Genomic DNA, 144,179 nt, shown 5'->3' with positions numbered 1-144,179 from the left:
CGAAGCCTCAGACATGCGTACTAGTGAGATGATGACGGGCAACTGAAGCCTCAGACATGCGTACAAATGAGATTGCGTCATGACAGGCTTTGAACGGGCACGAAGCCTCAGACATGCGTACTACTGAGATGATACGTGGCTACTGAAGCCTCAGACATGCGTACAAATGAGATTGCGTCATGAAGGGCTTTGAACGGGCACCGAAGCCTCAGACATGCGTACTACTGAGATGATGACGAGGCTGCTGAAGCCTCAGACATGCGTAGAATACGAGATTGGATCATGATAGGGCTTCGAGCAGACATGGTCACTGGTTACTGAATCTTTGTAAAGCCTCAGCACACTGAAAGGCATTGACCTCTTAATTTTGAGAGTCTATCTGACACTTAACTCTCTAGTTATATTTTGTAATTCGTATTGACATTACACATTTCAGTTGATATGGTTAAGCTACAATTCAGGTAGTTGCTGAGAATTAATTATTGTTCTTGTGGATTGCTGTGATTTCCTTTGTCTGATACATAGTGTCAAAGATATATTGTCATATATTAACTTTATATATATATGAAAAGATTAGGTAAATCGTTCAACCTTTTATGGAACACTTAATTTTGTTCAAAACCGTCACGTCATATAGTATACATCTATACATATAATTTTTTCGTCTTCATTAGGAGAATACAACAATGATACTCTCGTATCAATTAAACCATTTTAACGTGCATATGTCAAACAACATATTTCATCCGCCACAGTAAGAACAGTAGTAGTAGTTCAGTTGTGCAGAGCTCGTTAATTATCCGGATTAGGTGGCTCAGTGGTGTTGTCGCTCAGGTTCGCGTCGCTGATCCTCCTCTTGTGAAAGTTTTTTTTCTATTCCTCCATTTAACAAGCTTGGACGGATAGCGAGCGAATCGAGCTATCGAGGGAAGGTTGGGCCACCGTAGTCGGGCAGGTGGCACACGCCCTAATTATATTGTGTATGTAAAGAGTTTCACTGTAAAATGTAATAAGCTTCATATTTGTGTGTTTGGAGACCCAGGTGTCGTACTGAATTTGTATTGTAGAAAAATAAACTACTGTCCATTATGCCTAAATGTGTCTTTTCGTGTCTGATCGCTATATGGCACTTCCAACTTGGGACAATTCGCTATAAACAGTTTCAGCCAACCAGCGCCTTCTAAACATGCAGAACGACAGTGTGAACCTTATTATACGGCGCAGCATCTTCGTTTCAGTCAGTCATTGTCCTGTTAGACTATTTACTGTTAAGTGCTGCTTGAGCTACCGTTTATAGTACAACAGGTGGCCTACGTAGTTCTTAAATCGATATTGAAATGCACACACAAGTCTCCTAAATTATTTATTGAAATGCCTACATTTACAGTGTCCGTTTTAGGAAGTCGTAGTTTTTACTTGTTCCCGTTATTAGGAATTATAATTTCTCAGTGTCACATATTATTCGTTACTACTCGCGAGTCCCGTATCATTGAGATTCTGTTTTATATTCTGTATAAGGAAACTTTTTAAAAGTAGCGTTGATTAAACTGACTATAGCAGACTTGTCATCTTCTTAAAATGATTTTATCGATTTGATATTGACAATTAATCATTAGGTCAAACATCAAGGAGGATTTGAGTTAGCATGGACTGCGCTGTTTCTTTTTTTTCGTGACATCGCGTCAGTAGAGAGTGCGTCACGTTAACAATGCATTCTGTCCTAAGTGACAGCGCACACACTTTTTTATATTTCCTAAAGGCCAATGTGTCTCAATTTTCTCATTAATATATTTTGACAGTGTCTTTTAGTGAGAATGATTATAAACATATTACCTGTGTTCATTTCCCATGTAGATCTGTAACGTTTGGTGAGTATAAATAAAAGTAACAACACATATAATAGTTATGTTGCATTGTTTATGATTAACAAAATTCATCGTTTATCTGAAATGTTCTACGTATACAGTCGATTTATTCCACTTCTGAAGGTGTACATTGTCGGTATTACTTTATTACATGTTATTACTTTAACATGGCCTTTTTATAACTTCACTTTAACTTAATCCTGATACTCTGTATGTTCAATTCTTCATAATAACTATTCACAGTGGCTCCAAAATCCATACTGACCCCTACTCTCTTCTGTTTCTTTTCCGGGTGGCCTGCGCCACCACCACCTACTCAAAGCATCATGATGCACCAACATTGATGGACTGAAAGCCAGAAGTCTACGTGACCATCATCATCAGGTCCTTCCATGAAAACCCTAAATACAAAGAGGACTGTTTGACTTATGTTAGGTAGATTGCCCAGAGGGACTGGACGGTCTCTGGTCTGGAACCCCTACAGATTTTATTTTTTTCTCCAGCCTTTGGAGTTTTTTTTTTTGTCCACCTGGCCATCGGACCTTACTTATTCTATGTTAATTAATGTTGACTTATGTTTATTTTTATTGTGTCTTCTATTTTTCTATTCATTTTGTAAAGCACTTTGAGCTACATTTTTGTATGAATATGTGCTATATAAATAAATGTTGATTGATTGATTGATATTCTCCATTGCATTTGCTCCAGAGTGTAACGTGTGCCAGTGTAACCGAGGGATGGCAGACGAGCTCACGTAATGGGTGACAAGGCACTGATGTCCAGGCTCTTGTCATAAATATTCCCATCTTGTGCTTTTCTCGTTCCTGCAAGTTTACTATTATTATTGGACATGTAGAGGAAATGTGTTTTATTTTATGTCTATGAAAGGAAGGACGGTAAAGCCTTGAATGAAACTGAGTGTTGATGCTTTGGGTAACAAGACAGGTTAAGGAGCAGAGAACATTGAATGTGACATTGACTGCGGGGGATTGTGTAACTGGAAGATGGTTTAAGAATACAGAAACGGCAAAAACTTAGTCTTTCAGTAATTCTATTTACATCAATTATTTACTCTGTTGTGCTGCACTTCGGAAGATTACTTATTTACCCCCCCAGCGCAGCCTTTGATAAGATGAATTCACAACTAAAGGAATGTTCATGACAAAGTCAGGTGCTTTTTTGAAAGTTTGGCTCCAGATGTGCTTATCCAGCTGCTCCTTCTTCTCAGTACTTGAGTGATCTTTACGTTCACCTTTGGATGAATTTGCAAAGTTTCTTTACAACTTTTTTGTCTCATTAACGCAGAAATCCCGAGGCTTTCCTAAAATTGCAGAAGACACTGTTGATGGCGCTGATTCTGTTTTAAAGACAGTTGTGATTAGTTATGCAGAACACGCTTTTACTCACATTGCTTTTGGAAATCAATAATACAAATCAGCAACAGATCTGGGAATCACTGAATAGTAAAACGTTTAATGAGGAATGTCTTGCGCATATACTGGTGTAATGACCACGTCGGCTTTAGTGAAGCATTTCTTAGCCTCTGTGATATGATCGACATGGGGTAGAATAGATTCTGGATTGTTACAATACGTGCTACCTTACGCAAAATATGCTCATCGATTTGTTACAGATTCTTGGTGGACACAATTCCACACCGAGGAAAAAGGTGCCCCATGTAAATCGTTCATAATGTCTCCAAAATATATTTGTTAACTTTTACTACTTAACTGTTTTATACAATATCCTTATTTCAACATATGCGAGCCCCAACTAGGATTTGAACTCGGTTAGCGTATTTTATCAATATAGCACAGACAACCGCTTTTACGCTTTGAGCCAAAGCACTTCAGCAGACTAGTTACTGACCAAATCGACTGCTGACTGCGCGGATATCAATGACGTCATTACGCTAGCGTGCTCAAAATCACGTGACGGGCGCATTTGAAGCAAGCCTCGAAGCGGTGCTTCGATCTCCAGTGCTTCGATAGCTCGACACAGTGTCGAAACCTGAGTATCGAGCGGCCCATCACTAGCATTATATAATTGAGAAGGCAGCGAAACAATAAGAAGCGGCGCGAGTGACATATACAACCATATTCATGAGTTCTGCTACTGAAACAAACACGATGTAAACCTACACTTTAAATTAAGTTCATAGACAGGCTGCCGCTGGCGTTTGTAATTTAGTGCCTGCCCATATAAGGCCGTCCGTCAGCGGCAATCCAATAGCAAACTGCCACGGGTAAATATTCACGGGTGAAGGACTGTGCTTATGGAGAGGAAGATGAGATGGTCAGGGTGGTGTTTGACACAAACTCAGCGAAACTGCGAGAGAAAGTTTTAAGTGCCAGGACTAAGGTAACATTAAATACAGCCATGGACATAGCACAGATGGCACCAGCACAGCTGGGAACCTTCGATGCATGTACACCGAGTGGCTCCGTGAACTGACGCAGTGCACAGATAAAAGGCAACAGTTCCAAAGAGCGCTGAACAAAAACCGAATTACACAATTGAAAAGGCAGCAAAAAATATGAAGCGTCTCATACATACAAGCATATTCATAAATCCAACTACTGCGGAAACAAAGCACACGTTGGAAAAAGTCAATGTCCCGCTAAAGGAAGACAGTGTAAAAAACCCGTGCATGCAGTGTGTCAGGTCTCAGATAAAGAAGAAGACGAGCTGTTTATTGATGCAGTAAGAAACGAATCGATGAATGAAACCTGTCATCTTTACAACGATTGACAAACACGGAATGTAACTTGAACACAACACATCCTACAAATACGAACCTGATTGAAAGAAATAATGATAATCAAATCCTTGATGACAGCAACACTCAGTAACACTCACAAAACAAATACTGTATATTGACAGTCATGTTACGTTATTTTAAAATGTTCCCTTTTCTTTTCTAGCTTTTTTAACACACTACTTCTCCGCTGCGATACGCGGGTATATATATATGTATATATATATACCCGATCTACATACTCGAATAATGGATACTTTATTCGCCATCAGTGATTGTTTTGGTAAAGCCATACTCAGTGTATTCATTAGATGAACGGTAAAAAGTAAGGGCAAGGGAGGATGACTTATTGAGGCATGCAGGCTGTAGTGCGTCAACTCTATCTGAATTGCGCGATCACATTTGAAAAAATATATCTTTTCAAGTTCTATTTAGTCCATATGTGTCAAACTCAAGGGCCGAGGGCCACATCCGGCCCGGCGTGTAATTATATCCGGCCCGAGATCATTTTATATACTGTATTATTGTTATTAAAGCCCGGGTATATGAAGCGCTGGTAACACAATAAACTACAGATCCCATAATGCAGCGCTTCAGCTGCCTTGCCGAACACTTACCGCGTTAATCAAGTCTACCTTAAGATGCTGCAAGTTATTGCGAAGCTAGCTCACACGATGCTGAAGAGAAAAGTTGATTCTGAAAATAGAGCCTTTAAAAACCGATGGGAGGCTGAGTATATGTTTACTGAACCCGTGTGTCTCATTTGTGGAGCTAATGTGGCTGTAATTACAGAATTTAATCTAAGACGGCACTATAAAACAAAACATCAGGGTAACCTGAAAGACCTGAATGCAATGCAGAAGATACAGAAAGCAGAAGAATTAAATAAGAATCTGACACTTCAGCGGACGTTTAACCGTGCACAATCACAAAGTGATTTCAATTGAGGCTGCTTTTATGGGAGACACAACCACTTGCCCCACTTTCCCTATTACCAAGTAATGTTAAACCAAGTCGTCACTACGGTGTTCCCAAATACGCACTTTGCTGATAAACTGAGCGCACTGAGTTTGCACGGCGCTTTGGTGACTTTGAAGAACAAAAAAAGTCCGTCTACATGCGGCTCGAACCTTGTGCATGTTTGGCACATATCTGTGTGAGAAGCTCTTCTCAGTGATAAAGACTAACAAAACAGCACACAGGAGTCGCCTCACTGATGAGCACCTGCAATCCATCCTGAGAATCTCCACAACACAGAACCTCACACCAAACAGAAACGAACCTGTTGCCAAAAAAAGATGCCAGGCGTCCAGCTCTAAAATGACATATGAGCAAAGACAACTGAATGATTTGATTTGTTATTGCTGAAAGGAACACATTTTATTTATATTTCCAGGTTTTGTTATGCAGCATGTTCATATTTGAATTTGTATAATTTTGACAGGATATATTTTTATGGAGAGCAAAATCTTTTGGGATATTTAAAATCTAAGTTTATTTTTTATAAAATATAAAATTACATAAGAGTAAAGAAATTTGAATGTTTGTTCTTTTAATGTTTACTTTATTTCTAACTTGTATAATTTAGACAGGATATATTTTTATGGAGAGCAAAATATTATAAGTTGTTTAAGGTTTGAGTTGATTTATTCAGGAATAATATTCCTGTCTGTTTTTACCATTCCTACCAAAGATATTTCTGTCGACTAAATAAAAATTCCTTCTATTTAAAATTTAAATAGAACTTGAACAAATACGATAGTTCATAATATCCACGCAGACTTGCACGTAAGAGCGGGTGTCATCCGTTTTAACAAACAGCGTATTGCACTGATACGAAATAGCTGTGTGTGTATATATGTAGATATGTATGTATATGTATATATATGTTTATATATGTGTGTGTATGTATATATATATGTATTTGTGTGTATATATGTGTGTGTATGTATATGTATGTGTATATGTATAGATATGTATATATATATATGTTTGTGTGTGTGTAAATATATATATATAATATATGACAGCAACACTCATCACTCACAACAGTGACAAAACAATAACATTGATAATCATGTTACGTTATTTTCAAAATGTTTCCTTTTCTTTTTCATTGCTTCTTTAACACACTACTTCTCCGCTGCGAAGCGCGGGTATTTTGCTATCTATATATATAATTCACTAAGGCAAGACAATCATGGAAAGCACGCCGGAAGGGGCGTGGATTCACTAAGCCGCTGACAAGTGAGACACCTATGGCGCACGCAGGAAGGAGCCACGGCCACCAACTCCAAGACCATTGGATACGATGACAACTCACAGAGCCACGCCCACCAACTCGGACGCTACAACACAGAAAAACCGCCGTCATTTATATTCGTCTGTCGTAGAGGTCACATGCAGCTCCGACCCACGTTGACTGTTAATAGAGTCATGTTTCTCGCGGAGGTGAATCGCCATATGCGGCGTGTAAAACTGTTTGCGAGGGGTATCCCATGGGATCCTTAAAACGTTCCTTTACAACTGAGGTTAAAACACAATGAAGTGAGCAGTCTTTAAAAAACGAGTTTTCGGTTACGACGCACGACCACATGCACTATAGCAAACTGTTTTACACGCTACATACGGCAATTCGCATCCGCGACAAACATGCATCTTCTTAGATACTCCTGCACTTTGTACAACCCCTCCCACCGTGGTCGGGTGTCTTGGTGGATTATATATAGAAAGGCAGCCAAAACCGCACAGAGCAATGAAAAGTCTACGTGAGTCACAGGTGCATCTGGACTGTACAAAGACGACACATGAGCAGGCAGTGTATACTGAACGAGAAATCAGCAGACTAGCATGACGGAGGGAGCGGAGGTCCTTCTCCTCCCGTTCCACCCTGACCGCCGCACGGACGATTGTGTGTTGGTTCGTTCCGTGCATTGGTTAAAACCCAATGAAGGAAGCAGTCTTTAAAAACCAATAAGCCCTGTGCCTCTGTTTCATTACCGTCTCACCTGCTTCACCAATGCAGGCCCCGCAACAGGCGATCAGGCGGCGTCATTCCCATGACCCACCGGGCAACCAACCGGGTAACCAAAGTCTTTGGGTTCAGGGGGGAGTATGGTTACAAAACTGAAACTTAAAGGAATTGACGGAAGGGCACCACCAGGTGTGGAGCTTTTCGCTTCATTTGACTGAACACAGGAAACCTCACCCGGCACGGACACGGACAGGATTGACAGATTGATAGCTCTTTCTCGATTCTGTGGGTGGTGGTGCATGGCAGTTCTTAGTGGGTGGAGCGATTTGGCTGGTTATTTCCGAAAATGAATGAGACTCCCGCCTGCTAAATAGTTACACGACCCAACAGCGGTCGGCGTCCAAATTCAGCCACGTGAGATTGAGCATTAACAGGTCTGTGATGCACTTGTATGTCCGGTACTGCACGCGCGCACTACACTGAATGGATCAATGTGTGTCTACCCGGCTGTTGAACCCCATTTGTGATGGAGACCATGGCTTCCAATTGTTCCCCACGAACGAGGAATTCCCAGTACGTGTGGGTCATACGCTCGCACTGATTACGTCCCTGCCCTTTGTAAAGCCCCCCATGGTCGGGTGACCTGGTGGATTATAAACTGCTCAAAAAAATTAAAGGAACACTTTGAAAACACATCAGATCTCAATGGGAAAAAAAAATCCTCCTGGATATCTATACTGATATAGACTGGGTAATGTGTTAGGAACAAAAGGATGCCACATTGTTTGATGGAAATGAAAATGATCAACCTACAGAGCCCTGAATTCAAAGACGCCCCAAAAATCAGAGTGAAAAAATTATGTGGCAGGCTAGTCCATTTTGCCAAAATTTAATTGCAGCAACTCAAAATTGTACGCAGCACTTTGTATGGCCCCTGTGTTCTTGTATACATGCCTGACAACATCGGTGCATGCTTCTAATGAGATGACAGATGGTGTTGTGGGGATCTCCTCCCAGATCTGGGCCAGGGCATCACTGAGCTCCTGGACAGTCTGAGGTGCAACCTGGTGGCATTGGATGGACCAAAACATAATGTCCCAGAGGTGTTCTATTGGATTTAGGTCAGAAAAGTGTGGTGGCCAGTCAATGGTATCAATTCCTTCATCCTCCAGGAACTGCCTGCATACTCTCACCATACGAGGCCAGGAATTGTCGTGCACCAGGAGCCACCGTACCAGCATAGGGTCTGACAATGGGTCCAAGGATTTCATCCTGATACCTAATGGCAGCCAAGGTGCCTTTGTCAAGCCTGTAGCGGTCTGTGTGACCCTCCATGGATATGCCTCCCCAGACAATCATTAACCCACCACCAAACTGCTCATGCTGAATGATGTTACAGGCAGCATAATGTTCTCCATGGCTTCTCCAGACCCTTTCACTTCTGTCACGTGCTCAGAGTGAACCTGCTCTCATCTGTAAAAAGCACAGGGCACCAGTGGTGCATCTGCCAATTCTGGTATTCTATGGCGAATGCCAATCGAGCTGCATGCTGCTGGGAAGTGAGCTCAGGGCCCATTAGAGGACATGGGGCCCTTGGGTCACCCTCATGAAGTCTTTCTGGTTGTTTGGTCAGAGACATTCACACCAGTGGCCTGCTGGAGGTCATTTTTTAGGGCTCTGGCAGTGCTCATCCTGTTCCTCCTTGCCCAAAGGAGCAGATACTGGTCCTGCTGATGGGTTATGGACCTTCTATGGCCGTCTCCAGCTCTCCTAGAGTAACTGCTTGTCTCCTAGAATCTCCTCCATGCCCTTGAGACTGTGCAGGGAGACACAGCAAACCTTCTGGCAATGACACGTATTGATGTGCCATCCTGGAGAAGTTGGACTACCTGTGCAACCTCTGTAGGGTCCAGGTATCGCCTCATGCTACCAGTAGTGACACTGACTGTAGCCAAATGCAAAACTAGTGAAGAAACAGTCAGAAAAGATGAGGAGGGAAAAATGTCAGTGGCCTCCACTTGTTAAACCATTCCTGTTTTGGGGGTCATCTCATTGTTGCCCCTCTAGTGCATCTGATGTTAATTTCATTAACTCCACAGCAGCTGAAACTGATTAACAACCCCCTCTGCTACTTAACTGACCAGATTAATATCCCATTAGTTTCATTGACTTTATGCTATACTCTGATTAAAAAGTGTTCCTTTAAATCTTTTGAGCAGTATATAAAAAAAAGCAGCCGGAACCGCAAACTTTTACTTATCTTGGTTACTTTTCTTGGTGGTTTATTAAATTACGGATTTTTCAAATGTTTTTTTTTTCCTCTGTGCTTAAAAATCATTTAAAAAGCGGCCTGATTATGCGGCGTATGCTTTGCCGCGGGTTGGCTAGTTCCAAAAATTAAGTAAAACCAATCTGGACATACCTAAATGAGATACCGACAAATAACAGAGATACCCATAACAATAATAGAATAAAACAGATTAGTCCTTTCCTGAAAGCAGGAACTTGAAATCATTTCTTTTTATTTTGCTCTACAATCCAACAGTAAGTAAAACTGAGCAGCACTGTTTCCTCATGTTGTTTTAATTAAATGCTTCTGAAAGATGAACCTCACTTTAAGTATATTGGTTATACTGAGTTTGATCTGTTTACTTTGTGGGTAAACAAGAAATAGAAAGGTTGGTCTCAGATTATCAAAATTGGATTATGTAGGTTCAGAGAATAGGTAGGTGTTGATCTTGGCCTCCTCTGAAACCTTGGTGAATTTTAACATTTTGTTTGTGTTCGAAGCCTTAATTTAGTCTCCTCATGCCTGTCTTGCTGATCTCCTCTGTCCCTTATCACCTGGAGCCTCATGTATAACGCCGTGCATAGAACTCGTACTATAACATGGCGTAAGCACAAAAGCAGAAATGTTCGTACGCACAGAAAAATCCAGATGCATAAATCTGTGTGAACGCCAACTTCCACGTTCTTCTGCTACATAAATCCCGGTCAGAGTGAAAAGTAACGCACGTGTACGTGCCTGCTGTCTAGTCCCAACTTCTCCCAGAATTACGCCTCTTTGAATATGCAAATCAATATAAATAGCCCTTAAACTCAGCCTTCTGTGAAAAGACAATGGCAAAAGAACGAGGGAAAATAGCAGAATTTCAGCGAATACCAAGTGGAGGCAAAGAAAAACTTACTATTTGTTGGATTAAACAGTGGTATAAACAACAAAAGGAAGCTGATCGAGTGACATAGCGTGTTGGAGAAACTGGAAAGCTCAAGTTCACAAAGTCGCACAGTGCCCGAAATAATAAAGTTGTCACATATCAAAGTTGACATGAAAAGGTGAGTTGTAGCCCACCGTCTGAGTGTCATATGAAAGCTTATTTGGGCACACAGTGGGAAAAAAGCACGAAATGTCAACTTTAATCTCGAAATTTCCACTTTAATTAGTTTATTTTGACATTAAAGTAGAATATCATAAACTTCATCTTAAAATCGTTTAATTTACTAGTTTCTCAAATCCCATCATAACGAAAGTATCATGGTAAATGCTTTGTTTTGTATTTGATCTTCTATGTGCTCTATGTGTGTGAATCACTACGTGCTTCCGGGCTTTCTCTTCCTCTGACAGGACACAGAATCCATTACATTCATGATATTACAGCTCTCTGAATAATTAAAATACTGAGATGTATATGTGATATCATTTTCATGATGATAGGAGTTAAAGAATGTTATTAAACATGGGAACACGGTGGCACAGTGATTGTTCATGTCTCACGCAAGATGCTTGCTGCGCCATGTGCGACCTTCGATTAAATACTTTATTGTAGCAGTACTGTCTCTTTCAAACGTACCAACCCCCAATTCCTGTCCTTACTTTTTTTTCTCCAAATACCCAATTGCCACACAATCAGCTCTGTAATAGACGTTAAGCAATCTGTAAGCTTAGAATGCCGATTCTTCAAAAGTTTTAAGGAACATTGAATATCTTCGTAGTACATGTTTAATCATTCAATCCATCTATCCTTCCAGTGTCACACCAGCACCAGCAAGAATACAGCGCTAGGCAGGAACAATCCATGAACAGAGCGTCCTCACGTTTAACTATTAACAATATAGATTATATAAACAAAGTTAAAGTTTTATCTGTATAATATAATAAACATATTTTGCTGCATTTCATCTTAAAAATGATATGGTCATCATATGTAAATATGTGCTTTATAAAGTGGCTCAGGTTGTGCAATATTATAACTGTATCGCAAGTTTACAGTGAGGTAATTGTACTTATACTGTAAGTACAAACAGTTCTACAAGGAGCACTTGATGGACTGATTGAGTGCGCTTATAGTTCTTGGGATGAAACTGTTTCTGAACCACAAGGTCCGTACAGGAAAGGCTTTGATGCGTTTGCCATGTGAGAGCAGTTCAAATAGACAGCATGTGCTTGATGCTGTATACCAATAATTCTCTTTCCGATCAGCTGCTGTAGATCTGTGATTCCCCAGTCAGATATAGTGATATAAATACTCTAAGTGGAGCAGTGAGAGTAATATGGAAAAAGATGGTCCGCTGTGGCAACCCCTACCGGGAGCAGCTGAAAGACGAAGAAGAAGCGCTAAAGCAGCTATGGTATTTGGAATACTTTGTCTATTCTCTGGACTATTATATTGTTACAGGTTAATTACAATCAGATGCCTTAAACTAATAAACAATATGCAGTTAGTTTCAGTGTATATAATAAAGCCGCGTCAGGGATGTGGATCTAAAAAAGAAAGGGTAACCACACAGGAACAGTAGCACTGCTTTGACGCTGGGTGCCACCAGCGTGCAAAACTGAGCGGAGAACTTGTGTACACCAGGGTTGGAGCTACCGTGAAAATGTGTGTGGCTTTACGCCAAGTTTAGGTTTATAACATCGCGATTTGAGTGTGGAAACATTAGTACGCAACATTTTTGTGTGTATGCACCGTTTATACTTGAGGCCCCTGGAGCTGCACAAAAAGGTAGAGCATACGAACGATGTTACTCTCACTGCACCTTCTTCTTCTTCTTTCAGAAGCTCCAATTAGGGGTTGCCACAACGGATCATCTTTTTCCATATTACTCTCACTGCACCACTTAGAATATTTATATCTCTGTATCCGAGTGTGGAATCACAGCTGTACAGCAGCTGTTCGGAAAGAAAATTATCGGTATACATACAGCACACATGCCTCAGCCATGCTGTCTATTGAACTGCTCTCATATGGCAAACGCTTCAGAGCCTTTCCTCGTGGTTCAGAAACAGTTTTATCCCAAGAACTATAAACACACTCAATCAGTACATCAAGTGCTCCTTGTAGAACTGTTTGTACTTATAAGTACAATTACCTCACTGTAAACTTGTGATAGTTATAATATTGGACAACCTGCGCCACTTTATAAAGCGCGTATTTACATATGATGACAATATCATTAAGATGAAAAATATGTTTATTATATTATACAGATAAAACTTTGACTTCATTTTAATAATCTATATTGCGTGGCGGGCAGCCAGGTCCCATGCCCGGCAGGGACGCCCCTGCTGCTTGTTCTGGGGGAGCAGCCATGGACAGCTCAGTACCTCCCCCGGGTCGCTTGGTGGCAGCCTCCCTGGCCAATGGTGATTCCCCAAACTACCGCAGGGCTCCTTGGGAGATGGAGTCCTCCACAGCCTGGTTGGGGCCCGTGGTGGCCGCTAGGGGGGGCTGTCTGGTTTCAACAGCCTGGCTGGAGGAATCTTCGGCCCCATCCGGAAGTGCAATTAGGACCAGGTGGTCAACCACCTGGAACGCTTCCGGGTGGGCTATAAAAAGGGTCAGCCACCACCACTCGAAGAGCCAGGGGCGGGAAAGTTGTTGCTGTGTTGGACTTGTGTTTTGTGGGACTGTGTATTCCCTGTGGGTCACGGGGAAGACGCGAGCGCCCACGGGTGAAGAAAATAAAAAGTCTTTTTATTTTTATATGTGCCTCCGTGTCTGTCTGTGTCGGGTCAGGGGCCTATATAGCGCATTTGTTACAATTGTTAATAAATAAACATGTGAGGTCACGATGTTGCAGCACTAGAAAGGAGCTGGGGCTACAACTCACCTTTTCACAGCGACTTTGATACGTGACAACATTATTATTTTGGGCACTGTGCGACTTTGTGAACTTGAGCTTTCCAGTTTCTCCGACACTCTATGTCACTCGATCAACTTCCTTTGTTGTTTATACCACTGTTTAAACCAACAAATAGTATGTTTTTCCTTGCCTTCACTTGGTATTCACTGAAATTCTTCTATTTTCCCTCGTGCTTTTGCCATTGTCTTTTCACAGAAGGGTGATCTTAAGGGCTCTTTATATTGATTTAGATATTCAAAGAGGTGTAATTCTGGGAGGAGTTGGGGCAGGACAGCAGACGCGTGCATGTGCGTTACTTTTCACGCTGACCGGGATTTATGTAGTGGAAGAACGTGGAAGTTGGTGTTCACACAGATTTATGCATCTGGACTTTTTTGTGCGTAAGCACATTTCAGCTTTGTCCGTATGCCATGTTATAGTGTGAATTCTTCGCACAGCGTTATGCATGAGGCCCCTGGTTTCTCAGTTCCTCTAGTGCAGGGGTGGGTAGTGTCAGTCCTGGAGAGTTGTAGTGGCTGCAGGTTTTTGTTCCAACCCAGTTTCTTAATGAGAAAACAATTATTGCTGATGAAACACTTATTGCTTAAGTGACATTTTGATGCTTCATTTTAGTGGTCTCTCTTGTTAAGGTTCCCCACCCTCAGTTGCTTATTTCAGAATTAAACAGCTGCATTCATTGTTTTAATGTCTCCTTATTAGCAATAAAATGTAAATGACAAATCAGCCAGCAGTTCTCCATCCAGTTTGTTTTCATCTACATCTGTGTGTGTTTATCATGCACTGTTTGATTTAATAAAACATATACTAGAAAATGTGACTGACTGAAAATGATCTGTTTCTGGCTTCAAATCATGTGGATGATATCCTTGGAGAGTAAAAAATTTATGATATAAGAACCTTACATTGCAGACTAATAATCCATAAAATTAAATAAGTTGCGAGACTGGAAAGAGATTGATTCATAATTAAGCAGTTGGGTTGAAATGAAAACCTGTAGCCACTGCGGCTCTCCAGGACCGACATTGTCCACCCCTGCTCTAGTGAATTGTTACTGTGTTCCATGAGCATACTTGATGCTGTGGGGTGATCGTGCCTTTGCTGCAGTTGGTCCTTAGCTATGGAACAGCCTACACCTCTCAATAAGATCAGCTCCTCACAACTGATTATTTTAAATCAGAGTTAAAAACATACTTTTATTCACTTGCTTTTAGGCCACACTGACAGTCCAGTTTAACTTTGTAGTTTTAACTTTTCTGTTAAAAAAAAAAAAAGTGAAGGCACTTTGAAAACAACGTGGTAGCCACAACTGATAGATGCTGATACATAACAACACATTCAAATGAACATGGAGATGTGCAACATTGTTGAACAATGTGGTGCAGTGAAATTTCTTTGGGCAGAGAGAGTGAAATCTGTTGAAATTCACAGAAATATGTTAGCTCAGTGCACAAGTGAAAACAGCACAATTCCATGAAATGTTTAAGAATAGGCAGAAAGATTTAAAATGGGAAGAACAAGTGTAACCAATGAATCTTGATCCGATTGATTGATTGATTGATGTGATTGTGCACACAAACCACATAGACATGGCAAATGCCTTCATCGGAGAAGAATGACAGATTACTGTATGTTGTCCACTGTTGCTGTATATTTGGATATCAGCTATGGATCTGCATATCCCATTGTGCATGATGACTTTGGGTACTGTAAAGTTTGCACTAGATGGATACCCAACAACAACAGCATTTATTTATATAGCACATTTTCATATAAATAATGTAGCTCAAAGCACTTTACATGATGAAGAAAAGAGAAATAAAAGACAAAGTAAGAATTAAAATAAGACATCACTAATTAACATAGTAATAGTAATTAACATAATAGTAAGGTCTGATGGCCAGGGAGGACAAAAAAAAAACTCCAGACGGCTGGAGAGAAAAAAATAAAATCTGCAGGGGTTCCAGACCATGAGACCGCCCAGCCCCCTCTGGGCATTCTACCTAACATAAATGAAACAGTTCTCATTGTATTTAGGGTTCTCATGGAAGGACTTGATGATGATGGTCATGTAGACTTCTGGCTTTTACTCCATCAATGTAGGAACATCATGGTGCTTTGATTAGGTGGTGGTGGCGCAGGTCACCACCACAGAAAACCGGGAAAAGAAACAGAAGAGAGAGTAGGGGTTAGTATGGATTTTAGAGCCGCCATGAATAATTATGATAATAAATTGAATATACAGAGTTTCTCTTTATTTAGCTTGAGAAAATTACTATTCATCCAATTAGAAACACAAGTAAGACATTCTGTTAGTGAAACAACAGCGTCAGGGTCATCAGGTGCTATTGATAAATACAGCTGTGTGTCATCAGCATAGCTATGGTAACTCACGTTGTGCCCCGAGATAATCGGACCTAAAGGAAGCATGTAAATTGAGAAGAGCAGCAGACCCAGGATAGAGCCTTGTGGAACACCCAAGCAGCTTACTGATCACACAAACCTTTGGTGAATTTCAGAAGGCTTCACTACCCCAGCTCAGACAAATCTCACTATGGCATGTTGTTCAACACTGGTGCAATCCCGCAGCAGAGCGTCCATGTTGGTTTGGCTTTGCTTCAGCTAGATTAATGAATCACTACTGCGCTGTCCATGTTCGAACTACCTGTAAGCCATTACAAATGTGTTGCATTGGATCAACTTCTATCCATTGCAGTCACCGCATAATTTTGAAATTGGCTTTACGTTTTGATTTACCCCCGTATTTTAATGAGTGTTAACTGTCAGGCAGTTAACTCTGAGCTGTGTGTTGCTTTGCCTTTGATTTGTATCCTTTTATTGCAATTTGTCTTTTTTTACCTCTTTTTCTTATCTGTTGTTTATTTTATTTTATTGTTGTACAGCAACAATAACAGCACAACGGACGCTCGTCGGATGTGGCAGGGTATTCAGCCGATCACAGACTACAAACCCTGAATACACGCAGCCACAGCTACCACTGCTTCACTCCCGGATGAGTTGAACGTGTTTTTCGCTTGCTTCGAGCTTGCTAACATGGACAGGCCCGTGCGACCCCCGCAGTGCCATAAGACTCCAGCCTGAGCCTCCCTGAGGATGATGTGAGGAAAACTTTTTCCTGACTCGGCATCCACAAAGCACCTGGCCCAGACGGATTCTCAGGTCGTGTTTTAAAAACATGTTGCGACCAGCTAGCTGCTGTCTTTATGGAATTTTTAACACATCTCTGAGAGTTTCATCTGTCCCCACCTGTTTCAAGCACATAGCCATCATCCCTGTCCCAAAGAAAAATAGACTGCCCTAATGATTACCGCCCAGTAGCACTTACTCCCATAGCCATGAAGTGTTTGATAGGCTGGTGCTAGAACACATCAAGGACATCAAACTTGACAGTCTGGACCCCCTCCAGTTTGCCTACTGTTGCAACAGGTCCACTGAGGATACCATCTCCATAACACTTCACACCACCCTGTCTCATCTGGAGAAGAAGAACTATTATGCCAGGCTGCTGTTTGTGGACTACAGCTCTGCATTTAACGCCGTCATTCCATCCCAGCTCATCGCTAAACTCCTGGATCTGGGGCTTAGCTCTTCACTGTGCAACTGGGTATTGCACTTCCTCACCGGCAGACCTCAACAAGTGCGTATTAGTGGAAAAACCTCCTCCATCAACACCATCAACATTGGCACCCTGCAGGGCAGCGTGCTAAGCCCTCTGCTTTACTCTCTCTACACCCATGACTGCGTAGCTAAGTACAGCTCTAACACCATCCTCAAGTTTGCTGACGATACCACTGTAATAAGTCTGATCAGCAAGGATGATGAGACGGCCTACAGGAAGGAGGTCAGACTCCTGTCAGAATGGTGTCAGGACAACAAACTCACCCTCAGCGTTAGCAAAACTAAGGAGATGATTGTGGATTTCTGCAAACAGGCAACAGAGCACAGCCCCATCTACATTGGAGGTGAGGCTGTGGAGCAGGTCAGCAGCTTTAGGTTCCTCGGAGTCACCCTCACTGATGGCCTTAAATGGTCAAGTCACACTGCGGCAGTAGTTAAGAAAGCCCAAAATTGCCTCTACTTCCTCAGGAGACTGAGTAAAGCCTGGATGTCCCCCACAACCCTGTACTGATTCTATAGGTGTACTGTGGAATCCATCCTAACAGGATGCATCACATCTTGGTACAGCAACTGCTCAGTTCAGGACTGCAGAGCTCGGCAACATGTGGTGAACACAGCACAGCAGATCATGGGCACACAGCTCCCTGTGATCCATGACATTCACACTACACGCTGTCTCAGGAAAGTGGACCGTATCAGGCAACACCCCAGCCGCCCTGCGCTGTCACTTTCACCCCCCTCCCATCTGGGAAGCGACTAAAGTCCAATCGGATGCGCACCTCCAAGTTCAGGAACAGTTTCTACCCAACTGCAATCAGACTCATGAACAATCAATAACCTTGTGTCACCTCCACTGCTACCTGCACATATACTTCTGCCACTGTTTCTATTTATTCCTAGAATTCTGGTTTTATTTATGTACTTATTTATATTCATTTATTTATTGTGTGTGTGTTTTTTTTTTTTGTCTATGTTCATTCTCTGCAGGGGCACATGCAAGCAAGCATTTCATTGTACATGGTACTTGTACACAAGACAACAAAGAATTGAAATTAAAATAAAGTACTTTGGTCAACTGCTAGTGTATTTAAACCTGCTATATAAATAAATTTGACTTGACCCAACTAATCCATAACTGACATTCCGTCCCACCATTCATTCATTATTAAACATGTTTAATCCAGGTTAGGATCATGTGAGTCACAGTCTGTCCTGGCAGCCTTTGTTAGTAGGAAGTAATCAATCCTTTGCAATAGATTGTCAAACTTCTTACTTAATTTCTAGATGTGGATTACCTTCACTACAAAACTTTTCATATGATGCATTTAAACAGAAAAATTAGGCTTTTTTTCTGAACTGAATAAGTGCAAGTGAGGCAAGGTGTTGCTTGGGGGTGAAAGCTGGATTAATAATAATAGATGATAAAGCAACAACATCAAGCAATGAAGGGCTACAAAACCTAATGAAAAAATTAGATTACACATGTAAGAAGGAATGAAGATCATATTAAGAAAACATAAGTGATTCACAGTACATAACAAATGAAAGAACAATGAAACTGGTAATCATAAAAACTGAAGTCTTAGGTAGGCTTTATTAACCCTGAGGAAAATGCATCTGCAGCAGGACTGTACAAAACATAAGGCATTATTACACATATACAAGAAAAGAAGCAAAGACACAACAACTGACAACCAGTGTTATCATAGGTACACATACTTAAGATTAGTACAAAGAATAATTATGTAAATAGTACACAATATAATAATTTAGCAGCATCCCTACAAGCAACCAAATTCAAAATGCTTACACCTCTAGAGATAAGAGAGTTCTTAAATTTATAATACATATTATTTATACAAGGCGCCTTTCAGAGAACTCAAGGACACCGAACAAACGATAAATAAATAAATTAATTAAAAAGTCACAATAATAAACAACTTAAAACATCAGAAAATCTAAAAATTAAAACCAAACAAAACCACTATAATCAGGAGGAAGAAGAAAAAGCCATTTTAAACAAATGTGTTTTAAGTTTACATTTGAAGGATGAATATGATTTGATATTTCGGAGATCTGCAGGTAAGGAGTTCCAGTGCTTGGGAGCAGAACGGCTGAAAGCTCTGCTCCCCATGGTGGTTAGACGGGCGGGAGGAACGGTCAGATGGGTGGAGGAAGAGGATCCAAGGTTACGGGATGGAATGGCAACATGTAGAAGGTCAGACAGATATGGAGGTGCAAGGTTATGGATGGCCTTAAATGTTAGTAGCAGAATCTTAAAATCAATACGAAACTTGATCGGGAGCCAATGAAGCTGCTGCAAGACCGGAGTAATATGGTGAAAAGATGGGATTCCAGTGATGATACGTGCTGCAGAATTCTGGACTAACTGAAGCTTATGAAGAGATTTATTAGGGAGACCAAAGAGGAGTGAATTGCAGTAATCCAGCCGAGAAGTGACAAGACTATGAACAAGAATGGCAGTGGTATGAGGAGTGAGGGAGGGGCGAATGCGATTAATATTACGTAAGTGGAAGTAAGCAAACCGGGTGATGTTATTAATGTGGCATTGGAAAGACAGAGTACTGTCGAGGATGACACCCAGACTCTTGACCTGAGATGATGGGGAAACAACAGAGTTATCAATAATAAAAGAAAGATTATTGGTTTTGGATAATGATGATTTTGAACCAATGAGGAGAACCTCAGTTTTGTCACTGTTTAATTTAAGAAAATTTGAAGAGAACCAGAATTTAATTTCAGAAATGCAGTCAATAAGCAAGGGTGGTGGAAAAGAGGAGGTGGGTTTACCAGCAAGGTAGAGCTGGGTGTCATCAACATAACAGTGAAAATTAATGTTATATTTGCGAAAAATATTGCCAAGGGGAAGAAGGTAAATAATAAAAAGAAGAGGCTCCAGGACAGAGCCTTGGGGCACACCAGAAGTAACAGCGGTGGGTTGGGATGTAAAGGTTTTAAGCTGTATGAACTGAGTGCGGCCCGAGAGGTAAGATCTAAACCAATCAAGTGGAGTGTGAGTAATGCCAATCAAAGATAATCTATTAAGGAGAGTGGTACGACAAATAGTATCGAAGGCCGCAATCAGATCAAGAAGGATGAGAATAGTGATTAGACCAGAATCAGCAGCCATAAGGAGGTCATTGGTAATTTTAACAAGTGCCGTTTCTGTACTATGAAGGGGGCAAAAACCAGACTGGAACTTCTCATATAGATTATTGTGAGACAAGTGGGTGTGAAGTTGGATAGCTACTATTTTTTCAAGAATTTTGGAGATAAAGAGCAAGTTAGAAATGGGGCGAAAATTATTGAAATTAGTAGGATCACAACCAGGTTTTTTTAGTATTGGGGTTATAGCAGCAATTTTGAAAGATGAGGGAATAATACCAGTAGTAAGAGAAGAGTGAATGATGGCAGAAATAAGAGGGACTAGAGAGGGGAGGCAGGCTTTAACCAAAACTGTAGGCAGGGGGTCCAGCTGACAAGTAGATGACTTGGATTTGCAGATGAGATCTGAGATTTCAGAGGAAGTGGGAAGCTGGAAAGAAGAAAAAGAGTGGATAGGTGAGTGTAGTTCAGAAAAAATACAGAAAGGATCTGGACCAAGGTGCTGATGTATCTTTTGGATTTTCTCATTGAAAAAAGACATAAGAGAATTACAGAAGGCAGTTGAGTAAAGGTGAGATGGTAGAGTCTGGAGGTTGTGTAACATTATTAAGTAAAGAAAACAAAGACTTGGTGTTACCTGTATTACAAGTAATTAACTGAGTGTAATAATTAGATTTGGTTTGAGCTATACAATCCTTGTAATAGAGTAGATGATTTTTATACATCTCTTTGTGGACAAAGAGTCTGGTTTTTTTAAACAACCTTTCAAGTTTCCTGCCTTTAGCTTTCAGAAGCCGAAGTTCAGGCGTAAACCAGGCGGCAGAAAAGGAAAAAGAAACAGATCTGTTTTTTAGCAGAGCCAGAGAATTAAGAATACCATTAAGACAAGTGTCATAATATGAGACCAGTTCTATGGGAGTAGATAAATTATAAAAGTCCATTTGCGAATCAATTCTAGAAGACAGCAAATTCAAGTTAATATTCTTAATGTTATGAAAGTCTATGAGACGTGGAAGCTTAGGAACAGAAAAGGCAAGTTTAGCGTTGAATGAGAGGAGAAAGTGGTCGGTTATAGTGAGTTCATCTGCTGTAAGATCAAAAGGAACAACACCTTGCTGTTTACACTTGGAAACCTAAATCTGCAACCTGATGTCAATGGCTAAAAATTAGAAAAAAAGAGGCTGCTGTCTGATAGAACTGAGTTGGCTTTCTTTCTAACCTGCTTGTAATACAGTTCACTGACAGAGGCCTGCCGCAAACCAAAACTTTTACTAATTGTTATGATGTTGTTAAGATGGTTTATATTCTTAATGCTGAGGCTGCAAAACTAACATATAAAAGCAAATGTAACAACAGACTCAGTAAAGGACTTACAAAAAAGTGTCATTATGGTTTTGTCTACTTTAAAACAATTGAGTTTCCTTAGAAAGAAAACCCGTGTCTACCATTTTTCACATATTCATTCTGTGTTACAATCACCTGGAGAGCACAGAAGTAGACAGCTTCAAAAATCTGGGAAGTACCCTTAAAAGGGATGGAAGAAGTGAAAATGAAATAAAAGACACTTTGGGAAAAACAGTTTTTAATGCAAATTAAAAAATGCTAAGAACTTGGATTGAAAGAACACTGAAAAAAGTATAAAAAGTGTGAATCAGCGTCAGCCCCCCCTTATCCTGGTTGTTCATAAGAAATATAATGATTTGCATTATGAGGTAGAAGAACATAATAAACAAGAATAGATATGCCAAATATATAAAATGTATATTTTATTTAAATGCTTAAAGTATAAATATTCTTGATTGTAGACATTTGTCAAATTTTACCCTTTGATAGAGGTCCATACAGGGCTAAATCCCTAGAAAAGATCAAAAACAACATCACATTCTCAATCCCTGACCTCGAACAGTCTAAAAAGATACCACACATGCTTATATTTGAAATCTGTCATTTTTAACCTTCTGGAAGTAACCCTAAGAAATCAATTCAAGAGAGGCCCAACAAATCAACAAGCTAATTAATTAAGCTATTTATGGCCCACACTCTGGAGCCCTTGGAGGTAGTGGTTAAGGGGGAGAATTAAAACAAAAATGACTACCATTATGAAAAGTGCTGCACATCCTCTCTCCGATACATTACTGCTAAGGACATACAGCCAATGAATTATTCAGCAGAAGTGTGTCAAGAAACTGTAGAAGGGGTTCCTTTATTCCAATGGTAATGCACCCCCATAATGCCTCACTGTGACTGTGAATACTAAATCAGATTTTTTTTTTCTTTTTTAAGTTGTCTTTTTTTTTTAGTCATTCGGGTGTGTGTTAAGACCAGCCTGTGTGTATATATGAAAACACATTTCTCCAATAAATTGATTGGAAACATTTGCATTGTGGCTATATGGAAGGATGGACAAGTTCAGCTGGATGGATGAATTATCACATGAAATTGTGTCGAAGAAAAGAGCTTGTTTTAAACAGTGAAGACAAGACAAAAAAAACTTGATGGGACCTGTACTGGCAAGAGAAGTATTATTGAAAATAATACTGAATAGTAAACTAGAGAGAGAGAACTAATGAGGAAAGCCAACGCAGGACATGTTATATCTGAAAAATGGAAACTTATAGTAATAAATGAAAAGAAGAGAAGAAGGCCGAATACAATTGAGCTGATGAAAAGGCCTATCATATGTCATATGGCAGATAGTTAAAAAATGATTAGTAGGGAAATACCTGATATTTCACCTCCCGGTTTCAAGATAACTGTGCGCGTAGTACGCAACTCTTTCCTGCGAAAAAGCGCACATGCGCACACCTGAACTTAAAAGTCGGAAAGCGCGGGCGGGCAAACGAGTGAAGCACTAAACAACACGACGTCGAAGCACCTGCCGCCAATATACGAGAGAGCGTCGGTGGTCGTAAAGTACAAATAGGGGTGGAACTGGCCAAGCAGCCCATATTTGCACACTTGTGGATAATCGGCGGTCAAAAAACGTGATTTTTTTTTCCTTTTAGTATGGCGTTTTCTCTGGTGAGTAAATTAATTTGTTTTCGTCTAGTGTTTTTTGCGCTTTGGCAGGCATAAGAAAGTGTATGCTTTTTTAAAATAACATTTTATGAGGAGACTACTACACATAACGTGGAAAGTGGCAATTTTAATTATTTTGCTTATAAAACCGAAGGCCTTTTGTAGAGATTGCGGCGAGTCACGCCATATAACAGATTGCTAGATTCCCCGCTACACAATCTTTTCTAGAACTTTCCATTAAGTAACCAAAACTAGTTTGTTTTGTTGAACAGTCGTGTTATTGGTATTTTTCCCTCTAATACGATTGGTTATATTTTGCGTTTGTCAGAATGTTTGACCCGGGAAAAACTCCTGTAATCTCGATTGTTACGGCCGTTTACTTTGGACTTGTAGCCTTGGTGTGTGTTTTTTTTTTTTTTGTTTCATTTTTCTCGTAATTAACTTTAGATGTGATTTGTATGCGTCTGCTTGCTTAAATCCTTGCACAAACTTTCAAAGGTGCGCCTTTTACGGCAAAAATCGAAGATGTCTTTATTACCGAAATTTCCAAAAGCCCGTATATAGACTGAAATGTTTGTTTGTTAAGCTGGGTTTTATTTTAGCTGATAAACATTACCTTTACATACTGGCGGACGTTTAGAGCAAAAGTCGAAGGAGTCTTCGCAGTGATTATCGTGGATTATTGTAATCTAAGTACGGCGGCGTGTCCGTGTAGTGCCTTTCTGATTAATGCTGAGAAGAGCATTTTTTTTTTCAGAATTGAACACATGGGCATCGCTGAAATATATACAAATCAAATAGTATTCATTACGAATTGCATATTTTAAGACACGATCGCTGTCTTTTTATTACTACATATATGTATGTATGCATCTAGGAGAACAAACTGACGTCACAGGTCTATTTTTCTTGTTTTAAGAAAGCCAACTTTAGGATATAAACCGTTGAAGGAATGAAAACGAGTCTTTATTACAATCTCATTTGACAGAGGAAAGAATGTTTGGTTTATTTTGGCCTGTTTTTTGCTGGTCTTTTAAGGCAATGATTAATACAAGTCTCCATTATGCAGAGGAAGCGTGCTCGCCAGACCTCCGTTTGGATCGATGGGAACGCAGAGGAAGTGGGAAGATAGGGTCTCATGCTTTGTAATCCTATGGGTTAGTGGGAACAAGAAATTTCGAAGAATACTGATGTGTTTGAGCGTGTCACACATTGAATATTAGGCAGTTTTTCAAGGAGTATTTGTCAGTGTTTCCTTCAGATACCTTTATGCAACGTAAAAGCCAATGTTTTGATTGCGGACGTTTTTGGTGGTCTCCACGGTTGTGTAGTAAAATTGGCTGAGCTCATCCGTGTCCGTATTCTCTCAATTTCCGTGGCAGTGATGCACCGTCCTCTATCGTCATACGAACGTAGTATGCGAAACACCGTTAACCGGATCACTTACAGCCTTTTCTGTGGCTCGAAAATATACATTTTCCACGACTCGGCATCCCCTGTCACTCTCGCATTCAGTGAAACAATCAAACGGGGATGACTAAGACAGTGTAAGAATGGCGAGACAGGAGGGAATGACAGAAGTGCTTGCGAGGTGAATGGACCGTTGCACTAGTATGAAATGCCTTTTCAAGCAGGGTCGCGAAAGGCTGCATCCCAATTCAGCTGGCATAGGGCGAAAAATAAGATCAAATCATGTACAGGGTGTCAGTTTATTGCAGCGCAACCGCATACTAGAGTAAATTTGGCGTCCTTAGTTCACCTAATCAGCGTGATTTTGGACGGCGAGAGGAAACCAGCACGCACACCCTTGTCACCTTACTGTAATGCTATATTGTATACCTGTTTAAGGCAATAAGAGGGTTTGCTCTTGTCACTCTTATGCTGTATTAATACCTGATTGAGACATGCTTTGGGAGAGTGATATGACTAATCTGTCTGTTGCAGTTGCTTTTAAAGTAGTGTTGCACACTTGATTGGGGCATTTTAGAAATAGCTAGACTACATCTTTTTAAATACAGCCCCATATTTTCAAAGTAATGGAAGGAAGTCTGTGCCTTAATCCCCTGATGCACAAGGTGCAGTTGTAGTTCAGTCAAGGTTATAGAAACTGAATACCATGGCACAAGTCTTATTTGACATACTCTTATTAAAAAGCTTCATATTAGGACTGAATGAATTGATTTCAATTTGAATGTACATTCATATTCTGTCTATATAAATTTGCATAAGCAGTTGGAATATATTCCATTTGTTTTATTTAGGGATCAATTTTTGATTTTTCTTGTTGGCATTTAGCTTTAAACTGAAGAATCGGTAAACTTTTTCCATTGGTTAAAGATCGTGAATGTTTAGATGTTCCCCTGAGCCACAAGTCTAGCTTTATAATTTTGATCATTCTGTGCCAATTAATGTCATCCTTTCATTAGAATATACAATGTTAGTATTTTGATGGAATTTAATATGGCAATCTCCATGTTTTAATTCTCATTCAATGAATATTGAATGAAGCTTGACTTTTTATATAAAAAAAAATGCAAATCTCAATCACAAATCGCAATTAGATTTTTTCCCAAAATGGTTCAACCCTACTTTATATGAACGCAAAAGTTTAATGGAGGTGCGTTTTTAATAAAAAGCAATTTAAGTGAAACATTGTGCTATTCTGTCACACTGTGTAATATGTATAAATAACAAACTGGTTTAAGTGGAAGTACAGCCTTCATCTAGTCACCCAACTGTTTAAACTATTACTGACTACTGAAAGATGAGCTTCCTATTGTGTAGCTTTCCATGCGGAACCTTAGAGGGTCCTTTTTGTATTTATTAAAAAGACAACCATCTGACAGGTGTCCTGTGAGTAGAACTATCATGTTGTGCACTTGCTGTTCTTGTTTTAATATTGTGAATTTGCCAGAATGGAACAGTGTCTTAAAGCTTGCCTTTTCTTTGCTTTTCACTTTTGGAGTAATGTAGACTTTATAATGAGACTTGGGATCTGGGTAAAACATATATTTTTATAGTGTGGCTATAACTGTTAAGGAGGGTAAAAAAGTTGAGCATTTGTGCAGGGAGTTTTCAGATGTCTGTTTACCAAAATGACAAACTATTGTGTATAGAACTCTTCTTAGAAATGTACTGTGATGAACCTGACTAAATGGTTAAATGTGCTTCAGCAAATTACTGCCTAAAACAGTAATGTAATTTAGCCTTAACTGTACAACATTTGCAGCATAGGTTTAATAGGCTTATTGTCAGATGTTGTTGCATGTAAAAGTAATCCAGTAAAAAATGGCAGTAGTTTTATTTGGATAAGAGCACAGATGAGCGGTTGGTACTAATATAACATGAAACTTATTCTTTGGCTAAAATCATTGGGGTCGGTTTTTGACATGACTAGCCAGGTTTAATGCATTTCCTCCTTTGATTTGTATTAGATGGAACCATGGTTTGCAGGTTTTTTCAGAACCAACCGAAGGCAAAGCCTTTCCAGAAGTGATTTGTTTGTGACACCTGGAACTACATGGGCCTCAAAGGCTGAGGTTACTGTTCAGCCATTATTTTTTTGAGGTTTTACGTAACCTGTGCTGTTGCCGAGTGTTGGTGTGCAAAGAAGTGTCCTTGTACTTGGTGCACATATGGTAAATCTAAAAGGCATATGCCCTTATATCAAACTTTTTTGATAGAGCCAAGCTACTGTTTCCTGCATGCCTTTGTTTGTAATGGCATTTAACAGATTATACTTTCTGTGGTGGTTTGTATGTACACAAAAAAATTGTGGAATTAAAATTGGAGAGCTAAACCACAACGGAATAAAACGCTGTAAACCAGTTAAGATTTATTTTTATAACACTTATTATTGGGAATGTGCTATGAAGGTTTTAACAGTAACCTGCAATTCTTACCTGTTGCATAAACATTCAAACTTTTGCTGTACAGAACAAAGCAGACCACTTAGCAGTGCACCCAGGGTGTAATACACACTATAGCCTGGATATTTTTATGTATTACAAAATGTACTTAAATGTGTTTAGCATGGCATGTTTTAAACTATTCAGTTGCGTAGCTTATATTGAGCATTACTTAAAGCAGATGTGCTATATATAGTTCGTGATCAGATGTAGGGTGAATTGAGGGTGTACCTTAAACTATGTCTTGCGTACCTTGAAATTGCTACAGATCACAACTTGGGCATCATAATTTAAAACCAAAGTTGCCTGCCTGATTCGCGCTTTTAAATATTTTCCTTCTGTTTGTTGATCAAATCTGGCTAATCCAACAGCATAAGGCAAAAATCAAATCCAAACAGTTCTGAGAGAGAATTCTGAAACTAGACATTTAACCTCGTTCCAAAAAAAGCTAAAAACAAACTAAGAATGTTTGGGCTTATGGTTATGTTTTGCCATTATACAAATGGATGGGCTTCCATGTCTTAAACCTGAGATCTGTGGTGCATTGCTGCTTTAAATGAGAAATATACTTGCTGTGATAGGTGCTTAATATCTTTGCCATTAGACATTGGAAAACTACCACATTTTTCCTTTTGTTATAATAGCTTAAAGGTTTTAAATATTAGTGCTTAAGATACCTTAAGCTCAGCCAAACCATCACTAAGGTGTCTTTTAAATAAGGTGTAATTATTCAGGTCACAGTAGTTTTCACTTCCTGCTTTTATGCAACAAGTAGGAGTCACAAATAGTACATGCTTTGCAGATGCACCTTGAACAAAAAATAAAAACTAAAAACTATAAAAAAAATAAAAGGAACACTTTGATAACACATCAGATCTTAATAGGGGTAAAAAAAAAAAATCATGCTGGATATCTATACTGATATGGACTATGTAATGAGTTAGGAACAAAAGGATGCTACGTTGATGGAAATGAAAATGATCAAGACACCCTAAAAATTTAGTGAAAAAATCATGCTGCAGGCTAGTCCCTTTTGCTCAAATTACATTGCAGCAACTTGATCGTACTTGGTTTGTATGGCCCTCACATGCTTGTATGCATTCCTGACCAAATCGAAGCATGCTCCTAATGAGAAGATGGTGTCCTGGTGGATCTCCACCCAAATCTGGAGCAGGGTATCGCTGAGCTTTTGGACACATACTCTCTCATGAGGGTGGGCATTGTTGTGCATCAGGAGAAACGCAGGATCTGCTGCACCAGTGTAGGGTCTTACAATGGGTCCAAGGATTTCATCCCAATACTTAATGGCAGTCAAGGTGCTGTTCTCTAGCCTGTAGAGGTCAGTATGTTCCATGGATACGCCTTCCCAGACCATCACTAACCCACCATTAAACCGGTCATGCTGAACGATGTTACAGGCAGCATAACATTCTCCATGGTTTCTCCAGACCCTTTCATGTCTGTCACGTGCTCAGAGTGAACCTGTTCATCTGTGAAAAGCACAGGGTGTCACTGGTGGACCTGCTAGTTTTGGTATTCTATGGCAAATGCCAATTGAGCTCCACGGTGCCGGGCAGTGAGCACAGGGCCCACTGGAGGATGTCTGGCCTTCAGGTCAACCTCATGAAGTCTGTTTCTGGTTGTTTGGGCAGATATTCACACTAGTGGCCTACTGGAGGTCATTTTGTAGGACTCTGGCAAAGCTACGGTACATTCATTCGATTTCTCTATTTTTTGTCTAAGCAGTTAGGTATTCCATTTCTGTTTTATGTAGGGATCAGTTTTTTGATTTTTTTCTTGTTACTTAGCATTTAGCTTAAATTGAAGAATCAGTAAATAACTTTACTGCCCTTAGGAGCAGATACTAGTCCTAATGATGGGGTAAGGACCTTCTATGTCCCTCTCCAGGTCTCCTAGAGTAACTCCTGGAATCTCCTCCATGCCCTTGAGACTGTGCTGGGAGACGCAGCAAAACATCTGGCAATGGCACGTATTGATGTACCATCCTAGGGAAGTTGGAATACCTGTGCAACCTCTGTAGGGTCCAGGTATTGCCTCATGCTACCAGTAGTGATACTGACTGTAATTGGAAATTAACATTTTTATAGTAGTAGGTTGTTGTACAGTGTTACCAATAAGGATGTAATGAGAAGGCAAGCAAAATGACACTTTATTGGCCAACTAAAAATATTACAATATGCAAGGTTATGAAGCAGCTCAGGGCCCTTTAGGCAATAACCTTTTATAGTACAGTGGTACCTTGAGAAGAGTAATTCATTCCGTGACCAAGCTTGTAAGACAAAATACTTGTATCTCAAATCAATTTTCCCCATTGAAATGAGATTAATTTGTGCCAGTCCCCAAAAAACCCCGCAATGTTTTGTTAAATGTTTTAAACGTAAGAAAAATATATTTATAATTAACAAATTGTATACAAACAAAATAAAACTTAATACATAAGAGAATCTAAAGAAATAGATGTTGGCACAGCCGATTAGCATATTTAATTTTTTTCAGTTCACTATTTTCTTAGTTTTTTCCTTTTTTGCCATGCTCTCATCACTTTCATTCGCAGGGCGTTTCAATAGAAATCTGTCCAAGGAGCTTTGTTTCTTCCTCCCCTTTTAGAATGTTTCTGAAATGAGTTGGGCAAGTAGGATTAAATAGCGCAGCTGCATAACCAGTTGCAGCTTTTTCAGGGTGTTTCTTTTCAATAAACTCAAACTTTTTCCCACATTGCCAACATTTATCTCACTTGAAGGGAACCTCCCCCACCTCTGGCTTCTCTGCGATACCAATCTCCTGCAGAAACTCTGTATATTGCTGCATCTGTAGTTCCGTCAGTTCCTCAATGTGCGGCGACAAGCTTTGTCTCTGTCATCCACCTCCAGGCCCATGGACTTTGAGGGACACTTTCCTCCAGCACGTCCTGTTCAGGTCTAAATTCTTTAAAATCTTTCAGCCACAGCTTTTTCCATGCAGAGGTCAAGGTCCTTTTTGTAACGCCCTGCCAGGCCATATCAATAATTTTGAGGCATATGCTGTAGTGGTCCTTCCAGAACTCGGTTCTCTCCATAACCTCAAAGCAGCATCGAAACATGTGTTTAGTAAAAAGTTTCTTGAAATTGGAGATCACCTGTTGATCCATGGACTATAGGATAGGGGTGGTGTTGGGTGGAAGGTAAAGAACCTTTATAAAGCTGAACTCCTTGATGTCCTCAAGGTCTGGTGGATGGGCAGTAGCATTGTCAGACGAGAAGCGCTTGCAGGGGTAAGTCATTGACCTTGAGGTATTTCTTAATGGCGGTACCAAAGACCAAGTTGACCCACTCTACAAAAAACTGCCTTGTGACCCACACCTTTTGGTTTGCCCTCCACATAATCTGCAGTTTCTCTTTTAAAGCATTGTCTTGAAGGCTCTGGGGTTTTCAGAGTTGTATAAGAGCAGTGGCTTGATCTTGCAGTCACCACTCACATTTGGACACAGTGAGAGGGTCAACCTGACCTTCATGGGCTTGTGACCTGACATCTGCCATTATGCAAGTGTTGCTTAGAATCTTCTTCCAGAAGAACCCTGTCTCGTCACAGTTGACTTGTTGGGGGATGTATCATTTTGCTTTGATCGATTCAGCAAAGGTTTTCACATTCTTCAGCTGCCTTGGAATCGGAGCTCACTGCCTCGCCGTGCCCGACAATGGAGTGAATGCCGGTCCTTATTCGTAAATTTTCTAACCACCCCCAAGTGGCTTTGAACTGCTCTTGTGAAGCCTCCTGTGCTGAAGTACCTGGGTTCTGCTGTAGCAAATCTGCGTTAAATGTCTTGTGCCTTCTCACAAATTAGTCTGTCTCCTGCTAGCTGCTTCTGTCAACCACAAACAGCAGGTTCTCCATCTTTTCATGGACAGTTGTGTAGCTTTTGAAATTTTAATGCCCTTAGCTGGAGTTATCGCCTTTATCGAGTCCTTCTGCTTCAGAATAGTACATATCGTAGAAGTAGTGCGATTGTACTGTGCTGCCAAGTCTATTACTCTTACGCCTTGCTCATGTTTGTCTATCTCATGCTTTGATTCCATGGATATCCCCTTTTTCCTGTTCTCACTACTGTTCTATACACTCGCCTTCTTTGGACTCATGGTTATACAAAAAACAATTAGCTAAATGTACCAAAAAAGACAAATGCTTCTGCGGTGAGGTAAACACGTGAACTGAACGCTCAAGACTCGGGAATCAACGCCAAATGTCTGACGTCATTGAAGCTGGCTCATATCAAATTTTGGCTCATAACTCAAGGCAAAAAATCAAACTAGTGATGGCTCATATCTCAAAACTCATATTTTGGGGCACTCGTATGTCAAGGTACCACTGTATAATTTAAATTGTCAGTTGGTAACCCAATAATTGCTTTTGACTCAGATTTCACGAATCTAACTTAAGCTTCACAGCCCTTTGAACAATTGCTTCTCATAATTTTTTAATGACAACGTACGTACAAAGTATAAACTACTCAGTATGTTAAGATTTGAAATTTAAGTATTGATTTTAGAATTCAGTAATTTTTATGGCATCTATTCTACAGCATACATTACAAATGCTCTTCTGGTTCATTCTGGCCTGTGACAGTTGAGCCTTGTAGGCTAAGTTAGCATGCACACAAACGCACTGTGTACAAGCCGAGTTACTGGTTTGTGAGGGATATAATTCTGGAAAAGAAAATTGGGTGTCAGTTTGTTGACCTTAAGTGCTTACCAGAAAGGAGTTTAGAACAAGTGGTGATGGAGGAGAGATGAGTCCATGGTGACCTTTTTCACATGGTTACTGATGGATGCATATAGGTCTGCAGCAGAATGAAGAGCACAGACAATTTTCTCAGTAATGCTCAACATGGTGTATGTGTGTTTTGGTTTTTTGTGTAGATTGTTGTTGGAGCAAACCAGACAGCAATGGAGAATGTGATTACACTTTCAATATGGCTTTGTGAAATTGTACTAGGATTGGCTATGAAATATTTTTCTTTAGCTTTTATAAAGTTCAACATCTGAGCCACCTTTAGTGATGGAAGTTAATGTCTCACTAATATTGGTTATTGGAAATCACTTAATTTCAATCGGATTTGTTGGCAAAAATCGGGCTCTAATTTCTTAATCGGAGAAAGATTGTGGCTTTCAGATTTGTCTCCTCAGTGGACAGTAGTGTGGCCACCTGTGTGTCTCGCATTTAAGGTGACACAAGCTGACCTTGTGAGCTGCAAAAAGAATTTGTTTGCTTTGTTGTTAATGCCGTCTTTCTGTAATTCCCCATTCCTCTGACTTCACGAAGTAGCTTGACCATGTTAACACCGCTATGACTTTCATACACAACTAAGGTTTATAGGACATAAAGAAACACCATTGAGTTATTTGATGTGATGGTACTATAACAATGTGTGGCTCTTAAAGTCCATGAATCGCATGTCAGGGCAACTTTCTGCTTTAAAGTAACTGTTTTAATTCCATTTTAGACTCTTATTTCGGGAAATGCTGTCTTGGAACAAATCATTGTGATAGATTAATATAGGTCATACAGATTTATATGGTTCCACTTGAGAGTTTGAATCATGTTGTGGAAACCGGCATTGTCTAAGGTTTTTGAAAATAAAATGTACATTAGACTTTGTTCTGTTTTACCTTATCACAACTGCTATGAAACTTAGTTGTCCATTGTTTGCTTCTTACCTGGCATAGCTGCAGGCTTGGCACCATGAGTTTATCTCCAGGTTGTGTCAAGCAACATGAATGTCAATATTAGCACTATTGCCACAATGCTTGACTTTACCGTGACAAATTAAGTATGACCATAGTCAAATCAAGCTGTCCATTTACATTGTGAAATCCAAAGCGAGTCCAGGCTTAAGCTTTAAATTGGGATGCCACTGCATAAATGAGGTAAAAATTAATGTACTGTGCATTCTAATTACAGTAGCTATCAGGAAATGCTTATCGTAGGCAAATGTCTAGTTGGCTGCAACTCATTTTAGCTATAGTAATTTCATAGTATGGTTTGTGTGATTGCACATGGGTACATTTTGATGATGGGAAATTCAGTGTTTTTGTGAATTTAATCTTCCCCCACTTCTATTAGCCTCCTAAACCAATTGTTCCTTAAGCTGAAAGGTGGTGAACCTGCAAGATTATGGTCATATCAGCAGTGCTAGTGAAGGCTACCAAATTTAATTTCTGTAGCTATTCATCCTCTTGGGCTACAAAACAGGGCGACCCCACCTATTGAGTTCCCTCTTTGAAAAAACTTTTTATAGTGCGGTACTCATCTTGAGGACCTGCTCTTGTACAAAGCTCTATTATGGTATCGCCTGTTCTGTTAAAGTAGGTAGTTGGTGCACTGGTTGGCAGTCTGGTCTATGAACTGGAGTATACAGGGTGGTCCAGATCTAATTTATGCAGATCCAGATCGTCTGGATGAGGGCGCTTTTTTTTTGTGGGGACGATTCCAGTTCGGTGCAAAGACGATTCTTCATGTCGTCAGTTCACACGCTTTTTGATGGTCCAGGATTTTTTGGGTGATTTTTCTATGTAATAAACTAAGTTATAAGGTAATGAAAATTGCATAATTAGATCAGGACCACCCTAAACATCCTGTGGCTTGGTTACTGGCTATTCCTGTTTATGTAATTTTGTTTGGGTACTTAATTTTGTCTCTCATCCAAAACAAATTTTGGGTTGATTCATTACTATAACTGTCCTAGCATGGCTAAATGCAACACTGCTAAAATGGAGTGTAGCTTGACATTTTTTTGAATCCCTGCTTATTTTAAATGGGAGGAAGCCATTTAATCTATACATATAGTGAATCTGTTTTTAAATTGAATAACATTAATTGGTAACTTTTTTTTTTCTGCATTAGAAAGATGATCTTGGTCAATCTCATGATCACTGGGATTCAGATGCTCCAGCTTTGTCTACCTGCAGTAATGCTGATATATTCCGCCGAATGAACACAATGTTGGGGAACTCTCTTGATTTTACTGGTGTATGTACTACACCCATTAATAAGGGTAGAAGAGATCAATTGTTGGGTAAGTTTTTCTTGAATACCTTATCTCAGCTGAGAATAAGTGCAATATTTGTTGCAAAGATCTATTTTAAAAGCTTCTATACAAAAGCAGTGGGATGTTAATACAGCTAAACTGAACAAATTGTGTACCCAAGCTGCTTGTGATTATGCATTGTATTAACTATAATTTATTTCATTAAGGAAAGAGCCTGAATTTGTCAGACAATCTGTTCATACTATAGAGCAGAGCTTAAGTTGCCTTTGGTATCCTTTCACTATTGTAAGCCTTGATCTCCACTTGGAGACTTGAATTTACTGATACCAGTGTAAACGGGCCAATTTCCCCAAGAAAAGACTATCTGCAATCGCTCGTTTGGCCATCTAGTTTTCTAAGCTTGGCAGGAATTTAGTTTTACTGCTCCTTTATCTCAGGGTACTAGCTGAAATACCCAGCATTGCCTGGTAGAAAGTGGGGTTTTTTTTTTTTTTTTTAATGGAGAAATCTTGTATAAACAATCTTGGGTTGAGAGACACTTTGACAACCTGTGAGAACCACCAAATTCAAAACCAGATCACGGACATCTAACTTCTCAGTTGTTGCAATATACGTGCAGAGCAAGTTAAAGAATATGAAAGTAGTAAAATTTCAAAAGTATCCAAAAAAAAGCAGATTGCATTAGCACAAACTGAAATTACTCGGTGAAATAACAGAACAGCAAAAATAGATGAATGGGGGTGGACTTTTATTTATATAGATTTATAGATTATGGTACCTGATTTGGCACAATTTTGCTGTGAATTTCTGATTAGGTAGCACAGACATTACTAGCGACAGATTGTACTAGCGTCCACATTCAAGAAAGTGGAGTAGTAAGCTGAGGGAAAGTTATCTGAAGAGTAATTTTATGCAATTGGACAAATGACAAAAGCTACTTTGATGAATTAACCCCTTTATTTTGACCTTTAATTAAAACAAACTGCTTTGTTTGGATCATGAATGAGCTTAACACTAGAATTACCAGAGCCTACAAAAACTCATAGATCCGTCCCACCTTAACGCTTCACACCTCTCCGTCACGTCCTTTTTCTTAATTTATGGTTAAGCAGCAAACCGTAAGCAGCCTAGTATCACATCCATCCCCCACCGGCACACAGTTTTCTCAGCTCAAGTCTATTTACCTGTGTGTCAGTTGCTTGGAGTTGTATAGAGTGAGAAGTTTTGCAAAATGACCTTTTATAAATACTATGTCATTGTTTGGAACACTTGCATTTCATGTGTGTTCCATGTCTACATAGATCTATGTACACACATTGTTAAAGAAACGTTTTTCATGCTTTAGTCATAATTGACAAAATGTAGACATGAAGTTTATAATGTGAAGCCTGAAGTCCAAATATCAGTTTCACAAAAAGTATAAATATCATAGAAGCACTCTGTTATTCAAAAATATAACTACAGAAAAATAACCTGTGTTAGCACTCTTAGCAAATGTGTCAATATCGCACTCTGTGGTGGTGCAACAGTATCCTCTTGACTGGTAGTCTGATCTTCACAGGTTCGATACCATATGAATCCGTCTTGAAAAGTGAGCTGCCCCTATTCTTACGATTTTAAAATAAAAACATGCATTTGATTCCCGTCTAACAGCTGATGTAGTTTGATACTTGTAAAGGTGGTTTTTTTTTATTCTGTTCTCTCTGCCACGTTCACGATCCCAACTCAAACCTCTCTCCACCCCCAGCCCCCACATTTGACATTGCTGTTCTGATGACTGTTCTACATCATATCAAGAATGCACTTTTGCCATCGCTGTACTTTGTATATGTTCATGAGAAGCACTGCACTCATGACTTAATGCTGTAGGAAGTAAATATCTATATAATTACTATATAACAGCTTCCCTGTCTGCCTGTCTTATAGTGCCTTTCCTTCCTATCTATATCTATCCCCTTAGCTGTTTTTTATACATCTATTATACAGTGCCTATGGGGTGCCAAACAGGCAATTAGTGATTTTTGGAAAATACAGTGGTGTGTGAAACTATTTGCCCCCTTCCTGATTTCTTATTCTTTTGCATGTTTGTCACACAATGTTTCTGATCATCAAACACATTTAACCATTAGTCAAATATAACACAAGGAAACACAAAATGCAGTTTTTAAATGATGGTTTTTATTTAGGGAGAAAAAAATCCAAACCTACATGGCCCTGTGTGAAAAAGTAATTGCCCCCTTGTTAAAAAATAACCTAACTGTGGTGTATCACACCTGAGTTCAATTTCCGTAGTCACCCCTAGGCCTCATTACTGCCACACCTGTTTCAATCAAGAAATCACTTAAATAGGAACTGCCTGACACAGAAGTAGACCAAAAGCACCTCAAAAGCTAGACATCATGCCAAGATCCAAAGAAATTCAGGAACAAATGAGAACAGAAGTAATTGAGATCTATCAGTCTGGTAAAGGTTATAAAGCCATTTCTAAAGCTTTGGGACTCCAGCGAACCACAGTGAGAGCCATTATCCACAAATGGCAAAAACATGAAACAGTGGTGAACCTTCCCAGGAGTGGCCGGCCGACCAAAATTACCCCAGGAGCGCAGAGACGACTCGCCCGAGAGGTCACAAAAGACCCCAGGACAACGTCTAAAGAACTGCAGGCCTCACTTGCCTCAATTAAGGTCAGTGTTCACGACTCCACCATAAGAAAGAGACTGGGCAAAAACGGCCTGCATGGCAGACTTCCAAGACGCAAACCACTGTTAAGCAAAAAGATCATTAGGGATTGTCAATTTTGCTAAGAAACATCTCAATGATTGCCAAGACTTTTGGGAAAATACCTTGTGGACTGATGAGACAAAAGTTGAACTTTTTGGAAGGCAAATGTCCCGTTACATCTGGCATAAAAGGAACACAACATTTCAGAAAAAACATCATACCAACAGTAAAATATGGTGGTGGTAGTGTGATGGTCTGGGGTTGTTTTGCTGCTTCAGGACCTGGAAGGCTTGCTGTGATAGATGGAACCATGAATTCTACTGTCTACCAAAAAATCCCGAAGGAGAATGTCTGGCCATCTGTTCATCAACTCAAGCTGAAGCGATCTTGGGTGCTGCAACAGGACAATGACCCAAAACACACCAGCAAATCCACCTCTGAATGGCTGAAGATAAACAAAATGAAGACTTTGGAGTGGCCTAGTCAAAGTCCTGACCTGAATCCAATTGATGCTATGGCATGACCTTAAAAAGGCGGTTCATGCTAGAAAACCCTCAAATAAAGCTGAATTACAACAATTCTGCAAAGATGAGTGGGCCAAAATTCCTCCAGAGCGCTGTAAAAGACTCATTGCAAGTTATCGCAAATGCTTGATTGCAGTTATTGCTGCTAAGGGTGGCACAACGAGTTATTAGGTTCAGGGGGCAATTACTTTTTCACACAGGGCCATGTAGGTTTGGATTTTTTTTCTCCCTAAATAATAAAAACCATCATTTAAAAACTAAATTTTTTGTTTACTTGTGTTATATTTGACTAATGGTTAAATGTGTTTGATCAGAAACATTTTGTGTGACAAACATGCAAAAGAATAAGAAATCAGGAATGGGGCAAATAGTTTTTCACACCACTGTATAAAGTAATTCCTGAATATAAAGTCACTCCTGAATATGTAAAGTCAAAGCCTGATTATATAAAGTCAGCGTCACAATATACAAAGTCATAACCGAATATATAAAATCAGCATTGGAATATATAACCTTATTCCTGAATATATAAATGTAAAGTGAGATTATATTGATTGAAATGACTCAACATTTGTAGTAGGAACTCATTGAGTTTACTAAAACGTAATGAACTATGTTAACAAACATTGATCGACTGAGTGGCTTCTGTTGAAGTTTCTTTCACTAGTACGAGTAAAATGACAAGCACAGAAATTTTATATATTCCAATGCTAACTTTATATATTCAGGAATTACTTTATATTCCAAAAATCATTGTAATTTCCTGTTTGGCACCCCATAGGGCACTGTATAATAGATATATAAAAAAAGGCTAAGGGGATAAATGTATAGATAGGAAGCTGTTGTGACATTCTTGAACCTTTTGTGAAAGTGTTTATTTGATCTTTAGCCTTCAGGCTTCACACATTTTATAGTTTATGCCTACATTTTGTAACATTTATTACTAAAATATGAAAGTTTGTTTTAACAATGTGTTTACACAGATTACTGTAGAAACAGAACATGCATGAAATGCGTGCGTTCCAAATAACGATACATTTCCACTCAAACTCCACTTCACTCCCAGATAATCAAGGCATGAGCTGGGAGAAGTTCGTGCATGTTCGAAGTTTTGTGGGGGGTTTTGGAATAGCTGGCTGCTTGCAGCTTGTGTTTATCATTTAGATGAACAAGATGCTGGCGGAGAGGTGAACGGTTTTAAGAAGCGATTTTAAGGTGGGACGGAGCTACAGGTTTTTTTTCATAGGCTCTGGTAATTCTAGTGTTAAGGACAGCAGCTCACATTTTCAATTAGAGAGAATTTTTGTTGCTGCTTGGTAAACAATAGGCTTATTAGCCTAACAGTAAAATTTGTCTACTTGTTAGTCTTGTATCTTAAACATTTTATGAAAATTTGATAGGGCAATGGCCTTTTTAAAGGTTTTGTACTGTGATCATTGTATGTTTTATATAGTAAGTTGTAAAACTGCCAATATCAATGATTCAGTGTGTGAGAATATACAGTATATAGTTAGACGAATGAAAGCTACGTTTTTAAGCTTTGTTTCAGGAGAGTACAGAAGATATTAAACAATTTGACTGCTTAATTATGTGAAGCATTTTTTAAATGCCATATGCATTATGGGTATCTTGTCTACATATTAATGTATTATTTGTTCCCTGAACAAAGCCTACAGAATTTGTTAAAGAATGAACAGGTAACTACTGGTCTATCATTTAATTTACAAAAATACCAACGATGGCAATTAATATGGAACATAATGATTCTCTGCATCTGGTTGTGCAGGTGCTTAGTTTAAATTTAAGAAATCTAAATCCATATCGGTATTCATGTATCCAATCACATGTTGGTATCTGCCCTAACTTGATTTGAGCAATTGTGCTAAAATTGTACACATTGTCCACACACTTTCCTAATGCTTAAATTGTGGATTTGTATTTAAGGGCAATATTTTTGTCGTCATCCCCAAGTTTATAGCACCAGAAAACAATCCACATCAATATCAAAGTTAATTTTGTCAAGCCATAGGCATGGGTTTGGACAGCCAGTGAGTCATTTGCTAAGAGTACAAAGCATTCAGTAAGGCTACAGAGAAATATGTATTGGGACAGTAAACCGATGAAACTTTTCTGTCCAGTGTCATTAAGTCTTTCCATGGCAGAATGGAAAAGGAAAGAATGGTGCTGGAGTTATGGAGGAACTAAATTTCTAAAAAAAGTTATTTTGCTTCCATAATTCAACAGTCGTATGACATTCTCAAGGCATTGTGCTACTTAAATTACAAGTGACATATTTGTCTTAGTTGTCTAGTGTAACCAGCCTTGGCTGATAGTGTTTAGCAAGATGCTAGGTGTGAACCTGCTGTCTATTTTTAAATTAAAATGAACAATTATCCTGCCCTTAGCCCCTTTTTCCCTATACTCTAAATCAGTGTTTCCCAAACTTGGTCCTGAGGACCCCCTGTGGCTGCAGGTTTTTGTTCCAACCAGCTTCTGTTTTTAATTGGACTCCTGGACTAATTAAGTGAACTTATTTCCCAAGTTGTGTTTTGGGAACAATATAGAAATTAGAAAACTAAGTTTGCTTATAAAAAAAAAAAGTACCAAGTTACATGGGAATGTGTTTTCTTAACAGTATTCATTCTGTTCTAATTGTTTAATCCATTATTTACTAATTAGTGGGTCTGACACTAAAGTAGTTGCAGCATTTGATTATTCAGTGTTTGCCAGCATCTCTGCTCATTTTAATTGTCTGATACAATGAAATGGGGGAAACTGCACACAAAGGACAAAACATAATTAAATTAACAGAGTAGCATTTAAATCTATAGCAAAAGCAGAAATATTTCTAAATGTCTTTATAAATGTAAAAATCATTCTCCTATGCTTTTCTGAATGTTGAATAAAAGAAATACCAGCTAATTTAAATGAGCTTATCAGGTGTTGTCCCTGATAAATCTGTTGGGAACAAAAACCTGCAGCCACAGTGGGTTCTTCCCAGGACAGTTTGGGAAACATTGGTCTAAATGAACTAAAATTTAAAAGACCAATTTTTGAAAGTTTCTTGTTGAAAACAAGAATGAGACCTACATGCAGTTTAGTGTGTTACTTCAAATTTAAGTAATGAAGGCATCAACAATGCACCCAATTAGAGTATAAATAGTATATTTACATTATGCCTCAAGACGCATGCAATTAAGTTGGTAAGTAGGGAAAAAAACTGCCAACTTTTCCATTCAGTGTAGTAAATGAAGGCACAATGTTTTGATATCCTCATTAGAATCTGAGGTAAACAACGCATCAATGCAATGCTAATTTAAAAAAAAAGGCAACCATACATTTTACCACATACAGTGATTATTTGTGATTAGTGTTGAATGAAACCTGCCAAGTTTCCTTTGACGCATAAGTTCACTGAAATCATGGAAATGTTCGGTAACCGCCGAATTCTGCAGAATGCATCCAAGTCCATGGGGAGTGAGCAGTTTAACTAGTTTTTAGTGGATTATAATTCTGCAGTGGTAAGTGTCCTCAAGTGCTACAGAAGTGTAACTGTGCTGGACCTGTTACTGTGGAGAGAAATGAGACATCGGTGCTAACCATTGTACCACCCTCTCTTGAACATGCAGTCTCAGATGGACCAATAACACAACAAAAATACAAAAATTGGACAAACCAGCAATATGGTGTTTTTTCCATTGCAACTCAATTCTAGTCTTTAGGGCACTAATTGGGCATGCCACGAAGTAGTGCAGACCAATTTTTAAAGTCCCAACCCATGCCCTTTTCTAGTTTACCCAGCAAGCAACCTGGAGCTCTGCTCACCAGGGGCCTCATGTATAAACCGTGCGTACAACTGTTGCGCCAGAACGTTTCCATGTTCAAATCGTGATGTGTAAAATCTAAACTAGGCGTAAAGCCCCACATTTTCCACAGTAGCTCATACCCTGTCGTGTGCAAGTTCTCTGCTTGGTTTTGCAGACTGGCAGCACCCAGTGTTAAAGCAGTGCTACTGTTCCTGTGTGGTTATCCTTTTTTTTTTTTTTTAAGATCCACATTCCTGATGTGGCTTTATAAATACACTGAAATTAACCGCATATTTATTTAATGCATCTGATTGTAATTAACCTGTAACAATGTAATGGTCCACAGTATGGTCAAACTATTCCAAATACCATAACTGCTTTAGCGTTGTTACTCTAACTGCACCTAGGATCCCACGTCGGATCTTTTTCCATATTACTCTCCTCTCCCTGCACCACTCGGCGTATTTATATCACTGTATCGGAGTGTGACTCACCGCTGTACAGCAGCTGATCCGAAAGAATTATCGGTATACAGCATCAAGCACACGCTGCCTCAGCCATGCTGTCTATTGAACTGCTCTCATATGACAAACGTTTCAGGGCCTTTCCTATACTGACCTCACAGTTCAGAAATGGTTCCATCCCAAGAACTCGACACTCAGTCCAAGTGCTCCTTTTAGAACTGTTTGAACTTGGTACAATTACCTCACTGTAAACTTGCACTAAATTTAATATTGCACAACCTGAACCACTTTATAAAGCATGTATTTACATATGATGATGATATCATTTTTAAGATGAAATGCAGCCAAATGTTTATTATACAGATAAAACTTTAACTTTGCACAGTGCCACAGTGCTAGCAAGCCGCTGGCACTTCTTTCATGGATTGTTTCTGCCTTGCACTGTATTCTTGCTGGCGCTGATGTGACACTGGAAGGATAGATGGATAGAATAAACACATTACGAAGATATTTCGATGTTCCTTAAGTTTAAGATTCAGCGTTCTAAACTTACAGAAGGCTTAACGTCTATTACAGAGCTGATTGTGTGGTGATTGGGTATTCAGAGAAGGACGGACAGGAATTGGGGGGCGGTGGGGCTAGTATAATAAAGTGTTTCATCGAAGGTAGCACTTGGCGCAGCAAGCATCCTGTGTGAGACATGAACAATCACTGCCACCGTGTTCCCATGTTTAATAACATGGTTTAACTCCTATCATGAAAATATCACATATACATCTCAGTATTTTAATTATTCAGAGAGCTGGAATATCACAAATCTAACAGATTATGTCCTGTCGGAGGTAGAGAAAGCCCGGAAACATGTAGTGATTCTCACTCTCACACATACACATAGCACATAGAAGAACAAATACAAAACAAAGCTTTTAACATGCTACTTTACTAGTTTCTCAATCCCATCATAACTAAAACTATTTTAAGATGAAGTTTATAATCTGCTTTAATGACCAAATGAACTGCGTGCTTGAAGTGGAAATTGAGATTAAAGTTGACATTTCATGCTTCCCAACTGTGTGCTTTTTTTTTTTTTTCTGTACCCTAATAAGCTTTCATATGACACTGACAGTGGACAGTGGGCTATGACTCTCCTTTGCACGGCAACTTTGACATTTGACAACTTTTTTTGGGGGGAAACTGTGCAGCTTTGAACGTGAGCTTTCGGGTTTCTCCGACATGCTATGTCACTCGATCAACTTTTGTTTATACCACTGTTTAAACCAACAAATAGTATGTTTTTCTTTGCCTGTACTTGGTATTTACTGAAATTCTCCTATTTTCCCTCTTGCTTTTGCCATTGCCTTTTCACAGAAGGCTGAGCTTAAGGGATATTTATATTGATTTGCATATTCAAAGAGGTGTAATTCTTGGAGGGGGGGGGGGACCACTTGGCGCTTGCACATGCGTGCGTTTTTACGCTGACTGGGATTTATGTAGCGGAGGAACGTGGAAGTTGGCATACACACAGATTTATGCATCTGGATTTTTATTTTTGTGTAAGCACATTTCTGCTTTTGTCCGTATGCCATGTTATAGTGTGAATTCTACGCACGGTTATACATGAGGCCCCAGGACTTAAAGATCAGTTTGTACTACTCTGTACCAGCACTTCCTTGTGAGCTTGTGTACTGCTGATTACCAGAGCACACAGAGTGCCTTTGATAAAAGGAATCTTTTTTTATTTATATATTGTATATTATATATGCCTGGGTTTTTGGAGCTGTGGAGCATCCCATAGTGAAGGTACAATGTACAGTGAATCTATGCAAAACTAAATATTTTCATAGTCATTACTGGCATAGCAAAAAAAAATTGGTCTTTGCTGTTCAGGATTTTAATGGCTGTTTAAGTTGCCTGACTGCTGCTAGATATGCATTTTTGTGGCAGTAGCTCCTGTTGTGGTCATTAACAAAGTATAAAAGCAAGACAAATGTAGATTTAATGCCCAGAATCAACCTAATTTTGAATTTTTAATTTGAATAGTTGAATGTTTTTTGGCAAATTTGACAGCCCTAATTCAGATTAAGGCTGGGAGTATAGCAGTTTTATGATCTGACCTTTATGGATTTGTCAGTTTTTTTATAAGTTGGATTAGTTCTAAAATTTGGATTTTGGTATTGAGGACGAAGAAAACGCACTGTGGCCTCTTTTTTTTTTTTTTTTTTTTTTTGCCCACATCTCTATTCGTGGAGCTGAATATTTCTAAGTTGGGGTGCAAGTAAAGCATTGGTGGAATCTTGTATATATAATTTCAAGGATGTGGGGTTTTTTCCTCAGTTTGAGTACATTACCTAGTTAGCTCAATTTAGTATAAATCAGCATTCAGGCCCAGCCCCCCCACCCCCAAGCAGCTGCATCTGAATAGACTAGTTTGTAGTGGCTGAAATTGATTTTTATTTTTAAATACTTGCCAGCTTCTCATTTTAAGCACTCTTTAACCTATTTTACCAAATTAGAAATTTGCTAATAAAACTACTGTCCTTTTTGATTGTTTTTTTCTAACCAAGCACTTGCTGCCAATGTTAGCAGTACTGTACATTTCTATATCTGTACATTCTGGAGTTGGTATGTCCTAGTACACTAAATAAGTGAATACCCAAAGCATCATACTGGCACTGCTGTTAGTGCAATGTGCCCAGTCAAATCTGATTAACAGTTAAAAAAAAAAAGTCAGAATTATGTAGTATTCAACTTTGAACATTTCTACTCCCTCTAACACTCCACAAAATAAAATATTACACTGCACTATCCTATTAATCTGTTGCCTCTCTGTGAAACAATGCTGTCTCAGTTGAGCAGTGACTTGCATTCTAAACAGATTAGGCAAGCAGAATAGTAAAACACTCTAGCTGCTCTTGCTGAATCAGGACTGTACTGGGTGATTGGATGCTTTCCAGCAGTAACTGGCAGCTGGAAATGTATCAGTAATATTGGTTTGTGAATCTGTGCTGTAGCTGCTTGCATCCAGAATGTTTGCTTTTTATTTGTTTTTATTGCAACTGTGTTTTAAACTAATTGCCAAAACCAATGGGAGTATAAGTGTAAAGTTCACAAATCTAATTCGTATTCTACCAGAGAAAGGGGTGGAGTGAAAATGTTGGTAGTGATGTCGTCATTAAAAAGGAGTGAGTGCATTGACACTCCAGTCACATGATTTTCCTCATTGATGCAAACTGAGATGCATGGCAGCTGCATCTCAGGTAAGCAGCTCTCTGGGAAAAAATGAAGTGTCTTAGTATTGAGTGTGATAGATGTCATTTGTAATTCAAAATGTGAGCACCATTTTCTCCTTCCCCCCCCACAGACTTTCAGGATTCTAACATGCCAGCAGTTAGAAGCAAGATGCTTTTTCCCACTGCTACACAGGAGACTTCTCCAGTTCTTCCTGATATAAATGACCTGGGCTTGGGCCTTCAGTCCCTTTGCTTGAGTGGCTGGGACCGCCCCTGGAGCAACCAGGACCTTGATGTGTCAAGTCAAACGAGCACTCCCTCTGGTAAGTACAATTTTAAGTTTAAGCCAAGCTTTAATATGTATTGCTTGCATGTGGTTCGCTTTGGGTGACCTTGCAATTACAGAATTTTGTACACACTTGCATTAAAAGCATGTTTATTTTTTGTCTAATTCATGTTAAGGTGGGGCAACCTAATGGGGCTGGGGGTGGCTGCTGGGGTTGTATGGTCGGGGAAAACAAGGTGGCTGTAGTTTCCGTAGCAACAGTACTACATGAACACTGTTTTAGGATGCATTTTGGCCAGTTTCAGTACAAGTCCAAAGGACATGTAGAATTTGGGTGTGGCTCAATGCTTGCCAAGTCATCCTCAGAGGATTAAATATTTGTCTGTTAAGCTCTGTTAATCGGTGCTTTGTTTTTAATTGTTTATTGAAAAATTGTACTGTCCAGTATCTGTTTTTGGATGCAAGACTAATTTTCATGCTTTCTCTGTGAAACACTAAAGATTAATGATCCATTTAAATAACACAGGTAGCCTGACTGAAGATTGCTTTTTGCATTGGGCCTTTTTTGAGATTGGGTTTGTTTCCTCATTTTTCTAGTTGAAGAAAAACTGTACCAAATATTAAGCACCTAGTGACTAAATTTGCAAGTGCCTCAGTCTCTATCTCTAATGCTAAATCCCTTTTATTACATTATAGTGCATCAAAATGTATTTAGTTTAGGAGGTGGTATATTTGTTAAACATGGACAACTTGTTTGAAATGTTTGTAGCTATTTAAATTAGGTTTTAAAGCTTTAGGGTGAGGCACTTGACTAAGCTGTTCTGTTCCCAATTTTGTTTCTGTTCATCATAGTGGGGGAAGGGAATACTGGTATTTAAAGAATCAATTTTGGGATACCACTTGTACATGTTACAGGTTTCATAAAATACAGATGAATGTTAGTTTTGGTTAACTACTAACTTTTTCTTTTATGCCATTTCTAGGAGGTGATCGATTATGCATCATTGTACATTCACTGTATTATTGCTTATATAATTAAGAAATTAAAATGTGAAGCGACCCAGCTGGAAAGATCACTACTTGTAACTGTAAAGCTCATTCCATTTGAAGGCCCTTTTTTTTTTTTTTTTTTTATAACTGAGACTTCATGTATCTGTTGTAATTTTTTTATAGTTTGGCATTAAGAGGTGGAAATTGTAAGAAGATACATGAGTAAGTTCTTCTGCAGTTAAGCAATGTTTTGAATATATTAAAGCAGCACTTGTACACTATGGGCAGAAGTATTGGGACACCTGACCGTTACTAGTGATATGGTGTGCTTCATACCACTCCATCCGACACTTGGCGTTTGGACTTGGAAGTTCCATGAAGCTTCTGCTTTACAATTTTTGTGCTTACATTAATGCCAGTAGATATTTGGAACTCTTCAGCTGTGGAATCAGCAGTGCATTGGTGACTTTTACGTACCATGCACCTTAGTAGTTGTTGACCTCCTTTTGTTGCTTTACATGGTTTTCCACTTCATGGCTGAGTTGCTGCTGTTCCTAAATGCTTCCACTTTGTAATACCGCTTACAGTTGACTGTTGAATATCCAGCAGGGATGAAATTTCACAAACTTATTGCAAAGGTTCCATCCTTTCACAGTACCATGCTTGAAGTCATTGAGCTCTTCAGAATGACCCATTTAGATTCACAAATGTTTGTAAATGGAGACCACATGGCTAGGTGCTCGACTTTTTTTTTTTTATATATACACCTGTGACAATGGGTCTGAGTGAAACACTGGAATTAAAGAGAATAAGGTGAAAGTAGTCTTTCTGCTTGATAGCTAAGTAGATAAGATTTCAGTGCTGCTTGAAACTGAACCAGGAAGGCTCTAAGGTTTAAGGCCGACACCAGTTGCTGATTTCACACTTGTTAACACCAAGTTTGTGTAACCAGCCGTCTAAGCTGTGTATTCTATGAAATGTTCTTTTCTGTTTAAAATACACTAGTCTTAACTGGTTATTTTTAAAGAAAATTGAATATTGTATGCTGGTTGTTCACTGGCCAACTTCATTTCCTTTAATCTTTAAGTCATTATCGCTTTTTTGTTTACTCCTTGTTGCTTATGGTTGTGAAAAACGCTATCCCTGAAAATACACATTTCTGATGTGCTTCAGTTTGGCCAGTCAGGGCAAATGTTAAACCATGAGCAAAAGTCTTAAAGAAAATTTACTGATTCCATTTGTTTAGATGCATGCTGTCAATGTCCAAAACATGTATTTTTGCTAAAATGATACTGTGACTGTCTGGGTTGGATGCAGCTGCCATCTTGACTTTGAAACCAGAAATATCAATAGGCATCACCAGGATTAGTTGGGCAAATGAGGACACAACAGGCAAGAGCTGGTGCAATTATAAATGCTTTTATTTGCATACATATTGTAAACTGCAGTGATCTTGGATAATCAATATAAACATGGTGGAGGTTAAGGTACCAAATTTCACTGAATTCGTCCATTAAATATTGGAGTTTCTCTGCTCCTCTTAAAACAGTCTTCTCAGCTTTATCTCCAGTCTCCTCAGCAAAACCTATCTTGGGTCTCTGCCGCCAGTCCTTTGGTGTCCTGCAGAACACCACGCTGAGCATTCTCTCCTGCCACCTCCACTTGGCCTTGCGTGGGAGCCACAAACGTGGAGTGGGTGGTTCCTCCTACTCACTCATTGTTCAGCAGAAGTGATGTGTGCTGGCCTCACTTTTTTGGGTTGACTTTCCCTACCATCTGCCCTCATTCCAGAGCACCACACTCTGTGCCCCTCTGTCTGACTTTTATTCTTGGACCCTTTTTTAACCTTTGCTTTCTTTATTCCCTTTCTCGCCCCCCCCCTCTTTTCAGGCTCTTGAATGGCTCATTTATACTTCACGCTCATAATGTGGCTGCCACGCGTTTTCAGCATTCATTTGACGCATCCTCTGAGCAGGTCCTCAGAAATGAATGACACGTGCGCGAGTTGCAGTACCAGCAAAATTGTGGTGGTGCAGTGTGAAAAGTTGGAATATGTCAGTCTCACCACAAATGCATTTTTATATTATAGCGTGGCATAGTCCAGATCATAATGACACAATACATTAAGTCTCACATACCACCTTTTGTGCTTTTTTTTTTTTTTTTTTTTTTCCCCCTCTCTGGGGCTTCCTCCTTACCCGACAGCAGTGGCAAACAGCAATAGATTACCACACAACACATTAAATGTATGATATTCCAACTCTCTGCACATTTAGAATCCATAGATTTATACATTTTCATGATGAAAAGCATTGAAGTATGCATGTTGCATCTTACAAAAATCGTTAATTTCATTTAAATACTTTTAATAATTACACACGAGGGGTGACAGTGGCGGAACGGTAGCAATGCTGCCTCACGGAGTCACATCGCTGGTATTCTCTGCCTTGAGTTTGCCTGTTTTCCTGCTGGGTTTCCAATGTGCTTTGGTTTCCTTCCAAAAATAGGCAGATTTGGTGCTGTTAACATGACTCCAGTGTATGTGTGCGCTTGTATTCAACTTGTGATGAGCTGATGCCTTATCCAGGGATTTTCTCCCTCGTGCCCAGTGTTTGCTGGAATGGACACATCCCTGGATTGATAGATTTATTCATTAAACATTCTTTTCAGAGATATTGTGATATTGTGGTCATTGGAATTTAATGGGTGTTACAGGCAATTCACAACACAGCGAAGCTGAACCTGTTCTGATCATGATATCTTGCACTGCCACCTGGTGGATTCTAACAGATTTACATAATACGCGCAAAAGTATACACCGTACAATGCTTGTGTAGCAGGAGCATCCGCTGGAGCATGCATAGTGTTGCATGAAGTGTAAACCTGGCCTTATACTGCCTTCAGGCCCTCATAAATATCAAAATACAGGGATTTGATGTGCGAGACATAGGGATTTCCCCCATGTAACATCAAATGGATGGACTTTTTTGATCTTTTTCCACATGAAGTTTTACAAAATATAGTATAATGTGCACATTTTTCTGACATTTTCTGTACAAGTAACTGAAATGCTACGTAATGTCACTAAAATCAATCTCTCTTTACTGTTGAAGTAGTAAATTCAGGATATTTTTACCTAAAATCCTCCTGTTTTTGCAACAATTTAAGTTATTCTGGGGTGAAGGGATGTGTGTACATTTAAATACACACTTTTTTAAAAAAACAAAGGTCAGGCTTGGTTATAATCAAAGTAAAGCAATCTAAGTGTATTGCTGTTGGTATAAAGCCCCAATAGCATTTTTTGACACTTCTGCTTAAATCTGGCTAAAAGTACTGTTGTGCCGGAAGAGTGGATGTGCAGCATTGTTCATTGACAGTTCATTTTCTCCTTCACTACTACAGTGACTTGAGTGAATTCCATAATTGTTTTAATTTGTTGGGCATGGTAGTGTTACTGGCCCAGCTCACCACAGCATTGAATGTTACTCTGGACATCAATTGTAAAATGTAAAGGATTTCACTGCCCACACTAAAGGAATGCGGTCTTCTAAGAAAAGTCTGGTCTGCCCTTTGTTCACATCCCCATCTAGCACCTGAGCCCTGGACTGCTGGAGTGCAGTATTTATGCCCAGTCCATTCCAGGCGTTTGTAAAATAATTTTTTTTTGTATAGCCAAAAATCTCAAGGAGTGCCACAATTAGCTTTAACAGACCTTGTTTTTGACAATCGTTGACTCGAAGACAAACTTCCAGAAAACCCTTGTAGGGGAAAATTTGGAAAAAACCTTGGGAAAGGCAATAGAGACCCTCTTTCAGGTAGGTTCAGGGTACATAGATGTCAAACTGGGTTAAATACAATACAGTAATCCCTTGCTATATTGCGCTTCATCTTTCGCGGCTTCACTCTATCAAGGATTTTATATGTAAGCATAATTAAATATATAAGGTGGATTTTTCGCTGCTTCGTGGGTTCTGTGGACTTTTTTAAAAAAAAAAAAAAAACTTCCTGTACATGCTTCCTCAGTTGGTTTGCCCAGTTGATTTCATACAAGGGACGCTATTGGCGGATGACTGAGAAGCTCACCAATCGGAGCACTTGGTTAAGTTTCCTGTGTGCTGAATACAGTGTTAACCAGGAAGTCTTGTCTTGCTCATTCAGCATCAATGTGTTTCGCTGTGTAAAGAGTTAACTTTTGTGCTCTTTTGTGTTTATCTTTGTGCATAGTCAAGCCCTTCATTATGGCTCCAAAACTATCTGCTCCTGCTGCTGCTGCTTCAGGGGCCGTGCCCAAGCGCCAATGGAAGATGTTAATGATTGCTGAAAAGGTAAAAATTTTGGATATGCTGTAGGACACCATTACGGCATCAATGAGGCTACGATTCTTTTTATTTAAAAAGTAGGAAAGGAATATAAGATCTACAGCCGCAGTGTCCTTTTAACCAGGGTGCAAAACGAGTTGTAAGTGGATGTAATAAGGCAGTAGTCTGGATGGAATCTGCTGTAGGGATTTGGATTGAAGACTGCCAGAAGAACGGCAGTGCTACACAATCGCCTGAAGTGGCTCCTTTAGAAGGGCTGTAACTGTCCTTTGTTCAGTAAAATTAAACTCATTATCGGACAAGTCATTATGTCATTGTTGGTGAGTAACCATAATTTTCTACTTGCAATACTTGATACATGTACGTACGTTTAGTGTCACTGTACACACATTTACTGTATACTATTCTTGCATTGTATGTATATTGCTGGTGGCCTGTCTATCGTAATGGCTCTAACATATGTGATATCGGAGACACTATCTTTAAAATATTTAGGTTTTACTGTACAGTGATCCCTCGCTATATCACACTTCAACTTTCGCGGCTTCACTCTCACGTTTTTTTTTTCTCATACACGCTTACGTCTCTACGAATGCGCTTTCTGAGAACTTTTACTTAAGCCCTACGATGGCTCGTAAACATGCTCCTTTTTCTAAGCCTTCTGACAATAAAACTAAGCGCCGGAGGAAGATGCTTACTATCCAGGAGAAGGTGAAACTCTTGGGTATGATTAAAGATGGCAATACCCTACCAAAGCCTCATGCTCATATGAAGACCGCGCCAGCAACTGTCTATCAAGATGTTCTTCAGCCGCGCACCCAGACACCCACTGCCTACTAGTACTCCTTCAGCGGAAGAAGATAACGCACCTGCTGAAGATACTGCGCCACCTCTGAAGACTCTCCTACTGAGGTCGTGCCTTCATAAGTTAGTGTTTGTGTGCAATTAAATGTACAGTACAATCTACTATAATAAAAGCGTTCGGGATTGTCCTTCCGTCCCATGAGTGCAAAGCGTAGCGGTATTCTGCTTGTTACAGACTTACTACTTGCGGCTTGAGGTACGAAGCGACGCAATGTGAGCAGAGTTCTGGTGCTCATCGTTCCCTTGCTTTTGTGCGCGATGCGCAGGAAAAATAGACAAAATGATGTCTCTGGAAATGTTGGAGTACAAATGCCTCTCTGCGTAGTAAATATCAGGGGAGATGGTGCTTGCTTATTCTCATCTATAGCTTTAGTGCATGAAACTCCGTCTTTAGCGGTACAGATTCGGGCTGACCTTGTACGACTTTGGACAGGCACTTGAGGGGATAAACTTAGGTTTTCGGGAGATGTTATGAATGGGCACTTTGATGATCTCATTACCTACACTTACATGCCTGATGTACACATGGAGCATACAAAAATTGAGGATAAAAGTTGTGAATGCGCCTAGTATATTTGTAACATGTCTTATTTTCTTTTTCTAATATATTGGGTAGTACAAGTGTAATGGTGACTAAAGGGTGTTTCATGTCTAGAGGGCTCTAATGTTAAACGTATTTAGAAGGTCGTATACAGGTTTTCTATACTCTTAACTGTGAAAATATTCGATTTATAAAGAATCCTACTTTGCGAAAATTCATTTATCACAGTAGTCTGGAATGGATTAACTGTGATAAACGAGGGTTCCCTGTATATAAACAGTGTGTGTTTATATACATAATTTCAATTAATCTTACCTAATGTCTAAGAGAATACAAAGGGATTATGCTGTATAACTGTGCAGGGAATTTTTATAAAACAGTGTGGGAGTTTATAAGGGCTTAAAATATATAAAAACCATACAAACATATGGTTTCTACTTCGCGGATTTTCACCTATCGCGGGGGGTCTGGAACACAACCCCCTCGATTGAGGAGGGATTACTGTACACAACGGAACACCTCAGGAATGTAATACACTGCTCACAAAAATTAAAGAAACACATTAGATACATCAGATCTCAATATGAAGTTGGATATCTATACAAATAACGACAGGGCAATGTCTTAGGAACAAAAGGATGCCAAGTCTTTTAATGGAAATACGTTTTCTGCCTACAGAGGGCTCAATTGTGTAGACACCCTAAAATCAGAGAGAAATGAAGATGTGGCAGGCTAGTCCATTTTTTCAAAAACTTAATTTCTGCTACTCAAAATACTTTTCAGTATCTTGTGGGCCCCACGAGCTTGTATGCATGCTTGACAATTTCGGGGCATGCTCCTAATGAGACGGATGGTGTCTTGTGGCATTTCCTCCCAGATCTGTATGAGGGAATCCGTGAGCTGTTGTACAGTCTGAGGAGCAACCTGGTGGCGCCTAATGGACCGAACCATAATGTCCCACAGATGTTCTATTGGGTTTAAGTCAGGGGATCGTGAAGGCCATTCAATTGTTTCAATTCCTTCATCCTCCAGGTACTGCCTGCATACTCTTGCCACATGAGGCCGGGCATTGTCGTGCATTAGGAGGAAACCAGGACCTACTGCACCAGCGTAGGGTCTGACAATGGGTCCAAGGATTTCATCCTGACACCTAATTGCAGTCAAGATGCCGTTGTCTAGCCTGTAGAGGTCTGTGAGTCGCTCTATGGATATGCCTCCAAGATCATCACTGACCCACCACCAAACCAGTCATGCTAAACGATGTTACAGGCAGCATAAAATTCTCCACGGCTTCTCCTGACCCTTTCACGTCTTTCACATATACTCAGGGTGAACCTGCTCATCTGTGAAAAGCACAGGACGCCAGTGGTGGACCTGCCAATTCTGGTATTCTATGGCAAATGCCAATTGAGCTCCCCGGTGCTGTGCAGTGAGCGCAGGGCGCAGTAGACATCTGGGCCCTCAGGCAACCCTCATGAAGTCTGTTTCTGATTGTTCAGAGACATTCACACCAGTGGCCTGCTGGAGGTCATTTTGTAGGGCTCTGGCAGTGCTCATCCTGTTCCTCCTTGCCCAAAGGAGCAGATACTGGTCCTGCTGATGGGTTATGGACCTTCTATGGCCCTCTCCAGCTCTCCTAGAGTAACTGCTTGTCTCCTAGAATCTCCTCCATGCCCTTGAGACTGTGCAGGGAGACACAGCAAACCTTCTGGCAATGACATGTATTGATGTGCCATCCAGGAGAAGTTGGACTACCTGTGCAATCTCAGTAGGGTCCAGATATCACCTCGTGCTACCAGTTGTGACACTGACTGTAGCCAAATGCAAAACTAATGAAGAAACAGTCAAAAGATGAAGAGGGAAAAATGTCAGTGGCCTCCACCTGTTAAACCATTCCTGTTTTGGGGGTCATCTCATTGTTGCCCCTCTAGTGCATCTGTTAGTTTCATTAACACCACAGCAGCTGAAACGGATTAACAACCCCCTCTGCTACTTAACTGACCAGATTAATATTCCATAAGTTTCATTGACTTTATGCTATACTCAAATTAAAGTGTTCCTTTAATTCTTTTGAGCAGTATAGTACAAGCTACAAAGCAAAATGCAACAGTAGAATATATCACATGTGATTTCATATTTGTTCAGTCTTGACCTTGTCAGCAAGCTGCCTCCTCCCTACTGGCCATTCCACAGTGGAATCGGTGCTGGGCTGGCCAGTCTAATGAAAGGACCCTTCTAACTGATCATTCCAGTGCTCCTTTATCAGAGATGCCTTCAGTAGTCAGGCAATCAACTTGGCAGTAGAACAAGGCACCAGGAAGAGAAACCAGTGAGTGTGGGTAACAAATTATAAATGTTTTAGTACCAATAACTAAAAAGAGGTGCAGTAAACACAGCTAATCAGCAGCTCTAGTCTGGGTGTGCTAAACTGAAGTACTGAGTCTTCAGCCAGGATTTAAAAGCTGAGACTGAAGGGGCACCTCTTATAGTAGGCAGACCATTCCACAGCTTTGGGGCCTAGTAAATAAAAGCTGAACCGCCCAACTGTTTTATTAATCCTTAGAATTCTAAGCAGACTGGCATCTTTATGTTAATGAGCACTCTGGGTTTGTAAGTAATGAGGTTCAAGTAAGCTAGCTGAACCTTGGCCATTTAAAGGCTTTTTTTCTTTTAATCTGCCCTAAACACAAATCTTTACACTGGCGTCTGGTTAAGAACTGGAATTCTGTTTGTATTTTCTTGTAATTCTTGCAGCAGCATTTTGAGTCAATTTGAAAGCTGTATAAAGAACAATTTGAGCATCCAGTGAATACTACATTGCTGTAGTCAATCCTACTAGAAAATGCATGAATTCATTTCTCAGTATCCCACATATTTAAAAAAAAAAAAATGCATTAATTTCCCAGCATTTTAAGATGCGAGCAAAAACATGTTTTTGTAATGTGTACTTCAAATGACACTTGTTAGTGATGCCTAGATTGCAGGCTGATTCAATAAAACTAATGGTGATTCCAGCGGAGTTAAATGACAATTGTTGTTCATCTTTCCCTTCAACATATCTGTTTAAAGACCAGTAGTTCTCATCCATCCACTCTAATTCACTAACTCATCTAATTAAGGACAACATCAGAGAAATGTCATTTTGGCCTAAAGGAACGGTGTAACTGGGTTTCAGCTGTGTACAAGTGAATGTTTGCTAATGATGGATCCCAGTGGAAGCATGAAAATGGTAAAGGTACCACTACTGAACCCTACGGAACACCATAATGGAGTACTGTCTGCATATTTCCATACATACTGGAGTTGATTTGATAAATGAGAACTAAACTAGACCAGCACATTTCCTCTAAGCCCAATGTCTGTTTCCAGCCTGTGTAGTAAAATAGAATGGTCAGTGGTGTCAAATCTAACAATTACAGTGGAATTTAATTTGTCAGAGGATATCAATGTCATTTACAACACTTATTACTGCGGTTTCTGTACTACGACTATAATTTCTCAAATTGCAATATGTAAGATGAGACTGAAGCCGATTGGGGACTTCTGTAAATTTGAGATGGGTCTGTAAGTATATGTGGGTCTAGGTCTCACTTTGTAATGGTTTGGCTGACTTTTAGTGCATCAGTTACTGTGCCATGCAATAGTGAACTACTGATGATGCTAATAGGTATGCTACAAGAACACCCTTTGTGCTTTTTTTACTAGTGTTAGCTCTGGAACAAGTAGTAGGTTTCGTTTTAGAAATGTTAGCCAGTTAGGGGCCGGAAACTATGCAGGAGTGAAGGCAATTACTATACTTCAATATGAGCCAATTACTTTTTTTATATTGACTATTTTCAAATCACTAGCAATAACACTTCAAACATTTTAAAAACTTAATATTTCAAACATTGGCCGTTTCTTGAAGTAGGCACAGTTTATTCACAGGTCTGTCCAGTGTGCTGGTTTTGGTCTGTACACAAACTCTTCTGACTGCACTTTTGGCATCTGGCATTGTCTTGATGACTCAACCCATTACCCAGGAATTACAGGGTGTAGCTTTAGCTATAATTAAGTTCCCTGGTTCAAAATTTCTTCTTGGTGCAAGCCATTTTTGACATGAAGTATTGGCAAATACTTTTGTCTGTCTTTTCCAAAAAAAATCAGCCATGTATTTGTTTCCAGGGTGGTCTTGGGTATGCTTCATTTTCTGAAACAAGTTCAGGTGGCATTTCAGGTTCAGTAGTAGTGATTGGGTGTAAGTGGTCCTCGAATCATTTGGGTCATCTGTTATTGAGTATTGATTCCACTTTACACATTGTAGGAAGATTTTCATCGGTGTGTGTGTTGGTTTTATTGAATTTAAGATGTTTCTTATGCTTCTGATTTCTTTCCCACACACCACCTTGAGAGGCTGATGGTGGATTGAAACTCCATTTGATTTGTTCTTGTATCATAGCGTTGCTGATTTTTTTCGTGTTCCAAGTTTGTAGTAGCTTCTCGTAGCTTTGTACCATTGTCTGAGCGCATGATTTTAACTTGTCGTCTTATACTCGTAAATCGGATTATGGCTTGGATACAAGAATCGGTGTCTAAACTATGAGCAATCTGTGCGCAGCTCTGGTAAACGTGTGAAGTTTACTCTGTACCTCTTGACTAGACTTCATCCTCTTTTTGACTTAAAGGGCCAAAATCGACTCCAACATTAGTGAATGGTGGTTGGTTGGGTGCTAGGCGATCTGGCAAATCTGCCATTTTTTTTGCTCACCTGCTTTTTGCATTGTATCTTCTGCGCGTTGTGCACTTTGAAATTATTTTTCTGATAGCTGAATTTGCTTGAGGTATCCAGCATTTCTGGCGTAACTGCGAGCAAATAGTTGCTCCCACAATGTCCGATTTTGTTTATGAATGTGCTGCAATATGAGAAGAAACTTGTGAAGAATTGCAGGATGTTGAGCTTCTTCGGGCTTTGCAGAGTCTTCCAACTATCAGTATTCCATCGTGTATGACCAGGTCAAGTTTATAGCTTTGACTGTTCTTTTTAACACGTCTTTCTTTAGAGCCTTTAATTCTTCTGGTCGTTCTTGCTGTTGACTTGGTTAAAGCTGAAACAGAGCTTATCCACCTAAGTCATCTAGAAAGATTGGACTTGGTTTTAAAGTCCGTTTATACCTTTTCATATGCTTTGAGTGATTTTTTTTTTTTTGTTCTTCTGGATTACTTTTAGTCTGACTTCTAGTTAAAATGTTTTTCTTTCATAAGTTTAGCAGTATGTCTTCAAACTTGAGAAACCAAGCCACTGCTTTCTTCAATGAATGCCAATCTGAAAAGTGATTGTTTGTTGGTGGGCTCAGTTGCCTCCTATTATGTTAACTGCACAATTTTTAACTTATGGGTCATCTTCAAAGAGTGAATTGTTCAGTTGATCTGGTCTTTTTGGCCATTCCTGTTCGGGCTTCAATAAGAAACTTGGGCCTTGTGACCATGTAGTGCTTTTGAGAATTTTCTATGCTTGGCCCTCTGGATGCTTGATCAGCTGGATTAAGGGCAGATGTGACACGCCTCCACTGTAGGTTTATGAATGATCTCTGATCATGGAGATTCTGTTGGCAACAAGTCTTGAATTGAGTGCTTTCATTTGAAATGTATTTTAGCACTGTGGTGCTGTCAGTCCAAAATGTAGCTTCTTGTAAGGGCATTTGAAGGTCACCTCTTAGCATTTTGTCCATTGTGACTGCCACAATGGCTGCTGTCAGTTCCAATCTTGGAATTGTGACGTCTTCAATTTTGCAACTCTTGACTTGCCCATCAAGAATGAAAAATGCTTTTTTGCTGCCTTCATCGGTTAAGACAAGTTAAGTGATAGAGGCATATCCATCTTCACTAGCATCTGCAAAATGGTGTATTTGTGTGGTCTTTATTGCTGCAAACCTGGTAGGTTTGAAGCATCTGTTCACTTTATAGTCTTAAGTGACTTCTTCATCCCACCCAAATTTCTTTTTGCATAAGTCTCTTAGAGTAAGCTTTCCTGGCATTAAGGCAGGTGCTAGAAAACCAAATGGATCAGAAACTGAGCTAACAGACAAAATACCATGCCTTGTAGCAGGCCTGTTTTGTAACTTAATCTGAAATTTGAAACTGTCCGTTTCTGTGCACCACTGGACACCCAGGGCACGCTCTGCGGGAAGAAGACTGTGGCTCAAGTCCAAGTCCTTTTGTTCATGAGCTCGGTCTTCAGGTATGGACAATAAAACTGCTCTGTTAATCACTCACTTAGTCAAATGGATTCTCCCTTTAAGGCATAGAGCTTAGAGGTCCTTTGCCATCTTATTGTTGCTGCTTCTGTTTGTCACCAACCTTAGACAATCATCCACGTAGAAATTGAGAACGATGTTAACTGCTTCCTCAGGAAATGTGTCTGGCATCTTCGGTGGTTCACCCAGTTGTGCTGCTTATGCTTTGCGTAGAAGTAGCACCAAAAATGTACTGTCATTTTGAATTCTTCTTGGTTTTAGATTACCTTCAGGCCACCATAGAAAACGTAAAAGATCAGTGTCTATCTGGTACTTGAACTTAGTAAAACATTGACTTAAAATCTGCCAGTAAGGCTACTGGCTCCTTTCTGAATCTTGTAAGGACGCTGTGTGTGTGTGTGTGTGTGTTAGGTCAGGGCCTTTTAGTAATTGTTCATTAAGTGAAATCCCCTGGTAGGTGGCAGTGCAGTCAAAGACCACTTGAATCTTATTTTTCTTTGGATGATAAACACCATGATGTGGGATGTACCACACTCCTTGCAATTCAGGCTGCCTTTGGGTACCTTGACAGCATAACCATTGTGTATAATGTCTTTCATGAAGACTTTAGTCTTCGTGGAAACCTGAATTTTTGCTCAGTTTTCTTGAGTCCAAAAGCACGCTGTTCAGCAATAGAGATTATTCGGCATTTTAAGTGTTTCATCCTTCAAAGGCAAATTTTAAACAATAGTGGCCACTTACCAGTCTCTCAGATTCTGAGGTTATGCACATGAACTTGATGTCGTCCTGTGACATTTTCTTCACAGCTGCACTCTGGGAAAATCTGTTATACTGTTGCAGCAGCATATCTTCAATCTGTTATTGACACAATTTATTGAATGTTTGGGCAGCTTGCCACTGTTTTGCGAGGTTCTGTCTTTTGTATGGTTCATCTACCACCCATCCAAGTGCAGTCTTCATAGCATGAGGTCCACATCCTTGGCTAGGTATGATTCGTGACTGCTCGAAGACTTCTGGGTAGTTGATTCCATTTAAAAGATCAACATCAGGGTCAATATGAGATGGACGTACCTCTTTAAGCTAAGCCCACTTATCTATCTTGTAGTGGAATACTTTCTCTGTTCACTTGGGTGCAGACCTGTGTGAAGACCTTTGGTAAATCAATATATTCAACATCATTGAGACCACAGACTTGTAAATCTGATGAGACAGAACATTGGGTTAGCATTTTTTTGAATCGTACTGTTTTAAGGAATACGTGTGCTTCTCCTTTGAAGGGTTAGTTGTCTCTGGAGCCTTTCAGTGCAAATTGTTACTATACTGCTGGTCTATAAAGGGGTATGTTTCTACAAACATTTCTGTTCTTGAACTACTTTAAGTGCACATTAAGTTCCAGTCTCGGTTTCCTTTTCGGTAGATGTTGCCACACTAGCTGTCCACTGTCTATATGTTTATGTATATGTATATGCTGAAAAGAACATGTCTGACATTTCATTCTCAACAGTTCTTACCAAGGTGCCCCTGTTTGAGATAGCAAACATAAACCTTTAGATTTTAAAAAGTCAATTCTTTGTGGCAGTTTTGATTTTACTAACTTCAAGAGTATGCTGGCCATTGCAGACTACACAAGGCTTTTTAAATGCACATGTATTAACAGTCTTTGACAGATTTCTTGAGTCTCCTTTTCAGCAGCATCAGATCTACTTGTTGTGTAGATACTTCCTGATTTCTGTCCATACTTAAGAGTCTTTGGTCTTTCTTTTTTTCTCTGAGCTGCCATAGACGGGATGGATAAATATTTTAGCCTGTTCATGTAAAGAGATTGACGTTCGATTTAACTTTCTTCTTCAATTTCCTAAGCCATGACTCGCCTCCTTATTTTGTAGAGAATATGGGAACTTTGAGTATAGTACAGATTTTCATTGCTATTAAATGCTGCTCGATTTCTTGTTTTAGTAATGGAGTCCATACAGTTGTCAAAGGTTGCAGTGTCAAGGACCCCCATTTTTTTTGAGGCCACTTCAAAGCTTTACTTATGTATGCATCTACTACAAACGCTTGGTTGCCATAGTAACTTTCAAGCTGTTTTCTAGCCTTTTCATATCCTTGATCTGGTGGCAATCGTGTACAGCCGTTAATCATTTTTTGAGCCAGTCCTCTTGTATATTGAATCAGATCTAATTTGTCTTGTGGGTCTGCTAATATCACCTGCAGTGTGATCGAAGGCTCTTATGAATTTTGCATAAGTCAGTGGGTCACATGAAAATAAAGGGACCTGTCTGTGTGGTACTTCACCAAGCAGTGCTGTAGCAGGTGTTCTTTTGTTGGGTTAGCGATTTTAGCCATTTTGGTGATTTGCTTTCTGATATTCGGCTTGACTTTTCTGATATTCGATTTGATTTCACGCTAGCACATCTAGTATTTCTGGAGCTCCGTGTCTCTTATTGCGCTAGTCAAAAGTTGTTCTGAACATACCTGTTTACTGTAAATTCAAGCTCATGAAGCTTTTGTAGGATCCTATCGAGTTCTGTTCGTTCAAGTGTGACTTTCGTAGAGGGTGATGCTACAGCGCTTTTCTGGTCTAAAGAGTCGCATTTTAATATCTAAATCTGCTTTAACTGAGAAGCCTTTCGTACTTTTGACTTTGTGTGCTCCCATTCTTTCAATTGCATCTCTTCGAATTAACTAGCCGTTTGGATGTGTGTGTTAACAGGCTATTTGTATCGTTCAGCCATACCGCTGTAGCATCAAATTCTCTCCATTTCGTAATTTTCCGCAAATGTCATTTTCTGTTTTAGTGCTGATAGTAGCCTTTTATGCAGCTCCTCTCACTGTGCGTCTCATGAATTTTTCAAGTCTTTCTGCAACTTCTAAATGATTTTCCGAAGTGGTCTTTTAGGCTTTCTATTTTAGCCTTAAGCTCGGAAAGCTGTTCTTTCCTTCTACTTATGATTAAGACCTCTAATTATATTCTCCGATTTTGAGTCTGTATTTGGATCGCTTCCGACTTGAGTTATGCTTAGACATTGCCATGACAGCAGTTCGAGTAAATGACAGCAATTTTCCTGTCGGCAACAAACTTGAGTCAAACGCTGACAACGGACGACTTCCTTACAGCGAGGCTTCCATGACGCGGGCAAAAGCACAACTGATCATCAATGTCTCTAATATCCGTCTCTTAAAACTTCAAGTTCAGGTACAGCGACCTTTTTTAGTTTACGATCATGCAGAGATAGAAGATAAGAGCACAGTACCTCGGAATGACTTGGTTCTTTTTCTTGATTAATTTTGGAGCAGAAGCATCCTTTGTGTTCAGATGGTAGATTCCAGTTCACGTTCAAGGCCTTCAGATGGCAAGATTTCTGATGAAAATGTAGCTGCGTTTTCCCAAAATGACAAGTTCAGCAGCTCCAACTCAAAAAATGGAATTCAATAACAGCCTGATGTGCAGAAATGATTACGCAGACAAAATATCTTGGTTTTTAAAAGTTTAGTTAAGTTTCAAAGTAAAACCGTTCACACAAAAAATTAAAATAGCAAAAAAGGAAAAAATGTTAAGTTCAGTTCTAGGCTTAATCTTATGTCTCAAATCGTTACTATTCGCTTATTTCTGAACCATTTCAAAACAGTCAAAACTGTATGCTTATCCCATCTGAGTAGAAAATGGGTCTTCAAGTCCCTATATGTACTGGGACCTGTCCTGTGTCCAGAGCATCTCTCAAGGTCCTATTATGTTAGCTGGTCTAAATTGTTCCATGGTTTACTTGAAGTATCTTAATTTTGAAGCAGAATTATATTCTAGATGTTGTAGTTTTTCATCTCAGTGTATTGGTAAGGGTGGAACCAAATCAGAATTAACTTCAGTTAATGGAGTACAGCAGACCCCCATGAAGACAGGGTTCACAGCCTGTCATTCAGATTTTTCCTTAGAACCTAATTGTTAGCGGAAACCGCAAATATCCTATTTTTATGGCTGTTTTCGTGGCAATACTGCACTGTAGAGAACAGGAAGCAACCGTCAAAACATGGCCTGGGATGGTGGCAGTAGCCAATCAGAGAGCATTGTACTCTACTAGAATTTTGAAACCAACTCTTTACAGTCCCTGCAGTGAGTGGCTCTGATTGGTCGTCTGCTGAGGGTGCAGGGTCTGTTAGGGGGCCAGTGAGCAAGTTTTTGTAATTTGTTTTCAAGTTCCTGTCTGCCTGCCTTCTGTTGGGTTACCTGTACTTATTCGTTTTTGTCCTGGATCGTTTCGTGGTTGGGGTCTGGATTGTCTGCTGTCTGCCTGTGTACACGAGGACCAAGTGGATTCATAGCCATCCTGTGAAAAAAGGAGTGTGCCTGACCCTGTCCACCGGTCTTCACCATTTCAGGAACTACCAGTAGGACTATCTTTACATTACCATTCACCGTGCAGATCTCTAGACTATCTTCATCCTTAACATTTTATCGGTTGCCGTTTTTCATGGACTTTACTGTGTGTTGGTGATTTTTTTGTATTTAATGTATAATTGCCGTAAGGGGAACGGGAGTGGTATTGTTTTCATTACTTTATTTGCTGTTTGATTACCAGCTTGCTTTGTTTTTGTCCGCTACAGTGTTCATTTCTCCTTGCTGCTGGTTGAGTGTTCTCGTGTTTTCCGTTTTGTTGTTCTTAATCCTTAAACCACTGCAACTGGCTATAGTAGTTTCCCAGTGCAATTTGTCAGCACGGAGGAGCCGCCTATATTCGGCGACATACATTCATTGAATGCCACAACTGGCTATTGTCGGTTCCCAGTGCAATTTACCAGCACACTGGAGCTAATCAGTCGGTGCTGTACATTTGTTGAGCAGCCTGCTCATGACCACTGCCGCCCCCTGCAGCACTGCAGCCTCACTGTCTGAGATTGAGCCGCTGCACTAGACCAGCCTGCAATCATCCGCATTTACCTGTGTGCAGTCAAAGTGCAGTTGGCTTGGTGATGTACTGAATTTCATCAGTGGCATCAGTTGTACCTATTCATATAATTGCAGTTTTCTTTATAGTTTTTACAGTTCATTGGCAGTGTGAAATGATCAGTGTTGCAGTAATTGTGATACTGTTTGCATGGAAAAATTGTTCCATTAATTTCACTTTGTGAATTGACGTTTACTTAAACTAAATAGCCTTTTTTAACACATCCATAATTCAGTTTTTCCAAATTTGCAAATTTTAGGGGTGTACTATAATATAATTTTAAATTTCAAAGGAATTGTGTGTCAAAGGTCAAACTCAATCAAAAAATAACCAATCTGGCAAAATCTTAATGAATTTAGGAAACATTTGAGTTTCCACATCAGTGTGTACATTAAAATCCCCCCTCAACACTACACAATCATAACTTATACCCAAATCCGATAGGTTGCCAAATTTAGTCTGTTCCAAATAAAGTAGGTACTGTATTAATAAAAAAATCTCAAACTTGTACTGTCTCCTTTGTCAAGATTCAAACCGTTGGGGAAACAAATCCACAAATAGACAGACAAGCATTCTGGATATATCCTCCGTACAAATTTAAGCAGTTTTCAAATGTAAATAAAAAGAACATAAACAAAACTGACTTATTCACTCAATTGTGGTCTGCTTATGCTCCCAGGAAAAGTCACTTTAAATCCATTATGGTACCAGACCCAAGCAACTGCTGCAAAGTCTTGCCTTGTGTATGCACTAAAGGATGGCACTGCTCCACTTGGTACACAAGATTAATGGCACTGTTTTTTTGGAAACATGCTTTTGACACAATTTGCAGTGCATGCTACTCTGCTTCTTGTTGAACTTTAAATTGCCAAAATATCTCCATACTACTGAATTCTTGTGGTCCTTTTCAATTTTTTTTTTTTTTAATTTTCTGTCATTTTCTCTTTCCACTTCTGATATAGTGGCATTCACTATGGAGTTAGATTACAGCCGGATTCCCATGTGTAAGGCCAATGCATTTTGTAAGCCAGAGAGACATTTGGAGTGCAAGTTAACTCCATAGTTGCTATGCTTGGTACTATGTCCATCAACCTAACCTGACGTGGCCATAACAGCCACACAATTGGTTCAGCGTGGTGCTATTCTCATCATTGGCTTTTCGTGTCTGTCAAAACACGGATGGAATGAGTTCTAGAGACTTTCTGTAGACCATGTCTTATTTCTATCAAGGAAACATTTCCCGTATCTGTTGTATTGCTCAGCTCTACACCTCCGCTAGGGGGACAGTGTCAAATTTACTAATCCAGGTTTTAGTGAAAAGACAAATCAGGTTTTATACTTAATACATTTACCAAAGCAACTTTATTTCCAAAAGGGCCAATGTTTAATAAGCAGCATTTAATGCTGCATAGATGTTACTGAACTGATTTAGTTTGCTTTAAGTTACAGGTGTCCTGGTGGTGGGTCTGGTGTGTGTTCTATATACGAGATAAATATCATTACACATCTTGGTTTTTGGGTTATCAAGTAACTTAAGGTTTGCATCGGAACATAATTTATAACATGTCCCACAACAGCTATAGGATAATAGATGGAATAAACAGCCTGTGATTTAAGTTCCCAAGACTCTGGTCTGGATGGTGCTCTGATCAGTCAGGCAGCTTTGCTGTCATATTTTGGGATAAAATATAAGAGCCCCTCCAGTTAGGATGAAGACAATGTCTCATATCTAGGCCTTTACCAATTGTTCACAGATGCTCTTATTTGCACACCAGGTTTCTAGCCAGTGGCAAAAGGAACACATTCTGCTAAATCTCATACCCTCTATATATAATCTTGGTAAGGGGCCAGGCACAATTCAGATTTTATTTTGTGCATAGCAAGATGTTGCTCCCTTTTTAATACCTCAGATTGCAGCAAATAGCATTCATGCCAACATGCAGCAATAAGGTACTTCATTGTCTGTGAAAAGATCCAGTTTAGTCACTATGTATCTTCCCATAACCCCCAGGAAGCATGTAACATTAGCTGATGCTTTAAAACAGTTAAATTCCTGTATTCTGCACTTTGGAATTGCCAGTTATGAGCACTTTATTCTTGGGATCCACAGGTAAGCTGCAGAGTGCTGAGAATCTGTTGGGTCCGAATTGGTGACCTGGGTGCTGAAGTTTTGGCTTTTTAGACCCCTGTCTCACTGTTAACCCTCTTGCCCTGTGGCTAAATTGGTGATTTTGGCTGCACACTGAGCACAGTGGGACCTGGAGAGACTGAAGCTGAATCAGAAGTAGCTGAATTGTCTAAACCATAGGTAAACATCCGCCCTTTATAACTGCAATGACTGCAGGTTTTTGTTCCAGTTTCTTAAGTCAATTATTGCTAACGAAGCACTTATTGCTCAAGTGACATTTTTCTGCTTCATTTTAGTGGTCTAAGGTTCCCCACCCTGAATTGCCTGTTTCAGCCTTAAAGTGGTGCATTCATCGCTCTTTCATCATCTTTCTATATGTGTGTCTCTGGTCACATCTGTAATTTGTTCCAAAACTGTGGATGTGACCCAAACGTAATTTCCCAATAAGATTGTATGTAAATACAGTTAATCCATTCCAGACCGTGCAAACTATGTAAATATTTAAGCACATTGTTAATTTATACTAATAAACGGCAAAGCCCTCACTGACTCACTCACTCACTGACTGACTCATCACTAATTCTCCAACTTCCCGTGTAGGTAGAAGGCTGAAATTTGGTAGGGTTATAACTTACAGCTTCCTTACAAAAGTTGGGCAGGTTTCATATCGAAATTCTACATGTAATGGCCATAACTGGAAGCTGTTCTCCATTTACTGTAATGGAGATGAGCTTGAAACCCGTGGGGGCAGAGTTTCGTGTGACATCACGCCTTCCACGTAATCACGCAGTACGTGGAAAACCAGGAAGAGGCCCAAAAAGCGCTGAAGAAAACATGCATTATATAATTGAGAAGGCAGCGAAACAATAAGAAGCGGCGAGTGACATATACAACCATATTCATGAGTTCTGCTACTTCGAAACAAATCACGATGTAAACCTACACTTTAAATTAAGTTCATAGACAGGCTGCCGCTGGCGTTTGTAATTTAGTGCCTAACCATATAAGGCCGTCCGTCGGGGCAATCCAATAACAAACTGCCACGGGTAAATATTCACGGGTGAAGGACTGTGCTTATGGAGAGGAAGATGAGATGGTCAGGGTGGTGTTTGACACAAACTCGGCGAAACTGCGAGAGAAAGTTTAAGTGCCGGGACTTCGGTAACATTAGATACAGCCATGGACATAGCACGAGATGGCACCAGCACAGCTGGGAACCTTCGATACATGTACACCGAGTGGCTCACGTGAACTGACGCAGTGCACAGATAAAAAGCAACAGTTCCAAAGAGCGCTGAACAAAAACCGAATTACACAATTGAAAAGGCAGCAAAAAATATGAAGCGTCTGATAAGCATATTCATAAATCCAGCTACTGCGGAAACAAAGCACACGGTGGAAAAAGTGAATGTCCCGCTAAAGGAAGACAGTGTTAAAAAAACCCGTGCATGCAGTGTGTCAGGTCTCAGATAAAGAAGACGAGCTGTTTATTGATGCAGTAAGAAACGAATCGATGAATGAAACCTGTCATCTTTACGATTGACAAACACAGAATGTAACTTGAACACAACACATCCTACAAATACGAACCTGATTGAAAGAAATAATGATAATCAAATCCTTGATGACAGCAACACTCAGTAACACTCACAAAACAAATACTGTATATTGACAGTCATGTTATGTTATTTTTAAAATGTTCCCTTTTCTTTTTCTAGCTTTTTTAACACACTACTTCTCCGCTGCGATATGCGGGGTGTGTGTGTGTGTGTGTGTGTGTGTTGTCTCAAGGGCCGCGGGCCACATCCGGCCCGGTGTGTAATTATATCCGGCCCGTGAGATCATTTTATATACTGTATTATTGTTATTAATTGCCCGGGTATAAAGCGCTGGTGACACAAACTACAGATCCCATAATGCAGCGCTTCAGCTGCCTTGCTGAACACTAACCACGTTAATCAAGTCTACCTTATGATGCTGCAAGTTATTGCAAAGCTAGAGTTATTGTGCACCGAGTTTGCACAATGGTGACTTTGAAGAACAAAAAAAGTCCGTCTACATGCGGCTCGAACCTTGTGCATGTTTGGTAACATATCTGTGTGAGAAGCTCTTCTCAGTGATAAAGACTAACAAAACAGCACACAGGAGTCGCCTCACTGATGAGCACCTGCAATCCATCCTGAGAATCTCCACAACACAGAACCTCACACCAAACAGACGAACTTGTGGCCAAAAAAAGATGCCAGGCGTCCAGCTCTAAAATGACATATGAGCAAAGACAACGGAATGATTTGATTTGTTGCACGTAAGAGCGGGAGTCAACCGTTTTAACAGCGTATTGCACTGATACAAAATAGCTGTGTGTGTATATATGTAGATATGTTTGTATATGTATATATATATGTTTATGTGTGTGTGTATGACAACACCACTCATCACTCGCAACAGTAACAAAACAATTACATTGACAATCAGGTTACGTTATTTTCAAAATGTTTCCTTTTCTTTTTCATTGCTTCTTTAACATACTACTTCTCTGCTGCGAAGTGCGGGTATTTTGCTAGTCTATAGTAATAAAAGGCAAAGCCTTGACTCACTCACTGACTCATCACTAATTCTCCAACTTCCCATGTAGGTAGAAAGCTGAAATTTGGCAGGCTTATTCCTTACAGCTTACTTACAAAAGTTAAGCAGGTTTCATTTCGAGATTCTACACGTAACGGTCGACAACGTCCACCATGTTGAACTTGTGCTAACTGAATCCAATGTACATATTTCGGTGGTATGACGCCACTGTCAGCCGCCATATTGAACTTTCAGGCTCATTCCCTACTTAAAGTCAGGTTTCATTTTGAAATTCTATACAATGGTCATAACTAGAACCTACTTTAGTCCATATACTGTAATAACCTGCAGCTCAGTTGCCGTGTGAGGTGGAGTTGCATCTCGCATCATCACGTCTCCCATGTAATTGAGTGCCTGCCCATATAAGGTAAATATTCACAGGTGAAGGACTGTGCTTAGCATATTCATAAGTGCAGGTACTGCAGAAACCCTCCCTCAGCGAAACTGCGAGAAACTTAAGTGCTGGGTCTGAGCTAAAATTTTAAATAAAGCTGTGGACATCACAAGATCGCACAAGATATTCGTGAGATACAAGTTTAATGAGAAGACGCAGGGTATAATGCCTCGATGCTAAAGGCCTGGCGATCATGCCTTCTCTGTTGGCCTTAAATATCTGAATCACAAACTGATTATATTTTGTCCATGAATACTTATTAAATCCAAATAGTCTGTCTGCTTCCTTTCATAGCTTTTCCGATGGTTTTGCTGCTTTCAGACATGTATTTTCGTATTAAAGCATTTAACCAATCACATTTCAGCCATTTGTTGCCAGGCAGAGAGGCCTTCACAATCCGTTGTGCAGGCCCTCTAACACAGAATAAATGTCGATTAACCTGTTGCTTCAACCAGTCAGATTTTGAGTTGGTGTCAGTAGGGCCCTCTAGCAGGCGTACGGCAACGTCCCCATATTCAGACCCATTGATTGGATAGAAGCCGATATGAGGAACTCTACGAGGCCACTGAAAGCACCACAGGTGCTCTGAGCGCAAGATCCTCGTGCACACTACCGACAACTCCATGGCAGGATTCTGGACAATATTTGCCAGACACAGACCAGATTTCAAGACCACGAAAAGCTGCAGTTTGTCATGCTCCTCAACCCCCAGAAGTTTCAGGCATATGAGAAAAATTTCCCGTATGCAGCCTTCTCCAGTTTAACACAAGAGCCCCGGAGCGCTTTTTGATCTGTCTCAGCAAAAACAGAACTGACGACTGTATGACATGGATGATTTTGCAGGAAAATCTCCCAATGATCTTGACTTCATCAGAAAAATCTGAATGAGAGCATGGGGCAGTTGTTCACATTGGTATATTTGGCAGTGACCATTCCTGTGTACACTGCTTCTGTCGAGCAGACATTTTCAGCCCTAAAGCAAATTAAAACTTATGCCAGAAATGCGACAGGGCAGGTTCGACTTTCAGCATTAGCTTCGATGGCGATAGAAAGGGACTTTTTGATGGACCTGAAGCACATGGATAATCTGTACGACAGAGTAATTGAACTGTTTTTGAGAAGGGTGATTTTGTTTACAAATCCGAATTTTTGGTGAGTAAAATGTTGTGATTTTCCTAAATATTGCAAGTTTGAGTTATTATTCATGTTTGTCGCGGCTGTAGCTGCAGTAGAAAGGAACTTGAACTGGTTTGTCTATTCAATAAAGGCATTTATTGTGGCTACAGGAGTTATCTGCAATGCAGCGGCTCTTCATACTGTATTTCTGCATTTTAAGATGGTTTTTATAACCATAAATTAGTTTGAGGGGCGGGTTGATTCAGACAGAGCACTACTGAAGGCCTAGGTGTGAGATGCACGGTCCACCATTGGACCAGATATGTAAATGTGAACATTACAACCCAAAAAATAAGCAAAACTGTAGAGAGGTTCAGATTATACTTCTCCCAGTGCATCTCTCTAAATCCTCTGTGTGGGAACATTGTCATAAGGCTTAACAATCTTATTGTTGCACTTTCTATGTGCACCGAGTAGTCCTTCTTACGAAGTCTTCCTTACTTTACTGCTGGCTGCTTTCCATTCACCTTCCTAGCTCTTTATTTAAACAGTTTTCCTTCTCCCTTTTCCGCTCCTTCACTGTCTTCTCCCTTTTCGTTCAAAATACAAGCCTCCTTGCCTTTTTACAGTCTGCTCTCCTTGTCACACCATGGTACGTTTAGCACAAGTTAATACCGGGAATTCCTGTTAAATATCTTGCATTCGCGATTTGTGTAGTGAACACTTCAATGAATGAAACCTGTTATCTTTACAACGTTTGACAAACACGGAATGTGACTTCATAACACATCCTCCAAATATGAACCTGATTGAAATGATGATCAAATCCTTGACGACAGCAACACTCATAACGGAGACAACAATTACATTGACAATCGGGTTATGCTTTCAATGTTTCGTTTTCTTTTTCATAACTTCGCAGCGGAGAAATAGTGTGAAGCGTGGGTATTTTTCTAGTTATACCATAGAATGCACAGTGTAATAGTAAACTAAATATAAAAACATTTAACACTGAGTCTCGAACAGAGAACTAACATTGTAAGAGGTCACTTTAGACCCTTACAAAGTAAACTATATTTTTTATTTATTTATTTTTGAGTGTTAAGCACAGGGGGGGGAATTTAAATGCCACTTCTTACGAAACTTTTCAAACATCCTCTACTTGCTTTAAATTCCTCCCCTTCGCCACTTGAAGGATTTTTTTTCAGCAAATCACCATGAAATGGCTTTCTCATAGGATTGCCTCGCTTACGCTATCCCCTGCAAGTTGCTTCTCAGTCAGCCACACTAGCAACAGTTTTTCCACCTCTTCCAGCACTTGAGGCCTTTGCTTGGTTAACATTGTAACTACTTTTGCAACATCAACTGCTTTGTTAGGCCCTGTATACGCAAACAAAAGAAAATGGGGAAACTGATAATGGGAGATCATTGGCGCGTAGGGAAACTGGCTGCCAGTGTGTTTTTTCCACCAGAGCATGTGGTCGTGAACATGCAAAATTTTGGCAAACTTATTTTGATCGTAACCCATTTGTACGGGTTCGGAAACTTTCGTGATCTGTGGTTCTACTGTAGCAATAAAATGCAGCAGTTCTCCAGCTAACTTGTTTCCATTTACACCTGTGTGGATTCATCATGCACTATTTGGTTTAATAAAACACTCAATTTTCAGTCAGTCATTTTTACCCTTTTTAGGCTTAACCATTTGATTTCCTTGGAAAGGAAAAATCTAGAATACAAGAACATTACATTTGTAGGCTAACAAGCCATAAAATAAGGCCTGAGACTGGAAAGGATTGGTTTCAAATTAAGAAGATTAATTGGGTTCAAACAAAAACCTATAGCCCTCCAGGACTGATGTTGCCTACCCCTGGCCTGAACAGTCAAATCCAGTTTTTGATTTGTGCAATGAGTATCAAGTTCCTAACTATTTCAATTTTCTTGACTGACTCTAAATTAACAGCATTTTTTGGCAGATGAAGCTGTCTGTATTGTTGGCCAGAAACCCTGAACTGTATATGCTGCAGGATACATAAAGGTGTCCTTGACATTCATTAATCTTCCCTTTCTGCAGTAGTTTTGATACTTTCTGTGATCAGCTGAATAACTGTCTGCTTTAAGCTTGTATCACTCGCTGGGCAATAGACTTCACACTGTTACCCTCATTGGATGTTGGCTTTATTACAGTTGAACTTGCCTGAGGATTTGATTAGTTCTTTTCTGGTGCTTGTAATACGCTTGCAAAATGGCCCAGAAGATCATTGGTTCACAATTTCCATCACTGGAGGAAATTCGGTGCTCCCTGCTGCCATAAAGCCATCAACATCTGCATAGACACTTCATCCCACTCCTCTGCTGTCTGTTAAGCACTACAGCTCCCTGTATGCCAGCATGACCAGGTTGAACAGCTTCTACGCCAGAGCAGTGATATTTTTTTGAATACAGTGCTCACTCCCCAAAAAAAACATTCTCACTTTTTCATTCTGGATACTGTACATTCCATTTAGTGGTACTGAATGCATAACCTCTTGCACTCTATTTAGAACTAGTTTTGAAGAGCAAGACAGGTATTAAATCTCTCAATAAATGCAAGTAGAAATCTGGATATTAAGCATTTGTGCCTGATCAAAAATGCATTTTAATCTGACTTGCATATGAATATTTGTCAATTTTGTAGAGTAATTTTTAGTATTCAAGAAGCTAACATTAAATTTCTTCTCTCCCAACTACTCTCATCCTAAAGCTTTGGGAGACCTCAGTAGTCCTTTGGATAAGCCATTGAATTTCCCTTCATTTGATACTGTTGGCTCAGACTTCTTGGACAAGTTTCCTGTGGTACCTCAAAGGAATCCGCGTCTTGAATCCCGTTCATTACTATATTCAAGATCCAGCAGTCCTGCAGACTCTGAAACAAGTGGCTTTAGCTCTGGCTCTGATCATCTCTGTGACTTACTGGTAAGTGAATGGATAATATTTTGGGGCATTAAGGTTTCTCTGGGTGTCCAGACTTTTTGGCATGCTAACTAAATTGACGACACGGCAGTAGACACTCTTGGCATAGTGAAGGTAGTGATGTGTTTTGTGGGCGACTAAATTTGAACTTGGTAAGTACCTTCCTTTTACTGAATGTGGAATTTCTACATGTTTAATCTATACCAGTGACAGTTTTAATCTGTAGAGAAATTTCAGTTTACTGGCTTATACTGATTTTCTGTAACTTAATCATACCTAGTCTTTGTATAGACTTGCATCTGGTCCTTCAAGTTTTTGTATAAAATGGATGTGTTAGCACTTAGTATGGTTTGGTAGCAAAACTTGCATATAGGATGTATGCATTTTGTGGTTTTCTGACCTCATTTGACAGTCGATAAATTTCTGCACCCCTCTCTGGCTGCTGTGTTTAAGCATGTTGAAGGCTCCGATGCTGAAGCTGCCATCTTAACTCTTATGTGTGTTGACATGAGGCTGCAACTGTAGTTGTGCCCATTAGTCTATGAGGCTTAATTGTCAAAAGCAGAGCAAGTTGGAAGTGCATTTGCAATGTAGGCTATAGATTCTAGACCAAGAAAAATCAGTATTGAAATGATTTAAATGTTATCTACTTATTGATATTTTAATACTTGATAGCTCTAGTTAGTTTCTAATGTATTTGTACACTTGTAAGAAAAGATTAATACATTTCAATGGGGTGACAAGTGCAGAATTTTTATACAGCATTGATCCAGTTATCTGAACACAAACTAGTTGAAGCCTAATTGTTCTGTAATGTAGACTGTTTTATGCACAGTTTGATGTGCATTTCACTAATTACCTCAAGTGTTTTGTTCCAGGTTTACTATTGTAAGGAAGTATTCAAACAATTTTATTCAAATTTGGATGCTGGTGGATTAGGCAAATGAAGCATTGCTGTGAGCTGTGGTGGATAGGGGCAAGTATTTCCTTTAGAAGCAAAAGCTCCCTTGTTGGAATAAGTTTTTTAAATTGCAGCATTTTAAGTAACCAAAAATATAGAGAGGTTATTAAAAGGCGATATCCCTCCCATAGTGATTACGGCGGTACAAACAATCACCTGAGAGAATTATACTTGGCTTTCTTTAATGACGATTTTACATAGTATAACAGACGAAGGAAGCTTATAGCAGACAACACCAGGTCAGATCTTAATGTATACAGTCTGCCATTTTTCGTCAACGCTGAAAGGATGTTCGGGATGGATGAAGGCAACATCTGGCTGTCAGCTTCAAAGGGTTTGGCAGCAGTTCAAGCCTTATATACTGGTTTCTCCACGTGCTGGTCTTCTCTAGTCTCCAAACAAGGACAGTAAAAGCTCAAACCCCATCAACAAGAATAGCACAATGCTCACACTGCAGTTTCTCATTCTCCAAACTGCTAGGCTAATGGTTTCTAAATGCAGCCAAGCCCCTGTGTACCATACTTGGTCTGCCTGTATGAATGAATCTATAAAAGTGTGCACAGACAGTGACAAACTTAATATTATAACAAACCGCCCTTTGTCACTGGATCTGTGGCAAAAAATACTTGTCATATCCACAAAGCAAAAGGTACTCGATCCCCCTTTACAGTGTAGCCTTTTCAAGATCATTTGTGGAAATGTGAGATGTAGTAGTACCTTCTGTATCATTCATCTAATACCAGCATAAATATTAACAGAAGTTACAGTACATTTGGACAGTTACATTGATCACTAAATAGTGATCATTGTATCTCACCAGTGGGGTAAGTGGAGATTTTTTCCTGTTATGTCTTACATAGTCAGTGTTGTATCTAAATATTACTGAATTCATGCAGTGGGTGTCATAGCATCTTGATGGATTACACTATTCTTTGGCACTCCTAACATTTCTAACTTAAGTATGTTGCTATAAGTGCCCCTCCCTTTGGTGTCTGATCCCTTTTGAGTTACAGTAGTTGTAACATAACTCAGATGCTATTCTATATCTATTGCTATGATTAATAATTAACTAGTATTGCATAATTGTTGGTTCACTCTTTTTATCCTCCCCAACTTCACTCTCAGATGTTGTATTCCCTTTCAATTTACAATTTAACATCATTGGTAAATCATGCATATCCTCATACCTTTGAGCCCACGTGGGTGCCGTTTCATTGTGCTGGACAACCAGTCTCGTGCTAAAAATGTTTAAAACTGTTTTACGATTTATCATGTCCGACTTAGTTTTGTCTTATTTACCACATTTTATAATCATGCTTTGGACTTAATACCAACTTGCATAATGTAATTGGCAGACGGCACCACGAGTAGCTGGCATCTGTCTTTTCTTGCCTCATGCACTGTGGCACATTTACAAGACCGCCTCTTGTGCTTTCACTGGATTAATTAATAATCCCTTCAAGTCAGGCCAGGCATTTTAAGGCACTTTTACTCGGTAACGGGTGTTCATGACTGTGCATGCAACCAAATCCCAATATCTAGTCTATTTTGACAGAGACCCCTCCATTTTGTCATTAGAAGCATATATTATAGTATAGTGTATTAATGATAACGGTTATTTAGCCACAATCCTGCCAACTACGCCATTTTGTTTCCTTTAGAAGCAAAAGCTCCCTTGTTGGAATAAGTTCTTTTAAATTGCGGCATTTTAAGTAACCGAAAATATACATATTAAAAGGTGATAGCCCTCCCATAGTGATTATGGCAGTAAAAACAATCACATGAGAGAATTATACTTAGCTTTATTTAATGACGATTTTACGCAGTATAACAGACGAAAAGCTTATAGCAGACAACACCAGGTCGGATCTTGATGTATACAGGGGCATTTTTCATCACTACGCTGAAAGGGTTTTTGGGATGGATGAAGGCAACATTATCCGGCCATCAGCTTCAAAGGGTTTGGCAGCAGTTCAAGCCTTATATACTGGTTTCTCCACATACTGGTCTTCTCTGGTCTCCAAACAAGGGCACTAAAACCTCAAACAAGTTTCTCATTCTCCAAACTGCTAGGCTAATGGTTTCTAAATGCAGCCTAGCCCCTATGTACCATACTTGGTCTGCCCGTATGAATGAATCTATAACAGTGTGCACAGAGACAGTGACATTAAACTTATAACAAACTATAACAGCAAGTCCCTGTTTGATTGCCAAAAGATGCATTAAGGCAGAGGATCTCCCTGGGAGGAGTCGAAACGTTTCAGAATAAATTTGCTGGACTGCAATAAAAGCACAGCAGCAAAGAAGCAAAACATTTAGGTATATGAGAGAACAGTGCAGCATGGGGGAATAGGGCGCATAATAGATAAAAAGACTGGAAGGATTAGTATGATTCAGGGCCTTGAAATTGGGAGAAGGAGCGTACAGTTGAGCACTTCCCCATACCTCGAATCAACCAGCCGCCTAGGGTGTTGGGTATTGAGCAATAAAGTAGTAAGGTTTGCGAATTGGCAGCACTCAGTGCTGTATAAGGTTTCACCAAGACACTCCACTGATTTAGTTCCCCAACATGTACTCATGGAGTTCTTCTTTCCCTGGTTGTGGATCTTGTACTAATTTCAATTAAATGCTCCACTATTCCATTACTACAGTTGGTGTTCAGTTTGCCAATCCTGGAGGGGAAGCACATTTATTTTGTATTTTGCAAAAAGTTATCCAAGCTGTTTGGTTTCCAAACTCAATTTTAGCATGGATTTTAGTATCAGTCCAGCAATAGTGTCCCTGAGAATGTCCTGCAATTGTAGAAATGTTTATCTGATCTTTTAGAATTGGGACTACAACAGATTACTTATTTGCTCATTTTATGTATTTTCAATTAACTATAAATCTACCTCATCTGTGATAAGGTTAACAATTTAATGTGTGTGTGTGTGAATATGATTTTAAACTAAATGTGTAATTTTGTCTACCCCAAAGTTTGAATTTGTGCTTGTTCCTAGTTAAACTTGAAGCAGATTTGTGGTTTAATTTCTTCTAATCCCAACCCTCCCCTTGTATTCTGTGCCCATTACAACAGGTTCTACCTTCCAAATGCAGCATCTGAAATGGTCAAATAACTTGCAGTTGATGCTGACAAACAAGTTTTGTATCTTAAACTCAATATTTCTGCATGTATCAAATAGCGAGGCTCCAAATAGTTTCTCCTGTGGTATACCTGATTTAAAGGCGTACAGTGTCATTTTAGCTTCCTCATGATTTATGTCCCACTAGTAACATTGGTACAGTTTTCCACACTTGTTGCTTTGTAGTGTTGGTGAAATATCAATCCTTGTACTTTTTTTGTTTGCAATTATATTGACATGTTCTGAAAATGTTGATTCGCTTCATTTTATATTAAGGAAGCTAATAAGTTAAACTAAAGATTTGATTAAATGTATAAACTTGGTAATTATGCAAATGCATCTTTTGCAATAAAATGTTGTTGGTTGATCCAATGGTTACTATACAGCTACTGTTTCTTCAAAGGCATGCTAATAAAGTGTCTCAGTCTTTAAATTGTTAAATCTTCTAAAACTGTTTGCAGTTTTCACTCTTAGTATCTGCACTTTTCCTAGTAGACTTTTTAATTCTAGTAATGGAATTCTAAAATGGTGGCTGTAAAGCTCTCCCGTAAGCTTAAGGTGTGAGCAGGGTTAGTATTTTCAGCAAGTCCCCCTTTAGTTTTATACTTACTGCATGATAGTTTATAGTCTGCAGCATATGCACTGACAGCATCTTTCTGCTTTTGAAGCATCTGCAACTTATAGTATGTACTGTTTCTTCTGATGTGCACATTTTTGATTTCCCAAATTTAACTAGAGTATGCTAGTGGCAAATGTTTAAAATGCCCATCTATTTCTAGTTGCTAGTCATTTATGCTATGTTGTGTGAGAGCACTCAACTTGTTTCTTTTGAAGCATTTTCCTTTTGCTTTTGAAATTTCTGGTGTTATGACACCCTTGTAGGAGCTTTCAACTCCACTGTGAAAGTAGCAGCTCTGTGCCAGCTGGAAAGTTTCTTGTGCATGTGAAATAACTTGAATGAAAATTGAGTCAATCTAGATCCAGACATCCAAGCAAAACGTATTGGGATTGTATTACCTTCCAAGAAGGACTTCTATGTGAAATGACAAATGTACATCTTGTATAATGCCTGAAAATTGTCTGCTTGGCAGAGTATATTGTGCATCCAAGTGACAAAATAAGGAATCAAGACTTAACTATAGATTAACTAGTCCTCTAAAATGAACTCCATTAGTTTATTGAAAGTACATTGATTTGTCAGACATTTTTGCTTTTTAAAATTAGTCTGAGCTTAGTAATGTACATAAAGGTGTCTAATCAATTGGGAATTCCATATGTAACAAAGCTTGTCATGTTCTTATACTTAATGCTTTCAAACCAAGCATTTGGCACTTTCTACTTGGAGAGCTCTTCTAAAACCACACATGCCTTTAGCTTAATGTATTCTATATCAATTGTCGCACCATGGCCATTTAGAAGCCAATTGCAGATTTCACAATTACAAACATAACTACACACTATTTTAGCTAATCTTTTTATAGTTCATTATACTGCTTAAATACATTGGTGGTTTTTGAGGCTTTTTTTCCCTCGTCTGTTTCAAGGTGCTATACATTGGGTATCATATGCACAGTTCATATGTAAAGCACTATGTAATAGGAAAACTGATTTGTCTCACCTAAAATATTCCAGATTGGCAACTGGCAGCAATCTGACTTTTAGTTACCCTGCATGCGTATTCCTGGCACCACTGTCTCCGAATGTTAAGAGCAAATGAGAAAGCATATAGCACCAGATGCAGCACATGGAAAATGTGAGGTGTACCTCTGGGACCATCAACATGCACACCCCACAAGCAGCCTTACCACCGTTGTCAATAAGACTTATCTGGCATCCCTAAGGCTGTGCAGTGATCTGCAAAGCTGGTTAATGCATAATCTTTAGCATGCTATTGTTTACAATGCAGCTACCCTATCAACTGCTTTAATGATATTTTAATAGGTTTAGGTACAATGTGGATGCATTTTCGGTTTTCATATTGTGTACAAGTTTCCTACTAGTTTACACCTTTAACTCCATTTTCAAAAGTACTGCATTTTAAGTGCTCAGTATGCAGATTCTAATGAGCAATGAAGCAGTCTTGTATAATCAGGGTAGACAAATGCATTGATATCATTGGTTGGGCTTAATATATCAGTGAGACTTTCTCCGCTCTGATAGTTGTCTTAATTCTTGTGCCATTGATTTTATAAAATGTGGTTTTATGTATTAGATTCATAAAATTAACATTGTGCTTCACAAATAGTTGCTATAAAATGTTTCTAGTTTGCACATTATGGCTGTCATTTGTAAAAATTAATGAGAAACATTGCATTTAGTAGTACTATACAAAATTAAAGCAACAAACTGCATACATTTGGCTAAGCCTCCCATCTAACATGAGTGGCACACTAAATTGTCTGACTGTTTCAGTTATACTCCTGGTGCAAATGACCGAATTCTGAAGCTGTTACACCAACATTCTCAAATTTAAATGCCCTTGTCACTCAGCCTTAACCTTGTGATTCTGTCGGGGAGCTAGGTGTCTGGTTGGAGTAAGTTCTTTTGGAATTGCCTGTGGTGCAACCCGTGATGGTTGTCAAATCCAGCAGGGATGGCATCCTTGATTTACTTCAGGAGGATTCTCTCCAAGCACTTATTACTGGGGTCAGCCATAGGGCGGTAATCGTTAAGGCAGGAGACCGCTGATTTTTTTTTTTTTGGCACCGGCTCAATAGTGGCATTAATGACTGTTTACGTGGCATAACAGACAAAGCCATGACAAGATCATTACTGAAGTAAGCTAGCTGTATGTATACAGTGTCATTTTCATTGAAGGATTTTCTGGATCGGATGATATCTTCCATCTGTCCATTGTCTTCAAAGGTGTGCCGGGCAATGTTCCAAGGCTTTGTGCTCTTCATGTGCAGGCCCCCACTTGGGTAAATCATGCCATTCCAAACAAGGAAAAGATCCAATGTCATGCTGACTGACACACAAATCATGCAATGCCCATTTTGCAGTTTATCCTTTAACTTGTCTTGTCTTGTGTGCTAAATCTGGCCTTAACTGTACATGTGAGTGGATTTATAAAATTTTTGTACAGAGCACAGTGAAACATTCTGATTACAGTGATCTCATGCTAGTCTGTTAAATGTCATTTCAGCTTAAGTTGTGAACTGGAAAAGTTTGTCAGTGTATTAGTGTTTTTGGGTAGTCTGTTTTCAGTCCGTTTTCTGCTCATTTAACTGGTTTGCTTTTTCTAAGTTTACATGAGTAATATCTGAAATGCAGAGGTCTTGGCTCTAAACCTTGTGTGTCATGGCTTTTGACTGTGTAATACATTTGTGTTATAAGTATATTTCAAATCTGCACAATGCTCATTCATTTCTTTATGTATAACTATAGGCTTTTTATGAAGATGATGTTCCAAAAGTAATTCCAGCATAGTTTGGCTTAATTTGCAAATTAATATGAAATGGTTGTGCTTGTGGAAGACTAGCAGAGGTAACCTAGAATACGAATAGCAGTTCCTGTCATTTTGATGATGCACTTACTGAAAGCAGGTTGTCAATGCAAACATGGTTCAGATGTAAACGAGTTGAAATAGTTTTAACGTTGGTTAATCTAACTTGGATATGTGCATACATAGTATATAATACGGAGTTGCAGGCTATTGAACATGAAACCAGCAGATGTCTGAAATTTTTAATTTTCCAGAAATGGTGCCTGTCGTACACGGACAGTGCTTTGAAAGTCATTACAAAGTGACTCAGCTTTTACTAATCAAAGTGTTTCTGCCCAAACGTATAAAGAATGCAGGTAAATCATTAACACATTGGCCCTCTACTTGTTGCTACCTGTTTCATTTTTTCAGATGAGTTTGAAGGGGTCAGTAAATTTTTTCTGAAGAAATTTATACTTGGCTTCTGTGTTAATTTGTGACCTTGTTTATGCCTTATGCTGCATAACTACTTTTTTTTGTGTGCTTAGTCCACTCTGCGAATATCTCCTCCCCTACCATTTTTAATGGGTGGAATGCAGAGAGATGCTGTCAAGCTTGGTGTTGGTTCCCATCTTGATCAAGACCATTCTTCTTTGGTATCCTCTACATCCTCAAGTCTGTCTAAGAGATGGCCTGGGACATCTATCTGGCCAAATTGGGATCTTCTAGAGCCTCAGGATGATCCTTTCAGCATTGAACGAGAAGCCAAACTTCACAGACAAGCTGCAGGTAATACCTATTGGTGTGTGATGTATTAGCTTCATAGTTCCATAGACCATCCTAAATGCATGGATTCTTCTGACATGCAAGTTACTTATGTAAATTACAGGCTTATCTGTAGTTTAGTATATAATGCTGTTAAGTGGCTTACAGGTTCATTGCAGGAATCCTGTTTTAAAAACTCTTAAATGTTTTAACTTGTTAACGTCAGTCTTGTTTTTGTAGCAATTCAGTACGCGAGTGACTAGCATATTAAAGTGTATAGCTGAAGGTGGAAGCTGCTGTCGCTGTACTTTTGTATACAAGAGCCAGATTGAATGTTTACCTATTTACCTTGGTTAATTTACTTTTCCTACAGCATAAATTCACAAGTAGGCTGCAGAGCTTCCCGTGTACATATACATAGTACAGTGACGGCAAAAGTGCGACGTGCATTCTTTCTGCAGTTATATTCTTAAATAGAAGTGTACTTGATCTGTTTGTACCTTTTGTGAAAGTGTGATATTTGGACTTCAGGCTTCACACATTATACACTTCATGTCTACATTTTGTCAAGTATTGCTAAAACATAAACGTTTTTTTTAAAGGTTTGTTTACATTGTTGTAGACATGGAACACATGAAATGCATGCGTTCCAAATAACGATATAGTATTTAAGTGTCATTTTTGCTTGACTTCTCACTTTATACAACTCGAAGCAACTGACACGCAGCTGAACAGACTTGAGCGGAAAACTGTGTGGTGGTGGGGGATATGATGGTAGGCTGCATGCTGCTTATCAACACATTTGCAGGACAAAATGCTGAGTGTGGTGTGAAGCGATTTAAGTTGGGATGGATCTAAGTTTTTTGTAGGCTTTGGTAATTCTACTATTAAAGAATAAAACAATGAAAAAAAAATTGAAGTAACAACAAGATATCAAGAAGACATGATTAATCAGTGTGTGTGTGGCTTCTTATATCCCATCAGTGATACCTTTTTACAAGAAGCAAAACTTTACACTAGCTGTTACAGACTCAAAGCAAATGTATTTTTATTTTGTGATAGTAATAACAGTAGCTCACTACTCGTAAAGGTGATTGCAGGAAAGACTGGGGATCAAATCCACAACCTCTTGATTTAGAAGCGGCTGTTCTTGCCTCTACACCGGCCATGCAATTGATATTTAAGTGTCAGTTTTTACATATGTACCAACATGTAAATTGGTTTTTCTTAGTTTGTATTCTTGAATACAGGTCCACTTGTTATACCTTTTGTGAAAGTGCTTGCTTGGACTTCAGTCTTCACATTATACACTTCAGTATTTTGTCATAATATGAAAATTTGTTTTAGTTGTGTTCATTTCTTGCATCACTTGTCTTGTCCTGTATTTATCCAGATCATTGTAGACATAAAATGCACCCTATACAATCCCAGGTACCTTGCCCCCCAGATAAACAGACTTGAGCGTGGAGAACTTCAGCTGCATCTGGGGAGGGGGGGTGTGCAGGAATAGCAAGCTGCTTGTGTTGATTGACACATTTACAAAACAGACACTGATGAAGAGGTGCAAAGGAATTTAAGGTGGCCTGGTATTTTTTGCTTTTTTCATAGGTTTCAGGTATTCTGGTGTTAAGCATTCTGCTCCCATCCACATCAAACTCCCCATGGCTTCACCACTCCATAGCTGCTCCACACTCCCACCTAGCATGGTGTGTCCACTATTATTGGCACACCTTGTTGAAATTTAGTACGAAGGATTAGAAACAAATCAGTTTGCTGAGAAACCATTCATCTTGCACTGAAAAAAATATTTACTATATATTTATACTATATATAATATATACTTAATTGAAACTGGTTCAAAGAAAAACAAAGCCCTAAAAATCTAACAAACACGTGCCACAATTGTTGGCACCCTTGGAAATTAATGTGAAACAATGCAACTGAAGCATTTAAACTGGACATTAAGTTGATTAGAGTGTATAGGAACTTTCCAGCTAAAATCCATGACTTCCTGGTTAAGTGGGATACAAATGTGAGGAGATCCCAGAATGAAATTTCCTTAGGCAACCATCATGGCAAAGAAAACACTTAATCCAAATGAGGGAGGAATGTGTTGCCCTTAACTCAGGGAATGGTTATAAAACTGCTACTTGCCTGAAATGCCTATTTCTGCAATTTAAAAAAAAAAAAAACCTAGGACTATTACATATACTTGCCTGGAAGAGGACCCAATTTTTTTTTACCCCAATGTAAAAAAAACCTTATCCCAATTGTGAAATATGGTGGAGGTTCTTTGTTGTGGGGCTGTTTTTCCCTCAGTTCCCTGGAAACTTGTTAGGGTACATGGCATCATTGATTTCATGAAATCGGGAGATTTTTAAATCAACCTGGCTACATCCACCAGGAAACTAAAACTGGGTCATCCTTGAATCCTCCAGCAGGATAATGATCCAAAACATCAGTCATCCCTGTTAACTGACAAACGTTCTGCCATGGCCATCTTCGTCCCCTTACCTGAACCCTGCTCAACAACATTTATTTATATAGCACATTTTCATACAAAAGAATGTAGCTCAAAGTGCTTTACAAAATGAAGAATAGAAAAATACAATTAAAAAAAAAAAACAAGTCAACATTAATTAACATAGAATAAGTATGGTCCGATGGCCAGGGTGGACAGAAAAAACAACCTCCAGAGGCTGGAGAAAAAAAATAAAATCTGTAGGGATTCCAGACCAAGAGATTGCCCAGTCCCCTCTGGGCAATCTACCTAACAAATCAAACAGTCCTCTTTGTATTTAGGGTTTTCATGGAAGGACTTGATGATGATGGTCACGTAGACTTCTGGCTTTCAGTCCAATGTTGGAGCATCATGATGCTTTGAGTAGGTGGTGGTGGCGCAGGCCGCCGCTACAAATAAACCAGAAAAAGAAGCAGGAGAGAGTAGGGGTCAGTACGGATTTTGGAGCCACTATAAATAATTATGATGAATTTAACTGAGTATCAGTATTAAGTTAAAGTGAAGTTATAAAGGCCATGTTAAAGTAATGTTTTCAGCAGTGTTTTAAAGTGCTCTACTGTATTTGCCTGGCAAATTCCTATTGGCAGGCTATTCCAGATTTTAGGTGCATAATAGCAGAAGGCCGCCTCACCACTTAAGTTTAGCTTTTGGAATTATAAGTAGACACTCATTTGAAGATCCAAGGTTATGATTTGGAATACAATGTGTCAGACATTCCGATTATATAAGATGGAGCGAGATTTAAGGCTTTATAAACCATAAGCAGTATTTTAAAGTCAATCCTGAATGACACAGGCAACCAGTGTAGTGACATCAAAGAGGAGAGTATACAGGAAAGGGTCTAGGACCCTGGATTCTCTGGAGAAATTATGTAAATAAGTGGTCTCAGATGCCATGCTCTGTATTCTCAACCTTAAGGTTTCAAGAGACTGTGCTGTTATACAACCTCCCTTTGCCAATATAAGTAATACTTGCAGGGTGCCAACAATTTTACCTGTATTTAATGTATTTCTTGAGAGATTTGTTCTCATTTGTCCTTTTTCAGTGCAAGATGGGTTTTTCAACAGCTTCCCCCAAACCCCCATCCCAATAACCCTTACTAATATTTTTTACAAGATGTACCACCCCCCTCCAAGGCAGGTGAAATTAAGTCTGATGCAAAATTCTTAGTTTGAGTCTGAAAGTGTCTGTTTAGCCTGGTTTGTGGCTGTCATTTGTGTAACTTCATGTAAATCCAAATATTCTTAATGCCCCTAGCATTAACACCAGAGCCTACGAAAAAAACTTGGATCCAGGCCCACCTTAAATCCGTTCACACCTCTCCGTCGGTGTCTTTTGTCCTGTAAATGTGCTCATAAAGGCAAGCAGCCTACTATAAACCCCCCACAACTGCAGAACGTGCACAATGTTCTCCCAGCTCATGCCTCATTGTTGGGCTAAGCCTCGTTTATGGTAAAAAAAATTACCTACATAGCAGTTTTTCCCCAATAAACTTACAATGGGGTAATTGTAGAATTAAAATAGTGCATATAGTTATAGTAGTGCTGCATATAATGGTGGGGATAACTCATTTGTGTGACTTGTACATTTTAAAATGTTATATGCTTTTACTGAGCTGTTCTTGGTTGTAGGCTAATGTACATATAAATATCTGAAAATAGTATTCATACATCTACCCTGTTTAATACTGTGTAAACTTTTTTTAAAGCTGTGAATGAGGCGACCTTCACTTGGAGTGGACAACTGCCACCAAGGAACTACAAGAATCCTCTATATTCATGCAAAGTTTTTCTAGGTGGCGTGCCTTGGGACATCACAGAGGGTACGAACTACTGTTTTATTTCAAACGGGAGGGTTATAAATCTTTCACTGTTTTTGTTTCATGCTCTTTCAGGCTTAATGTCTATATTCACAATGCTGGACTTGTCACCCTTTTTACCATTCTACTCTTATTTTGACAGCCTGACCTATGATTCTGTTGACTTTACTGGTGCTCTTGTTCAGATGCTAGTCAGGAGGCAAACCTATTCCAGTGTGACAGAACTATAGGAAAATGAAGGATTTTGGTTTCTGCCCACCCAGTGACACCAAATGCAGAAAGTGTACGGATGTGATGAACTCTGATCAGCAATTTACCACTTTTCCTTTGCAAATGCCAGTAATTTTGTAAGGCTCACTTTTTCTCTTAAAGGTTTCTGGCTGTTAGATTTGTACAAAGGTTATTGAAGTACACTTAAATTGAATGCAATTTAAACATGAGTTATAGAAAACTACATCTCAGCACAACTCTGAATAGCCAGTAAACCAGCCAGATTCTTCAGTTATGTGATTGTCAAGTCTGCCTTGTCTTGTCTTGGGACAAAGCTTTGCAATACCAAGTCTTTCAGGATTTCTGATCTTGTGTGGAGGTGTTGCGCTGTGTTCAAATGGAGGACTCTTCTTGCATTGGCATGCACTCCGTCTTTGGTATGTTGTGATGCTGCCTGCTTCTAGGCTTTTTGCTCTGCCCTCTGCAACTTCACATGGAAAATCATTGCTCTTTTGTGGTACTAGTGTAGGCATTTAATATACCTTGAATAATTATACATCTCAGCCTTTTGAGACGGGGCAGCATCACTGGCACAGGGCTTGGCAGTGTGAATCTTAAGAGCCATGTTCAAGGTGTCCAGCTGCAAGGCACAAGGGAGAGTAGCATCCAGGCCAAAATTGTTGAGTGTGGTGTGTGTTTTTTGTTTTTTTTGTGCCGCCTCTGAGTGGGTGTCAACTTTATTAGTAGTAGTATCTTCACTTAGTAGGCATCATTCACTCTAGAACAGAAATGGTAACTTTGCTTCTAGGCAACCTAAAGTATAAGCAAGTACTGGGTGAGCCAGAAAACCATTTCAAACATTTTATTCTACAAAAACACAAGATTAAGTCACTATGACACAAAGGGTGTACAAAATAGTTTTTTTCACTGTTCTAAAAATGTCTGAGGTAGTGGCCATTAGCGAGACGATTTCTAAATGCTTGCATGACTCGCTTTGGTCATTTCAAGGGGAATAGTGGCAATTTTTGTGGCGAATAGCATCCTTGGGCTTCAAGGTTTTGAGATTGTGCATGTACCTTAGACTTGAGAGAGCACCACAAGAAGAAATCTAATGGAGTGAGATCAGGCAAATGTGAAGGCCACCTGACACTGCCTTGCAAAACTTGCATGGATCTCTGTGCTTTGAGCTGCTGCTCCATCCTGTTGAAACCAGACATCCACCGCATTCATTTCTTCCAGCTGGGGCTTAAAATCTTGCATTTCAATGTAACATTCTGAAGTGACAGTGACCGTTGCTCCTCCCTCCTCAAAATAAGGGCCTACACTCTCACTGTGCAGGGTCTCTGAATTTCACGAGGGTTGCTTTCAGCCCAGTAGCAAGTTTTGCTTATTTACGCAACCATTCAGATGGAAATGTGCCTTGTCGTTGAAAATGACAATGGTATCTTGAATGGTTTGCAGAATGTTCGTACACAGCTGTCCCAGTCTCGGTGAGTTCCTGCACTACCGTTTTTGTATGGGTTGGAAATTAAGGTCCTCCTGCCCATTTGGTGAATGATTACTTGGATCTATAACTACAGTATTTACTTTTTTGTGAATTTATGCTTTTGTTCTCATGGCCAATTAAGCAAATCTCACATTTGAGACTTTGTACCAATGGTAAACTAGCAATGTAGTAATTAGCACTACGTCCCTAGTAAGCAAGGTTGTAGTTAATAAACTAAAATCAAAACTGAAATTAAATATTTTTGTAAACTAACAGTTTTAGTTGTTGATTTTATTAAAGTAGCTGAAAAGACTAAATTTTTTGTAACAGGATTTATGCAAGGGCTAACCTGAGCTGCAGGGGTTCTGAAATTCCTCAAAATAGACTTAAAAAAAAAGCTATACTTTGATTAAAAAGTGTTCAAGTCAGTAAACCTTTTTGGCTATTGATCTGGTCAGTTAAGTAGCAGGGGGGCTGTTAGTTTTCATTAACACCAAAGCAGCTGAAACTGGTGCACTAGAGGGGCAACGATGAGATTGCCCCAAAACGGGGTGGTTTAACAGGTGGAGGCCTCTGACATTTTGCCTTCATCTTTTCTGACTGTTTCACAAGTTTTGCATTTGGCTACAGTCAGTAGTTGCTACTTTTTTTGGTCACTACTGGTAGCATGAGTTGATACCTGGACCCTACAGAGGTTGCACAGGTAGTCCAACTTCTCCAGGATGGCACATCAGTACATGCCATTGCCAGAAGGTTTGCAGCATCTCCCAGCACAGTCTAAAGGGCATGGAGATTATAGGAGACAGGCTGTTACTCTAGGAGAGCTGGACAGGGCCGTATAAGGTCCTTGGCCCATCTGCAGGACCAGTATCTGCTCCTTTGGGCAAGGAGGAACAGGATGAGCACTGCCAGAGCCCTACAAAATGACCAGCAGGCCACTGGTGTGGATGTCTCTGACCAACCAAACATTGAGGGTAGCCTGAGGACCAGACATCCTCTACTGGGCCCTGTGCTCACTGCCTAGCACTGAGGAGCTTGATTTGCATTTGGTATAGAATACCAGAATTGACCGGTCCACCACAGGGATATTGTCAGGCATACATAGGAGGATGTGGGGCTATACAGAGTATGATTTTGAGTAGCTGCAATTTAAATTTTGGCAAAATGGACTAGCCTGCTACATTCTTTTCATTTTAGTTTTTGAGGTGTCTTTGAATTCAGTTCTCTGTAGGTTAATTTTCATTTCCATCAAATGCTATGGCATCCTTTCGTTCCTAACATTACCCAGCCCTTATCAGTATAGATATCAGCATGATTTCCCGAACCCCATAATTGATCTGTTTTCAAAGTGTTCCTTTAATTTTGAGCAGAGTATGTGTGCGTGTGTGTACACACAGATCTTTATACCAACAGTTATGTCTGCATAATGCCTTGCTGTCATGGTCAAGTCAGCTTTTGAATTTTCTTTTCATTCCTGTATTTTATTTACTTGACTGCCTATTTTACGTATTTTAAACTTCTATAAAAAGCTACATTTTCCCCAGGTGTCAAGTTAAATCTGTGTAGAACCACAGTGCAGTTTGGTCTGAATGCCTTTTCTGAGGGGTACTTTTTGCATTCCCAATTCTTTAATCACCTTTCAGAACACTTTGTGTGTGGTTTTTTTTTTTTTTTTCCCCCAGCCTGCAGGACTGAAGATATTTAAAATTTGTCTAAATTTGCCGGAGATGGAATCACAATGTTTGTAGAAAATAGCAGAACAGTATTGGTTTTATGAATACAATATTGCAGTCATTAATTATAAGCACATTTTCTTAGAGCAGGATATGTTGTGTGCTGTAGACATTGAGTTTTTTTTGTTTTTTACTCAAACTTTAAAATTCGCCTAAATTTAATTTCAAATAGGCCCATTCTAAGCAAGAAAAGGTAAAGATGAAACATACCAAAAGTTAGTGTGCATTTGTTCAGCACAAATGACATTAACTATAAAATTGTTCATATTTGTCATCTGGTTTTGATTATGCTTGTTTTATCAGACAAAAACAATACCTGGAAGTGGAAGCTTACTACACAGCATGGTTTACTAACATTCAATTCTTATCCAAACCCATTAAGTGCACAGTTCTGTCTGATTGATGCAACTGAACTCCATAGTAGCTTTTACCATACTCTAATTAGTAAACCTGAAGCCTAATAGAAATGTTTGTGAAATAACTAGTTTTCCTTCATGTATTTTTAGTTTTAAACTATTTCCATGTAAGATCAGAAATATAGAAATAAAAAATACAACTAATAACCTTACCGTCAAGTTAGTGGAAATTCCAGACTATGCTGAATGTAAAATTAAAACCGCTCCAAATTGGCAGATTTGTTCTGAATTTCAAACATATACAGGTTTGATTATTTATACCAAATGTATATCAAATTAGTTAGATTTTAATATTCCTAAAGTGCCTAAATAAAAGGATTATAAAGTCATAGATGCCCATTAAAGCAGTGTATCTGTTCAAGAAGCAGGCAGTTTACTTTGGCAGCATTGGCCATTTCAGTCTTCAGGTCCTGTACTTTACAGTTCCTTAAGACCTGTAATTTTCACAAGCTCCTGGTCATTCATGAGGATAATGTCCATGCCAGTGCACTTTATTTGCTTGATCAACTGAGTCATCAGTCAGGCTTCCTGTACACAATTTGCTGTCTATTGTAATGTTAATTGGTTGGCTACATTTTCAGTGTCACAGTCCTCAAGCTCTTTCATAAAGAAGTCTAAAAAGTTCTTTCTCTTTAACTTCCACAAACTTAGTTGCTTTTGGTACTGCCTATCATGCTCAAAGCACTCCCAAACAGTACTTTCCCCTTTAGGACCAACTCTTTGCTGTGTCCATAATTAAACATATTTTGTTCTAACAGCTGACAGCCATTATGGTCATTAGGCTAAATAGCCATACAGGTTCTGGTCATAAAATTAGAATATCATGACAGTTGATTTGATTCATTTCAGTAATTCCATTCAAAAAGTGAAACTTGTATATTTCATTCATTACACACAGACTGATGTATTTCAAATGTTTTTCTTTTAATTTTGATGATAACTGACAACTAAAGTCCCAAATTCAGTATCTCGGAAAATTAGAATATCAATTAAGACCAATGCAAAAAATTTTTAGAAATGTTGGCCAACTGAAAGGTATGAACTTAAGTATGATCATATACAGCACTCAATATTTAGTTGGGGCTCCTTTGGCCTGGATTACTGCAGCAATGTGGAGTGGCATGAAGTCGATCAGTCTGTGGCACTGCTCAGGTGTTATGAGAGCCCATGTTGCTCTGATAGTGGCCTTCAGCTCTTCTGAATTGTTGGGTCTGGCGTATTGCATCTTCCTCTTCACAATACCCCATAGATTTTCTGTGGGGTTAAGGTCAGGCGAGTTTGCTGGCCAATCAAGAACAGGGATACCATGGTCCTTAAACCAGGTACTGGTAGCTTTGGCACTGTGCAGGTGCAAGGTCCTGTTGGAAAATGAACTTTATCTCCATAAAGTTCGTCAGCAGCACGAAGCATGAAGTGCTCAAACTTCCTGGTAGACGGCTGCGTTGACCTTGGCCCATTGTGTTTTCTGAGGTCCAACACCAGCAGATGAAATGGCACCCCAAATCACCACTGACTGTGGAAACTTTACACTGGACCTCAAGCAACATGGATTCTGTGCCTCTCCTCTCTTCCTCCAGATTCTGGGGCCTTGATTTCCAAAGGAAATGCAAAATTTACTTTCATCAGGGAACATAACTCCGCAGCAGTCCAGTCCTTTTTGTCTTTAGCCCAGGCGAGACACTTCTGACGCTGTCTCTTGTTCAAGAGTGGCTTGACACAAGGAATGCGACAGCTGAAACCCATGTCTTGCATACGTCTGCGTGGTGGTTCTTGAAGTACTGACTCCAGCTGCAGTCCACGCTTTGTGAATCTCCCCCACAGTTTTGAATGGGTTTTGTTTCACAATCCTCTCCAGGGTGCGGTTATCCCTATTGCTTGTACACTTTTTTTTTCTTTTTCTCCCTACCACATCTTGTCCTTCCCTTTGCCTCTCTATTAATGTGCTTGGACACAGAACTCAACAGCCAGCCTTTTTAGCAATGACCTTTTGTCTTGCCCTCCTTGTGCAAGGTGTCAGTGGTCCTCTTTTGGGCAACTGTCAAGTCAGCAATCTTCCCCATGATTGTGTAGCCCACAGAACTGGACTGAGACCATTTAAAGGCTTTTGCAGGTGTTTTGAGTTAATTAGCTGATTAGTGTGTGGCACCAGATGTCTTCAATATTGAACCTTTTCACAATATTCTATTTTTTCCGAGATACTGAATTTGGGACTTTCATTAGTTGTCAGTTATAATCATCAAAATTAAAAAATAAAAATTTGAAATACTTCAGTCTGTGTAATGAATGAATCTAATATACAAGTTTCACTTTTTGAATGGAATTACTGAAATCAACTTTGTCATGATATTCTGTATATTAGTCATTTATTAGGAAACTAAGGGTAGTCAATAGCAATGATCCCTTTTGAGGACTGTTAGTATGAGCATGTTGTAGTTTACCATTTGAGCACTACTTTTTATGCAATATACTTTAACCTAAATTTGTATGTATTTTTATAGGCGTTTGTAGTAAAGTAACAGGTTTAAAATTTTCAGGCACTTTGATAAACCAATCAAAGCAATTGCATTTAGCTCTATTAGACTTCTGGTGCTGAAGGAAAATTTACTTTTATTTCTCTCCATTGTAAAACCTTTAAAAAAAAATTAAAAAAATGCATGTATAGTCCAGGTGTTCACCAAGATAACTGAATTCAATTAAAGACTCATGGGGGTTATAAATTGCATAGAATTCTGCATTGTAGGAAAATGTAGCAAGCACTTTGCATAATCTACAGTGTGTAAAATAGTCTTGACAGCATCCAGTCAAGCTGTTGCATTTCAGGTGGTATTACATGGTTTCCCAAACAGCAAAAATTAGGCACTTATTTGTAAATGTGTAACTCCAGTTAAAGGTTTATACACTAGCTGAAAGGGGTCTGCAAATTGCTTTGGGCTCATAATGACTAGGAATCATTAAACCATTTTAGATCTGCTCCGTCTGATTAGAAATGGTTTTCTGCTGCCTTTTTAGAGCAACAGTGGACATGACTGGTTATAAGGCTGATTTAATTTGAACTGGACTTGGTTTTCTACACCTTATAAAACAATCTTCCGGTTTGTTAATGTAAATAGGATATTATGACCATATGCTTGTGGTGGTTTTCATGGCATGTATTTAATGCTTGGCTTGTGTAACCAGCAGGGGTCCATGATCCTTAGGAATATGATCTTTTTAGATCTGCAGGCATACTATAACCATGATTGTTTTCTCTATCCATGATAGATATGAGGAAAGTGTTACACAAGAGGGTTTTAACCCTATTTTAATTTACTTCATATGCAAACGGCTGAAGGAGGCCCATGGGACAGTTTTTCCTCAGTGGTGTCTCCAATATTGCTGGAGGCATATTCCTAGGCATGGGTAGCAGGGCATGTTCCCTCTTGGTAATTTGCCTGCCAGGCATGATCAATTTGAAGGAAAAATGTCATTAAGAATAGTGTCATTTGTATTGAGCATATACAAGCCCTTGCCTTAATAAACATTCTAAGTGTGCTTCTGTGGAGATTTTAACATTTGCTTCAGTAGAACCACGCTATTCTCCTCTAGTAGCCTGCTTAGCTACCTACTGTAATTAAGATGTGGGAAGTGTTCTAGTTCAGGCATGGATGAATTAGATCACAGAAGGGTATCCAGAGTTAAACTGTAGGAAAATTTGCAGTCCAGAGAAGGAATAGTTGTGTGTGCGCTCATGCTCACTCTTGAGGTCAGCGTGCTACTTATTACAGGCTTTGCGTTGATTGAGCATAGCACATACATGGATTACACCTGCATCAGCCACTATTGTAGAAAGGGAGTGGTGATGTAGAATTGGCTGAGAGTTTCATTCCCTAGTATAAGACTCATCCTGTCTCGGTTGTCTCTTGCAAAACGAGAGAGAGAGAGATTTGGGGGCGATGTGTATATATGTTTAAATTGTACATTCTTCAGCTGGGATTTAAAAGCTGAGACCAAAGGGGACCTGTAACAAAGCTCGACCTCCCACTGTTTCATTAAGCCTTGGAATCCTAAGCAGACCGGCATCTTGATCTTAATGTGTGCTCTGGTTTGTAAGTCATGATAAGTTCAGACAAGTAAGCTGGACCTTGGCCATTTAATGCTTTATACTGTGTGTTAAAAGGAGGATTTTGAAATCTGCCCTAAACTTCACCAGGAGCCAGTGTATGGATTTAAGAACTGGAGTTCATATTTTCTTGTTCTTGTGCTTAGTACTAGGGTGGTCCGTGTTAGCCAATAAAAGGTATCATTTTGCTTGGCTTTTCTCTACATTCATAATGGCTAACTAGAAAGATTACAATATGCAAGCTTTTGAGGCAGCTCAGGCCCCTTCAGGCAAGATGTGATTCTTGCAGCAGCATTTTGGATTAACTGGTGGCTATATAAAGAACAGTTTGAACATCCAGTGACTACCACATTGCAGTAGTCCTACTAGAAATGCATGAATTAATTGCTCAGAATCCTGTTTAGAAAGCACCTTAATTTCCTAACAGTAAGATGGAAGAAACATGATTTGGACAACTTTGTAATATGTGCTTTAAATGACATGCTAGAGTCAGAACTCTGAGATTTTGGACTGATTCAGTAAAATTAATGGCGATTCCAACTGAGTTAAACGGTGACAGAATATTATCAACGTCATTCCCTCCAACAATTAACATCTGTGTTTTAAAGACAAGTAGTTCTCATCCATCCAGTCCTTTAATTCACTAGCACAACTAAAGACAACATCGGAGAAACTTAATTTGATCTAAATGAAAGGTATAACTGGGTGTCATCTGCATATGAGTGAAAATTAACATTGTTTCCTAATGAGAGGTCCCAGTGGAAGCATGTAAAGTGAAAACAGTAAAGGTCCCAGTACTGAGCCCTGTAGGACACCATATTGAACTTCTGTGTATAATGGAGTACTTTCAGCACATTTCTGTACATATTGGAATCGATTTGATAAATAACTAAACCAAGCGAGCATGGTGCCTGTAAGCCCAATATTTTCTAGCCTGTGCAGTAAAATAGTATGGTCAATGGTGTCAAATGCTGCACTTAAATCTAACATAATTACAGTGGAGTTTCCTTCATCAGGATATCAATGTCGTTTACAACCTGTGTTCGTGCCGTTTCTGTACTATGACCAGTGTGGAAACCAGACGAGAATTTCTCAAATTGTAATGTGTAGGATGTGATTGAAGCCGATTGGCAACTACTTTTTCTAGTATTTTAAAGGGTAAATTTGAAATAGGCCTATAATTGTGTGGGTCTAGATCTGACTTTTTTGTAATGGTTTAATGACTGACACTTTTAGTGCTTCAGGTACTGTACCATGCAATGAACTACTGAATGTTTAAAATAGGCACTGCAAGAACATCCATTGCACTTTATTAGTTTTGTTGGCACTGGATCTAGGGAACAAATAGTGGGCTTCATTTTAGAAATCAAAGTTAAGACTTCCTGCTCAGTTACAGGATTAAAATGACTAAAGTGCTGAATGCAATGTGCGGCAGGGTCTGCTAAACTAGTATTTGGTTTGTACTGTGATGCTGAGATCTGGGATCTTTAATTTTCTCATTGAAATTCATAAAGTCTGTACTGCTAATGTCTTTTGCACTGTAGATCTGAATTCCCATTTGTTAGCCACTGTTCTAAACAGTACCAGAGGGTTTTTATTATTGCTGTCTATTTTAGAATAGTATTCTGAGCGAGCTTTAAAGAGTTTTTTTATATTAACACTGTCCATGCAATTTGAAAGACATGTAGTTTTACATTAGATACAATACATTTAAATAAGTGTTAAACCCAAACCTCTCCTAGTCGTAGTACACTAAATACATTGTACCTTAGGCAGTTTTATTGCCAACATGTTTTTTGAAGTGTAATAAATACAAACCTCTTCCCCACAATACCAAAATCCCCATTTAAGTAAACCCCACCTTCAAGATGACTTCAAGGTTATTTATTCTAGAACTCTGGTTCTTGTGGGAGCAAAATCATGCTGCTAGTTTGTATGTGAAAATCAAAGATTTAAAGAGCACTGCCTAGGTTCTGAGCAGAGTAAAGAATTCTAGCATGTGATGTGTCAAATCTAATCGGGGCTAGTAAAGGTGATGTAAGAAGGCAGTCAATTTGCTGTCTTAAACTTGGTTAGCAGCTTCTGGTTGGGAGGGGAGCTGCAAAATTTTCTCATCCACTACTGGATGAGAACTTAGTAATTGTCATTTTCTGCTGTTAGAAGAAATTGACAACCTGTCCATCTATCTTAGGTTTTGTCTGTTTGTAGCTTATTTAATACAGCATTAAATTATGAAGAGCTCCAGAAAATTGTATGCAGTAATGATTTTGAATGTTGAATGTGTACTGCTTAAACCATGATCTAGATCTGATGAAGCAGAAGTATATGAAAGTCACTTTTGGTATTCAGCACAGCAGCACCACCACAGTGCTTTATACCCCAGTTTGACTTCTCATTGAAGTACTCTAGTTTTCTGTTTAGTACTAGTTTTTGTTGTTCTTCCTGTAATCAGTGTCTTTCCATTGTCCAGAAACGCTGAGCTTAAGGACTGGCTAGTGTAAACTGGTTGGTTGGGTTTTAGTGTTCTGTATTAGCATCTTAACTTTTGACTTGTATGGAGTCCTACCAGGATAGACTGATTTAGTTGCAGTGTACCCTTTACTTGACAGGGAATATTCAGAAAATGGGTTTAAATATTTTCCATTTGTTCTATTGTGCTCTAAGTTGATTAGACATTACTTTTTGCCTAATGAATACCCAGTTCAATATCTAACTGGACACCCTAAAAGGGTTTTACAGTAACTGGATGAAATATTGCACTTGTCTAGTGACTAACCAGCTTATTTATCTTTGCCTTTATTCAACTTATGCCCTATTGTATAACACAGTTGATAAACTAGAGGCACTTTATTGAGGCTGCTTTTGAAGTGTCCTGTGCAAGTTTGGTCCTTTAAAAGATGTGATGGCACCAGTCAGTCCAAAAGTCATATTTTTGGGTACTGTACAAATCAGTTATCTGTTTAGAATTATTGAAGGAGAGAAACTTGAATTTTGGTTAAGTGCAAATTTTGAACATTTTTAAGTACTTTAATTTGAAGGATGGAAAGGAGGATGAATTGGGGGATGGAAAGGAGCAATTTTAATCCTACCACTTCATCTGACTACTAAAATGTTTTAAGCTTCGTTTTTATCTATTTTTGAGTAAATATTTACATCTTGAATTTTAATAACTTTATTCATTTTTTTATGTAGCTGGCCTGATCAACACATTTAGAGTCTTTGGCCCACTGACTGTGGAATGGCCTGGTAAGGATGGCAAGCACCCTCGCTGCCCTCCGAAAGGTAATATGCCTAAAGGTAATAACTGACCTGGTAGGAATTTCTTTTCTAATCTTGGAGCACTTGGGATAACATTGGAGTGTTACGAAGGCACATTTGCTTCAAGTAAAGCACACCAGGCAGGTAAGCATGCTTGATAACCTGTCTGTTTTCACTTATTTCATGCCTGCATGATCTTTCACACTGTCATTAAGCATGTTTTACGGATATAAGGATTTCTTGGGTGCTTTGGCAAGTTCCAATTTAGAGCTTTTTTTATCTAAAGATTTCTGATTTAACTCTTACAGTGGCACATTTCTAATTTGATTAAGTAGTTATCATCACAGGGCATTTTTTTTAAAACCCTGAAGCAGCTTTAAAGGTGTCTATTCAGTAAACTGTTGCAGAAAATTTGCTACTCAAATCAGATATTTTTGTATAATCTCCTTTACAATGAATGGCCAACAAGGTTGTAGATATAGCTGCTTATGTCAAGCATTAACATTTATAATGATGGAAATGTAGCTACTTTCCATTTCATCAACTAGAATGTCTTTAGTTGGTGTTAAGCTGTATTTTTTTATTAACTGTAGAATTTATAGATGTCTGCTTGAAGTTTCTTTCTCAAATGCACTTTTTTTTATCAATGTTGCCTCAGCAAACTTTTATTTACATATGGCTCTTCCTCTGGTGGTGGTGATCTTCATGAAAATCTCCATATTTAAATTAAGTCTTAACTATATGGAGCAATAGGTCTCATAAGGAAGCATTGAAGACTGACAGAAGTCTGTTTAAATTTGTTTAAAGGGTGGTTAAACACCTTTTGGGTTTTGCTTTGTAAATCAACACATGTATTTTTATAATTGTTGACCACAGTAGATTCCATTGTCTAAAGTAGACATTTTTATGAACCAGTGTGATGCACAGTTTCCATTTCTCTCCCCAATAGAATGTAGCATTATAATTTTTTGACAACTTTTACTGGATCAATTTTTCCTGTAGTGCGTTGTCACCCACCTGTCCCTAAAGATGGATTGCTCGATATGACCCTTGCTCCAATCTAACTTGTTCCTTTGTATATTGATGACATTTTTCTAGTTTTATGGAATCATTCCTTCATATGTAATCATTTTAATAGGTGTATCAAACATTCCTCTGACTTTCTGCTGCTTGCAACATTTCCAGTGGCATTCTAGGTGGTACTGCATTTTTATTTCTCTTAACCTCGTCGTACAAGTATTTAGAGCTTGGTCCTTCTGTGTACACCACAGACAGACAGACATACCTGTCTCATAATTTAGCACTTTTTCTGCAAGGTAGGTAGCCTTAATCCTTTTACTATCTTTGTTTCCATAACTATTTTGTTCCATCAAGCAGTTCATATCCTGTCCTACAACCCAGAACATATTTAGTAGTTTAAAATATAAGTTTATCCATGTTTATGCAGCACTGTTAAAATATAATGGAGTGGAGAATAATATCTAACATGGTTTAATGGGTTTTTAATTGTCTAACCGTATTTAATTTTAAGCCTGTCCATTTATCACACAGACCTTTTTCATGTAGGTAGATCCTAGCTGAAATTCTAAAGCAAAAATTCTGTTCAGGCTAGTTAGACTTATGTCCTTGCTACCTTTATTTCCTTTACTGTCACAAATGAGCAAAGCAAGTGGAGGATGGGTTGTGCCTGAGCTGTTTCATTGGAGAATGGCCCAGGAAGAGAATACATATACAGTACACCCCCAAAAATCACATGGGTTACGTTCCTAGAGCACCCGCAAGTTGTAGTGTCGCAACTTTTGGATGTGGTTAAAGTGCCTACCTATAGTTTAAACCTTAAATACAGTATGCCCCAAAGCACTTTAATTTGTTGCAAACTCGGCTTAATACATTACCTAAAAACAGTAAGTTAACCATCAACTGTACAGAACTGTACTGCTGTCTCCCACGGTGTGTTTTCTTGGGTATACGTTGTAATTTTCTTGAGTAAAGTTCATTTAATACAATGTACGGGTACTCGCCAATGATGAATGATATTGATGAAATAGCTGTGCAGTATGATGCAGAGGATTTAAAACTCTTCAGGCGCTTCAGGAGGAGTTGTATTATTGGACGGGTCTTCTGGTGGGGTTTCGTGCTGGCTTTTCTTTATAGGTTTCAGGAACGTTGTGATGGAAAGTTGCTACATTCTCCTATAGCGAACTGTTGGTACAATTTCTGTGTTTTCTCACGGATGATGTTACCGTCCAAGGGGATGTTCTTCCTGCAGTCGGTGATCCATAATGCCAAGGCAGATTCCATCCTGATATTTTTATTCCTTAGTCCTTTTTGGCAAAAAACTTAGATTCAGTGCTCCAGATTGCTGCTTCGTTTTTATGTAGCGTGTGGTGCTTTCATTTAATGCCATAGTGGCGTGCTACTGCAGCATAAAAAAAAAAAAAACTTAAGTTCCCAGAGCAAATCCAGTAGTTCAACCTTCTGGAGTGTTAAACTTAGCTTCGGCTCAGTGCCAGCCAGAAGCCTTAGAAGGTGCAGGGCGATTCGGTGATATCTCGTGCATTTTAAGAATAACTAAATGGAAAACACGAAGACTCGGCTGGAGTCGCATCACAGGGCAGCAATCAGCAGCAGGGAGAAATGTATAACGGTCTCAGATTGGCTACTTTCAACATCAAAAAAAAGTGTTTCCCTCAGTGGTTGCTTCCTGTTCTCTCTACAGCACAGTATTGCCATGAAAAAAGCCATAAATTGCGAAGGATATTTGCAGTTTCTGCTAACAATAGTTAGGTTCTAAGGAAAAATCCGGGAACCTTGAACCGCAACTTTGCAGGGGTCTACTGTATTATATTGGTAACTGGAGTTGATTTGCAACTAAATAGGTTTGGTATGAAACCAGGCCTTACCATAAGCCACCCGGTAGTTTTATCAGGTTGTATTTAATGCTGCTTGTACTCTGCTTCCTTATTTGGACATACTATCTATAATGCAGTTAAATTTGTATCTTTCCTACCTTAAAGACCCCCCACTCCACTCAAATTGCCCAGTGTGGTAGAAGTTAAAGGCAAGTGCTGAAATATAGTACTCGAGTGGTAAGAGTAAGGAATTGGAGGCATTCCGTTTAGGTATACATAACCGAAGGGGGAATAGGGTCATCTTTGGAACCCCTAATACAACAAAACATATTACTGTTGTGTACACTTTGGACGCTGGGATTTGATCATTGCATAATGTGTCAGTTTGGTTAAAGATGCTTTTTTGTGTGTAATCACAAGATGTGGATCAATAGTCATCTGTCTGGACGTACAAATAGATGCATTTGTCAAGGTAAGCTTTTCCTCCATGCCCCCAGATCCTCCATTGTAAACCACCCATTCACGGGCAGAATTTTAGTTTATAGAAAGCTCTTCACTTTAGAACGTGTGGCAATTGCATTTATACAGTTTGAAGGAATAACTTGGACTTAAAATACCAAACTTATCCTTGAGAGAGGAAATAACTTTTTTTTTTTTTTTTTAAACCTTCACTGTCTCTCTGGGCACTCGTAGAGATTAAGTCTCTTCAGTCTGACAATTTTCAGCCATATTTATACCTGGCATGAACATGATTCACTAGCACTTAAGTATATTACTTTTAATTTAATACCATTATCGGTAAGGTGTCTGCCTTTCTACCTGCTGAGGGAATACAGTTGCGTGCTGGTGGTTGTCTACCTCATGCCTAGCGCAAATGTTAACCAGGCACTAGCAGAACTCTACAAGATCATCGTCAAACTGCCAACGATGCACCCCGAGGCATTTTTCATTATTGCTGGAGACTTCAATCATGCCAACTTGAAGTCAGTTCTCCCAAAACTGTTCCAGAATGTGAACTTTGCTACTAGAGGGGGAAGCTGTCTGGACAATGTTTACATGAGCGCTCTTGACACCTACAAGGCCCTACCCCACTGCCACCTCATCTACTCAGACCATATCAGCATTTATTGTTCCTGCATACAAGTCCCTTCTGAAGCACACTAAACCAGCTCTCAAGAACAGTGTGGCAGGTTGGTGGTTTTTCAGCTCTGACTGCTTCGAATTGACAGACTGGGAAATTTTCAGTGAGGCTGCTATGGATGGTGACTCCATCAATCTGAAGTAGTACACAGACTCTGTCTGGCTACATCTCCAAATGCATAGAGGATGTTACTCTTACCAGGGATGTTACCACAAGAGCCAACCAAAGGCCCTGGATGATAAGTGCACAAACTGCTCAAGATCAGCAATGCAGCCTTCAGATCTGGAGACAAGGCCACCCTCAGAGTGACCTGAGCCAATCTGTCTCCTGCTATAAGGAGAGCTAAGTGGGCCTATGCGCAGAGAATTAACAAACTTCAGCAGCACCAGAGAGACGCATCCATATGTGGCCGGGCATTCAGACAATTACAAACTACAAGCCCAACCCACACAGCAGCGATGGTGATGCCCGGTTTGAGGTGCAGAACAAAGCCAGCAAGAAAAGCAATCTGTGTCAGAGAGACGTGAAGAGGACTTTATCCAGTGTCAATCCACGCAAGGCTGCAGGACCTAACATACCTGGATGTGTGCTCAAACAATGTCCTAGTCAACTGACTGGCTCAGAGATGTGTTAAGGTCTATAAGCACACCAGTCGTCATCAGTCACGGCATGCTTCAAGTTGACCATGATATCAGTGCCAAAGAAGTAATCGGTGACCTGCTTGAATGACTACCAACCAGTTGTACTCGTGCCAATCGAAGTGCTTCGAAAGGTTAGTCATGTCACACAAAGGCTAATCTCCCTGCCTCCCTTCACCCCCTTCAGTTTGCATACTGCTCACAGGTCAACTGAAGATGCCGTATGCTCTGCTCATCACCTCTCCCTGACACATCTGGATAGACATGTCAGGATGCTATTCATAGACTTTAGCTCTGTCTTCAACACAATCATCCCTCAAATACTGGTTGTAAAACTGAGCAGGTGTTGGGTCTGAACACCACTCTCTGCAATTGGATCATGAACTTCTTGACCAAGAAACCCCAGTCCGTTCGGATGGGCTGCAACACTTCCAGCAACATCACACTGAGCACTGGAGCGCCACAGGGCTGCATGTTTAGTCCACTGCTGTTCACTCTGCTAACTTACGACTGCACAGCCACGCACAACACCAACCACATCAAGTGTGCAGATACAATGGTGCTGGGACTGATGAGCAGGGGTGATAAAACCGCATAAAGAGATTAGGTGGAACTGCTGTCTGCATGTTAAGAGAACAATCTATCTCTCAATGTTGACAAAAGAGAATCGTGGACTTCAGAAAATCACATCCTGCCCACATCCTACTTGGCATCAACAGTTTAGATGTGGAGGCTGTTAGGAGTACCAAGTTCCTCGGTGTGCACATAACTGAGGAACTTGCGTGGACACACCTCATCACTAATCAAGAAAGCCCAGCAGAGACTACACTTCCTGAGGCAGCTGAAGAGAGCAAGTTTTCCCCCTTCCATCCTCACCATGTTCTACAGAGGCACCATTGAGTGTTCTGACCAGCTGCATCACTGTCTGGTATGGCAGCTGCTTCATATCTGACCACAAGTGCCTTCAAAGGATAGTGAAGACAGCAGAGCACATTTATTGGGGTGCCTCTCCCTTCACTACAGGACATATTTTACAAACGCAGTGTCTAAGGCCTGTAGCATTGTGCAGGTCCCCTTACACCCTTCACATGGACTTTTCACAATTCTGCCATCCAAGAGAAGATACTGCAGCCTCAAACCCAGATCTGCCAGGCTGCTGGAGAGTTTTTACCCCCAAGCTGTCAGACTCCTTAACACCATTTTGCCCTCTGGGATTTTCCACACTGCTTCAACCACCTCTAAAACAGAACTTTTATACATGTCTTTGCTGCAAAGTGGCTTGAGTGTGCATGTAGAAAAGAACTGAATCTCATCCTGACCTTAAGTATTTTGACACTTTGTGCTGTGAAATATTCTGACCTGTCATTGTTTACATATGTCTTAAACTATCATACGCTGATTTCTGTATTTATTTGCAATCTAGATATCTACAGATAATAAATACCATACATTGCATCAATGTTCATATTGCTAACGACACGTCAATATTGCTGCCAATTTGTCTTGTCTTTGCACAATGTCTTGTGTGAATTTTAAATCTATTTTTAATTTGCTTGTCATGTTAAACTGTGGACCCTGAGCTTCGAAATTGTCTATCTGTATACTTTATATATGGTTGAGATGACAAAGTTCACTTTGACTTATGACCAGGTCATGACAACCATATTTGGAAGATGTCAAATGAATAGTGTCATTTAGTTTCTCCTTGCAATTTAATGCATGTTCTTGTGACCGGCCATGCCAGTCAGTAATATGTACGTATGTACTGGTGCTTGCTTCAGCTTTTCCACAATTTTTTTTTTTTTTATGTTGTGTATGGTCTCATCCTTCCAGCAGTGATACTGGTTATTCAATTTACTAGTGATTATATTCATCACAGTAAATCGTATCACCTACTGTACCAGAATGCATGGGTAGTTCAACCTATTTAAGCTTTTATAACTTAAATATTGATAATTGTCATCTTGGAGTTGGTGGTGGTTTCAAATTCTGTACATAATTCAATAAATTTTCAAATAACACACATTCGTATGCCTGTTTGAATTAGTTGGACAATCTGATTAAAGCTGAATAATAGTATACAAAATAGTTTGCAGTCTAGTTTTGCAGTATATACAAAGCTACATAGGGAGTACATTGCTGCTAGGATGTAATTTGACTGTCATCCAGTATATTGCTGTGTTGGTAAGGAATGGCAGCCTTTTCTTGCACTCATGTCTGCCCCAAATGTGTACAGTTGTAAATTTGAGCAATCGCTTTGAATGATTTTTTTATTAAGTTTTATTCTTGAATAAAATAGTTTGAATGCAATTATTGCTATAACATTTTCTGTTTTAGCTCTATTCAGCATTTCTTGCCTAGGATTTCCTGTCATTCTATATTTACACAATTGTAGACACGGAACACAAATGAAGTGTTTACCTAGTGATGTATTTGTAAGGAATTATATAGGTAAATACATACGACACAGACTTCAGCTGTGAGGATTACAGAAGAGTGCTTTCATCTGAATGAATGGTGGGGGTTAGGGTGGTGTAGCAGGCAGTGTTTTGCTAAACCACACATTTACAAAACAGAAGTAGGCTATCAGTGCAGTGTTAAGGAGCTACAAGCTTCTTGCAGTATGTCAGGAAAATATATAAGGCGGTCTGGGACAATGAAACAAATTGTAACCATCCTTAAGGGTTGCCCTTATACCTTTTATATGTAGTGTTAATAGTATTGTATGCCTTGTATAGCTTTATTCCTTCGCAGCAGCTTTTTTTTCTCTACACGACAGTTTTTGTTTAAATTTAATACTAATTCCAAATTTTGGAGTGAACCTGTCCTGCATTATATGTAAAATCTGTTCCCACTATTCCTTGACTGTCTCGACTCTTAAAAGCTTATCAGTTTTTCCCTTTTAGACTTTCATTAGATTAGGCAGAACTGTTTGGCCCTGGAGGAAATGTATTTTTATACTCTATCAAACATAACACAAATATATAAACACATGCACCAGAATGACTAAAGAATGTAAAAACTGTCTTGACAGTCACAGTAAGGAATTATACAAGTATTTTGCTATTATAAAGGAACTCCATTAGTGTGCATTTGCACACTTCCGGGTAATTGGTAATTCTAGTGTTAATGCTGCACTTCCTCTAAACGACTCACCAATGTGGAGTACTTTCAGCCAAAGCTTACAAAAACATGTAAATCTGGCCCACCTTAAATCTGCTCACACCTCTCCGTCAGTGTCTCTCTTGTAAATGTGTCGAAGCCTATCCCATCCTCCCACCACCACAAAGTGCAAAAACCTCTCCCAGTTCAAGTCTGGTTTATCAGAGTGAAGTAGTACCTAGAGCTGTATAGGCTAAAAAGTTATTTGGAACACATTTCACATGTGTTCTGTGTCTACAAAGATCTATGCAAGTATAGAAACAGGAAATGCAAGAAATGTTGAACACATACCTAAGACACTTCATGTTTTAGTATGTCGGCAAGCTCTGTAAGCGGTGCTGTTTTGTTGGAGGATGGGTGTGGGGCAGGATGATGCCCTACATCTTGGTGCATCCAAACTGCCATCTTTCACTTTTACACCTGGTGCAGCTGCATTCTATGTGAGTAGACATTTCTTGTGGGGAGTGCTCCTGTTCTGTCTGATTTAGAGTTCATCTGTTATAGCAAGTCTATTGGAAAACTGCAGTGTCTAATGGGGAGAGTGTGAATGTGACTGAGAATAAAACAAAATATAAAAAAACATCTAACCTTTACAAGTACCATACATTTACACCGGCTGTTACAGACTCAAATGTATTTTTATTGTATAATAGCAGCTCTATTCAAAACTTATTTTTGAGAAGTGGGAAGGCTCGAACCGGCAAACTTTTGAATGGGACTCTGCACTTACCACTGTACTACAAAGTTGCAATAAGCCACACTAACCAGATTTTTTTTCTGTTTGTACCTTAAAGTGCTTATTTGATATTTGTACTTCAGTCTTCACACACACTTCATGTCAATTTTGTCGGTACTAAAACCTGAAAAGTCTTAGGAAATACAAGAAATGTTGAACACATACCTGTCATCCTACACTTAGATCTTTGTAGACATGGAACACACGTGAAATACAGGTGTTCCAAATAACTTTATTTTTTAGCCTATACAAGTCTAGGTACTACTTCACTCACTGATAAACCAGACTTGAACTGGGAGTGGTTTTTGCACTTTCTGCAGCGGTGGGAGGATGGGATAGTAGGCTGCTTGGGCTTATCGATTCATTTACAAGACTCTAACAGAGATGCAAGCAGATTTAAGGTGGGTTGGATTTGAGTTTTTTTCGTAAGCCTTGGTAATTCTACAGTTAATGGCTTTTTTTTTTTTTTTTCTCCTTCACCACTACCTCTAGGGGGTCCTGAGTGCATCCCATAACTGAGCTTGCCCTTGTCGATTCAGTTGGTCTGTCATGAAATGTTGCCAGTCTAGCACACCACAATAAAAATGTTGTAGAATAGGTGAAGGATTTAATTATCCACATTAAAGTTACAGTATCCTAAGAGATCCTGATCTATCTTGGTTCTTCTGTTATGAGACCAGTCAACCTGTCATTGATGTGAGCTTCCACGTTACTTGTACTGTAAGAGTCCATTTCTACATCTACTCCCCACATAGTGATCAGGGTTTGTTGGTGCTTCCAAAATCAATAGCCAGTTCCTTTGTTGTGCTGATGTTGTGTACAAATGTTACATTAATTGTAGCTCAGAATGCTTTACTAGATACAAGAAAAGGAATAAGCTAAGGCAATAAAAAATAAGGTAAGGTCAAATGGCCAGGAGGGCAAAATACACATTTTCACTGGAGAAAAATCTGCAGGGGTCCCAAGGCTGAAATACCACCCAGCCCCCACTGGGCATTCTGCCTAACAAATGTTCCTAAATCAAACCTGTGTTCAGGCTTCACATGAGAGGAATTTGAAGTTCGTCTCAATTTTGGAGTCGGTCGATTGATCTGTCCCATTTGTCCATCATGGTGCCTTGATCAGGTGGTGGTGGTAGCTCATTTTGCCAAAACAGCATAACTCGGAGAATAGTGGGAAATGGACTATGGGTATGAAATTGTATTCTTCAGGGATCCACACTCTGTACTATTAGGAATACAACTAAAATGTAGCTATGAAAAAGCCATATTAAAGTTGGATATATATATATATATATCTCTCTCTCTGTCTCTCTGTCTCTCTGTCTCTCTGTCTCTCTGTCTCTGTCATTTCTATAGGTAAAGTATTCTAGATTTTAGGTGCATAACAGCAATAAGCCACCTCACTACTTTTAAGCCTTGCTCTGGAATTATAACCAGACCTCTAACTCGAAGATATAAGGTTAAGACTTGGACTGTAGATGGACAAGCATTCCAAAGTATAGGACTGAGCAAGATTGTTTCTCTACCAAGAAACACGGCTCACTTGACTGCTGTATCTGTCTCATCCCCTTATCGATGTATCTCGTAAGTGTAGAATCATCTGAGAAACTGATGGTGACATGACTTAGTGTTTTTATATTCTGAAGTTTACATGGTAAAGAGAAAAGGATGCAAGACTTTTTTTTTTTTGCTGCTCACATCCATATTGGAGAGACTGTCTGCTGGACAGTCAGTTATCCAGGACACCACAGGCTTATTGACCTGTATCGGAGTCCCTCTCAACAGGAATAGCTGAATGGGACTAGAGGTGCTGGGGAAATCAAACATTCTTTTAGTACTGGCATTGTTCAAGTTAGAAGAAACCTCGTGGAGCAGAGAAAATTGCATTGTCCACTCCAATCTGTCTGGTAGGCAAACTGCAGTGGGTCCAGGTGGTCTACCACTAGAGGGTTCTTAGTCCAGGACTGTGAGGCTTAAGTGTAACTGTTCTGTAGTCATTAGGTCAAGTAGTACCCAACATCTTTGGAATGGGAATAGTGAATGGTGTTTTCGCTATTTCAATCCTACTGTGCATTGCCTTTAGGTCTTTCACTTCCTACTTAAGCTTCCTCAAAGTCTAGTTACTCAGCTAGCGAACTACTGAATTGTTGCCAGATGACTGGTCCTTTTATGAAGTCCAAACTGGTATATTTCTACAGTCATTTTCCTATTGGATCTAGCAGAGGTAATTAGAACTTGGGGCTTTGTCTTGGCTGTATTTTCATAGAAAACTTCCGGAATGCCTTCATCTTGGGTGCTCCTGCATACTTACTGTGTTGCTATATGTCATTTCACATATACAAATTTGGACAGCACACAGTTGATGGAATTTTTATATGCTAGTCGATGCTTTGACCAATTGTTGTGGCAGAGGTTGTTGGTCGTACCAGTGTGTACGGTCAGTCCTTGAAGCAATCCTTGTCAATTTTTTTTGTCCTGTCCTTAGAGAATTCAAGAAGCTGTAAAGAACAATTGAGGTAACAAACCAGATACAGTACTTTTCTGGTAAATGTTAAATACACTCACACCTCGTACTGTGCAGCCAATAAAAAGCATGATTATTCAGACATAATTTAAAACAAATCACACAAGTAGGTAGAATATACCATACATGTGTTATGATTTGTGCGGTAACAAATAGCTCTGACTGTCCTTGTTACTGTTAAACCAAAGCTACCAAGTAGTGTTTAGTGTTGACTATCACACATGCTGGCAAGAAAAGTGTTGAATGAAATTTGAGGAGAGAAAACAAGTTGATCTGGTACCCAATCAAGTTGTGTTAAAACTTTTTTGATGGAATTGTTCACGAAATAACATTTTGCAAAAAACTAATTTCAAAAAATATATACTAGGTTTTTGGACTCTGTATAAAAAAATCTACAATAAAGCCAAACGATTGATTTGTTGATGTTCAGGATAGTCTGCTCTGTTCAGCATGTTTTTCAGCTTGTCTTCTCTGAATGTAAGGAATCCAAGGGGGTTGGGAGTTCGCTCAGTTGGGTTTCCTCTTAAAATGGGCCTAGTATTTGCATTTCATATGTTTTTGATGTGTGCACTTTAAACCCAATCAAAGGCAATCCCTACTTTGTCCTGTTAAAACAATACCAGTAAATTTGTTGCCACTAAAAGGGTTAATGAGAGAATTCAAATAGGGATTGTGTTCCATACCCCCATTTGTACAGATGCAACCAATTTGTAGTACTCTGCCTATGTTTGGATTGCTAAATGTATATTGTGGGGTTTAATGTAATGACCCGTTTCCATTGTTATGCTGCTTTTGAAGTTTGTTTTTTTTTGTGTTTTTTTTTTTTTTTTGTGTGTGTAGGGTATGTGTACCTTGTGTTTGAATCTGAGAAATCTGTGCGTTCCTTGCTTCAAGCTTGTACTCAGGACCTGCTGAATTCTGATGACTTGAGTGAATATTATTTCAAGATGTCCAGCCGTAGAATGAGATGTAAAGATGTAAGTACTTTTTTGGTGTTTACCAATTAGCTTACAATCCATTATTGGTTATGTATACCATTTTTGGCAAATGATGGTAAAATCCTTTATGAATGTACACTAAAGAATAGGGCTGTGCAAGACACTGCTAGAAATCAGTTGGCCAGGAGGTGTTGTGGTTTTTTTTTTTTTTCCCTTGCTGCTTGGCATATGAGGAAGCAATCTTATCACATGAATGATGCATGTGTTGCAGTGGCATTGTGAGGAGTTAGTGTTCTGTTTTCTAGCACAACATAGCAGCATTTGATTGTGCAATGGGGGGACAAATGAATATGGTTTCGTATTCACACAAACGAAGAGGTGGAAAGGTTGTGCTCAGTCCACACATGCAATTAAGTAGGATTAACCTACTTGTCCAAAAAATATATACATTCAGTATCTTGAACACAAATGTGTGTATTGCGGAAACTAAATTTCATTGTAATTTATGGACAGCAAAATCAAATGCATGGTTTTGGGTACTTTTTGTCTTATGGTTAAATTTGGTTGGTTACATTTTTATGATGTAATTGCAAAACATTACATTTTGTTCCCATCGAAATGTAATTTTATGGGGCAGTTCAAACTCGCGTCAGTTTTCTGCATGTTTAAAAACTAAATGATTGAGAAACAGTGCAATGATGCATAAAATTAGGCAAATAAAGTACTACAAACCAATAAAGATTAACATGTTGAGAGTGCTGCCAACAGAAGTTGTGATTTAATGTATGCTTGCATGTTTCTGCAGTATTTTGTAAATTTATAAGAACCTTGGATTGTTGGTCAAAATGAGCACATGTTTTGGGTGCAAAAGAAAAGGGAACACCACTTCTGTAATATGAAGTAGGAGAAAACGTTTACTGTTGCCTACTTGTAACTTTTTTTTTTTTTTTGGGAAGTTTAGGTCCATGGGTGTTAATGCTATACATTTCAAGGATAGAAAGCAGTTTAATTGCAGTTTTGCTTCATACAAATGTCTGTTAGAATATCTTTTAAAAAAAAATAAATAAATAAATTCTGTAGAAAGAGGATTTGAAGTGTATTCTTTATCACTTCATTACAGTAGTGTGACAAGTGATTCTTCAGTAGTCTGAATTTGTAGGGCTTGTTATGATAACTGCTGCTGAGGTAGACTTGGTTAAGGTAGATGTAAAATTTTTCATGTTAAAAAGGAAAATTTATTCAAAGAGCTGTTCTACCCAGTTCGTTTGTTTTTTCAGTCCTCATCCCCAACCCATCCTCCCCGTATATTCTATACAGTAGACCATTTTAGATAGAAGGCAATATTTGTCAGCCGCATAGATGACTGTTTGTTGTTGCTTATTTTACAGATATTGCTTATGTGTTTAAGTAGGTTTTCTTAATTTGGTTTCACGTGAGCTGGTTTTAATTAAATACTTAAACAGGTTTCATAAGTGTACACTGCAGGTATTATGGGCAGAATTGTGTAAATGTTGATGCTTATAAAGACAGTCCGAAATGACTTAAATATGAAGGGTAAGCTTCACTGACAAGTTATGCCACACTCTTTCTGATTATATGAAGTCAAATGTTTTTGAGAATTGGCTAAAGAATAAATGAATCTGTGCACATTTACAGTATATACCTGAGATGTATGCAATGAAATTCAAATGGATTTACATTCATATAAAATGTCGGTTGCTGTAATATACCCAGGAGTGTGCTTGCTTGGTCAGCTTTTTTTTTTTTTTTTTCCCCCTCTTCTCCCTTCCACTTTTGGCTTTTAAATGCTTTTAATAGTGTAGCCTCAGTGTTATGTTTTTTCGGGGGGGAACATGTAAAGCATTGTTTGGTTTGAAAAATGACATTTAAATCTGATCTTTGTACTTTGCATCTTGCAAGTTTTACAGTAGAAAGTCAGAAGTGTAGAAAGAATACAAATGACTAATGATGCAAAGTATATACTGTCAAAATAGTTCAGGTATTTCAGCATTTCAAGATACCACAAACTTCACTGTTGGGGCAATAGCATGATTCCTTATGGATTCTTTCCAGACTTGTTGTTTTTTGAAGAGCACAATGCACATGTGTGATTGACACAAACATCACTTCAGTGTTCATCAGAATCGATTCATTTTACTAACTGAAGAAAGATTCACTTTGTCATCACTGCTCGTGTCACTGTCGAGCATGCAATACCTGGGTTGCTGAAAAATGAGATGCCATTATGAGGCTAGGAGAAATGTCTGCATCATTGCCTGGGTAACACTTATAGCAGTGTTGCATAAGCAACAGGCACGATTTCCTGAGCAATGTTTGGCACAAACTCTGGCACTTTTACAGCCTGAGTAATCCTTGGGTCTAACAGGTGAGAAGTCTATACAGTTGCCTGTGTGACACTTGGGTCTAATGCTAAGGAGGTTAGTGTGCATATATTCTAATAGCCAAAAGAATATCGGATAGGCTACTAGAACATTAATTTGCATATGTCCCAGACTCTCGAGAGTAGACATGAAAACACAGAGTAACCATCCCAGAAGAAGCAGCAATAGAATGAATTTTTATATCCTAAATAAAATCTGTCGGCAGGCTTTCTTACAGCTTACTTACAAAAGTTAAGCAGGTTACATTTTGAAATTCTACACAACGGTCCATGTTGAACTTATTTATGGCCCCATCTTCGCGAAATTTGGTAGGCAACTTCTCTGCGCTAACTGAAACCAATGTACATACTTATTTCGGTGGTATGATGCCACTGTCGGCCGTCATATTGAATTTTTCAACAGTCTGTTACTTGTGGGCCCATCTTCAAGAAATGTGGTACACGGGTTCCCAACGCTAACTGAATCCTACTTGCGTACATATATACGTCCATAGCCTGAAGCTCGGTCACCGTGTGAAGCGGCGTTGGGTCCCCCATCCCAACGCCTCCCACGTTGTTGGCTGCCTGCCTATATAAGACCGTCCGTGCTTCGCCACGGGATTCCCGTCTCCCTACTAGTAACTACAGCCTTTTTATTTAATCCACGGCTTCTCCAGTGTTTCATTGTTCATTTATTACGATTATAGTTATTGTGTGGGTATTTTAGACTTACTTTACTTTGTTCAGGTACACATTTCCTTTATCATTCCAACCGTACTGCAGGGAAATGCCTCTTGCAAATGTCCAGAACATGCAGAATGTGCCATTTGAAGCCATAGTGTTGGAGCTATGAGACACAAACACCTGCACAACCCACATCAGTGGTCAGTCAATGCTGAAATAAGTGAATTCGCAAGCTATGGGTTTAATTTTTATCCAAGTCATTTATATTGAAATAGACTACATATGTTCTGAAATTTGTTTCTTGCATTAAACTGATACCATCTGCTATATGGAAACACATACTGCAGCAATTGTTAAAAGTACTTTAAAGCATGCATAATTCAACATACATATTAACTGTTGAGAGATGCTGTACATGCAACAGTTATGTCTGGATTAAAGATTTATTTTAATGATGAGCAAACCTCAGAAGATGAGAGCGAGCACTACTTTCAAAGTGTCAATTTATAAATTTATATAAATATCTGATATTAAATGTTTCTTTTGAGCTTACAGTATTGAGTCAGTATCCTTGTACTTGGATTTATTTTTTTTTGCAAAAGCTAAAGTTATCGAATTTCAAAATCTAAATTTTCATTGCACAAGATCTGTATAGCTCATCAAAAGTGTTCACTTATCAGCATTACTTTCCAGTTTTTTGTTTCAAAAAAGTATACAGTCAATGTTAATGTGGTGGTTACAATTTTTTTTTTTCTTTTCTCTTTCCATTTAGGTACAAGTTATTCCTTGGATCATTTCAGACAGCAATTTTGTTCGTTGCCCTTCTCAGCGTCTTGACCCTAGCAAAACAGTGTTTGTAGGTGCCTTGCATGGTATGCTTAATGCAGAAGCTCTTGCTAGTATCATGAATGACCTGTTTGGTGGTGTGATGTATGCTGGAATTGATACAGATAAGCACAAGTATCCAATTGGTAAGTTCTATATTGATACATGGGAACCAGCTAAAACAGTATATTCTGTATAATGCCTCTTCAAAATGTAAGAGTAAATTGAGATCTAATATTTAAATCCTAATGATTCAATTAAACACAATTCCCACAAAGTTGTAAATTCATATCTTGATCTGATAAAAAAAAAAAATAAATAAAGGATAAATATTTAACCATTCTCATTACATAACTGATCCTGCCCTTTAATGTGGCCATTCTAAAATCACTGGCTCAAACCTGAGACTAGAAAATGTACAAAACAAATGGATTTTGGTGACAGTGGTGAGATTTATATGGATACTTTATCCTGTAGGTAAGCACTGTCTTTTTTGGGGAAGTTCAAAATGCAGCTGCAAAAATTACTAGAACTATTACAACCACATGCCTCCGTGTGGGTTTTTTTTTTTTTTAATGGCTTTCAGGGCAGATTTCAAAATCCTCCTTTATACTCTTAATTGTATGTCCATGTATAGGAAAACACTGTATAGCTTGAAGCTGTATTCTGTGCTTCTCTAAATGTATTATGCAAAGTAGATTTGAGATTTAATATAGAATATGGGGATAGCATCTGTGTGGTTTCATTTGAGGGTTGGTAATACCTTTAATTCTTGGGACTCAATTTAAAGTTTAATTGGTATTACAGTTTATAAAGGTAAATGTGGTTTTTTTGTGGTTTTGTTTTTGTTTTTTGTGTTTGTTTTTTTTTGTTTGTTTTTATATTCAATGGCTAATGTTCCATCCTGTGAAGAAATTGTATACCTTGAGAGATCTAATTTCTGTTCTGATCCAGCAGTGTTGCATGCTAGGACTGTTTTGAGTAGCAGCACATTTCAAAACCTCCAGAGTGGTGTTTATACTCATTACCATTTTCCATCCTTGATCCTACTTTTCAGTAAAGTGGTGTTAGAAAGGTAAAACACTAAATGTTTTACATATTTATATTAAAGGATTCCAGGGCATTGTGTAGATTTCTGGATTTTAACCCATGAGCTCAAGATGTGGGTGCCAAGAATCCTGTTAATGTTGCATAGCTCAAAGCTACTTTTTTTTTTTTTTTAACATTACTAATGAAGTTCTCCCTCAAACATGTAACTTTACGGTCCATAGGTTTGGATTAACCTAGGCTTGGAGGTAAAGAGGGGTGCCATTATTTATGTGGATTGTCCAATCTACAGAATTCACAAAGTGATTATTTGAAATAAAATTCTCAGGTTTAAAGGGTAGTTTTAAAATGTGGTTTCAGTAATTGGTGAATCCCTTTATATGCATTAAAATTCAAACTCGTGTATTACTATGGGGCACCTGTGTGCTGGTTGCTTTAAAAACTGCTTTCTCTGAAAAGTACTGTCTTGGTTGGAATTGTGATGTTCTACATCTGGTTAAATGACTGTTTACAAAATAAGCAAAATTCTGTACCTGGTATTTGGCAGCTCAATATAAGGGTCTTACAAATTAATTTGGACAATGAACAGTTACAGCATATAGATAGCTGTATGGGAAAATTGTCAAGTAGTATTTGTATAGTCCTTTACATGCAGTGTTACATGTGGTAACTTTTTTTTTTTTTTTTTGTGTAAAGGTTCAGGGCGTGTTACTTTTAACAATCAACGCAGTTACCTGAAAGCTGTCAGTGCAGCCTTCGTGGAAATAAAAACTCCTAAGTTTACTAAAAAGGTAATCTTGATTTAGGGTGTATCATATTGGGGGTGGGGCTGATCAGCTTGCTGCTTATGCTTCTTACAAATGCTTTTCACTTTGGTTAGGTTCAAATTGACCCATATCTTGAAGACTCAATGTGCCAAGTTTGCAGTCGTCAACCTGGGCCTTTTTTTTGCAGAGATCAGGTGAGAAAAATCTTAGTTTAAAGATGGAAATGTTTAGCAATTTGACTAATGCAGCTAAGAATGGTGTCTCTTTTTGGCTGGTTGTCATGTTTATACTACAGAATATAGTTTTCAACCCCCTTATCCTCTTTGTAAAATGAGTAGATAGGACTGGATGTGTCTTTGGTTAAATGCGAAACATGTCTGCTGCTAAATGTGGTAATGTTGCATCTTTAATCTTTTTCTACTGTCTTGCTCTTTGGACTGTTAACCTGCTATGACTTTTCAAAATATCATTGTAAATCACTAGATGTCTTTGATCTCCTTTGATCTTCCAAAGGATCGGATTCTCTTGGCCAATATGGTATGAATACCATTGGATGATGCAGTAACTTTACAGTGATTTTACAAGTATCCAATCTTACAACCAAACATTAAGTATGTTCTGTAAGAGAAATGCCAGTCATGTACTAGCAATTGTACAGTGGGACTTTGAATATTGTTGCCTGCTTATAGTGGATTGCAAACAAAGCTCAGATTGGTTTGTTGTAAACCTTTGCTGAATTTGGTTAATTCTAATTCACATACTGTATCATTTATGTAATTGATGTTGGATATTAATGGTCTGCCTTTATGGCCTTCAATACAGTACAGCATGATTGGCTTTTAACTCCGCACTCCTTACTTTGATTTTGCTATGCTGCTCATTTCTTTGGAAGTCCCTTCTTTAGCACTGTAAATTTGAACCAAGTTCCAGGGAGCACATTTTCTCCAATAGAAAAGTTGATTTTCACTGAACCAATACCACTGATACCAGTAGCCAGACATGGATTACATGAATTTAAATTGTGACTTGATTTTTTTATTTGATCTCATTGTTTTTCTGTCTGACCAAGCTTTGTCTATGAAAGATTTTAATACGATATGGTGGAGTTGGGAGAATGCTTTCAGTTTCTACCTTGCAGTCAGTGGGTAGAAAAGCTTTTAAACATAGACAACTTGAAATTTGTAAAATAAAATTCTTCCCAATTGCCTTCCACAAGCTTTCATTCTGACCCAGCAGAGTGAAATTAAGATTCCGTAAAGCTCCTTTTATTCATTAGCCTCATTTATAAAAACACTTTAGTCTGCATAAGAGTACATATTCAGTCATTGCCAAGTTCATGTGCCTGAGTTGCTAGATATAAGAATGAATATCTGCCTACTCCACAGATCACTGGATGATGGGACTTTGAATACTTTTTTAAAATATACTCTTCAAAACGCTTCATTTTAATCCTCTTATCACTGTTCCATATACAGTTTTCAAAGTAATTTGCAACCTCACAAATAGCGGTGTCAGTTCTCATTCACAATCCAGACCATGTCCAGATAGCACCTATAGTAGTTCATGATTCCACAACATCGAAGCTTGTAGTTGTACTTAATCTTTAACAATATAATGCTGATCCATGAACATTGTACTTGTAGCTATCCAGCTTATCAGTTATCAATTACCAGTTAAACCTAATAGAGATGAAGTATTGCATATTGCCCAAAAATACATCAATACATTGGATCACAGAAAGCATTAAAAAAAATTCCAATAACTCCACAAATAGTTGTGTAAATTTAAAATCAGGCTAAAATAAGAGGTTTTGAAATTGGACAAATTGTGCCATTGTAGCCTTACAGTTAAATGAGGCACGTTTTGGCAATTTATCTCAAAATAATGGAAGATATCACCAGTGGGAAATACTAACCTAAGCTAGACCTTTATTGGGGTCTCCATATGTGTGGCGAGTGCCATAAAACAACCAATCATTGGAACTTTTTTTTTCTTTTAATAAAAGCTTGTTGCTGTTAATCGGCTCTCTGTCTGACACAATTATAGCTCAGTTTGTTGATTTTCATTAGTACTTGATCCCAGAAACGATGTAAAGTTTGCTCACAGAATTGTTGCAGCATTTTGCATGTAGCTGATGCTGATCAGGACAGGCACAAAATGTGACTTGCATGTAAGAAAACAGAAAACATGTTAAGTTTACTAATAGTAATTTGCAGCGGGGGTCCCAATTTTTTTCCACTTCAGTATTTAATTACAGTATTTGATGGCTGCCACCTGCATTGGAGGATATTGGTGGCCCTGTCAACCAACCAACCTCCCATTCTGGTAGAAAGGGATCAAAGGGCTAAATCTTTGGGGATGGTGTTTTTATATCTTCCACTTATGATAGTTTTTCCTCTGGATAGTGTTTAATCAAGGGAACAGACAACTAAAGTAATCCAACTAAGAACATAAACCAATCTTGCACACTGCATGTAGAAATGTTTTGAAATCAGTTTTGAATATCCCAATTGACATTTAAATATGCTCACTTCAATTGTTCATTTACAATTTAATTTACTAGATATTTGACTGTTCCCTGCCCCCCATATGACAACTTGGTATTTGAAGTTTTACTTATGAAATTTGCTTCCAGCTACTAGCTTCAGTATAGTCTTGGGCACTTATTCTGGATTTTAAAACCAGCCACAGTGTATTAACATGTGACATGACATGTTGCCATGAGATTTGTGTGTATGCAGGTTTGCTTTTGATTTGTATAAAAGTTAAGAGTATTCAAAAACCTGTCAAAATAGAGCAATTTTTCAATAAATGGGTGCACAATCTTCATCTGTTCTATTTATTCAAAGTATTCAACCAAAATATCAAGAAACAAACCTGCAATGTTTTGTGTTGGGTTAAAATTGGGTAACTTATTGCATTTACATGCATTTTGTAAACTCCTTTTGGTTTTCTTCAATCTATGGCATGCTGTGTATGTGTTATGCAAGATGAACATGATGCAAAAGAAAATTGGTCTAATTCTGAAAATAGTAGTGCAAGTCCTACTTTTTGCCTGTTGGCATACCATTTTATCACCAGACCAGTTTTATCTAAATTAGGTTAAAACGGACAATGCAATGTCATTTGCCCACAAATATTAAAAACCATATCCTAAGGGCCATACTTTTTTGTAGAAGTAGAGGTGCCTTTCTAGAAAGTGACTTGAATAAAAGTATTTCATAATGTAAAGTTTGAGAAGTACAATTTTTAATGGAGCATTAAGATAATTCAAGTCTAAGTATCCCATCTTGTCAAAACCGAATGCACAAAATATCTGTTCTAGTTCCAACCAATTCCAGGTAATCATGTGATGTATGATACAGTAGATGGCAGCAGAATGCCAAGTATATCTGAAGCCTACAAACCCAGGATATCTAATACAGTAGTATGCTAGTAGGCTTTCTCTGCATTTGTCATGTTTTTATTCCATTTTTTTGAGCTAAGAGTGAAATGTGACAAATTAATATCCTTACTGCTTCATTAGAAATTAACACCATGAAAGTTGAGTCATTAACAAAAGACAAATTTTTCCTGTTGCACCAGATTACAACTTTTGAACCCTATATAAATTAAACACCTACCAAACGCATCAAATGAAAGTCTGCTTATGATTAATTAAAGGCTGTAATAAACAGGAAATCAAAACAAGTACAATAAGTATAAAGGAAAAAATTAAAGTATAAGTACAGTATATAATGAAAATCAAGTAGGCCTGTCAATGAATATATTGGGGAGGAGATAAAAGGTATGAGTTAGGTTGACAGTTGCCTATACAGAGAAGTAAAAGGACGTGAATATGTAAAATGTAGAATAAACCAAGATTTTAACAAAATGCACACTATGTAGATAGAGGCAATCTTATCTAATTTTTTTTTTTTCTGGTGCTCCTTTTTTTGTTAAACAGGCAAAAATGTGTTATACTCTATGTACAGTTAACAGAAAAATGTTATCCAAAGTAGGAAAGTTTTAGCACTCTAGAATTATATAGTAGAAATTGAAAGAAATAGTGCAGTAGTTTGAAGGTATGGGGCAGAGTTTAATTTTAGCAAGGAAGAAAGCAGACTGCAAACAAGCATTAAGGCAATTCCAAGGTATGTACAGTGTAAGTGCCAAGAACTCCTATGACAGTAGTGGAAGGTTTTGACCTATATTTCAAAACTTAATGAGGAGTAAGGTGTGATCTTTGACTAGTGTCCCTGTAGTTTAAAAACCACCCAGGTTAAAGTGAGACATGGAGGTTTGAGATTCTATACCAGATAATGGATGTAATGGGTTCTTAGAATATGTATCCTAGGTACATACTGTAGACTGAAGTGAGAAACTTAATGAAATATGTATGTTTGGAATATACGAGGTGTGGCAGAAAAGTAATGAGACTGATTTTTTTTTTATTTACCAAAGTTTATTATTTTTTTTTTTTTCCAAACATCAATGTTATCCCCTTCAAAGTAGTTCCCTTGGGCAGCTACACACCGATGGAGACGTTGTTCCCACTGTTGGTAGCAGCGCTGGGAGTCTTCAACCGGTATGGTCTTCAGCATGTCCGTTACACTCTTGGATGTTTTCTAAAGTCCCAAAATGACGTCCTTTGAGGACATTTTTCAGTTTAGGAAAAAGTCACACAGACTGAGGTCAGGTGAATAAGGGGGCTGGAGAACCACAGGAATGCCTTTTGAGGTCAAAAATTGTTATGGAGAGGGCAGTTTTTCGGCACCATTTTGGCACAGACCTTTCGCATGTGCAAATGTTCAGTCAAAATTTAAACAATAAATCTGTTCAAATTTAATTGTTCACTCAACATTCTTAATGTTAAACGACGGTCTGATCTCACAAGAGTGTTCACACGTTCGATGTTTTCATTGGTTTTCGAAGTTGAAGTCCTCCCTGAACAGTGTTCATCTTCAACGTGTTTTCTGCCTTCCAAAAATGATTTGTGCCAGCGAAAAACGTGAGCTCGGGATAAAGAATGTTCCCCATAGGCCTGTTTTAACTTTTCAAACGTCACACTTGCCATTTAATGGCACAATGTTGCTCCAAATTCCGCTGTTCCATTTTGTGACACACAACCAAAAACAACTTCGCTAATAGCAGTCACAAAAATCACGTAGTTAACGGAAGGAGTTGAAACTCGCATTGAGCTATGGGAGGGTACTGATACACGTGCTCTATCAAGGACAACAGCGCAGCGTTGCCAGATCGCTTGCAGTGTTGCCAGTCTCATTACTTTTCTGCCACACCTTCATGTGACTATTCATGTAACTGAAAAAGGTTTTCACTTAACTGATTGTTGTTCCCCAAGAGCCTTATTACAAGAAGTTTTTTTTTTTTTTAAAGTAATCCTACCAGAGCTATTTAATTGAGTATAACCAACACTTGAATGCTTTAAGTTTTATCCAGTGTTTTAACATAAGACATTTAACAATTTTGAAAATAAGGACTGCAACATTTATGAGATGTTTGCTATAAAATTATGCATTTTAAAAATACTGTTTATCCTGATGCTGTAGAGTGGTGATGGTATCTGAATTTCATTACTCTGTACATGTGACAGTACTACTACACATGCAAAATTTATATTTGCAGAAGAAACAATTGTAAATTTATAAAATGCCTCCTTTTCAACTTGCACAAATGTCTGTCTTCTAACCCCACACAATCTACCCACTTTTTTTTTTTTAAACCTTTTAGGCCTGCTTCAAATATTATTGTCGCTCATGTTGGCATTGGCAGCACTCAATGGATTTTCTCAGCAATCATCGACCACTTATGCGCAATCAGAAGAATCGTGATTCTAGTTAAGCAGCAGCAGAACTGAAGGCTTTTCTACATAACCTGCTGAGAAGGAACAGTTGCAGATACCCTAACTGGGAGGAGCACATCTGCAAAGACAAGGAGTAAAAAGTGTAGAAAGTTCACTATTGCACTTGCTATTTTTGCTGTTTACTTGTTCACGATTGCACTATGCACAGTGAATTTTTTTGGGTGATTGGGCACCCGCCATTCTGCAGTTCCCAGACTTGTCACCATATTTGGAGAAGCAAAGTGAGGCCAGGGTTGAAGAAGGTGTTGATGCAAATGCCTTCATTATTTTTTAACTAGGTTTATTTTTAATAACATGCCTTGCATATTTTTGACTTACATTTGCAAGTATCATTGCCTTTCACTATGGCATTTGCCAAACAGTGCCTTTAAATTTTTTTGGTAATTTTTTTTTTTTTTTTTTCTCCCCCATCTGAACTGCATTACCTTTTCTGTGTAGTCAGTTGGTGCTTTTTACTCCCAAAGATAACAGCTTGGCTTCATTTATCCTGCTACATTTCAGATTTTTATGCAGTTTTTTTACCAAGAATTCTTTTTACACAGCTGTTTTAAGTCGAGACAATATGGTGAATTATATCTAACTGGCGGCTTTTAAATTTTTTTAGGTTTTTTTTTTTGGTCTGGGAGCTGTTGGGAAAAAATTAGTTTAGTTTATGCAAGCAAAAAGAAAAAAATTGATTGGATTAATGGAAATGAAACTGGACCGGATAACTACTTTTGAGATCTGTATATGTAAATAGTTTTAATGTTGCACTTTTTAACTTGCACTTAAAGGGTGAATAGTGGGTTTTTTAAACACTATTTTTGTCTGCTTCAATAGAGGAACAGATATGGTCGGCATATGGCTAAGGGCTCTTGATATTTTAGGAGTTGGGAGGGGAAATTTAAAAAGTCTTAAGTATTGCTTGAATACTGTTTAAATGTATGAAACAAAAGCCTAACTTGATTCTAGCACAGAACTGTTGCCTTATGGTTGGCTTTGTTTTACATCCTGATCTGATTCTATGTGCCAAAGAGATGGTGTGCCTTCCTACATGCAAACCCCCTTTCCCCTCCCTAAATTGAACTGCTGAGCTTTATGCCGTGTTGCCTAGCCCAGTTGCTTGTTTGTGAGATGTTTCTGTTTTCTTTAAGAGCGTTCTACCTCATTGTGGACTGCAGAGGCCCACCCTGCAGAAACATAGTTGTGAATTAATGTTCTGACTTTGGGCACAAATAAAAGTGTTAAAGCATTAATTGTTTTGCATTCTTCCCCATTTGTGATAATTGGAATTCTGCTCTATATATATTCCAGCATTCCAGAAAGCACTCATTTGAATTGATCTGTTCGTTCAATCTCTCATTGGATAAATTTTATCTTGTGTTAAAGGTGAGATGATGGAGGTGCCTGGAAGGATATGCATCATAAGCTTCAAACTGCAAGCTGATCTTTTTTAGTACTGGATCCAGACATTCAATGTTTTACATGTGCGCACACAATCTGAAGTGAATAATCCTTAAGTCAGAAACCGGATTTCTCAATCCATGTTCTTCTGGCATTCTCCTTTGGAAAAAGGCTCCATTAATCTATGCAAAAAAGGTTAAATGTGCATTGGTCATCATGAATCAGAAAATAAGTATGTTGCATGAATGTTTTTGTGTGCTTCATAAATGTTTAGTCAAACTGACACTTCATTTATACATTTCAGTTACTGGATTGTGTGCAGCACACTTTTTTTCTCCCCCTGCTTGGCTGTCCATTTGAGCCCTGCAAAGGATCCAGTACATGTGCTTCTCGCCTTACACTCAGAAGTAAATACCTGCTACCATAATTTTAGTCTTATTTTGCTTCAATATCTCTATTTTAATAGTTTGATTGGGTAAAGGTATATTAACAGCACCTGGTGTGGATGATTGCCATATTCCCACCAGGGTTAGCAGCTGAGGAGAGACATCTGCAATAGAAAGCAACACGGTGAGGGGGTACCTGCTGTACTTTGACATGATGGTAGCTCAGGCCTGAAGAGATTGTTTGTTTTGATCTGCTTGTGTATAGCTGGTAAGTCTTGAAGCTCCTGTCCAAGTGCAGGTTAAGACTACACGTGGAGCACCATAAAGCAGCTGGATTAAGGCGAATTTCAGGAATAATACACCACCCACACACAGACTGGGCCACACTACAGTCTACCAGCAGACTTAACCAGTGCAGAAATTTAATCGGTAATCACTTTTAGACTGCAGTGCTCTGAACATTGGTGGATTAATGCTTCATCAGTTTAATTATGTGAGGGAACCTTCCCAAAATGAACAGTGTGAACGAGCAGTGTTCAGATTAGGCAGCAAAATCTCAACGATGTTGGAAGGTTAAATGCAGGGGGGGGGGCGGCTATATTTACAGTGCTCAGAATCCCAGAGCATTGAACTGCCATTGTTCATCAAACTTGCTACAGTGTCTGCCATGTAGGCTAAAGGCTTTCAAGCTAAGCTGCTAGTTTTCTGGCTCCCCAAAATCTGTTTTTTTTTTTCAGTCTGCAACTGTCTGAGGGGCTCAAGTAAAATCAGGTGTCCTGCTTGCATGTAAAATGAAGGTGTTGTGTTCTGAAGCAGGGTGCTGTATGATAGCAACCACATACTCTTGGCTAGAGAATCAAGAACAAATTTAAGAAAATAATAAGTGTTGCTGGTCAAGGAGAGTTAGTGACTTCTCAGTTTCTCTTGTAAGTTTTTTGACAAATGCATTGAATGATGTAAAGCTTCTGATTATCAAGGAAAGTTTGTCATCCCCTACCATTCCCCCCCACAAATCAAGTCACTGACTGATGTTGCCCCGTGACGTTTGAGTATGAAGCAGCAACACAAACAGTGAGAATGGACTGAGCCACATTGTGTGAATTCTGAAGAGGAGGTGCACCTCCTGTGAAGGCATCACTGAAGGAGTGCAAATTTCCCAAATGTCCAAAAATACTAGTGGAGTTTGGATCTAGTGCTGGTGGAAGTGGGCATGAAGTTGGGACAAACCAAAATAAATCACAGACCACCTGAGCATTATTTTTAGATTGCTAAAACATGGCACTTGCATGCAACATGATGTAATCTACTGTATGGCAGCCTTTTGGGTGAGTTTATTTTCTCTAACTGAATTCAATTTGCAGTACCTTGGCAATGTGGTGGCAATTTGTGCATCACCTTTTTACACATCCAACTAACACTCTAAATGCAAAGTTACAGAAATTATGAGCTATAAATATTCAAAATAACTAATCACCATACACACATTTAAGCAATGCCCACCACCAGTTTATAACTTCAGACTTAACAATTTTAAGCCTTTGCACCAGGTTATAAGTGCAAGGTTGGGTTGAATCCTGCATGAGTATCATTACTGAGCCTCCGCACAAGAATGAAGAGCTGGTGTGTCCACTCAACCATGTCTTCTCCGGTCAACCAGTTCTCCCCACCTAAAGCTGAAACCGAATATTGTTCTCATATAACAGTGTTCAGCATCTGCAAGTTTTTGTATTCGCAGGAATGTTCAGGAGCATAAGCCCTATGGATAAGACGACTTGACTGTACCTACTGTGGTCTGGATGTCAATCTCCATAACCACCTCCTGCTCCACCAATGAGCTTCAGATAGAGGCCATTAAGTTGAGCTTGGGGACCCTTAGCTGTCTGTAAGGCTAACAAGTGTGTGCTTTCAAGTTAACCGCTTCCTCTGCCATTTCTGCTGGGCAGGTTTTGGAGCCTTTTGTGGCTGCAATTCGTCTGTTTTGGACACTTTCTTGAATGTTCTCCCTGTTGTCTTCCCACATTCAGAAAGACATGCTTGTTAATTTTTCTTTGATTCTATATTTCCCTGAACCCCACCCAAACAGAGATGATCCCACAAATGGATTGGCACCATAGATGGGGCTGCTGGCATTGACTCTACCACCAGCAACAATGTCAATGGTGATAAATTGGTGCCTTTGACAAATGGTGGCCTTTATGTTCTTAAAGGTTACTTTTGATATTTTGGAACAGGATTACATATCCTTCTCTGGCCTTTTTGCAGAAAGGGACCATAAGCAGTATATTTACAAGTATACGAGACAACTTTGAAAGTTCTAGTTCACTGGTAAAAAGACTAAGTAATAAAATTACCTTAATGCTAGGCTTAAGAATAAAATGTTGGATTTATATGTATTATATTAATAGGTTTCTGTTATAAGTAAAATACGGGGAGCACGAACAGATGTATGTTTAAGAGATAAAGTGAACACAAGGGGGTGCCAGGGAGCCCCAAACCACACAGCCAGCAATACAGCATGTAATTTAATGAAGAAATGAAAGACTTCATTCTACAAGGCACTTTTTTTTCCCCCAGCAGTAATCAGCCACAAATTCAATTGCAATAATCCAAAGTTAATCCTCCTTTTCCACCTCAGTGTTGCAGACTCCTCTTTAAGCTGGGCCCAGATATGTTTCTCGTATCATGAGGTATCTTCCTTGAAGTACTTTATGGGCCATGAAGAAAGTAGGGAGGTCTCCCATTCAATAACGGCACCCTCTCTCGGTCTGTAGGGACTCGAAGGGCTGTGTTTCTGAACTCTGTCTTCTAAGCACCCCTTTGGTTGTCCAAGCTGGACTGCCATATGCGAGGACTACTTCCACCTGGCATATGGTGGAATGAAACGGTGCCATAGTTTTGGCTTTTGCTTGTCCATTTATTAACAGGCTGGGTACAAATTAATTTCCTTGTACCTCCAGAAAAATCTGTGTCCATTGTTAAAATGGCCTCTTGTCCCAGTAATGGAACATTCTCTGATCTGACTGAGGTGCTCTCTCCTCCTTTTAATTTATTTTATACAATATCTATTTAGTAAATCTGCACATGTGAGGGCAAATCCAACATTATGGGATTGTTAAAGATGATCGGCCTCATCGAGGTAACTACAGGCCAGTACCTATAACCTGCGTCATGGGTAAATTAATGTATATATTATATTAATATATATACACGCACTCACCTCTAGGATTATTAGGAACACCATACTAATACGGTGTTTGACCCCCTTTCGCCTTCAGAACTGCCTTAATTCTACGTGGCATTGATTCAACAAGGTGCTGAAAGCATTCTTTAGAAATGTTGGCCCATATTGATAGGATAGCATCTTGCAGTTGATGGAGATTTGTGGGATGCACATCCAGGGCACGAAGCTCCCGTTCCACCACATCCCAAAGATGCTCTATTGGGTTGAGATCTGGTGACTGTGGGGGCCATTTTAGTACAGTGAACTCATTGTCATGTTCAAGAAACCAATTTGAAATGATTCGAGCTTTGTGACATGGTGCATTATCCTGCTGGAAGTAGCCACCAGAGGATGGGTACATGGTGGTCATGAAGGGATGGACATGGTCAGAAACAATGCTCAGGTAGCCCGTGGCATTTAAACGATGCCCAATTGGCACTAAGGGGCCTAAAGTGTGCCAAGAAAACATCCCCCACACCATTACACCACCACCACCAGCCTGCACAGTGGTAACAAGGCATGATGGATCCATGTTCTCATTCTGTTTACGCCAAATTCTTACTCTACCATTTGAATGTCTCAACAGAAATCGAGACTCATGAGACCAGGCAACATTTTTCCAGTCTTCAACTGTCCAATTTTGGTGAGCTTGTGCAAATTGTAGCCTCTTTTTCCTATTTGAAGTGGAGATGAGTGGTACCCGGTGGGGTCTTCTGCTGTTGTAGCCCATCCGCCTCAAGGTTGTGCGTGTTGTGGCTTCACAAATGCTTTGCTGAATACCTCGGTTGTAACGAGTGGTCATTTCAGTCAAAGTTGCTCTTCTATCAGCTTGAATCAGTCGGCCCATTCTCATCTGACCTCTAGCATCAACAAGGCATTTTCGCCCACAGGACTGCCGCATACTGGATGTTTTTCCCTTTTCACACCATTCTTTGTAAACCCTAGAAATGGTTGTGCGTGAAAATCCCAGTAACTGAGCAGATTGTGAAATACTCAGACCGGCCCGTCTGGCACCAACAACCATGCCACGCTTGAAATTGATTAAATCCCCTTTCTTTCCCATTCTGATATTCAGTTTGGAGTTCAGGAGATTGTCTTGACCAGGACCACACCCCTAAATGCATTGAAGCAACTGCCATGTGATTGGTTGATTAGATAATTGCATTAATGAGAAATTGAACAGGTGTTCCTAATAATCCTTTAGGTGAGTGTATATGTGTGTGTGTGTGTGTGTATATATGTGTGTGTGTGTGTGTGTATATAGATAGATATATATAGATAGATAGAGATATATATACTGTAGATATAGATATATATACTCAGCAAAAAAAGAAACGTCCCTTTTTCAGGACTGTGTATTTCAACAAGAATGTTTTAAAAATCCAAATAACTTTACAGATCTTCATTGTAAAGGGTTTAAACAATGTTTTCCATGCATGTTCAATTAACCATAATCAATTAATTAACATGCACCTGTGGAATGGTCGTTAAGACCTTAACAGCTTACAGAAAGTAGGCATTTAAGGTCACAGTTCTAAAAACGCAGGACACTAAAGAGACTTGTCTACCGACTGTGAAAAACACCCAAAGAAAGATGCCCAGGGTCCCTGCTCATCTGCGTGAACGTGCATTTGGCATACTGCAGGGAGGCATGAGGACTGCTGATGTGGCTAGGGCAATAAATTGCCATGTCCGCACTGTGAGACGCCTAAGACAGCGCTACAGGGAGACAGGAAGGACAGCTGATCATCCTCGCAGTGGAAGACCACGTGTAACAACACCTGCACAGGATCGGAACATCCGAATATCACACCTGCGTGACAGGTACAGGATGGCCACAACACCTGCCCGAGTCACACCAGGAACACACAATCCCTCCATCAGTGCTTAGACTCTCCAGTTGAAGTGCAGACTTTCAGCTTTAATTCAGTGGGTTAAACAAAAAGATTGCAGAAAAATGTGAGGGAACTAAAGTATTTTTTTAACACAATCCCTTTATTTCAGGGGCTCAAAAGTAATTGGACAAATTAAATAACTGGAAATAAAATGTTCATTTCTAATACTTGGTTGAAAACCCTTTGCTGGCAATGACAGCCTGAAGTCTTGAACTCATGGACATCACCAGATGCTGGGTTTCCTCCTTTTAATGCTCTGCCAGGCCTTTACTGCAGCGGCTTTCAGTTGCTGTTTGTTTGTGGGCCTTTCTGTCCGAAGTTTAGTCTTCAACAAGTGAAATGCATGCTCAATTGGGTTAAGATCAGGTGACTGACTTGGCCATTCAAGAATTTTCCACTTCTTTGCTTTAATAAACTCCTGGGTTGCTTTGGCTGTATGTTTTGGGTCATTGTCCATCTGTATCATGAAACACCACCCAATCAATTTGACTGCATTTAGCTGGATTTGAGCAGACAGTATGTCTCTGAACACCTCAGAATTCATTCGGCTGCTTCTGTCCTGTGTCACATCATCAATAAACACTAGTGTCCCAGTGCCACTGGCAGCCATCACACTGCCTCCACCGTGTTTTACAGATGATGTGGTATGCTTTGGATAATGAGCTGTTCCACGCCTTCTCCATACTTTTTTCTTGCCATCATTCTGGTAGAGGTTGATCTTGGTTTCATCTGTCCAAAGAATTTTTTTCTAGAACTGTGCTGGCTTTTTAGATGTTCTTTAGCAAAGTCAATCTAGCCTTTCTATTCTTGAGGCTTATGAGTGGCTTGCACCTTGCAGTGCACCCTCTGTATTTACTTTCATGCAGTCTTCTCTTTATGGTAGACTTGGATATCGATACGCCTACCCCCTGGAGAGTGTTGTTCACTTGGTTGGCTGTTGTGAAGGGGTTTCTCTTCACCATGGAAATGATTCTGAGATCATCCACCACTGTTGTCTTCCGTGGACGTCCAGGTCTTTTTGCGTTGCTGAGTTCACCAGTGCTTGCTTTCTTTCTCAGGATGTACCAAACTGTAGATTTTGCCACTCGTAATATTGTAGCAATTTCTCGGATGGGTTTTTTCTGTTTTCGCAGCTTAAGGATGGCTTCTTTCACCTGCATGGAGAGCTCCTTTGACCACATGTTGTCTGTTCACAGCAAAATCTTCCACATGCAAGCACCACACCTCAAATCAACTCCAGGCCTTTTATCTGCTTAATTGATAAGACATAACGACGGACTTGAACACACCTGCCCATGAAATAGCCTTTGAGTCAATTGTCCAATTACTTTTGAGTCCCTGAAATGAAGGGATTGTGTTAAAAAATGCTTTAGTTGCCTCACATTTTTATTCAATCTTTTTGTTCAACCCACTGAATTAAAACTGAAAGTCTGCACTTCAACTTCATCTGAGTTGTTTCATTTAAAATTCATTGTGGTAATGTACAGAACCAAAATTAGAAAAAAGTTGTCTCTGCCCAAATATTTATGGACCTAACTGTAGGAGTAAGATGGGCAAGAACTCATTTTTCCTTTTGTATTGTTCAGGTTATTAATCTATTAATAAGCACACAAGTGGGTAACACAAGTAGCTGCTGCTTTCAGCCATTGGCACTACTTCCTCCTCCACTCAACATTCTTTATTCAGATCCAATGAAGACAGCAAACTCCACAGAAGAAATGAAGCATTTCAAGATAAGCCAAAACATTTAAGTGTACATCTGACACCACTGAACAGATCTAAATGCAAATTTAAAAAAAAGGAAGAACTGTAGCTGCTAATTAAACAGTAATTTGGATTAAAGGTAACCTGACTGAGAAACTGGTTGGCACAAAAGACAACCGCTCTTCAAATATGAGCAGAAGAAGTCGTATTTTATTATCGTTGTCCTATATGACTTTATTGAAGCTCAAAGACATTTTAGGTTATCAAGATACTGGGTGCTCCATTTAAAAATTCTGGGTATTCCTTTCTTTTGGTCTAAATTACCTTGAAGTAAAAGAAAAAGGTCGTACTTACAATTTGCAGCCAGTTATTTCTTAAACTGTATGAAAAGACTCATTGTGGCGGAGTGAGATGTTTTTGGTCTGGTATTGATTATGGTAGCGTGTTTTAAGTTTGACTATAACCTGCAAACTATCTTGGACGGACGTACTTGTTCTTACACGCTTGTTTCTGCACAGTTTAGTGTTCTACGATGCACTTTTTATAAAATGTCTAAGATGCCGTTGTTTTAAATGACTTGGACAGAGCCAGCGTTTTAGTTCCCTAATGTCTGTGCATCTCTGCACCTCCAACTAAAGCCTCCCTACTGCAACAGTGTTGAATTCTCCTCGGCTTTGTGGTCTCCTCAAATGTAGCTAAATTATTTAGACTGGAAAAGCAATAGTCGTTTGGCAACACCTCCAGCTCACGATGCTCACTTTTTGCTTATTTTTGCCATGGCCAAGGGGATCTCAGAAAATGTCAGGCCGGCTCGATCACTTCTTGTTTCAGTGTGACCAGCGCCTCTGTCCTCAAGATGTGAGCGATGAGCCGTTTGGTTGCGACTCGACAATCTGACGCGTTCGAGCTCAGGCGGTCCGTTTCAAAACTCGTGCCTTGTAGGTGGTGGAGCTTAAGTACTCTGGATGAAAGCCTTGAATGGTTTGAAATTTGTTTATTAAAAATTCAATTTCCACCAACGATAGTATTACAGATAAGAGAATGATTTATAAAAATCACACAAATGTATGTAGAAGTCGTCCCTTAAGGAAATATTAATCACATGAGTTCAGCATGTTTTGTATGAGGTAACCTGCTGGCAGTCAGACCCCCAATGCACAGCATAGCTGCAACCAGCAGAAGAGTAACTGCACAGTTGGTGTCCACAAGCTGTCCAAAAACAATGTTTGCCAAAATGGATGCCAACCTCCCAACTCCAGTAAAGAAGCCAAGGGCACAGGATCTAAAAAGAAAAAAAAGGTTTAATGACGACGTGTGCGCCTCAGTTGCCCCCTTTGACACAGTAGATGACGTCATTTATAAAATGTCTGCCTTCAGCCAGCTGCTGCTCCTTAAACCAGAAAGGCGTGGGTGACCTCCAGGAGTCTTTCAAACTTTGAGAATGCGCTTCACAAACAAGTGACTCTGTCGAGAATCCCAGGCTAAATATGATGGCCAAGGTTTTGCTTTTTTCTAAAAGGAGCCACTTGTGTTAATCAGAAGTTACTGAACTGCTCTAATGGCTCAGTCTCTGGGCTCTTATCTAACAGGAACTTATACTAAGGATGTGTTCACACAAGAGTTTGGTTTGACATCTTGGCACTCCTCAGTATACAGGTTGTGGTGGTTGATGGGCAGAAAGACGACGGCAGCAACATTTAAAGGGTCTGAAGACCTTGGGGTCGAACTACAGGCAGTAGAATAAAACCCCTCAAAACTCAGGTGAGGTAAAGCTGTGTGAAATGTGACAAGAGAATCAAAATCCACACTTGGCCTTCATCACCAGAGACTGGCACGTGTGTGTGTGTGTGTGTGTGTGTGTGCAAGCCGGGGTCTAAATTTGGGTTTGCATGATGATCCTGAGCCCCATAATTTAAACTGGTGCCATGTGTGAAGAGCCAGGGTTGTGGTTGGTGGTTTGTTGGTTTTTATGTTTTGGTCCTGACGTGGTGTAAGATGAAATCAAACACAGTGTCAAGCATTAGCCATGGCAATTTAGATGTAGATCATCATTTAAACTTTTTCTTAATCTCAGTCCTCTACGAACTAGAGGCCAGTGGGGTGACGTGTGCTAAAAGGTCAAACACCACGCCATGGCCTGACCAGACACTAGCGGCAGTGTGCCCTGGAGGGTCTAGACCAGTGTTTCCCAAACTCGGTCCTGAGGACCCCCTGTGGCTGCAGGTTTTTGTTCCCACCGACTTCTGTTTTTAATTGGACTCCTGGGCTAATTAAGTGATGTGTTATTTCCCAAGTTCTGTGTTTAGGGAACAATAAAGAAATTCGAAAACGAAGTTAGCTAAAAAAAAAAATTCAAATGTACCAAGCAGTTATATGATGGAAGTATTTTTTTTCTTTTTAACAATATTTTCATCTTGATTTTCTTTCTACTTTTCTAATTGTTTAACCCATTGTTTACTAATAATGTTTAATAATAATTTAACTCATGTGAATTTCCCCTTGGGATTAATAATCTATCTATCTATCTATCTATCAGTGGGTCTGGTGCTAAAGTACTTGTAGCCTTTGAGTATTCAGTGTTGTTTGCCAGCATGTCTGCTCTGTTCATTTTTAATTGTCATTAATAAGACAGCGCAAAGGGGAAAATCTGCACAGAGAGCAAAATATAATGAAATCAACAAAAGAGTTAAGCATTTAAATCTGTAGCAAAAGCAGAAATATTTCTAAATGTCTTATAAATGTAAAAATCGTGCTGCTGTGCTTTTCTGAATGTCGAAAAAGAAATACCAGCTCATTAAATGAGGAGACGAGTGCTGCCAGGTGTGGTCACTGATTAGCAATCTGATTGGAACAAAAACCTGCAGTCACGGGGGGCACAGGCAATAACGGAGGGGGCTCTCCCTGCATTGCCGTGGCTTTTCTTCTTGTGTGATCAATTTGTCTCAATGCAGAGGAGTATGCGACTGTACCCTCAGATGCCCTGCCCTGGTAGCAAGTGGCAGACCAGAGAGCTGGCATCTTGCCAATACAATAGATGGATGAACTGAATTCCCCCCCCCCCATATGAGTTAGTTCTGCTCTTTTCCGCGTGTATTTTCTTCATCACTCAAACTCTAATCAGTTAATCAGGATGGCTGTGCAGATTTTTAAAGTATTATCTCATTAGCCACACTACCTTATTGGAAATCTCTGCCACAGCCATTGTTATGGAAGTTTTATTTTGAATATATAAAATTACAGTGATCTACTAAAGTAGCTATGAGGTTGAATGTTAATGCATTGGGCCATGTAAATTCAATTGATCCAGCTTACCTGAGTTGCGTGGGGTACAGCTCTGTGCCAATCAGATCCAAGGCATTCCAGGAAACAACAGAAACGGCACTAAAAATGCATGACATGACTAGACTCTGTGTTTTGGTCTTCACTGCCCAGAAAAAAAACACACTGAGCCCTGAAAGGAGCAGACTAAAAACTGCAGGGAAGAAAAACAACAAGTTAATGATTCCTCATAATGACGTTAAAAGGCCAAGCAGGCGAACGCAACTACAAAGTGTAAAACATTTAGAGCAGTTGAAACGTTTGTGCATGAAGCAATGAAATACTTTTGAATTATGTGGAGCTCCTGCTCGTCACACTGCTCTCCAGGACTGACCAGTGTAGGCTCAGACTAGTAAAGTGAGCAGAAATAAAATCTGACCAGCCAGGTTTGTCAGGCGTTTGCCTGGGTCGAGATGGTGGAAAGATCACCGAGGTTCAAACGGTAAGTGGCTTTATGGTTGGTTATCCACCACAACACCACTCATATTTCTTCGCTCGCCAACTCCCCGCCAGCCTGCGCTATGCATCTCTGCCACCCGCAGCTGTGGATTTCACTTTCATCAAACCACCAATCTTAATTTTCACGGCTACGCCTCTTCATTGTGAAGAAACACTACTTTTCCCTGATGGCAACACAAAGTAGACGATCTACAAGTCTCTGACTTAAAGTTTAAATCCCAACAATATATTCGATCTCTTTTTGCTCTTCCGTTATTTCACCGAGTAATCATTTCTGATTGTTTGCGTTAATGTGATCTTCACTATTTATTTATTTTTTGTTTTTTAAGACACTTGAATTTTAGTACTTTCATTATCTCTAACCTGCTCTGCATGGCCACCATTTTTGAATTCTCTATAATGTTCTACTTTGTCATCTACGGTTAGGGTTAGGGTTTATTTCCACCCCCGGGCATAGTTAAATCTCTTGGCACAAAGTCTCGGCTTGCAGGACATGAATGTGTCTCTCTGAAAAAGTCTCGTCTCAGGATTTTTTTTTATTAGAATAGAGAGATATTTTTCTTCATTCTAGTCTGTCCTTTCTAGCCTCAGGTTCCTCCTCCTGTATTATATTGGAAAGCTTTGTTTCATTGACAGTGTGCTGTATTTCAGCCTAGGAGGACAAATTCTGTGTGGCTGAATGAAGGAGGAGCTGCTGCTGCTACTGACTGCTACATATCAATCCAACCTACTCTATCCTAACTACAGGGTCACGGGGGTCTGCTGGAGCCAATCCCAACCTACACAGGGCACAAGGCAGGAAACAAACCCCAGGCAGGGTGCCAGCCCACCGCAGATTGCTACATATTGTTAGTGAAATCTGAAGCAGTGGCGTTCCTTCAGTGAACTAGGGATTATAGCAGTGAGAGCCGAGAAAGGAGAAGATGGAGAGAAAATTGTGCAGAGAGGAAACAATCCAAAGAGTGAAAAAAAAAAAGTGTGACAGGAGTTCACATGTTACTAATGAAAAAAAATTGAACAACTCTAAAATTACGTATAATGAGGAAGAACACTATAAGAAAGAGGAGAGTGGAGGCAAGAGTGCCCAGAATAGGTGTAATTGAACCGAGGTGGCACATCCAGACCAGCCCTGCTGTGACTTGGTGAGGGAACAGCGTCCAATGGAAGGCTTGAACTGAAGTGGGACAAAACCCTTTTCAGAATACGGCCTTGCTAAATGAAGGCTAGAAGAAGACCACCACATGTGGCAAGATGAGGAAATATCACGTAATAGAGGGGAGAATAAGACTAAGGATCAGGGTGGACTTGTGAGTCACATAAGAAAATGTGGTCATCTCTAAAGGCAAGGGCCAAGACTGGGGGGGATACCATAAGCAAAATGGATTTCTCTACAATATTCATAGGGCTCTAAAAAATACATGTGAGTGGACTGAGCCAAAAAAAAAGGGGTTCACAAATAACAAGCAGAATTTCATATTTAAAAAATAAAACTAATTTACTCACCTAGGAGTATCCGTCCTCCTAGCACATCCATAAGGAAAATTGTAAATATGTTCCCAGGAAGATTAGCACCTGCTGTAATAAGGCTCTCAGTGAACACTAGGAAAACGGGAAGAATCAACAATAAATGACTATTTACCCTTGCAATCAGAACAAATGTCTCAAACATTTTATTATCATCGTATACATCGCTCAATGGCTGAAAAGGTTAAAGACGATTACATTTTCTGTATCGCCAAGTTGAAAGTACAGCAATAGAGAAGACTATCCTGAAGGCAAACTTTCAGATCCCACCCTTCCAATCACGCCCGAGATTTAATTAAGGGCTTAAGGTATTAAATGAAAGGATTCTCAAGGTAAATAAAACATTTCAGATTAATATTGCTTGCCGGCTGCATTCGGCCCTTGTTGAATTGTCATCATCCCTTCTTGTCCTGCTTCAGTAACGACTTCCTGAGCTGAGGTGTCCAGACCAGAGGTAGCAAGTGAAAAAGTAAAACCACTTTACTGGTGTACTTAAGGGCGTTCTTTGTACTTTACTTCCGTTGTTTTCTTCTTTTTACTTTGAATCACTACATCTCAAAAGAAATAAATTAAGCCTTCTTACGCACTACATTTAAACAAAGCATCATTACGCTCTTCATTTACCCTAAACAAAAAAAATTCATCTGATATTTTTTTTGCTCATTTTCCCCAATGATCTCAAATAACAACTCAACACACTAACACGTGTGATAACAGAATTGGCGAGAGGACAATCACTTGATATGTGGAGTTGCACGTTTCTACATTTTAGCTGCAATTTGCTGTTCCAACACCAATGCTTCCAACAATGAAAGACGCAGGGAAAAAAAAATGGAAGCAACAATGCAGGGGTGTGTTTGTTAAACTATGGTCTGGGTTGCTGACGTATCTGTGATGAGTCGAGAGTTTGTCCCACAGTGAATTCCAGTGCTATTCCGCCCTCAATTTAGCGTATTTATTGCAACAGTACGTGAAATGGCATCACTGACGCATCATGGAGCGCATTCGTTCATCACAGAGCAAACACACTCCCGCCCGGGATGATGCAGGACGCACACCCAGGTCTCCTTACTTCAAGGCAGCAGCGCTAAAACTGCGCCACCATGCCAACCCCATGAGAAAGTTAACCCTTTCAAGCTCCTCTTCAAAATTCCTCATATCCTCGCACTGCACCCCAAGAATTTCTTTCTCCCAGTTTGACTAAATCAGTAAACCTTAGGTGACGACGATGATGATGATGATGATGATGATGTAACCAACTTTCATTTGTATGTTGGTGATCACTCCGAAACTGTGACTCGGTGAAAATGATCTTTCAGTCAATTAAGTTGGTGTAAATTCTGTGAAGCACAAGGCAACACTGACAACTCCTAAGTCCAAGAGCTTTAATACTAATTTGGGTGAATGTGCTCCTAATTGTGGTACAACCCTTGACACAGATTTCACCTTTAACCAAATGGCATCCAAAAGCTGCTTTCTCCAACTTGTTTCTTAATATTTACGATTTAGAAAAGCTGGTCCTTTCATTAAAAAAACTAAATTTGGCTACGGTAGTGTCTTTGTCAGGCTACTGAATTGATTTATTAAACAACGTTTAATGCAAAACAGGGCCGAGAGGTGGCGGCTCTAAAGCTACGGTTCAGCACCAGAAGTTGGAAGGTTCGAATCCCTTGAAGGCCAGAAGTGACTTTACTCCAAAGCCCTCAACCTGCAATGTCTTCATCCTGGGTATGATGTTGATCTGCATCCAGTCCTGCAAGCTGGTCCTCCACTTTGGGGTTTGTGGCGCCGAGATGTCACCCGCTGCACTCGGGTCCCAATCCAGGTGATTCATAATGTGACGAGTGTGGCACAGCACTATCAGTGCACGCCACCAACCTCTCCTCTCTCTAATGCAAACTTCACAGCCATACTGCAGCTTGTTGCAAGTTTTTTTTTTTTTTTTTCCTGCTTCCAGATGGAATTCCTTGAGGATTCAGGTGGGGAAACATAACATTAGGATGAAACAGCAGTAAATATTCAAGTCAGAAAATGTTTACCTGTGCGTTTTGGGGGAGAACAGCTTTCATTGTTTACTTGGTGGGTGTCAGATTGGTGAAAAGTAATTGAACAGGAAACGTCTCCTTCATCCTGCCTTTTAAAGAGTTCTGGTAACCACATCCACAGGCCATAATATCTACAACAAACAAAATCATAAGAGTTCTCGCAATGCATTACATTTTATTAATCTGACAAGAGAAAAAAACATAGGCAGCTTATCATTCATTCATTATAAAAAAATAAAGGTTACAAAATTAAACAAAAACAGCTCCATATTGCTACTTTGGTTGCACATTGGACAACATAATATTTTAAAAAATATTGCTTCCTAAACCATTTGGTGATTAAGACAGGCAGCTTCAAACTGAACATAAATATAATTTCAGATTGAGTGCATCACGCTGGAATGGGGAGAACGTGTATTGAGTTTAGTGTGTTTAACCCCTTAATGATGCCGACACACTGCATTAGTTCAGTTCAGCTAAACAGGCTTTGCTGCTGATTTTAGACAATACAATACAGTTTATTTCTGTACAGCCCAAAATCACACAAGCCCTGCCTCTTGACAGCCCCCCAGCCTATGAAGACAAGAAACAACTCTCAAAAAACATGGAAGAAACCTTGGGAAAGGCAGTTGAAGAGGAGACCCCTTTCCAGGTAGGTTGGGAGTGCAGTGGGGGGTCAAGAATTTTCATTTGGACATTACTTGGGAAAGACAAACCAGTCCGGTTGTACTTTCCCAATCTGTGTCCCACTTCCTATCTTGAAAGTCAATAGTATGAGGGACTCCTGTGAGCCCGAAAAAACCCAGCCAAGGCAGAATAGACTGAACTGGCAAAAAGTAGGTCTTTGTTGGTTTTTTTTAACTGTTGAATTTGTATAAAACTTCCAGGCTGACACTTGATAAACTGTTATATCACGGGGCAAAGTAAACGTTTTTATTAGTGCAGAAAAATAATGAAAATCCCAGTAAAAGATAAAAGATTAGTTTGACACATCAACATGGGGTCAGATAGTCGTTAAAAAGAACGCATACCTCAAAGCATGTGAACTCTTCCATACATAAATGTGTTCTGGCTGAACTGGTAGTAATTAATCTAAGCCAATGGCAATGAAGGCCTTAACAGTACTGAAGCACTAACTGAGAGGAACTACGCCTCCCAGCATGCAGCGGGACCACTGTGCTGCCAGCCAGACCATCTGTTAAGGCACTCAATTTAAAAGGGCGTTAGGGGGGCAGAGGAGGGTCGTTTCTTTTTTCTTTTCACTAGGAACCTACACCAAAAATTTCCCCCCCATTTACTTTTTGGAATTCTAATATTGTCACTCAAAAGGATTACACTTTTTTCTTGACACATGTTCTTTTGTCCATCATGTGAAATGTTTATTAAGGTTGGTTGGTTTGAAGTCACCGCCACACTGAACACATTCCATCTGCGTAGAACACTCACACTAGGACCAGGTTCTCACTTTTCCAGCAGTCTTTTCGCTTGGGCAGTTTTCCAGGCATCATAATCCACTTCATCCTGTATAATGTACTCAGTTTTTAAATAATTTGTTTAACATACACTTACTCTGGATGTTTTCTGGTCTCTGTGGGAGGGGTGCGTGTTGGACCGGGCTGGGTGCTATCCTGGCTTCCCCATTTCAAGTAAATGAATCGCTGATATTGACAGGATGGATCTTGTTGCCTCCAGGTCAACTGTTTTTTTTTTTTTTTTAAACTTCTTTGCCTCAAAAACTTTCCACAAACTAGCAAACATCTCATGTTCACAAACTTTGTGATTTATTCTCTGAAACTCTAATTTAGTGATCATCCATCCATCTAAAAGATTCTGATGCGATTTCTAGTGCTTACCATTTCAGTTCTCCAGCAACATTTTTAGAAACGCTGAGCGTCTGTCCAACAGTCCTGGACCACACTGTACATTTTCATTCTGCATACAATAAAGCTGCATTGCCGGCGGTGTACATACCCAAATGAAATGCAGAAAAACACAATTAGCAAAACGATGCTTCTTGATGTCAAAGGAGCACGAAAAAGTTTGGTTGAGGGTCCCAAGGGCTGTGGAGAAAAAAAATAATACTAATAATAATAACGCAGACAAATTTGATGGCACCCTTAGAGCTCATTTAAAAAGTGCTGTATGCCTCCTGGAAGTGATGAAGTGATCGAGTAAAGCAAAGCAAGTGTGAATAAAGATCTAGCATTGCTTATTCTTTAAGTACACTCTAAAATGGCCTGAACACATTTGTTGGTACCCCTCGAAAAACAATCCTGAATGACTGGATGAGGGTGATTTTTAATTTTTTTATTTCCTAAATACTATCACATATGTCTCTAATCTTGAAGTCATTCACCTGATTAAACAGAGAAAAGCCGTCCCTCTGCTGTTTGGCCTCATTGTGTGTCCAACAGTGAACATGGACCAGAGAAAGTAAAGGAGAGAGCTGTCGGAGGAGGTCAGAAAGAAAATGACAGACAAGCACATTAAAGGCAAAGGCTAGAAGACCAACTCTAAGCAGCTTGATGTTCTTGTGACACCACACAGCTAAACACACCCAGGAATGGCTAAGAACAAAACATCCGACTGTTCTGAAATGGCCTGTGGTATAGCGGGTCCACAGCTCCCGGCCAGTTTTAATAAATAATCAGCGCGCTCGTGGCGTAGCGAGGGGGCGTGGTGGTGTGTGGCCGAAGCGGTTCTTGAGGAGTTCGTGGAGGAGCTACCACGTTCCCATTCATAAATAGAAGTGCGAGTCGGCTAAAGAGAAAAACATGAAACAAAGAAACGGAGGTTGCAGGAGAAGGCAGAAAACGGGAAGCAGTGGAGAGAGAGATAAAAGCCGGTGCGGGAGAGCCAAGCGAAGGTGTGCAGGCTCGTGGGCAGCTGAACAGGGAGCCTGGGTGCTGGGCTGTCACCCGGGGAGTGTAGGGGTCACTCTCGCTGAGTTTATTTTGAAGAGCGGGAGTGACCGGAAGACGGAGGACTCTCCACAGAAGGCAGCAGGACTTGGGACTTGGGATTTGGGGTGTGTATTGCTCAGCGTGGGCGCCCTGGTCGCTGTCTGGAGGTGCCTACCAGAGCCAGGGGTCAGTGAGGTGATCCAGTCAGCTGAAGCAGGTAGAGGGAAGGTCTGCAGCAGGTAGGGTGACTCCCCTGGTGCATAGCCTGGATGGGAGAAGCAGGGGAGTCACCAGTAAAAGACGACACCGGGCTTTGTGTTTTTAAAGGATTGCTTCCTGTGTTATTTTAAGCTCCACTTTTCACTGCTGTTTTTATGGATTATTTATTTAATGACTTTTTCTTTTACTGCACTATTTATTTGAACATTGTTTTTGTTGTTATTTTAAATAAAAGCACTTTGCACTTTTGCACCATCCCCTTGCTATGTTGTGCCTCACTGTCTAGCTCATCGGTAACATTACCGACGGTGTAGAGTTCAAGGGCTCTCGTAAAGACGGATGGGAGTGTGGGGTGAACCTGCATCGTCACATGGCCTATTGAACATCTGGAACGAACTGAAACGTGCCGCGTGAAGAAGACCCCCCATCAAACCTGACATAGCTGGAGCGGTCTGCTCAGAGCCTGACATGGATTGTATGCTGAATGATCTTTAATGCAAGCTAATTATAACATAATCTGCAAATGGGCCAAACTCACTGAGGGCTCCAGGAATTGACTGTTTGCAGTGGTTGTCTCTATAGGTTGAGGGTCCCATTACTTTTATCAATGCCATTTTTAATTTGTGGTGTTACTTGAAACATTCTGTTGCATCAAAACTCTAAAGCAAAGTCTGACTTTTGCTAAATGTGAACTAAACCATGATGGGTTCCATTTACTTTTGTCAGTTTCCAGTTATCTGAGGGACAATTGTGGGTGGTTCTTTTTTCGTGGAAGGGTACCAACAAAGTTGTTCACATCTATATTTATCATACTGTACAGGATTATGCAATTTTACATCATTACCAACAGTTTGTACTACAATCCTCCATCACTTTTGCTGAATTTTTAAACTGGGCTGAAAAAAATGTCTTTTCACACTCCTCATAAGGAGCAATGAACTTCAATTCCTATTTACTAAGCATTGTACTCATATATAAACTGCATATGAAAAATCATAATTTCATAGGCAATATATATTTTATTTCTACTTATTGTGACACATTGCTCATTTTTCCTTTTCATTTAAAACTCATGGTATTGTTTTCACTATTACACTGCATTAATCTATGGGAAAGTGTTTTCTGGGCTCTGCAAGGAGAAACGCGGATAGTATTTTTGTTCCTAGAAACGTCTGTCAATAGCGGTAGTGAAGCTCCTGCTAATTAAAGTCTACTTTACTGCACCAAAACAATGTTTTCTTCCAAGTTATAGGATGCATTACAACACAATAGCTGTTACGAACCTCACATCTTCTGAAGCATCAGCCTGCTGGCCTGCTAAGCCCTGGAAACTCTAAACTGTGGCCTTCCTAAATCCAAAACTGTGCACATTTCAACATCGCCTGGAGAAAAGAGCAGCTGGCTGGGGCAATGAAGCACCTCCATTAACAGAGCGTGAGCACCCCATGTGGGGATTCCCAGGCAAAACCGGACATGGATTGTATGCTGAATGATCTTTAATGCAAGCTAATTATACCATAATCTGCTTTAACAGAAGCAAGTGAAGAAATATCTTCCTCTCTAGTCTCAAGTGCCCTATTGCTGCCATTTTGGAAGTGGGAGAAACACATAAATGTTACAAGTAAAAGAGTCATTCCTTAGGAGCTGCCCACTCCTTGCATGATACAAACTTCAAAATGCTGTACATACTCACGTATAAGTCGGGTCTTGAAACCTGAAAAATCAATCATAAAATCAGACCCCGACTAATTCGCCCATTCAAAAATGCGACACTTATTTTAATTTTTTTTTTTTTTTACATCTTCTTGCCTCCTCCAATCTCGCATCAGTTTCTCAGACGCATCGAATTTTGTTGCAGCAGCGCTGTTACCAATTTCTTTTGCTGTTTCAACAACGTTTAATTTAAAACCAGCTTCATATTTTCTTCTGATTGAACGCTCCATCGTAGATAAGGGATGCTCTTGCGATAAAGGTGTATGAGGGTGTGAGATACAAAAAACACAAAACAGTGCAAACGTCGCTTCGGAATACGAGGTGTGGCAGAAAAGTGATGAGACTGGCAACACTGCAAGCGATCTGGCAACGCTGCGCTGTTGTCCTTGATAGAGCACGTGTATCAGTTCCCTCCCATAGCTCAATGCGAGTTTCAACTCCTTCCGTTAACTACGTGATTTTTGTGACTGCTATTAGCAAAGTTGTGTTTTTAGTTGTGTGTCACGTAAAATGGAACAGCGGAATTTGGAGCAACGTTGTGCCATTAAACGGCAAGTGTGACGTTTGAAAAGTTAAAACAGGCCTATGGGGAACATTCTTTATCCCGAGCTCAAGTTTTTCGCTGGCACAAATCATTTTTGGAAGGCAGAAAACACGTTGAAGATGAACACTGTTCAGGGAGGACTTCAACTTCGAAAACCAATGAAAACATCGAACGTGTGAACACTCTTGTGAGATCAGACCATCGTTTAACATTAAGAATGTTGAGCGAACAATTAAATTTGAACAGATTTACTGTTCATCAAATTTTGACTGAACATTTGCACATGCGAAAGGTCTGTGCCAAAATGGTGCCGAAAAACTGCCCTCTCCATAACAGAATTTCTGACCTCAAAAGGCATTCCTGTGGTTCCCCAGCCCCCTTATTCACCTGACCTCAGTCCGTGTGACTTTTTCCTAAACTGAAAAATGTCCTCAAAGGACGTCATTTTGGGTTTTTTTGAGAAAACATCCAAGAGTGTAACGGACATACTGAAGACCATACCGGTTGAAGACTTCCAGTGCTGCTACCAACAGCGGGAACAACGTCTCCATCGGTGTGTAGCTGCCCAAGGGAACTACTTTGAAGGGGATAACATTGATGTTTGGAAAAAATAAAAACTTTGGTAAATAAAAAATCAGTCTCATTACTTTTCTGCCACACCTCGTAGTTTGGGTGTTACCGTGTGGTCACGTAGGCACAATACATAGAACAAAAAAAAGGGCAGTGTGCTTGGTGGCTACTCTCTCTGGTGGGCGTTAGCAGATCATAATCTCTTGGACCAACAGAAAAAATATGGGAATTTATAAAATATGGGAATTTATACTGTAGAATCTGGTGAACTAATCCACGAGTATATACGGTAAGGCTCCCCCCTTGCCTACACTCCTCTTCCCTTTGTTATCTTCTTTTCATCCTGTATAAATACTAACCTCTTCTGCCCACCCCTCTTGTTCTTCTCCCTTGGGCTGAATGCACTGTAAGGTACTTTTGCAATTCGCTTTCCAACTTTGGTTGAAGTCATCCACCTTCTTATGTGGGTGAATGGCCGTTTACAATTTACAGTTTACTGCAAAATGTCCTTTTCCAATTAATTAATTAACAATTCTTGACAGCACAGAAAGGCACTGGCAACAAGTAAAGCCTGTTCCTTTTAAAATCCATCTTACATTTCATCAAGAGAATTAACCTGCTATTGTGAAATGAAACCCTACAATACCGGAGCTGATAAAGGCAAGTTACAACTGTGCTCGATTATTAAAAGGGACGCTTCACAAAATTATAAATGCTGCGAATTCAGGTTGCATGTTGTATGTAGAACAAAACTGCCGCATATGAATTTTTATACTGCAAAGACACTTTATTCATTTTTGGGTGCCTTATTAGTGTTCTCCATTTCTTTTCATGAAAGTTCATACTGTTTAACTGAAATTGCTTTTCAGTTCTCCTGTTCATTTTTTTCCTTGTACTGCCAATCCCAACAATTGCTGTGAGCAGATCTTATACAGCGAACATGCTGCTTGCATACGGTGTACATTTGACATCTTTACCTTTAATCAAATGCACATGTTACAGGTACATAGAACAAAAACCTTTCTAACACTGAGAGCACATTCAAGGTGAAGTTTGTTGTCAAGTCTGAGGCGTCCAGTGAAACTGTGACATGTGTGTCTGACCAACACGTCGCTGCTCTCCGGCACGATGATCAGAAACCTTGACAACATGTTGAAGTGACTGCTGATGCTGGCGAGACAACTAAAAACTATAAAAGAATGCAATTATTTTGTTTGATTTCCTTGTTTTTTTTCCTGTTGCTTTATGTTTATTACAATTTGTTTCCTTTTGAACAGTGGATATAAAAAGAATACGCATCCCTGCCAAAATCACAATTTTTTTGTAATAAAAAAATGAAACCAAGCTAAATCCTGTCAGAACTTACTCCGCCTTTATTGCAAAACTGCAATCTATACAAAGAAGGTGAAAACAAATCAGAAAGTGTGAAGTGAAAAAAGGAAAAAACAAACAATCATACAAAGACCTGCTTGCATCAGAGCTCACACCCCTAAACTAATATTTAATTGAAACACCTTCTGGTTTTATTACAGCACTCAGTCTTTTGTAGTTTCTCAGTTTGGCACATCCGGACTTGGCGATTGTTGCCTACTATTCCATGCATAAAAATTCCAGATCTGTCAAATTACAAGGGCATCTCCTTGGCACAGCTCTCTCCAGGTCACCCAACAGATTTTCAATTGGATTAAGGTCTGGGCCAGTCTAGAACACTGATGCTATTTGATGACGCCATTGCTTTGTTGATCTTGATGTATGCCAAAACATGAAGTTCCTCTTCATCTTCGGCTTCCTAGTAGATGCTTGGAAGTTTTTGTGCCAAAATAAATTAATACTTTTGGCTACTCGTGATTCCATCCACCTTGACTAAAGCCCCAGTTCCTGGTGAAGAAGAGCAGATCCAATACATGTTGCTGCCTCCACTATGCATCACTGTGGCTATGGTGTACTTTTGATGAACATACCTACTAAACATACTGTACCTTTTGGAATTATGGCCAAATAGTTCAACCTTGGTCTCATCAGACCATACCTTTTTGCAAAGTTTAGCTGGGCTTGGATGTTTTTCTTTGTGAGAAAAGGGTTTCTTCTTGCTACACTACCCCACAACCCAGACATATGACTGATTGTTGTCACATGTAGGGAACTTGAACTAGTACTTGCCAGGCAATCCTTTAATGTTGCTGTAGGCATCTTGATGGCCTCCCTGACCAGTTTTCTCCTTGTCTTCTCATCAATCTTGGAGTAACGTCCTTCACTGTTGAACCGTATTTTCTCCACTTGTTGATGACTGTCTTCACTTTGCTTCATGGGTTGTTTAAATGC

At 39.4% G+C, this 144,179-nt stretch overlaps 2 protein-coding genes across 4 annotated transcripts in view; one reads left to right on the top strand and one right to left on the bottom strand.

Annotated features, from left to right (window-relative positions):
• Positions 1–23,423: 23,423 nt before the first annotated feature.
• Positions 23,424–121,209, top strand: cpeb1a (cytoplasmic polyadenylation element binding protein 1a). 2 transcript variants are annotated; one of them, XM_039773563.1, is made up of 12 exons: positions 23,424–23,524; positions 34,327–34,498; positions 45,348–45,539; positions 72,393–72,604; positions 80,657–80,897; positions 85,103–85,216; positions 96,350–96,439; positions 108,311–108,447; positions 112,245–112,443; positions 114,041–114,135; positions 114,225–114,305; positions 119,842–121,209. In XM_039773563.1, the coding sequence occupies exons 1-12, from the start codon at positions 23,510–23,512 to the stop codon at positions 119,950–119,952; spliced, it is 1,659 nt and encodes a 552-aa protein (XP_039629497.1). In that variant the 5' UTR covers positions 23,424–23,509; the 3' UTR covers positions 119,953–121,209. The 2 variants fall into 2 exon arrangements, with proteins under 2 accessions (XP_039629497.1, XP_039629496.1); XM_039773562.1 differs by having other exon boundaries at positions 96,350–96,454.
• Positions 121,210–129,541: 8,332 nt separating this feature from the next.
• Positions 129,542–144,179, bottom strand: part of sv2 (synaptic vesicle glycoprotein 2) — a 58,738-nt gene continuing 44,100 nt past the window's right edge. For both annotated transcript variants that reach the window (XM_039773560.1, XM_039773561.1), the window contains exons 9-13: positions 137,880–137,968; positions 135,903–136,039; positions 133,843–133,938; positions 131,875–132,034; positions 129,542–129,844 (exon numbers count right to left, since the gene is read on the bottom strand). In XM_039773560.1, coding sequence (XP_039629494.1) covers positions 129,661–129,844; positions 131,875–132,034; positions 133,843–133,938; positions 135,903–136,039; positions 137,880–137,968 — 666 coding nt within the window. In that variant the 3' untranslated portion in view covers positions 129,542–129,660. The remainder of the gene's footprint in view (positions 129,845–131,874; positions 132,035–133,842; positions 133,939–135,902; positions 136,040–137,879; positions 137,969–144,179) is intronic.

The sequence above is a fragment of the Polypterus senegalus genome, chromosome 12 (genome assembly GCF_016835505.1).
Source record: "Polypterus senegalus isolate Bchr_013 chromosome 12, ASM1683550v1, whole genome shotgun sequence".
In the NCBI taxonomy this organism is placed as follows: Eukaryota; Metazoa; Chordata; class Cladistia; order Polypteriformes; family Polypteridae; genus Polypterus; species Polypterus senegalus.
This window is presented reverse-complemented; position numbering and strand designations above follow the sequence as displayed.

Bases quoted from the DNA above. Each gene is read 5' to 3' on its own strand.
- cpeb1a (XM_039773562.1), top strand. The intron at 72,605-80,656 runs GTAAGTGAATGG...TTGTGTGCTTAG, and splicing joins ATCATCTCTGTGACTTACTG to TCCACTCTGCGAATATCTCC. The intron at 112,444-114,040 runs GTAAGTTCTATA...TTTTGTGTAAAG, and splicing joins TAAGCACAAGTATCCAATTG to GTTCAGGGCGTGTTACTTTT.